Source organism: Rana temporaria, chromosome 6, assembly GCF_905171775.1.
Source record: "Rana temporaria chromosome 6, aRanTem1.1, whole genome shotgun sequence".
Lineage (NCBI taxonomy): Eukaryota > Metazoa > Chordata > Amphibia > Anura > Ranidae > Rana > Rana temporaria.
In genome coordinates, this window is record NC_053494.1 from 29,336,638 (window position 1) to 29,480,816 (window position 144,179).

At 45.5% G+C, this 144,179-nt stretch overlaps 1 protein-coding gene across 1 annotated transcript; it reads right to left on the reverse strand.

Moving 5' to 3' along the window:
- Positions 1-945: 945 nt before the first annotated feature.
- Positions 946-68,599, reverse strand: XPO6 (exportin 6). The gene is made up of 24 exons (XM_040356555.1): positions 67,559-68,599; positions 57,174-57,264; positions 55,317-55,429; positions 47,690-47,887; positions 47,385-47,544; positions 46,224-46,301; positions 38,624-39,122; positions 33,278-33,404; positions 31,840-31,949; positions 30,662-30,770; positions 29,415-29,507; positions 27,457-27,526; positions 26,077-26,236; positions 25,878-25,970; positions 22,921-23,065; positions 21,128-21,274; positions 18,463-18,649; positions 16,291-16,446; positions 14,166-14,280; positions 13,051-13,222; positions 9,886-10,047; positions 7,846-7,944; positions 6,076-6,306; positions 946-1,551 (listed from the first exon to the last, which is right to left on the reverse strand). The coding sequence occupies exons 1-24, from the start codon at positions 67,559-67,561 to the stop codon at positions 1,450-1,452; spliced, it is 3,420 nt and encodes a 1,139-aa protein (XP_040212489.1). The 5' UTR covers positions 67,562-68,599; the 3' UTR covers positions 946-1,449.
- Positions 68,600-144,179: the final 75,580 nt, after the last annotated feature.

The window sequence follows — 144,179 nt, forward strand, 5'->3', positions numbered from 1 at the left end:
GGATTTATCTGCTGGAAACGGTCCGGCGGACCGTTTCCAGCGGAAATCCTCTCGTGTGTACAAGGCCTTAGACATGGTGACTAAAAGATTCAAAGACTGCTCAAAACAGGGAACCAAAAACGACAGATTACATAAATCCTAAAACAGCACAAGAAAGCAAATAAATCCCATTTTAAGTCAGGCTTAACAATTTTTTAAAAAATTTATTGAGTAGGTTTTATGGCAGAAAGTAAAAAAAATGAATTTTTCTCAAAATTGTCGCTCTTTATTTATTAGCGTAAAAAATAAAAACCAGGAGGCGATGAAATTTGGTATGAGCATCTCATCTAAGCTTAGTTACCTTGACAATAACTATGACCTATTAGTTTGACATTGGGCTTAAAGCGGATCTCCACTCTAAAGTGAAGTCGCGCTGATCGTCACCCTCCGGTGTCACATTTGACACCTTTCAGGGGGGAGGGGGGTGCAGATACCTGTCTACAGACAGGTATCTGCACCCACTTCCGGCCCTACGATGCGGGCAAAAGACGGGTTTTTTCCTTGTTTCCCGTCCGTCCCCCGTTGTATGCTGGGAACACTCGGCTCCCAGCACACAGCGGGAGCCAATCGGCGGGCGCAGCGCGACTCGCGCATGCGCCGTAGGGAACCGGGCAGTGAAGCCGGAGCGCTTCACTTCCTGGTTCCCTCACCGTGGATGGAGGGGGGAGCAGCAGGGTGACGAGCGATCGGCTCGTCATCTGCTGCGATCGGCGCTGGACTCCAGGACAGGTAAGTGTCCTTATATTAAAAGTCAGCAGCTGCAGTATTTGTAGCTGCTGGCTTTTAATATATTTTTTTAGTGGCACATCCGCTTTAAGAACTAGGAACACTCACAGTTGCACATTCCTCGTTCCATAGTTTACACAGCAATGAACATCAGTATTCCATAAATGAAGACACTAAAGATCTAAACAAGGCATTCTTTTTATTTGCCAGAAGCAATGTTTCAATTTCACAATGGAATGATAACAAAAAGACGCAAAAAATATATAAAAACAATACATAATAAAGTGTGTGTACTTCAACTGACTTGTGCAGATAAGTGGCCTAAAATGTTTTTTTTTTCTTAAATCCAGAATTCAGTCTGTCGAGGCCGACTGGCCCAAACGCATTCTCTGTAGCAGGGAATGATATTGAAGGTTTGCGAAATTGAACATTAGAACAGTTAAAATACCGGGACTTTCCCCGGACCCCCTGAACACAGGGATCGATAACACCCCTTTACACAAAGGGATTAATTGGAGTCAACAGGGGGGAGGAGGCACTGAAATCTCTTGGAGAGAAAAGTGCTAAAAACCATTTCGAAGGTTTAAAAACATAACGAGAGGATGAGTGGAGTAGCGGGTTCACATCTGTAGCGGTTAAGACCATCATTGCAGACAGGTGCGGGAAGGGGGGGGCTCTTGTCTGTCACAGCTTCACAGTTCCCGGGGGCAGGCTGTCGTTGCACAGTCTGTAATATCGCAAGTCATTGACCAAGCGATGGACGCTCTGAGTAAACGATGGCAGGTCCTGTGTGGGAAGATAAAATATATATAAAAATTAATTGGAGGGGGGACAGGTACCCATTATTTTTTTAAAATCAATAACGTTTTTATTGGAAAAAAAAAAAAAAAAAAACAGAAGAAGATGGCGTCATGTATATGTAATTTTAACAATTCAGAGGTTCCAACAGAGATCCACTCCATTTTTCTTTTGGGTAATTCAACAGTGTCATATCACTATGTAAATAAGCAATATGTTTCTATCCCTAGTGGTAAGTGATGAGCAGGTCCTACTCCACATAAACTCATTCTTTTATCTATACAATAGCCTGTCCAAGATTCAAGTCAGGTCGGGGGAAAGGCCCGGAGTATCCAGTCATGGTGACCATAACGTTTGAAATTTATGCACCCTGCCCCTGTGCTGATATATGTATTTTTCTCAAATGAATCGTATCTCCCATTGTTGAATTAAATATATTTAATTGGATTGTGAAAAGCTGAATACACAACATATAAAATCAGTGAAATGGCAATAAAATGAGGAATGCACGAGAGCTTTTCTGCAGTGTAAGGCCCCGTACAGACGACCGGATCGATCCGCTGAAAACGGTCCGCCGGACCGTTTTCAGCGGATAGATCCGCTGCGACCGCTGCCGGATTTCTGTCTGATGGTTGTACACACCATCAGACAGAAGTCCGCGCGTAAACAATACGCGGGGCGTGGCCGCGCCATCGCCGCAACGATGACGTGGGCGGCCCTGGAAGTTCAAAGCTTCCACGCATGCGTCGAATCAGTACGACACATGCGAGGGATGGGGGTCGGTCGGACGTGTCCGGCGAGTCTGTACAGACGACCGAATACGTCCGACGGACAGATTTCTTAGCATGCTAAGAAATTTTTAATCCGCTGGAAACTGTCCGATCCGCGGGACAATTGTCCGGTCGGGCCTACACACGACCGGATCTGTCCGCTGGAACTGGTCCGGCGGACCAGTTTCAGCGGATCGATCCGGTCGTGTGTACGGGGCCTAAGAGTTTATTCCTGTATTTGTGGGATGACCCTGATGGCAACAGTCAGTCAATGAGGTTTGTATTGATGGTTCAGACCACAGTCCTGCATTGCTTAAAAAAATAAAAAAATAAATAAAAAAAAAGGAAGAAGAAAAAAATCCTGGCACAATTTCTTTAGCAATACACGCGTCTTAGAGGAACTTCCATTAAATTGTGAAGAGGAAGGATTGATCCTTCCTCCCTTACTGAGTGGTCATAGAAGCTGGAGAATATCAGTAATCTAAAACGTATGACGAGGATAAAATGGAGGCATATGGGATCATGTGGTAATTTTTCGACATTTCGTCATGTTACAACCAAAAACATAAAATGTATTTTATTGGGAATTTATGTGATGGTGGAAAGAAAATTAATAGTTTTCACATTTTTTTTGCAAAGAAGTATCTGAAAAGTGTGGTGTTTACATTGTAATTGTACAGAAAAGAAGAAAAAAAAAAAAAAAAAAAGGCACAACTAAAAATGTTCTAAAATTCCAATGTAAAAATTGATATTTACTGTTAAAATGCAGGCTATATTTTTATAGAGATTTCATATTCCCTGGTCATATCCTGGAAGCCATATGCAGCAAGGACCAAGATTCCAAAAGGGCGGACATTTGTTGCAGGAATGGTAGAGAGCTCCAGAGTATTGACAAAAACAAGCTCCACCAAAGTAAAGGCACCTTAATGGTGCTTTCACACCTAAGCGTCGGCGGCAAAGCGCCGCTATCTTTAGCAGCGCTTTACCGTAGTTTTTGCAGAGGTTTTTGGCCGATAGAGGGGGTTAAAAGCACCCCGCTAACAGCCGAAAAAATGTTTAAAGAAAAAAATCACCTGAAAAGCGCCGTAGGAGCAGTGTATACACCGCTCCAAAGATGCTGCTTGCAGGAGTTTTTTTTTTACATCCTGCCAGCGCATCGCCTCAGTGTGAAAGCACTCAGCGTTTCACACTGAGACTGCAGGGGAGCCATTTTTTCCAGACGCTTCACATGCGCGATTTTCAGCACAAAAGCACCTGAAAAACACCCCAGTGTGAAAGGCCTCTTTCACAGTGGGCGGATCAGTAATGATCAGTAATGATCCGCCCCGTGCACCTCCGCTTGCTCAGCGGGGATCGCTCCGTTGATCCCCGATGAGCCGGCGGATGACAGGGCGGTCCCGGCAAACCGTATGTCCATGTTCACCCGATCCGATAGACGGAAGGAAAAGTAGGTTTTTCCTCCGTCACACTTTGGCGGATCGGATGTCAGCTGGCATGTCACCGCTGACATCCACGGCTCCATAGAGGAGCACGGAGCGCCCGTACAGGTCCGCAAAAAATAAAATAAAAAAAATGACAGACGGACCTGTACGCTCAGTGTGAAAGAGCCCCAAGACTCTCTCCATACCTTACCAAATACTGGTTAGGGGGGGGGGGGGGGGCACTCATGAAGATGTCGTCCCCCCCCCTAGTCGATAGGATAGCATTATTTTTGGTCACTCGATCAGTTATAACCACCAAGATATTACCTGTAAGCTCATATCACATTGGTACAGGACTCCGGTCACCCTTGTTAAACTATTCTTAAGACAAAGCGACCTTTGCTGGTGCTGCATGCCACATAGGGGGGCACCATTACATGCGTTTTGGGACTGTCCTTTCCTCCGACTGTTCTGGCAACAGGTTCTACATAGAATACAACTTACAAACATTACCCTCCTTTGATGACCCCCCCCCCCAACGGTTAAACCAAACACCCTTCTCGAAAGCATCATCTCGAGTCTTTACTCATCCACCTATTAAACGCCATGAGGGCTTGCATACCAAGCCTGTGGAAACAGCAAACCTCTCCTACAGTTCCACAGGGTGAGCGATATACAAACGCTGGAACAATCAACTTCCACCCTGAAAGACCAAACGAAAGCCAATATGGCAAGATAGTCGGAACGGTTCCCAGTAGAGCTACTGCAGCGATTGCAAACCTTCGCACCCCAGATGTTTTGGAACTACATTTCCCACAATGCTCATCTACACTACAGAGTGCATGAGCATCATGGGAAATGTAGTGCCAAAACATCTGGGGTGCCAGGGTTCATCATCACTGATCTACTGAATACTTCTTGGAAAAAAAAAACCTGTGGACATCTCCCCCCTACCTCTTACCATAGAGACTTCCTTCTCCTTACTTTTACCCTTAACCCATTTATAAAAACAAAGTATGGCTCTCATCGGATGTCTTTGCCCTTGCAGTTCTATTGCTTTATAGCAATTCAACTATGGCACTTGCTATTTAATAACATTTTCTATACCAAGTGATATTTGTCTATTGTTGTTACTATTACCTTAGACCCCTTTCACACTGAAGAGTTTTTACAGCGTTTTAGCGTTAAAAATAGCGCTATTAAAATGCTCATAAAACGCTCTCCATGCATCTCAATGGACCCTTTCACACCAAGTCCTGCAAGCAGCATCTTTGGAGCAGCTTTTGGGCGCTGAAAAAAAAAAACGCTCCAAAAACCCCTCTTCTCTACTGAAATTAATTGAAAGCGCTGTAAAAACGCCTTACCCTTTCACATTGAGGCACTGCAAAAACGCCCTAAAACGTTAGGGTCTTAGCGGTGCTTTACCAGCACATTGTGATTGCAGATGAGGCTTCGCTCAAATAACGCCCCAGTTTGAAAGGGGCCTTATATACCCTGCCTGCTTACATTTGAATGCAACATATTTCTATGTAGAATTCTGACATGAACCTCTAAATAGAGATTTGAAAAAACGATTTTTTTTATGTAAAAACAGTAGCCTGCATTCAACAATAAATACAGATTTCTACATTAGCATTTTACAACAATTTTAGCGCATTTACCAGGAAGTAAACAGGACAGATAATCATCTTTGCCTGAACATCCTGGTATTCTTTGCTCCCCCTCCACGATGACATTTGCACTCAACACTCTAGTCAAGGGATTTAGATCGTTTACATGTTGTCATAGCCTGCAAGCCCAGAGCTTTTGGAATTGCCTGAAATCTTGTATATACAATTGAGAATCTGCAGGCAGTAATATAAATATATATATATATATGATTTAATTATGTTTGAGGGGGCAATAAGTAGGATTACAGAGGGTAAAAAAAATGAGGATGAAGGTTTGCATTGTAGTACATGATAGAAAGGGTATGTGTGACCAAAAATTTTTTTTTTCCCTTCCTAGGACTTTATGGCCATTACCCATCAAGCATGTTCTAACCCAGTGGTCATCAACCCTGTCCTGCAGGGCCCACCAACAGGCCAGGTTTTATGTATTACCTTGGGGAGATGCAGTCTAGAATACTGCAATCACTGAGGAGCAAATGATATCACCTGTGATGTATTTCAGTTATCTTGCAAACCTGGCCTGTTGGTGGGCCTTGCAGGACAAGGTTGATGACCACTGTTCTAACCTGACAACCTATTACAGTGTGCATGATGGGTGCGGAACCATCCACCTAGGTGCCAAGTGAAGGAAGTGCTGTGTGGGGATCTTACCCGTTCCATCTTGAAGTTTCGGCCTAGGACATTCTTCTGGTTGGTGTCCAGGCCCTGGCAGCCAGTTAAAAACTCTGGTAAGAAGGCAGAGAAGAAGGTGCTGAAGTCCACGGATGCCATGTTATAGACCGCTATGCCAATCTCCTCCTGCAGGAGGTCATGGGACTTGTGAATGAGAACCTGGAGCAGAACGCTGACAAACTGTGGCAGCATCATGGCCCGGAAGAGCTTCTACAAAAGAGAAAAAAAAAGTGTTAGATGACAAAGGGCTACAGCTGCTCTAACACGAGGTGCTGTATGGAGTCTGACAGTGTGGCTGGGTAGAGCTCAAGAAGCATGGATACCAGAAAATATGCAAAAGCCAAAATGATCCAGCATCCAAAATAACCTAGCACAGCAACCTGGAACTCTACCACAATGCTATGGACCACACCAATCTGCAGACATTGATTAGTGATTACTTTGTGAGGGAAGTATTAAGTACCTTTTTAAAGTTGAACTATGTCCTCCCATTACAAAAAGTAGTTCTCTAGTTTCCTATGCAAGTCCCATATATAATCTACTGATCCTGCCTGTCAAACCTTGTGTAGCTTGCTGTTATGGTACGCAAACAATGCCGTCTTGCTCCTGAATTCCCCCCTCAATCCAGGAGGATTGGATGAGAGGGCAGTTGGGTGTAAAACAGACAGCAGAGTCTGTTTACACTTGCTGGTCCATAGAGCAGAATGGGCTTGGTCCGTGTCTACTCTGCAGAAACTGAGCAGACACGGACCTGTCATCTGCCCGCTCTGCTCAGCAGGGGATCAGCAGACAGATCCCATACTCATCTCATTGGAGTCTTCCTAGTCTTAAAGGGTCCTAAAATGAGTGCGTGTTTTTTTTTCTTTTTTTACAATCTTTATTTTGGACACATCGAATATAACAGTCAACAATGCCTCAACAATGAGGGTTTGCAAGATAGCAGATTTAACCAGAGAGGTAAATGCATCAACATGTCCGAGTATGGAAACAGGGGAGACATAGGGAAAAATCGGTAGAGGGTTAGGGGAGGGGGCAAAAAATAAATAAAAAAAAAGGTTACAGTTTCAGGGGGAGCTCCCCCCTGCTAACCTGAGAGCGAACATGACCCAAGCTGCAGGTCAACATCATATACTCCAGGGCGTTCCCCCGGCTGGGAAGGGGGCAACAAAGCCTCCATCATACCTCCATCTAGGGGTAAAGATGCCCACAAGAGAGTGCTTTAAAATGTCTCTAAAGCGAGATCGTAAACCAAGGCCGGCCATATGCCAAGCAAACTTCTTTTCTGCAAAAGCAGGAAAGAAATTTGCTAGATTTCCCCCCCCCCCCCATCACAGTGTTGTGGGGATCCCTCCTGCCAGGCCATGGTCTTCTCCCAGTGGGACAGTTTAACCCCCCCCCCCCCCCAGGAGAAGACTGTTATAACTGCTAGCGGCTATAGCAGCCGTTAGCAATAGTCACAGGTAAAACCTGGCACGCTGGTTGTACCCAAGTTGACGGTTCAAATCCCGGCTGGTTCCTGCTGAACGGCCGGGATTCGAAACGTGTATGGCCTGCCTAAGGGAAGAGAAAGCTAGAAATGGATAGAAATGAGAACTGACCACAGACAGTGAGGTTGTTTCATGAAAACTGGGGAACAGAAAAATTACCAAAATAGAGTGGTCATCGGCAAACATATGTAAAATAACAGAGAAAAAAAAAATATGATATTAGTGCCAATCACATCATGAAAATTACTACACCACATCTCACCTTGTGGTACAGTTTGTGTTTGCTGTTTAGGGTCTCCAGATAGCTGAGATTTTGTTTGAATAAATGTATGTCAGGCTGCAGGAAAGACTGTCCAAATGCCTAAAGAAAACATAAATAATTGATGCTTCATTGCATTTCACATTGTAGATCTGCAGCCTTCTATAACCTAGAAGCACAACTGACAGCAGGCCGGGTTTATTCAAATAGAAGGAAGACAAGCCTGGGGTGGCCACAGCTACTGATTTCACAGTGTAAGCTCAGAGATTCAATTCTCTTCCTCTAAAGCTCTGTGCAGTGCTCGGAGACAAAAGAAAAGTACTTTCCAAGCATGTGAGGGCACTGGGCCAAACAGTTACGACTCTAGTGATGTGTAGCTTAGGGCTGGTTCACACTGCGGATATGCAGGAACCCTGCGAATCCACTGTGGATTCCTACAACGCATGCTTCCTGGCAGCAGTTCACACTGCCCTACGTGAACTGCTGGGAGTGTCATTTAAAAGTTAAAGCGGAGTTCCACCTAAAAATTGAACTTCCGCTTAACCCACTCCTCGCCCCCCTTACATGCCACATTTGGCATGTAATTTTTTTTTGGGGGGGGGGGGGGGGGGGGGGGAGTGGGGGCTTCAGGAGAAGGGGACTTCCTATCCCACTTCCTCCTTCCGCCGAGGGGCTGGAAAGGCGATTAGCTTAATCGCCTTTTCACAGCCCCTCCCTGTAGGCGAGCGCCTGTCCAATCGGACGGCGCAGCGCGCGCATGTGCAGTGCCGCTCGCGCATGCACAGTGGGTGCCCGGCCGTGAAGCCGAAAGCTGTCACTGCCGGGTGCCCACACTGAGAATGAAGACGCCGGCCGGCGAGGAGCGGAGCCCCGGCCGGCGCGTCACTGGAGCCGTGGAGCAGGTAAGTGTCTGTTTATTAAAAGCCAGCAGCTACACTTTTTGTAGCTGCTGACTTTTAATAAACTTAAAAAATGGGTGGAAAACCTCTTTAATGACACCCTCAAATCGGTTTGCATATCACAGTGCGATCTGCAAACTCAGACAAAAATCGGATGGCATTCTGCTGCGGACAAAAAAAAAAAAAAGAAAAAAAAAAAAAGAAGAAAAGAAAAGGGGGTCCTGTGGGAGTTTGATGCCAATTCTGCCATACGATCTTTATGGCTGAAATCGCATCGCACTGAGATCATTTGTGATTTTCACTGCGGTGTTAATCACATCGGATCTCTGATATTGCACCAGTGTGAACCGGCCCTTACAGTTACTTTGCTCCAAGTGGATGAATGGAGCGTTGGGGGATAAGCAAGCTAGCTAAAGTGAACATGTGTTCAAGAGCAGGTCCCTTTAAGAACTGCCCACAAGAAATGGCAAGGTTTTGATCCAAATTGATAGGGGAACAAAAATCTAAGGTAGACAACGGGGCTTCAAGTGTCTGATCTCACAGAACGAAGATCAGCAGCCTAGCTCTAAAAGGGAGGGGGGCAGGCATTAAACCTCCAAGGTCTGCTCTGTGCCCCCCAGTGAATAATAAAAATTATTAACTCTGTGCTCAGTGACTGGGCAGAAAAACGCACAAATCTGGAAAGGCTAACCAACCAATTACCATGCCGCTTGCCCTGAACACAGGATTCATCATTTTATTCGGGTTAGACAATAATACACCACCATTTTCTGCTTTACTTGGAACATATTAGTTCTTGTCTAAAGTAGCTCACTGTCTAATGCAGGGGTCTCCAAACTTTTTCAAACAAAGGGCCAGTTTATTCTCCTTCAGACTTTAGGGGGGCCGGATTGAGGGGATCAGGTTTGGTGGTCAATAGGAGGAGTGGTGCCCCTATTAGTAGGAGGAATAGTATACCATCATTGGTATCCATAGAATAAATAATGCCCCATTGTTGGTGTCAGTGGGAGCAATAGTTCCTTATATCAGTGGAAGGAATAGTGCCCCAAGGGCCGGATAAAGACTACCAAAGGGCCACAACTGGCCCTCGGGCCGCAGTTTGGAGACCCCTGGTCTAATGTAATCATTCCAGCTTTGTTCTCACCTGCATCACTGCAATAAACTGAGCCTGATTCTCCATTGGCTCATCGGCGCCATCACGATGCACGCTGGCCAGGACAGAAGAGCGATAGAAATACCTCCAGTTGTGATGTAAAAGCTGGAATAATAGTTCAAACAGTTCGGCCTTCACATCTGGGGAGGGGCGCTGAAGTAAGAACCAGGAAATTAGCACCAGATATGAGACAGGAATACATTAGCAATTCAACGTGACTTCACAGTGTTGCATTTTAAGAGGCGACAAACAGATATTTCCATGTGATGTACCAGATATGCTCACCTGTTTTAGGTTCATTCATACCACTGCAAACTAAAGACTTCAGTGTGGCCTGGCTAAAATCCAGATTCCCTTCTCTTTATAATTATTAAAAAAAATTCTGATGTAGATCTATATAGTGTTATATCCCCCCCCCCCCCCCCCTCCCCTCTGAAAAAACTGCTGCTAATGTGTGCTGTGTTGGTCATATGACCAAATGCAGACACATTAGTCAGGTGGGTCTACATTGAAAGAAAGGATCAATGTCTGAGTCAATTGTCTGGCTGTAGTCGGAATTCTACACTGGAAGGATGCTAGGATTCAATTACAGGCCCATAGGCGTGGGCACACCCTAATCCCCCACCCTGTGCAGTGCTGGTTCCCACCCCCCCCCCCGCTTCCTAGTGCACCCCATTCCCCCCGCAATGCTGCCAGCTTCCCTCCTTTCCTCTCCCACTGCTGCGGGGGGATGTTTCAGGATGGATGAATGAAAACAGTGAATGATCCATACTGATCATTCTTAACTGATGCATAGAAAACTAGGTTTACCATCTTCAGTTTGTGAATGAACAGAAAGTCGCTCAGCACAGAGCGCTTCCCATTCATTCACTGTCCAGTGCAGTTGGTGCTGGATAAAAGGAACTGCAGTCCCCTTTTCTCCGTTTAGACCCTTCATATTTTACCAAAGGCTTCTAAAAACAAACAAAAAATGCAAAATAGTTAGAATATATATATATATATATATATATATATATATATATATATATATATATATATATATATATATATATATATATATATATATATATAGATAGATAGAGATAGATGACGCCATTCACTGCGCTGCTGATATACACGCATGTGCGTTTGCGCTCCAAAGTGCACACTAATGCAGTAGGCTGCGCACACCAATGTACAGGCCCATTTTAAAGGTGGGCCCACTAAATCTTCACACTCTGGGAGGATGGTTGGTTTGAAAACTTTGAAAAGCCAACCCTACAGGGGGAGATTTACTAAAACTGGTGCACAAAGAATCTGGTGCAGATTTGCATAGCAACCAATCAGCTTCTAAGTTTTAGCCCACATTCACAATGAGGGTGGGTTTGAAATCGTGCGAGTTCAGCCGAATTCACGCGTTTTGAAACCGGCATTTCAGTCCGACTTTGGGGGCGATTTGACAGACATCTGTGCAGGTTGATGCACAGATGTCTATTGAAAAAAATAAAATAAATAAATCGCCAAAAAGTAGTGCAGAAACTACGTTTGGGAATCGCTGCGGCACCACAAAGTCGGTGTCGGACAGTGCCATTGCTGGAAATGAGCCGATTTGACATGTCAGATCGGAGCCCAATGTGAACGTAGGCTTATTGTCGAAGCTTAATTGAACAAACTGCAGTTAGAAGCAGATTGGTTACTATGCACAGCTGCACCAGACTGTGTGCACCAGGTTTAGTAAATCAATCCTATAGTGTATTATCCTCCAACTCTGATCCTCCTGCCACAGTAATTCAATGCTCCACATGACCAGTTTGAAAGGCATTGGCCATGAGACCAAAATAAATGAGGGTTAAAGCTCCATGAATACTAGGACTTTAAATAGACAAACTATTTCCTTTATCAATTGACGCAGGGGCTGTTAGCGCTATAATAACAGTATCACTGTGACCCATAATAAATCCTTAAGGGTCCCCACTCAGCCCACCAAAATCTGAGGAGTTAGACGCCGCTGACTAGTGAGGATGCAGGATGAGGAGAGCGATTTCCAGACACAAAACACGCTGCAGAAATAGGAAGGAGATAGACTGGGTGAGGTGTGCGGTGGCCAGCCTGAGTGAATAGCAGGTAAAAGCAGCCTCAGTTTAATAGATCCAGGCCACATCCCCAAAAAAATTCGCCCCGGGTGAGGTGTGCAGCGGCTGGCAATCTCTTCCTATTTCTGTATACAGCATCAGCTACCTACAGTATACAGCACTGTGTTCCGGTAGCGGTACAGGGTCCTATTCCCGGAACAAAATCAAGTTGAGCCGATTGCTGCTCAGCCATCCATAGGAAGCCTTGTATTTTTATGAAGAGGTGGCGAGGCATGTGGATTACTTCACTGCATGGATTAGTAAGAGAAATCGTTCACTTGGGTCAGCTTGGTCCAAAGGAACTATTTGAAGTCATAGTATTCCTGGAGTTAAGCTTAAAAGGGACCGATTGTCCAAGAGCCAGCCAATTGGCTTAACCACTTAATTCCTGGCATATAGTCAAATGACGTCCGCAGATGAGATCTCCCATCCTGGGTGGGCGTCATAAGAGGTCCTCCACTTTCCACCATTATAGAGAGCGCGGGTGCGCCTGCCGCATCACTGAGAAGCCGATGCGTGCGCCTGTGATATTCGCCGGGCACCCGCGATCGTTCCCGACAAAGCAGTAATGTTGATCTGTGTGTGTAAACACACAAATCCACGTTCTGTCAGGGGAGAGGAGACAGGTCGTGTTTCCCATCCCTCCCCCCACAGTTAGAACACACAGTGAGGGAACACATTTAACCCCTTTATTGCCCCCTAGCGTTAACCCCTTTCCTGTCAGTGACATTTATACAGTAATCGGTGGCTTTTTATAGCACTGATTGCTGTATAAATGTCAATGTATAAATGTCAATGCAAAAAAAAAAAAAAAAAAAAAAAAAAAAAAAAAAAGGGTCCTCCCCCTTGATTGAGATCACATGACCAATGCCTTGTTTTGAGCATCATTAGTCTGTAAACTTTTGTGAGCTGGAAGGTAAACTACATAAAAGGCTTATGTCAAAGTATGCTCAACAGAACCCAGACGACTATATAAACTGAGCAAGGGAGACACATTCTGCCAAATGAAAGACAAGTGAGAAGCTACACATGAACACACACATACCTCAGCGATAATGGGGTAAAGCTGCTCCATGCACAGCGACAGTATACTTGGCAGGAACGGCTTAAAGGCCTGGCCGGGTTCCTGCACTACAACTTGCAGGATCTTAAGAAACTTCTCCACCACGTGGCACCCTGCGCTGCCCTCCTGCAGGATACTTTCTGCCAGCTGTTGCCTGCCAGGAGGAGAGATAATGTGTGGTTCGGTCAGTAATGTTTTTCAGCTGCTTTTCACAGGGGTAAAAGGTTTTAGAAGAAGAGGAAAGAAGGAACACACCCTGCAAAATGTATGGAAATAACCTCTCCACCCACAAATTACTTTAGTCCCTAACCCTAATAAAAGTGATAAAAGGGGGGGGGACAGTGCAAAAACGAATAATAAAACATACATACGCAAGTTGCGCACACATATGTACATGGTGTTTGCACCCCAGGTGAGGCATCGCTGCGAATGTCAGAGGGAGAGCAATAATTTCTATCACTAGTACTCCTCTAACTCTTAACAGGTAAACAAACTGCAAAAAAAATAAATAAAAAATTTAAAGCGTGGTCTATGGAGATTTTTAAGTATCTTAGTTTGTCACCATTCCACGAGCGTGTGCAATTTGGATTATATTTTTTTGGATTTAAAAATGTTATTTTTTCAAAATTATGTTTGAAAAACCACTGCGCAAATACCACGTGACATAAAAATTGCAACAATCGTAATTTTATTCTCCAGGGTCTCTGCTTAACGATATAGAAAGTTTGGGGGTTCCAAGTAATTTTCTAATAATAATAAAAAAAATAAAAATAATACGGATTTAAACTTGTAAACAAAAAAAAGTGTCAGGAAAGGCCTGGAGCTGAAGTGGTTACATTGTCCTCCCTACACATTGGCAGTGAAAACTGCATCAAACATTCCCATGTAAAATAAAAACAGGGTATCCGATGGGGTTTCTGAGTCACAAGGGCTTTACTGACCCTGGATCCATAGACCCGAATAGGTCCTCTGGACCAGATCAGCAGTGGGCTTGTAATTTGGCATTACATGTGACATGAAGTGACTTCACTAAAGCTTGTGGGTAAGCGCCATTTTTGCTTAGAATTGTGCGGGATAGACAGACCCGATGCGATTACCTGGTGAACATGTTGAGGAAGGTTTGTATAATTTGCTCAGTGAATGGAACTCCCATTTGTACCCGAAGTCCTTGAATCAAAGCCAAGAAGAAGCTCAGCATTTCCTCGGTCACATCTATAAAGAGGGAGACAGTGGCGTGTTATCTGTGAATTTACACCGAATTCTATAATACTACATAGAGACTTTATATGGGACGACAATGAGTACTGCACCGCAACAACCAATCATTCTTTAATGCGGTTAGGTGTTTTACAGTGAAGAAACACTTAAGTGATGGTTGTGGGTTAACTGTACATCACTATATAACTGACGTGAATATGGCCTGGCTTAAATAGCCTATAAATATTAAAATAACTGTTGGCTTAATGTCAACCCCATCTAGCGCTAAATCTTATTAAAAAGGAACCCGTCACAAGATATCAGAGTGGCCACAGCCAGCTTGTTTTTAGTAGGTGCCTTATTGGATGCTCAGTATCATTGGAAAGTTTTCATAAAGTCCCTGTGTTCAGGGCCATGCCAAAGCTGGTTATAATACAGAATACAGCAGTGTGGGAGCCTCTTCCACTCACTGCAAGACTGGGCTTTAACCACTTCAATACCAGGCACTTAACCCCCTTCCTGCTAATGCCAATTTTCAGCGCTGTTTAAATGACAATTGCACAGTCATGCAACACTGTACCCAAACAAAAATGTTATAATTTTGTTCCCACAAATAGAGCTTTATTTTGGTGGTATTTGATCACCTCTGCGATTTTAATTTTTTGCTAAACAAAACGTTTGTTTCTGTTATAAAATTTTGTAAATAAGCAAGTTTTATCCTTAACCGATGGGCACTGATAAGGCGGTACTGATACACTGATGAGGTGGCACCGACGTGCATTGATAGGTCTCACTGATGGGCACTGATAGGCATCCCTGTTGGTACTGGCAGTGGTAGGCATTGTAAGTGGGCACTGATTGGCAGCTGCCTGGGAACAGATTGGCATTCCCTGGTGGTCTGGGGGGGGGCATACCTGGTGGTCCAGTGTGGTGGCCATCCCTGGTGGTCCTGGGCAGGCATCCGAGGGGGGACTGCGCTGATAAACTATCAGCACAGACCCCCCCCCCCCCCTGCAAGAAGAGCGATTGGCTCTCCTATACTCGCGTCTGTCAGACGCACGTGAGAAAAGGCCGATCAAGGGCACTTCCTGGTTACAATGTGATCAGCCGTGATTGGACACGCCTGGTCATGTGGTAAGGAGTTTTCGGAGTTGCGGCGAGTCAGACTGACACACCGCACCACTGATCGCCGCGATGCGTGCTATATGGCTGCCGACAAGTGGTTAAAATTGAGAGGGCAACCTTGCCGATTACCCTGGGATAGCGGTGGTACACTTCAGCATCTATACCTTGGGTGCCAGAGGATGACATGACTGACCCAGAACAAGCATGTAGTGAGGAATAAGGACAATTCAGGAGCATGCCTGGAAAAACAAAGTCTGCACATGCTAGTCTCCCATTTCTACCTCCATATATTAATTTTAAAAATAAACTTATTTGAAAACAGGACTTCCAGTTTTACAGTAACCATTATTTCGGGAGACCTTAGCCAGTTCAATAAACCGTCTGGCATTCAGCCTATGTGTACGTCAGCCGGTCCAACAGACGCCAGCCATTCGGCTGGGGTTCTGTCAGCATGCTGGAAAACCGGTAGCCAACTGACTCCTAGTTAAGTTAGCACTCTCCGCCATTAGCTAAGAGCACCGATTGGAGGTGTTCTGGAGGGGGGGGGGGGCGGCCCCTGTCAGAACACAAGAGCTTAGCAGGGAAAAAAATACAAATAAAATCGCTGTACTAAAGTCTCATTTGGGCGGGGGGAAAAAAATAACGTTTAGTGTGTACCAGGCTTAAGTCTGCATTTGACCTCTTCCCCCAGTACAGATAAAGCAAGAACCTCATTTAGCTGCTCAGAAGGCTGCAGTCTGTTCCTGTCTGACAACGCACTCGCTGTATGCAACAGGGTGCAGGTTCTGCACCATCAGATTCCACCAGCAGACATTACAAGCTGTGGTTCCAAAATTCAGCGACACCTGGGTAGAACAAGAAGTGGACATTTGGTATATGAAAGTAGAGATTGCTACATACCAGACTGGTGGATGTACACTGGGAAGAGGGTGAGTGAAAGCTGGGCTGCCTCCTGCATGGACTGGTAACAGATCTGCCGGGACTTGGTGCCCTCACTGGAGATATTCTCCACGATATCCCTCAGCACACCCAATGTCTGACAGATGACACGCTTAGCTAGGAGAAGAACAAGACATACATGTGTAAGATCAGGACACAAAACACTTGTAGGAACATAGTTTTTGATTAGTCCAAGCACTTATAGAATTACCCATTAGTTAAAGCACCTAATCCCAGACAAAATATATTGAAATTGTGGAGGAAGAGCAAGAAGGGATAAATTACAGTGCTAATTAGTGATGCAGTAATGATGAGAAAAGTGTATCTTTTTTAAGATACTGTTCTTGTAGGAACAGTCTAGGCAGAGTTTTTATTGCTGCCTGATGCCCACTGAGAGAGATTTTCTCAACTTCCTGTCCCTGTGACACCAGGACAAGGAACAAGTATAACAGTTATTACTGGGCCAGGAAAACACAGACAGAAATAATGACCCGAGAAAGGTGCCAACTCTTCCACATTTGATTTAAAAAGGAAAAAATTTAGCCAATGGGAAGGCCGCAAACATTCACAACTCAAAAAAAATAAATAAAAAAAAGAAGTCTGGGTTTAAACCAAATCTTTCCTGGAAAATGTATACAGATTATAAAGTGAAATAATAAACTGAGTATAAGGGATTAGAAAGCCATATGGCTGTTAAATGCCAATGTGAAGTAGACATTAGGGATGATTCACTAAAGGCAAACAGATGATGCACTTTGCAAGTGCAGTTGCTCCAGAGATTAGTAAATGAGGTAAAGCTCAACTCTACAAAAAATACCCAATCACATGCAAAAAAAATAATAACAAATAAATAAAACGCATTTTGGCTTGCACATGATTGGACGATGGAAGTCAGCAGAGCTCCCCCTCATTTACTAAGCTCTGGAGCAACTGCACGCGGAGTGCACAGTCTGTTTGCCTTTAGTAAATCAACTTCATTGTCGCCAATGGAACAAAATTATATTTTCGTGTTGTCGCAAAAGAATTACAGACACATATGGCCTCATTCACATAGTCATAAAACAGCTGTAAACATGTTAGGTACCAACAATTTCTGTGTAAATGATCAGTAAATAGATTACATTTTTTTTTAATGTGTGAAAATTGCCGTTTTTGATTTCAATATACATGTGTACACATGTCCTCAGACGCAGATTTTTGGGTTACGGATCTGAATGCATTACATGTTTACGCAGATGTGTGAATGTTTCCTTTGACAACCATGCTGCTGCATTCAAATCTGTAAATAGAAAACGTTTATTTCTGCTTTCTTTTTACGGCCGTGTGAACAAAGCTTATGATGTTGTGTCCTTGCAAAGACTAAATGTTGCTGTAAATGCATTCATAGACAGACTACATACCAATAAGGAAATGCAATACTGTTCATCTGAGCAAACCGATTCTTTATAGCCCACATACAGGCGCAAGAAAGCAAAACCGGAATCAATGCCATTTATAAATATTACAATTTTACAGTTCTTCCTTCAAAATATAAAAGAGGGGCATTCGCTTTAAAAGTGGATGTAAACTCTCTCCTATACCCAAGTGAAGCGAATTGCTTCAGATGATATAAAGAGATAAAATCTTCCTATATAGATTTTACTCGTTTATCTGCTGTCTTTGCCTTTCTATATTCTTAAAAAAAAGTGGATCCAAGCTTTGCTTCGGTACAGCGTCGCATGACCGCACAATTGTCAGTTAAAGCGAGGCAGTGCCGAATCGCAAAAAAATGCCTGAACATTGAGCAGCCAATTCTGCCGGGGGTCAAGTGGTTAAAAACGGCAAGATGTTTTAACAGAACATATAGTTCTATGATGAGGATAATCATAGGAATGTACACAGCGGTTTCCCTTTGACTGTTTTTTACCCCATTCTCCCCCCCCACGTCTCCCCTGCTACCATTTTTACATTAAATTTGTTTGTACTTGAATTGGTCTTGCTGTATATGCCAAGCGATCATACTTATTCTCCTATACTTTACTGGAAGACTATGCTTAGAGCAACAAAGACAGCTCAATATGTGGATAAATGAGGCCCAAGGTACTCTAGTCCAGAGTAAAAAGCACATTCTGTGGTATGAATTGTGCTACTCACTGGCTTCCAGCTGGCCCTTCCTCTGAGAAGGTGTGGAACCCTTCAGCTCACGGTAGTCTTTGGTCAGAGAGCTCAGTAGGGTGGTGTGGTGATTCGATCGCTCTCCCCACTGCTGTTCAGGCTCGCTGACGTTTGGCCACGGGAGGAGGAGGACATTAGACAGAGCACGACAGAGCAGCACCTGGGCCTGTGCATGGGACAGAGGTAAAAGAAGAAGAGTAATTATTCACCATGGGTCACTTACATCCAATGTGATCAAAAAAAATAAAAAAAATATTATACACACATTTCAGTAATTTAATTCAAAAAGTCAAACTCATTATAACGATTCATTACACACAAAGTGATATATTTAAAGCATTTTTTTTTTTTAATTTTGAGGATTATGGATTACACAGCCAGTGAAGACTCAGAATTCAGTATCTCAGAAAACTTGAATATTAGAGAAGACCAATAAAAATGTTATTATTGCATCAATGCTGCCTGGCATGGAGGTGAGCCGCCTGAGGCGTTACGGAAGCCCAGGTAGCTATAGGAGCGGCCTTCAGTTAGTCTCCATGTTTGGTCTGGTGTCTCATCTTCCTCTTAAAAATACCCCACAGATTCTCTATGGGGTTTAGGTCAGGCGAGTTTCCTGGGCAATAGAACATGGCGATACCATGATCATTAAACCAGGTATTGGTAATTTTGGCAGTGTGGACAGGTGCCAAGTCCTGCTAGAAAATGAAATCAGCATCTCCATAAAGCTGGTCAGCAGAGGGAAGCATGAAGTGAATTTCCTGGTAGACGGCTGCACAGATTTTGGACTTGATAAAACACAGCGGACCGACACCAGCACATGACATGGCTCCCCAAATCATCACCGACTGTGGACAACTTCATACTGGACCGCATGCAACTTGTATTCTGTGCTTCTCCACTCTTCCTCCAGACTCTGGGACCTTGATTTCCAAATGAAATGCTCAGTGGTTTACAGTCCTCTTTTCGGATGAAAGTAAATTTTGCAACAGTCCAGTCCTTTTTCTCCTTATGCCTAGTACACACGAGAGGATTTATCCGCGAAAACGGTCCGGAGGACCGTTTCCGCGGATAAATCCTCTGGCGGATTTTGATCTCATGGTTGTACTAACCATGAGATCAAAATCCCAGCGGAATTCCGTCCGCGGTGACGTGTCGCGCCGTCGCCGCGGCGACGCTGTCATAAGGAATTCCACGCATGCGTCGAATCATTACGACGCATGCGGGGGATGGATTCGGACGGATTGATCCGGTGAGTCTGTACAGACCAGCGGATCAATCCGTTGGAATGGATTCCAGCGGATAGATTTCTTAGCATGTCAAGAAATTTTTATCCGCTGGAAATCCATCCCCGGGGACAAAAATCCGCGGAAACAGATCCGCTGGATCGTACACACCAGGGGATCTATCCGCTGGAGCCGGTCCGCGGATCAATTCCAGCGGATCGATCCTCTCGTGTGTATGGGGCCTAAGCCTATGTGTACGATCCAGTAAACCCGCATCAAAATATATTTTTTTTCTCCTGCAAGGAAAAAGTCATAATGAGCTAATATGCACCGCATATTAGCTCATTATGAAATACTTACCTCGGAACGAGGTGTGTAAAACTTCAGCGGCGCATTGCGAGGGAAATATCTCCTAAACCGTGCAGGTTTAGGAGATATTCTTTATACCTACAGGTAAGCCTTATTATAGGCTTACCTGTAGGTAAAAGTCATAAAGTGGGGTTTACAACCACTTTAAGACCCTTCCCACGTTGTCTTTGATTCAGGAGTTGCTTGACACAGGGAATTGCAACAGTTGTAGCCCATGCCCTGGATACAGTACATCTGTGTGTGGTGACCGTAGTCCACTGCTTGTGAATCCCCCCCGCCCCCAAATTTTGGAATGACCTTTTCTTCACAATCCTCTGAAGGTCGTTATCTCTGTTGCTTGCGCACCTTTTTCTTCAAAACATGATTAATATGCTTGGATACAGCACTCCGAACAGCCAGCTTCTTTAGCAATGACCTTTTGAGATTTACCCTTCTTATGGAGGGTGTCAATGACCGTCTTCTGGACAACTGATTGTGTAACCTACTGAACCAAACTGAGAGACCATTTGAAAGGCTCAGGAAACCTTCACAGGTGTTTTGAGTTAATTAGCCAATTAGAGTGTGACACCATAAGTCTACAATTTTTAACTTTCACAATATTCTAATTTTCTGAGATGCTGAATTTGGGGTTTTTACCAGCTGCAAGCCATAATTATCAAAAGTAAAAAGAAAAATGCTTGAAATATATCATTGTGTAAGTGTAATGAATTTATATAATACAGGAGTTTCACTTTTTGAATTGGATTACTGAAATAAACTTTTTGATATAAAATGTTTGAGATGCATGCATAATTTTTTTTTTCTTTTTTTTAATTCCAAGTTTTAAACAAAAAGTGGGACATTTTGGTAGGTTGTTATTGCTGCCAATTTATATGGATCAATGATCAATAAGTGGAGCTAGAAGACCAATTTGCACAGGGGGTCCTAAATTAAAAGCCCACAAGGTCCACCCCGTTGATAAATGTGTACACAGATGTCCCCAGAGAAGGAAAATAAATGGTCACAATACCAGTGCTGCAACACTAGGATTCTACATAAAGAGGACAGCGCACCTCCTCCGGCAGTCTCTGGGCGGCGGTGTCTGTCACACGGCTGAACACTTTCTGGACGGCGGGAATGTTGAGGAGGAACACAGGCCGCACGGTGGTGGCCACGGAGACCAGAAGATGACACGCGGACAGCAGCAACTTCTCTTGTACCTGAGAAAAAGGACATGTTAGTCAAGAACAAAAAATTTGGGAGGGCGCATCCACGGCTGTCAAATTAGCCATTAACCCCCCCCCCCCCCAGGTTCCTTGTATTTGGAAGTAAGCAACACTATCAATACGGATGTTCTGTGCTCCTGAATGACAGCTGTGCCTGTAGCCATGTGCTCATCCATTCCCTAACCTGCTAGCTCTGGTATGCCAACAGCATAAAGTCGCTTCAAGCTAGAGTACACCATAAGGGCTCTTTCACATGGGCGGCTCCGTGCTCCTCTATCCGATCCGCCAAAGTGTGACGGAGGAAAAACCTACTTTTCCATCCGTCTGGCGGATCGGATCGGGTGAACACGGACACACGGTCCGTGTTCATCCGATCCCCCCATAGGGGGGAGCGGAGAAAAGACAGGACGGTCCCTGCACAGTGTGCGGGGACCGCCCTGCCATCCGCCGGCTCATCGGGGATCAACGGAGCGATCCCCGCTGAGCAAGCGGAGGTTCACAGGGCGGATCATTACTGAACCGCCCCGTGTGAAAGGGGCCTTACAATGTCACTTCTATAACAAATCTATTATTGAAAACGCATGTACACACAGCTGCCCTTTCACCCTATTGTCACAGTGCTGAAACCTGTACTGAAAGACTGCCTTTGCTGACCTCTACTAAAAATGCCAACTGCCTGGCTGTCAGGCTGATTCTTGGACTTAATGGAGTCACTGATCATAAACAGTTTTCATATCAGGTGTTCTTACTTCATTTGCTGCATATTTTTCCAAACCAGTGACTTAAAGTGGTTGTATACTCTTACATAGATCCAGTGAAGTGACTGCCCTCAGTCGATACACCGCGATAAAAACAAATCCTCCTACATAAGTTGCACCTGTCTATCTGCAGTCTGCTCTACATCCAAAGTGCTGAATTTATAAGCTTGTCTAAAAAGTGTTCAGAAAAAAAGAGCGTAATGTTCAGGGGTGTGTGTGTGTGTGTCGTGGCTGTTATAGGTTTACAGGTGTGGATTTTTATTTTTTTTTATAGAATTTAATTGTAATTTGCACTGCGACGACACAGTATTTATCTTTTTTTAGAGCTGAAGAGCTCAGTGAGGAGAGCTCTTAATGCTGATAGGCGGGACACCCCTCTTCCCACAGCACACAAAACAGAGCCGAGGCTGTCAAAACAGATGGAGATGCCTACCCTGCCACCATTTTTCTTTTGGTGTCAGGAAAAAACTTGTCAGAAACGATGCATGCTGATAAAGGAACAAAGCAGCGGACAGAAATTACACTTAGTGCTCTGGATTGAGACAAGACTAGTACACGCTACAGAGGGTTTATATTGGAGGTTTACAACACTTTGAAGTATTAAAATCCAGAGAAAACCAGGTAACTAGAATTTTCAGAAGTCAGCAATGGCAGCCTACAATTAAAATGCTCTTTTGACAAGAAGGTTGTGAACATTTCCTACATGCACCGCTTCCTTCCCGAGACTGCTGGAAGCTGCACTGTGCATGACCACCAGCTACAATCATGTTAGCGGTATGTCAGTGGCCATAAAGTAACACACACACACACACACACACACACACACATTGAAGAACCCCAACAATTTAAAAGGGTGCGACCCCAATGTGCACAGCCATTCACCTTTGAGCTGATTAGAGGGGGCAGGGCTTCCATTGCTGTGGAGATAATGGAGATGAATTGTTCCGGGTTTTGACGCTGGACCTCACCGTAGAAACGAGCAAGCCAGTGCGAATAAGCTTGCAACGCAGCCAACGATTGGGCATGTCTGCAGAAAAAGAAAAAAATATTTTTTTACCACAAGAAATGATGAGTGGATGGATTGGAGATTACATAATCCACAGACTTCAAACTTCACTGTAAACACAGAGGAGTACATTACAAGAACAAATGGTTAAAAGAGTAACTCCATTTTCGTGGGGGGGGGGGGGAGGGCAAATAAAGAAAAAAAAAAAACAGCGCATACGATTGCGACACTAATCATTTTGTAATTCAATCTTATTAAAAAATTACCTTTCCCTTTCAATCTGCAGAGTGTGTACTGACCACTCCCCAGAAACATAACTTCCTGCTTGTGTGATTGGCTCACGAATTTTCCCAGAAGTCTGCCCAAGATACATGTCAGATTTCAGGCATCCACTGCAACAAAAATTTCATTTTTTGAAAGATACTTTCAATAGGAACACATCTAAAGGGATGCAGGCCCAGCAGATTTCTTCATTAGTGCTCTGTAGATCCACACCTGACAGTTAATTATGAAACCACTCCCATTAGACACACTTTACGCAGAGGCACAGACAAACACATGGATTTCTTCAGAACAAAAGTTGGGAATCTGCAACAAAGTTTGTTATAATCCTTGCAATGTACAGAGATCATCCAGAGGGGAAGGTTTCCACACCCCTCCCAACAAAAGTGGAGCTGCGCTTTAAAAGAAAAAAATAAATAAAAAAAAAACATTTCCCTCTGGGTGATCTCTGTACATTGATTGCAAGTATAACAACACTTTGTTGCAGATTCCCAACTTTTGTTATTCTGAATAAAGAACGGTGTTTCTCTGTGCTAAATGAATCTAATAAGTGGTTTTATAATTCTCATTTAGCTGCTGCAGCTGCAGGGCTCCAATGAGGAAAGCTTCTTCCTAGATGTGTTCCTATTGGGAGCATCTGACCAAAAATGAAATTTTTGTTGCAGGAGATGCCTGAATTCTGACTTGTATCTCAGTGCAGAGTTCTGGGAAAATCAGTGAGCCAATAACACAAGCAGGAAATTAGGTTTCTGGGGGGTGTTCCGTATACATTCTGTGTACAGAACACCTTCGGGCAGCCATATTGCAGTTTCAGAAAATTTCAGCGGCTGCAGATTGGAAAGGAAAGTTAATTTTTAGTGACATTCAATTACAATATGATTTGTATCGCAATTGTACACGCTATATTTTTTCTTTACCCACAAAAGTGGAGTTACTCTTACAGAACCCTGTAATAGACAGAAAAAAGGATTCTGCCATTGCCAATTCATTTTTAGATCCAGGACTGGGCAGATCATCCTTGCATCAGTTCTTTTAGAGCAGGGGTGTCGAGCTCAATTTCGTCACTGCCGCATCAGCATTATAGTTGCCCTCAAAGGGCCAGTTGAATCTGTAAAAACTGAGTGTCCAGAGCCCCACTACCATCAGAAGTCAACAGTCCCCCACCCCCCCTTACATTACAGTGCACCCCCTCATCTTGTACTGCTGGGAACAGAGCTGGGAAGCAGAAAGTGGAGGGTCTGGAGGCCCAGAGGCAGGCTGGAATCAGCTGCCTGAGTCTGCTGAATGCTGAGACCAGGGGAGGTGGAGACAAAGGGGTGCTGTGGCTGCACAGAGAGGTTCTATACTCCTCTCTGCTGCCCTCTCTTCAGATGGGGTGAGAGGGGACGAAGGGAGTGCTACTGCTGGAGCCACATGACATGGCCTGCTGTATGACACACGTTTTAGAGTCACCAATCATTTCTTATCCTTTTGACCAGACAAAAGTGAGGGCTATCCGCTACATGTGTGCGCAAACGTATTAGACGTTTTAATCCTTGCCCTTGGATTATTTATTGCTGTCTAATGGAGAGGTTCTGCATATATACTGTAAGTGGGGCAAGATCTCCAAAATAGGAGACACAGGCAGAAATAAAAACTTAACAGGTTTTCTATCTCTTCCATAGCTTAAAGCATATCTAAACCCAAGAACAAAAATAAATGCTTACCAGTCCTTAGATGTACTGTAGGGGCTGCATTAGTACAGAAAAAAAATACCTGCTGATCCCGAGAGAAATCATTTAGCCTTGTAACTTCTGTGTTTTGTAGTGCAAAGGAGGCGAGCTGCCCAGGGTGACAACTCTGCTACTGCATATGTACTGTACTGTACAGTACAGTGAGAGAAAATGGTCACCATAGGGTAGAAGGGTGTTATTTGCAGGATCAAAACCTGAAAGAAAGGATTTGGGGCCCACTTCTCTACGACAAGTGGCCACCATTGCTACATCTCAATTTTTTTTTTTGTATCCCTCTGCCAAAACTTTGACCCCGTTGGCGTGTAGCGGGGGTATCCATTGGACCAGAACACGCATTACCCTCCACTGTAATCCAGTGCATCTGCATCTTGGGCCCTAGTTAGTCGGCCCTTATGCTCTGGTGATTTATAGGGACCTATGGGTTATCCCATAAGGTCTCCCAGTAGACAGGCAATGCCTATAAAAGTTATTTGATGGTTATGCTCACCGAACTGTACCCCATCGCGGTATGCACGTTTGTCAAGATGTTCTACTTATTTTAATAAAAAAATGATTGTACCCGAAAAAATAAAACACACACACCTAATGCAGCCACTATGTCTAAGCACTGGTAAGCTGCAATATATGACATTTTGTTTTTGAGTTTAGATACATTTTCAAAAAGTTTGGACTGGATTGGGCTTCAAGTCACCTGTGCATGCTACGGAATCAAAATTGGCTCTTTTAGACATCATCCATCACAGAAAGCCTTTGGACAGAAAGGCCCCCCAACAGAACCATACAAGAAAACAGTGACATAAGAGTGGAGAGGTACATACACATCTACAAGGTCTGGCTTTAGCACGGATGGCACTGCAGTCTCCATGTTGTATAGTTTAATCTGGGAACCATATAAAGTAACCTTGACCAACCTATAAGAAAGCATTAGAACGTTAAATGTCAGCGTTGACTTTGATTGGCAAAAAAAAAAAAAAAAAAGTTACAGATCATACAGGAGCCAAGAAGACTGCACATTACCGTTCCACTACAGTGAGAGCATCATTGAAGCGTGCCTCAAACACATCCCCGATAAAATACTCTGCAAGTCTCCCCACCGCCTGCAGGAGCGAGCTGAGGTCCCGCAACGAGCAGTGTAACCTCCGGCAGTCGTTCTCTGCAGTCACATTAAGACGCTGTCCTGTGGGGAGAAAGACAGACAAGTGTTTGATCACCCTAAAAAGCAAGTTTCTTAAAACAAAGTCAGAGCATAGATTTGTGAAAACCTTCAAAATTGTGTACAATACATGAAGAAAACACCGAAATAAAAAAATACCTAAAAAGAAAAGCCAGAGCCAGCTGCGCCCATCCCCTCTCCTGCCCAGTGCTTCAGTCACCGCTCTAAGCTGACCGAAAATAGATCAGCAGTTACGTGATCACTCAGGACTTGGTCCTGAGTAGACATGGTGGAGTGTATGGATAGGGGAGTTATTATCTATAGGCAAATCCAGCGTGCACTTGGAAGTGCAGTCACTGTAGATCTGAGGGGGACATGCAAGGAAAATAAAAACAAGCATTTTTGCTTGCACGATTGGATGATAGAAATCAGCAGAGCTTCCCCTCAGACCTACAGCAACTGCACAGTGGATTTGCCTTTAGACAGCATGTTAGATTTTAACATGCGATTATGGTCTATGGCTATAGCCATTGCAATAACCACTGTTCTAGCAGTGGTTATTGTACGAGATCACAATGGCTTCGTGAGAGGGGTTCCCCATCAACACTGACCGCTTGTTTACATCCAACTGTCATCCGATCCACCAGATGGATGGGGAACAGACCCCGCCCCCTTCCATCTGTTAGTGAATATGATTGGACGTCAGCGGGTGTAAATGGACACATGCCCGTTTAAGCCTGCCGCGCCATAGAGCAATGCATGGCCCGATTAAGTTTGCCTAAAAACAACCGACAGGTGGACCCGATTGGTCTGCCCATGTGAAAGGGGCCTTATGGTTTACACAACTCAGCAACACTCCATAGTAGATTTAATAAATACAGCCTGGTCTCCTCCTTGTTTCAGCTGGCTGACTGGACAACGAAGGGGCAGCAACACACTGAAATTTTATCTCCAAATTTTTTCCTTTTCCAATATTCTGGCAGCACTGTGAGATCCATAAACTGTCTGGTTTGCAGGTTATCCCTGTCTTAATGGTGCTGTGCTTGGGATTACAGGATACCAATGGTGACAAAATCTTGGTCCTTATGCCGGCTTTACTTAAAAACAAGTCGGTTTTTTAAAGACATATCTGCAATAATGATTTTGTCATAAAGTTTTTTTATTGGGTGCAATATTGTTTTTTTCTTCAAACCAGCAGCTGAGTTTATTTTAAATATAATGAATTATGTGTCATTAGCACTTACCTGGTCCAGTGTTCACTATACATTGCTGAAGACCAAGATAAACATTGAGGTTCTCCTGCAGAGCAGAAAACTAAGGAAAAAAAACAAAAACAAACACAATAATTTATTGAAATGCTTTCCTGATGGAACACTGAATACATACCATTTAGCAAGCAAGCGCCCTTTCACACTGAGACGCGTCGGCGGTAAAACACTGCCATTTTTACCACCGACAATAAGGGCGGATTTGCGGTGCATTTCGGCCACTAGCGGGGTGCTTTTAAACTCCGCTAGAGGCCGAGAAAGGGTTAAAACTGCCCGCAATGCGCTGCTGAAGCAGCGTATTGCGGGCGGTATAGCCGCGCTGTCCCATTGATTTCAATGGGCAGCAGCGGTGGAGGAGCGGTAAACACACCACTCCAAAGATGCGGCTAGCAGGATTTTTTACCATCCTGCTAGCGCACCGCTCCAGTGTGAAAGCCCTCGGGCTTTTCACAATGGAGCAGCTGTTTGAGGGCAGATTGCAGGCGCTATTTTTAAACGCTATAGCACCTGCAATATGCCCTCAGCGTGAAAGAGGTCTTAGAGAGCAGATGTAAAACGGTCAGAATCATGCAACAAAGGACATGAATCCTAAGTGATGTGTAACACTTCCAGGTATTTATTAACCCTCACAGAGATATCAGTACTCCCCCTGACAACGCCATCATCTGCTTTTCTCTCTAGAAGGATGGAGCCATAGTTGTTCAGGCATTTTAGGTGTGTTGCCACTGAACTGCACATCACTTGTTTTGATTAAAGGACATTTATGCCAGTCACAGACAGTTCAAATCTTGATTGATTTAGCAGGAACTGGCCGTGATTAGAACCACGTATAAGCAGGCTGAATATGTCCAAGTTGATTGATCGTTTAACTTGGGTACAACCGGCCTGTGGGATTTTACATGCAACCATTATCGCCGCTAGCAATAATCACCCGTGTTCGGCTGGCAGGGAACCCCCCCCCCCATGGAGAACACAAATGGCTTCGCAAGAGCCAACCTATGGTGGCAGGAAGGAAAAAAAAACACTCCGCTGCCGAGTTCTGACAGGGGGATGCAGCCCCTCACCCCAAAATACTCCAGCAGCCGACAAGCGCTCTGTTTTCCAGCATGCTCATGCGACAGAACGACGAACACGAGCTGAATGTCAGCGTTTTTTTGTTTTTAGTGGAAAATGTCTCCCAACACTCAGCCTGTGTGTACACGGCTTAAAGATGCAGCAAGCAGGATTTATTTTTATTTTTTTTAACACACATGGATACTAATGCTGTATATAAAGCCCCATCAGAAGTCTCTAGATAAGGGAGACCCAGACAAGATCATATTACAACCATAGACAGGTAACAAAGCTGTGTGGCCTTAGTGTTTAAATGGAAATCAAAGTGCTAAGCAGAGAGGCTGGGTGCCCTACAGTCATGTTCATCCAATGGGTACCTTAAACAAAAACACAAATATGTAGTGTGCAGATCACTGTAAAAAATGTATAGAAAAAATGGTTGTAAACCCCTACATCTACCCAGTGAAGGAACTATCCTCACATAATACACAGATGAAACAAATCCTCCTACATAAGTTGTATCCACCATTCAAAGTGCTGAATTTTTTAAGCTAGTCAGACTTCTGAAAGCAGGGGGCGTGGAGCTGAAATTACACTTTGCAGAGCTCAGTGAGAGCCAATTGGAAAAAAGAGTCACCCCCCCCCCCTCTTCACACAGAACACAAGAACAGAGCTAAGGCAAAAATTGTCAGAAGTGATGCATGCCGATAGCAGAGGAACAGAGCAGCAGACAGAAACAACACTTAGTGCTTTAAATTGAGACAAGTACACACTATAGAAGGAAGGATATGCTTTGTTCACATTTCATGTTTGAGGTTTACAATCACCAAGTCACATTAAAAGGAACACAGCACACCAATTTCACCATGGATTTCCCTTACCAGTGTGGAGAAGGCATGTGTAGGGAGCAGCTCCATGATTTTGGCTACAACTTCCAGGCTGTGTCGCAGATACCTTTGCCACTCTGTCTGCTGCTGTAAAAAGAAAAAGGGAGTGTCAGTATAAGGAGCTCTCATACAGATCAGTTTCCTACTAATCACTTAAAAGTCATCCACCGGGGGTCAAAGCACAGGCTGCAAGGGATGTCCTATTAAATAGGTTTCAATCTCCTTTCCATCTACCAGCAACTATGTAGTGCAAGGGTCTGCCCGATAGCTACATACACTATACAATCAGTTTGTATCCTATGGTAAATCTAACTCCCAACACACACACACACACACACACACTTTACCACCTGACTGTGCAGTCCCTTTTAGCTTTATCAAGACAATGGGGTTATTTACAAAAGGCAAATCCACTTTGCACTACAAGTGCAAAGTGCGGCGTGCAGTCGCTGTAAGGCTGCATTCACATCCAATCGCGGCATTTTGTACCGCGATTTGCGGCGACAAAACGCCGCGATTGTGAATGCAGCCTTACCCCCAGGTCCACATCTCCTATGCCGAACGCCGAAGCCGCCTGAAAAAAAGGGTCCGGGACTTGTTTTGAGCTTCAGGCGTACGGTGTTTCGGCGTGGAGATGTGAACCATCTCCATAGAGGGCAATGTAAAATCACCCCTCCAGCGTATTAGGGGCTGCTGCGGCGTCGCGCTTCAGGCGTATATACGCCTAGGTGTGAATGGAGCCTAAATCGGAGGGGTAGATCTGAAATGAGGGGAAGCTCTGCCGATTTTATTATCCAATCATGTGCAAGCTAAAATGCTGTTTTTTATTTTCCTTGCATGCCCCCCTCAGATCTACAGCGACTGCACTTCCAAGTACACTTTGCAATTGTAGCGCAAAGTGGATTTGCCTTTCGTAAATAATCCCCAATTACATAGACCCATCAAAACACATTCAACCAGGCAGGTCTTGGCACTACATAGTCCTCAGTAGATCTTTAGGCATACAGTAGAGATTGTAATGCCTGTGCCTACATATCTTAGACATATTGTACATTTTTATCTCCTTTAGTTCCAACACCACCTATATAGTGTGAGGGACTCACTAAACAATTCTTTCAATTTATATGCAAATCCGGTAGTCTTCATACTACACATAGTGGTTGGTAAACCTGAAGGAGATTGTAAATTAAATGGCCAGCCTGACTCTTTACTATCTGTCCAATCCCAGAGCACGCTCTTACATCATCATCCAGGGTCTCGTCATCAAGCTCCTCCAGCTGTGTCTGGTTGTAGCGGAATTGGATTCGGTTCAGGACCTCCGTCAGTAGCAGCACCAGAGCGTCTTCGTACCTGAAATTGTAGGCACAAAGAGCTTAGGATTCAAACACCAACTCAAGGGAACAAATAAAACCAGCCAATCAAAACACTGAACATAGGATTATTCAATTAGGAGGCGAGTCGGTATAGGGCAGGGCAACAAGCAAAAAGAATAAATTCACGGTGTCTGAAAACCTGCACTTTTTTTTTTTAGGTATATTTAAAGTGGATGTAAACCCAAAATCTTTTTGATGTCACAATGTAGAGCAGGGATATGCAATTAGCGGACCTCCAGCTGTTGCAGAACTACAAGTCCCATGAGGCATAGCAAGACTCTGGCAGCCACAAGCCTGACACCCAGTGATGGAGCATGATGGAGGTCCGCTAATTGCATATCCCTGATGTAGAGTATAAGATTTCCTATCATCTGTGCCCAGTCTTGCCACACAGAGTTAATCCAGCTCTGAGCAATCCTCTTTGCAAGTTCGTTTTATTTCACTGAACAATAAGAAAAAAAACCTTAGTCCGTTCCACCCCCTTGCTGTGAGTGACAGGTAATTTACATATCTCATGCACTAGCCTGGAGACGGGCATTATTTTTTAATTCCCACCCCCACTCCTTTTCTGAAGTCATGTGGTTACTTTTCTGGATTTTGACTGGATGTTAGTGATCATAGCAGAATTTAGTGTAAGGAATTACACAGGAAAAAATGCAAGGGGAGTGTAGAGGAGGGCGGGGAGTCTACCGACATCACGACTCCACCCACAGAATCTGCAGTTTTTCAGTTCTTATAACAGACAGAGGGGAGACATTTGAAAGGTAAGGATACATGCAGGAGGCGTCTATATCCTTATAGATCAGCACTATGGCAGTAGTTTAGAAAGGATGAGAGTGGCTTTACATCCACTTTAAACTCAACAAAAAAATATATATATATATACTGCACTATACCAGCCATTACATACGCCTGCATTAGTATGCTTGGAACATTTTCTGCAAGTACGCACAAATGCCCGTTTATCCGGTAAATCAAAAAATCAGATGTGGTTTGGTTTGGCTAAGCACTAATATACATTAGGACAGAACACATTACACACTCACCTGTTTATCATGGTCTCTCTGTCTTCTAACCGGTTTCGTATTTTGTTGGTCAGATAATCCAGAAAGAGAGCCCAGATATCGAGACATGAGAGATAACCTTCATGGGTGGGCTGTAGAGAAAAAGCAGAACCGATGAGTCAATCCAAAGACCGCAGCTTAAAGTGATACTAAAAGGTTCAGTTTCCTTTAAAATAACAAACATGTCATAGTTAGCTCCACAGTGCAGTTTGTTTTGCACAGAGTGGCCCCGAACGCCATTTTCTGGGGTCCCTCCCCGTATCAGATAACTCACCTAGGAGAAGCGCTCTCCGGGGTGGGGTACCATGCGGGCACGCGCCTGTGTTTAGCATTTGGAGTCCATAGCCACCGAATACAGGACTCGGCCCCGCCCCCGGTTATCGGATTTGATTGACAGCAGCGGGAGCCAATGGCTGTGCTGCTATCAAGCTATTCAATCAAGAGTCGAGAACCCCCGGGCAGAGAGACTGTGCATCCTCGCCGTGGGACATTCCAGGGCTTAGGTAAGTAAAAAGGGGGGGCTTGGGGGTCCAGTGACAAAGGATGCATTAAGGTTAAAAAACAGGAGGGTTTACAACCCCTTTAGGCTTCTTGAGGTGGACTCAGTCACTACGGAGTCCGCCAGCTCAGCAGGAGATCTCTTCACTGAGCCGGCGGAGGACAAGTCCCTCTCTGCTCACTGAGGGGGAGGGAGGGGCTTGTTCAGCGTTGCTGTCTCCTATGGAGAGATCTGATAAAAAATGGACAGCATCGCCGTTTTCATCAGATATCACATGATCCGCCATGGACGGATGGGGACGTATCGCCATACATCTGATTTTGGCGGATTGGATCAGGTTGGATGTCAGTGGACATGTCTTCGCTGACATCCGACGCTCTATAGGATTGCATGGATCGGCCATTCAGGCCAGCCGACAAAACTGACAGGCGGACCTGAACGGCCCGACCGTGTGAAAGGGGCCTATGTCCCAATCATCTTTGGCTAAAAAAGAGGGCCAACTATTGAAAAGGAAAAAAAATAAAAACCCTTTGTGCACTGGTCCAAATGATTTGCAGGTTTTCCTTTGACATCTCTGAACATTTATGTGCTATGAGGAAAGGAATTTGTTTAAGCTGCTATTCTGTATGCCTTTTCTAATTGTCTATTTCTATACTCGATAAACCAAATATGTGATTTAAAAATAAAAAATAATAATAATAAAAAAAAAAAAAAAAAAACACGCCTGCTTAAGTTATTGAGCTCTGTAAAAAGGAATTAAGGGAAGCCTGGAAAAGTGTAAAAACAGTGCTGTACAATAAAATACAAAATATTTATAAACATATTTCTGACTACAATACAGAAAACACACAACACACAAAAATAAAGTAAACATTTTTGTTTTGACAATGATGAAGACTGAAGAAAGTATGATGGGAATACCTGGTGAAAGGTGTATTTGAACAGTAGTGACAGGAACTCCACAACTGGAAACTGAGCATTAGATTCTATCCTTCGCAGGTGGACACTGACAAAAAGCCGTAGGAAGTCTGTAAACTTTTCAACGTAACTGTAAATCAGATAGAGGCGACAAAGTTCACTTACTATAGCATAGAGCTCCACCTGCTGTTTGCAAATGGAAATTATATACAATATTTTATATCTTCATGATTAAAGACATTAAAGAATGCAAGTGCAGAATTACAGGAGAGTCGGGATACTTTCTACATTGCAGATAGAGAAAGGAGCTGTGTGTTAGTGGGCGTCCTGACTCTCCTGTAGTCCAAGGGAGGGGGCGAGCAGGACACCCCACACCAGGGAGAAAGCCTTGCATTACTGTGTGGAGTTACAGACAGAAGAACAGGAAGTGAGGATTTCTCAGAAGAAAAAGGATATTTAAAATCAAAATGGAAGGATGAGGTAAGTGAAGGAGGACGGCACTAAGGTAAAGGAAGATATTTAGGGAAGAAAAAAAAAATAAAAAAAAATGGTACCTTTACAACCCTTTTAAGGCCTCTTTCACATGGGACGGATCCGTGATGATCAGCCCCGTGAACTTACGCTTGCTCAGCGGGGATTGCTCCGCTGATCCCCGCTGAGCCGCCGAATGTGGGGTTAAGTCCAATGGGATGCATGCAACCTCATGGGACTTGGCCCTTTCATTTACAAATTGTATTTTTATTGAGCACAGCTATAGCTTTTTTTTTTTTTTTTTTTTAAATACATTTTTATTTTTCGCTCCCTTTCATAGCATTTACAAAGTTCGGTTATATCACATTTCTTCATTTTTCTTTTCTTATATCATAAATGCATTTTCATAATCCAAAGTAAGAAATACTCATTATATTTCACCTTGGAACAAAAAAGGGAAACGCAAAGATCAGAAAACCTTCAAAAGAAAATACGTGCAATTTTGGTGGGGGAATGAAGAGCTGCAGGGCTCACTCCCCTCCTGCTATAGCTTTATTCTTTATTTCTGGCTCTCCAATGCTGGACCTTCTGATCCCAGCTACTATAGCTGTATGCAGACGCTGTGTTCGCCCCTCCCCTCCTCCTGCCCAATTACACAGCGCTTTGCATTTTGTGAACTCAATGACAATTCTGCTGTATGAGAGCAGCGCCTCTCCTGTCAGAGCTTTGAGTGCAACAATGGTTGTTCTCCTCCCTGCAAACTGATACATATAGAAGAGTGTTTGTTCTTTTGAAAAAAAGGACAGATTTACTGACTGGATAACGAGATTAAAAAATGAAGAAAAGCAAAAAAGTAAACCAAGGCAGCCATCACATCTAAGGATTGCCAAGCTACAATAAAAAGGTTTGGTTTTGGGGTTTAATACTGCTTTAAGGAAAGAGTCATCTAGTTGGCCATGTATTTTGAGATAAATCCGATTGTCACTCTGTCAATGGGAAAGACCAACCACCAAATACTTTGATGTGAAAAGTGTCAAAAGAGAATGTCCCAAAGGAGGCAATTACTCCAGGTCTGGGGGCTAGAGGAAAAAAAAAAAAAAAAAAAGACAACTCCAATATGAGGCTGTCAGATCCCCGGTGTCCAACAGATCTATAAGGCCTGAAATGTAACCTTAAACACGCACAGGCTCGTTTAATGAAAATCACTGGTCTCAAAAACGCTTTCTATAGTTTGATAAAAGGGTTGTTTGGATTCCCAAATAGGACCCATTAACCCTTGTTCCCCCTTGTTCTGTAGCTGGGGGCACTGCTGGTATGCAGGTTAGTTGATCCAAAATCAGAGAGCCAAAATATGTGTCTGCACCAGGCCAGCATTCCAGAGAGCCTGTACTCTGTCCATTCAGGGAGAAGAGTCTGCAGATACAGAAAATTGTACTTTTCCATGGCTATTTCAGAAATATAAGGCTCAGCAGGAGGGGGGGTCGAATAACAAGCCCTGAATCAACGCAAGGCTTGACTTACTGGTTCCCTACTGTGCATGCACGAGTCACGCAGCGCGATCTGAATGGTCTTTGCCGTCTTCTGGGACCTGTGTCTCCTAGAAGACAGCACGGGGGCCGGATATGGCATAGATATCTGCGGATACTGCTGCCACTTAGGCCCTGAAGTGGGAGCAAATACCTGCATTATAAAGGCATCTGCTCCCACCTGAAAAAGGTGCCAAATGTGACAACGGAGGAGTGGGGGAGGGTAATTACAAAAAGAGGAAGTTCCGCTTTAGGGTGGAACTCAGCTTTAACTGCTCTTTTTTGTCTAGGGCAGTGGTCTCCCAACTGTGGCCCTTTGGGCACTTTTTTTATCCACCGATACCAACAATGGGGCACAATTTCCATCTCACTGACTCCAATGAAGGAGCACAATTGCCACCCCACCCCCGAAGACAGAGGCACAATTATCCCCCACAACCCCATCTTGGGGGGGGGTTGTGCCCCCATCGTTAGGGGCACAATTGCCCCCCACGACCCCATCGAGCACAATCGCCCACCCCCCCCCCCACAGACCCCAACAATAGGGGCACAATATCCTCCAAGGACACCAACAATAGGGGCATAATTCAGCAAGGACAGCACAGCAAAGATGTCCCACCCATATTCTGAGTGAACGCCATGAAGGTAAAAAAACCTTAAGCCTTTAGAACCAGTTTAACTGGTCACCACTGGGATGGAAAAAAACAAATACTTCAGGGTATAGCGGATCTCGTGTCAGGGAAAAGATCATGGCATCTCTTTTTGCACCAAAAGTTGCTCAAAAACAACCACCCATCTCCAGAGCTGAAAGCTTAACCACCTCAATACCGCGCCTATTCTGGCACTTCTCTCCTTCATGTAAAAAAAAAAAAAAAAATAATTATATATATATATATATATATATATATATATATATATATATATATATATATATATATATATATATATATATATATATATATATATATATATATATATATATATATATATATATATATATATATATATATATATATATATATATATGATATTTTTTGCTAGAAAATTACTCAGAACCCCCAAACACACACACACATATTATATAAATAATCAGACACCCTAGGAAATAAAGTGGCGGTCATTGCAACGTTTTATCTTGCACTGTATTTGCGCAGTAATTTTTCAAACACCTTTTTTTAGGGGAAAAAATAAAAAATAAACTTTCATTAAATATAAAAAAAAAATAAAAAAAAAAACAGTAAAGTTAGCCCAATTTTTTTGTAGAATATGACAGATTAATGTTACGCCGAGTAAATAGATACCCAACTTGTCACGCTTTAACATTGCACACACTCATGGCGCCAAATGGTACTTAAAAATCTTCATAGGCGACAATTTCATATTTTTTTACAGGTTACCAGTTTAGAGTTAGAGGAGGTCTACTGCTAGAATTGTCGCACACGCTCTAACGCACGCGCCGATACCTTCTCCAGGTCTGGGTTTGAACGGCGTTTACATATGTGGGCGGGACTTACGTGTGCCTTTGCTTCTGAGCACAAGCTACCGGGGACAGGGGCTTTTTAAAATCTATTTTTTTTATTTTACACATTTTTTTTTTTTTTGATCATTTTTATTCCTATTACAAGGAATGTAAACATCCCTTGTAATAGGAATTAATTGTGACAGGTCCTCTTTATGGAGATCAAGACCCCCCATCTCTCTTCCAGGCTTGAAAGCATGGGATCGGGGAAAAAAATAAATAAAATGTCATCGATCTCATGCAGACAGCCGCGATTGCGGCTTTGTTTACTTCCAGGTACCCGGGCATGACGTCATAACGTTGCAGCCAGGCCTCCAACGGTCATAGAGATGACCGGTGACCATATGGTCACCGGAAATATCTATCATCATCCGGCGCCGGCCGATTCGTTCTCCGGGCCCCCGATGGCACGGGAGAGCCCGGAAAAGCACCGGATGGTGGCGGGAGACACATCGCCTATAAGAACGATCAAGCAGCGGAACTGCCGCTATGATCGTTCTTGTGGTGCGCGGAATCGCCAGCTGAATGATGCCTGTAGCTGCAGGCATTATTCAGACATCCCCCCCTAAAGTCCAGGTCGTCATATGACGGCGTGCGGTATTGAGGTGGTGTGACACTAAACTCATTCAAGTATATATTCTTAAAGTGTTACTAAACCCATGACCCTGTATTCAACATATCTGGTCTACCACAGTACACAGAACATAGAAATTTAATTTTTAGCAAATATAAACTGCTAAATACCTTTTCTTATCAGCAGTATATAGCAGTCTTGTGACTTCTACAAGTGCTCAGCTAGCCCCGATAGGAGTTTGCATTCTCCTCTGACTATCTATGAGGCTGCAGGATCCCTGACCCTTTGTCTGGACAATGCCGATTACATGCACTCTCCCAAGAAAAAAAAAACTCTAGCAATACACACCAAACTGAGCATGTGCAGAATGCCCCCAAGGTGCTGTGCTATCAGGAGATGGATTGGGGACAGTGGAAGATCAGAGAAAACAGGATCAAACAGTCTTTTTACAGAATGCAGGGGATTGACCCCTTAGGTTCCATAGCGAGTATAACAAGCATGCTTTACTGCATATACACACCGATTTTACTGTTGTGGATTTAGTAACAAACTCAAAAAAGTACACACATTCTATTGCTCCCAGCCTCCTCCAAGCACCCTATTAGACCAGTGGTCATCAACCCTGTCCTCAGGGCCCACTAACAGGCCAGGTTTACCAGTGATCATCAACCCTGTCCTCAGGGCCCACTAACAGGCCAGGTTTGCAAGATAACTGAAATGCATAACAGGTGATATCATTTGCTGCTCAGTGATTTCAGTATTCTAGTCCCCCGAGGCAATACACAGAACCCACCAACAGGCCAGGTTCTGAGGACAGGGTTGATGGCCACTGTGTTAGTGGGCAAGTACATTCATTCTCCATGGTCCCACTGCATGTATGAACATAGCCATCTTCTCTTGCCATCTCCGCAGATGGACTATGGGATAGGTAGTGTAAGATGCGTTGTTGGTTTCAAAAAAACAGAAGCGAGAGGAAAAATTAGAGGTTCGGAAGCTCATGGAAGATGTTACAAGGCGGCAGAAAAACAATTTGTATAGGTTACAGGGCCTCCGAGTAATGGATGTGTATGAATTTATATCTGGAGACTAGAGAGATTGTTTATCACCAATTAGAAGCCTTGTACATACAGCATAGTTCGTCCCGTTCCCCCCAATACTTTTCCTCCCAATACATAAGGTGCCCCAGTTAACGCGATTAGTGAATTTTGTACTGTGCCTGGGAGTCCTCTCAAGTGCACATCTGTAAACCCGCCGCCTACCTCTCATCCAGCTCCTCCAGGCGGTTGCGCACACTGTGAGCGTTCGTCTCCCGTGTAATCCTCTGCAGGAGATAGAAGGTCTGCTGGCACACTCGTAACAGGTATTCCTGGAACTCCAGGGGAACACAGTTCTTGCACATGAGTTCATTAATACAAGACATCGCCAACACCCCCAGCCGGTCACGGTCAGTCTGTGAGCTGGGCAGTGTAAAGGGAAGAGGAGGGCTGCTGCTCCCGCCATTTAGAGTGGCAGAAGAGGTGGTAGTAACAGCAGGAGTCCTTCGCGAGCGGGCATCACAACCCAGGCGAGCAAAGTGAAAGATGGTGGTGAGGAGTGAAGGGGTGATGCTGGCGGAAAGAGGGATCCAGCTGAAGAGGTGAGAGAGGCACTCCAGGGCAAGGGCACAGATACGCTCGCTCTCTGCCTCCAGGCTCGGTGGGGGTTGGCTCAATGACTTCGCCAAGGAAGGGGTGTGCACGAGGTTACTGAGGAGGTCATCTGCAAGAAAAGAAATATACATATAAAAATTTAAAAGAAGGAAATTGATGCAAAAAGGAGGAATATGAGAATCACAGCATAACATTAACAGTGAAACACAATGAACCTTTGAAATCCACCCTGCCCACAAATCCCCTCTTTTGGTACTCCGTACTTTCCAAAAAGGAGACCCCCCCCCCCCCCCTTCAAGAAATTGGATATCCTTCCATATCCATATTGCGATAAATTGTGAAAAGACATGGACCCAGCAGCACCTCCACAAATGCCTCCTCAGAGTGCTTTCACACTGAAATGGGCCTGGGCTTGGCGGTAAAACTACGCCATTTTCAGCTGCGCTTTACCGCTGTTTTTGTTGTGCTTTTTGGCCGCTAGCGTCGCACTTTTAACCCCTGCCAGTGGCCGAAAAGGTTTAAAAGCTTTGCCGGCGGTTCGGCAGCGTTGCCTATCGATTTCAATGGGCAGGGGGCGCTTTAGGAGCATTCACCGCTCCTAAAGCGCTGAAAAGAAGCTGCTGGCAGAACTTTTTTGGATGCCCTGCCAGCGCAGTGCCTCAGGGTGAAAGCACTCGGGCTTTCACACTGGCATTGCAGCTGAGGCTTTTTTCAGGCGCAATTTTTAGCGCTAAAGCGTCTGAAAAACGCCACCAGTGTGAAAGGGGTCTTAGGGGCTGGCTTATAAGATCATTCAGAATTCACGACAGGTGCCATCTGACCTGCAGTAGACCTTCTGCCTCTCGCAAGCATGTTTTTCATTCCCATACACTTGTGGGAATTCAAAACCCCGCCTGACACAAACAAAAGCCAATCGTCATAGACCCCCATCGCATGCAGGGGAAATACACAAGCCAGAATCACCTACCTGACTTCTGGTGTTTAGGCCCCTGCAATTACCGAACTGACTTGACACCTTCTGGTGTTGCAGGGTAGGATAAAAATGTCGGGGGCCGTGCAAGCATCTCTACTTGCAGGAGCAGCACTGAAGTGCCTCCCGCTACTGCTGACATGCAACAGAGGGGAGAAATGCAACACTTTAGCTGCGCCACAGAATGTGAACTTTGCAGAGGTGACAGAGCGCCAATGCACTTTGGAACCACTCCTCTGGAATTTGCTTGTTCTAAAGGAAAATCTGGCATTAGATATGAGGAAGCTGATAATGTCACATTAACATGATAGCTAGGGGCAAAATTTAGGTTGGTAGGGGGCCAAGAATCTGATGCCCCTGATGTATGAAGCTCCAACTCCCAGAGGGATCAGGGAGTTGGCAAAGACTGTGCAAGAAGGGAGATGCACCCTGGGGGCACAAACTGCAGAGAAACAAGAATTCAACCCTCTCTCATTACTCGCAAAAAGGGTTTCTGCGGCTCTCACTTTAAAATGTAAAACTGCCGTTCCAAAAATGTGCGCCCTCCAACCTCCTTCATTAGCACGATGAGGATTATGTGGCTCTAAGCATTTTGAGGCTCGTCACCGACTATCCTTCACGCCAGTCCTTTAAAGCTGCATGGAGCCCCTGTGCAGTTCATTATCTCGCGCCATCCCAAGGACGCTTCCAGCAAGGAACGAGTCATTAGCGCACAGCGAACATCGCCCCACAGCCGCCGCTGACCCAGCTAACCCAGACAGAGCTTTCCCAGGATTTCACACGCAGAACGACTAAGACTTTGTATGTTTAAGTGAAGTTTTTGAACATGGACTTGGTGCAGCTTCAAAAGATGGGCACCAAGGACTGATTTAAAGTGTCACTAAACCCACATGTATGAACAGCATTTAATACACCCTCAGAGTCGGTTTACACCGGGGCGGCACGACTTTGGGGGCGACTCGGCAAGGCATCCTGAAGACGACTTCAGAGGCGACTTGCAAAATGACTTCTGTTTAGAAGTCAATGCAAGTCGCCCCCAAAGTCGTACAAGAACCTTTTTCTAAGTCGGAGTGGCTTGCGTCGCTCCTATTAGAATGGTTCCATTGAATAGAACGGGACGCGACTTGTCAGGCAGCCGAGTCGCCCCAGTGTGAAAAGGCTCTTAGTCACTATGCTTGTGTTCTGAAAAAAAAAAAAAAAAAAAAAAAAAAAAACACCTGGTTGATCCTGGTGCTTTCCATCTCCACCTTCATGTGCTCAATTCAGCTAGGGATTTTGCAGCTCTGGTGGCAACTCTGCACATGCTCAATTTACAGCGAGTTGCTATGCAGCCCATGTGACTATAGTTACCCACGTGGAGTATATACAGTGGTAAATGACAGCCCACTCCCTCCTCCGCCCTACCCACTAACCAACTAAACACAATGGGGGGGGAACACACCACACACAAAATATTTAAAAGAAAATTTAGACCACCTTTCAAAAATGTGGGCGGAACTCCGCTTTAAAATGCATTTCAGCGTCTTTTAATGCACTTTTTCTGTAGGTGTGTGCAGTACCTAGTGCACATTTATGCATTTGGATAGTAGCTAAGAATCTATATCTGTATAGTGCTTTCTTTGCACTCAAAAGGGCAGCAGCCTTGATCTATTAAAAAGGGGTTGTAAACCCTCATGTTTTTTCACCTTAATGCATTCTATGCATTAAGGTGAAAGAACCTCCTGCAGTCAAAGCCCGTCCCCCCCCCAGTTTTACTTGCCTGAGCCCGGTTTTCTTCTCCTCTGCAATGAGCTATGGCTGGTGTCTCGTGTCCCGATTGGATAGATTGATAGCGGCGCAGCCATTGGCTCCCGCTGTTATCAATTTTAATGACGCGGCTATGAACGCCCAATGAATGACTCGGGAGTGCGCACACAAGGTAACCCCCCCTCGGGAGAGCACTTCACCCAGGGGGGTTATCAAATGCGGGGAGGAGCCGCCGGGGGACCCCAGAACAGGAGGATCGGGCCACTCTGTGCAAAACGAAGTGCATAGTGGAAGTACAACACTTTTTTTTTTTTACAATCACTTTAAGGCTGCATTCACACCTCCGCGACAAGATACGCCGCGTACGCGGCGTATTTTGCCGCGAGTGTGTAACTTTTTTTTTTTTTCACAAAGCCTTCCCATTGCTTTGTATGGCCGAACGCCAATGCCGCCTGAAAAAAAGGGACCGGGACTTTTTTTCAGGCGACAGGCGTACGGCGTCTATGAGATGTGAACCATCTCCATAGACAGCAATGGGAATTCTCCCCTCTAGCGGCACAAGCGTCCGGCGTCGGGCGTTTTGTTGCCTAGATGTGAATGGGCTCTAGCGGCGGCGTTTTGTACCGCGACAAAACGCTGGTATTGTCCGCCTAGATGTGCCCCAGATTGACCCCCTCTATGGAGATGGTTCCCATCTCCTAGCCGAACGCCGAAAGCCGCCTGAAAAAAAGGTCCGGGACCTTTTTTCAGGCGGCAGGCGTCCGGCGTTCAGCGTGGAGATGTGAACCATCTCCATAGAGGACATGTGTTTTCATCCCTCTGGCGGCAGCGGCGTAGCACTACAGGCGTTAAAACGCCTAGATGTGAATGGGGGCTAAAGGGTCACTAAAGGAAAACATTTTTTTTGCTGAAATGACTGTTTACAGGGTATAGAGACATAATAGTTAACCGATTCCTTTTAAAAATGATTAAAAATAAATAAAACCCAATCATATAATGTGCCTGCAGTTTAGTTTCGTTTTTGCTGTTGTTTCCTGGTTCTCTGATGTACAGAGCCAGAGAGCCAATAGAGGGCAGTGATGCTTTGTAAAACTAAACTGGATTGGTGCCGACACACAGAAATCACACCTCCTTGATTAGTCACCACAGTGAGAAATCTCAAAGTACTGTGGTGATCAGGAATCAGAGAACCAGGAAGTGTCCAGAACAGAGGAATTACAGCAACATCAGAGCAAAAACGAACAATGAGGACATGAAACCAGGACTGCAGTAAGGTAAAGGAAGCTATTTAGCTAAAAAAAAAAAAAAAAAAAAAAAATCCTTTAGTGACCCTTTAAGTATGGTATATTGGATTTTTTTGTGCCCTTCATATATGGGTAGTCGGAGGCAAACAGACCACCTGTCCTGTTACACCCGACTGCCATCCAATTGACAAAACAGATACAGAAAGGATCCCCATTCATCTGTTATTAGCAAATAGGATCTGATTGGATGTTGGCAGATGTGACCGGACACATGCCCGTTGAAACCTACTGCTTCATAGAAAAGACCGACAGGTGGACCCAATCAGTCCGCTAGTGTGAAAGGGGCCTTACATACACACCCGTGTAGGCAGTTTGTTTGAATCAACAGGTAACCTCCACAGACATCCCAGTGTGTGCATCCGTGTAGGATCCAATGCATGGAACGGAATCGGTCCTTAATGCGCATCTGGCCGCCTATCAATCATTTGATCAGGCTGCCTACTTGGGTCTCCATGGAATGCCTGTGCATCCTGCATGGGTGAAGTCGGCCCTTTCACATGGTTGTTTGCATTAGTACACACACGTAATTGAGGTCTTACAGTCTAATCTGCTGTACTACTTTTAAAACTAGGTATCCCTTCTTATAATGAGCCTCTAACAAAATCCACTAGTGGGGGGTGGCAATGTACACCGCTTTCCCTTCAATCTCATTAAGCAGCTTGTTTCAGTTTTCTTCCAAATCCACCAAGCCCTGGCATCAAATAAAACCTAGAAAATGGCCATGCCAAGTCTGAATGACCCAAGTTTTTCTGAGCTGTACTCTGATGTAAAGATCAGGCCTACATTACACAAGGAACCACAGACACTTGTATACAGGAAGGAAATAAGCAACACACAGACATTAATGATCTCAAGGGGAAATGTCACACGCCGGAAGAGACCATGGGAGGAAAGAAAAAAAAAAAAAAACGCAAAACCAATCTAAAGCAGCGTGAGAAATTAATGACATATCACACAAGCAAACAAGACAACTTATATGTAAATGTCACCCAACTGCTAAATGCACAGCTGAAAGATCTATACACCATTTGTTTTACCTCTTAAAAAATTTGTAAGGCAAGACACTAAAGCTGGCCCATACATTATACTATTTTCTTATTCATTTTCCCCTAGATCTACCTTCAACTGTGTAGTGCAAAGGGCCTGCCTGATTGCATACACTTTGAAAGTGTTTAGATTTGACCTTGTAGAATAGGATTTTGGTAAATATAAAAGGAAAATTGTACAAGAAGATTGTATAATAGATGACCAGCTTTACTCCTGCTGTGCTGTATAGCGAGACGGGGACAATTATTTTTACACTGTATTGCTCCAGGTTCTGAGTCACTGCTCCACCTCCCACGTTTTCGAAAAAGCAGTGAATACTGCGACACTGTTGACACCTACCCTGAACTTACCTTTCTTGCTTTATACACACTAAAAGTGTATAAACAGACCAAACCTTTTTTGTAGTTTAGGATAGAGTAGGAAAGGGTTAAAACCCTGCCAGCTTATCTTTTGCCGTCTAACAGTGATGGTGAACCTTGGCACCCCAGATGTTTAGGAACTACATTTCCCATGATGCCCCACTACACTGCAGAGTGCATGAGCATCATGGGAAATGTAGTTTGAAAACATCTGGGGTGCCAAGGTTCACCATCACTGGTCTATACTCTGAGAGATTTTCCCTAATTCCCTATCCTGGGGATGCAATAGTCAGTGACAGGAAGTTACAAACAAGTGAGGTGACACCGCTTAACAGAACAGATTACCTCTTGTTCTGGTGACAACTGAAACTTTTTGCATTTCCCAGCCCGACTGCCTGTCCCAGCAACAGTGGTCACCAGCACAATTAGAGGGCGAATCTGCCAAGAAGAGGTGTGCGCACACACACACACACAGCAATAACAATCTGACAGGGGCGCCAAATACTTCACCTTCAAAATCTGGGGGGGGGGGGGTGGGGGCTGGGGAAGGGTAGGATCCGCATATATCAAGTGGGAGGTATAATTGGGCTTCAAGTTAAGAAAGGTGGTCCACCCAAAAGTGGAAGCTCCACTTGTCTGCCTCCTCCGCTGCCACATTTAGCACCTTTTGGGGGAGGTACATTGTTTTGGCAGGTACCCGCCATCACTTCCAGCTTAGCTTGCCATGGCGAACTGAGCCAGAAGTCTTTGACACTTCACAGGTCCCAGAAGACTGTGGCCCATTCACAAAGCACAGTTGCAGCTCAGGTTGCTGAGCAGCAAGTGGGAGCAGGCGCCTGGGAAAGCCAGGTACCCACTCCATCCGCCCCCCAAAAAGTGCCAAATGTGGCAGTGGAGGGGAGGAGTGGGGAGAGGGTGCAAACAGCAGCTTCCCCTTTTAGGGGGGGGGGGTGCTCCGCTTTAAGGCAATACCCATCTTTTGGAAGTTGGCATCAATGTAACTAGAGCCATACTAGTTCTGTAGCTCAACCAGGACACTACCTGCATGTTCTTCCTGTTTCTCTGCCAGCATGGGTTTCCCCTGGGTATTCCAGTTTCCTCCCACAATCCAAAGACCTGAGATTACTTGCTCCGGTCTAAAACTGAACCCAGTATTTGTGTGCATATATGGTATAAATCCCAGGTAGGGAACTGATGTTAATGCAACATGTAAAGCACTGCGTAAATTTGCGTTATATAAATAGCCATCGCGCTACCCTGGAATATGCATAAAGACTGTGAAGCCAATCTGTTACAAATGAAATGCTGGTCCTTGCATGGAGAAACAAACTAAAAAGTAGGACTGTGGAGTGGAAGATGGAGGTCAATAATAATTTACCGTATAAAAAGGTTATATACATTAACAGGGAATGCCCAACCAAATATGACAAAATATGGAATCGTTGGCTACAAGACTCCGATTCTTGCATGTAGGGCACTGTGGGTCTGTATTGCCCGAGGAGTGGCCTGTCCCTGGCTGGGTATACTGTTACGGCTCAGGGACAGCTACGCGGTTGGCTCCAGATACTGCTCTTTCCTCCTCTGTTATTTTTTTTTTACTCTTGTTTTCATAGGTTTCTTATTCAGGACGTCAGCCTTGAACTGTATCTATTCTGATTGTTGCACACCCTCATGTTATCGGTTATACTGTGGTTGTATGTAATGACATGTATGCACCTTTTGTTATAACAAAGTAGTTAAAAAAAGAAAAGAAGTAGGACTGAAAAATTGGTAACCATATTTACCGGCGTCTGAAGCGGTGGGCGAAGGTGGAGGCGTGGCGGTGGTAACACTGTTCTTATCCCAGATACTCTCCAGCACACCTTGGAGGGGAAACCAAGCAAGAATACAATTATTTTCAATATCTACAACTACAGAACTAAATCAGTCATTACAAAAAATAAAAAGTAGACAGTCCTACAAAGTCTACCTTAACAGGGAGCCGCCTTGATAGAGGAAAGATCATGAGACTCACAGCATAAGCGCAGGATTCCTAATATAAACCGGTCGCCTCTTTAAAATTGGATCAACTGATTTAAACATAAGAATCTGCAGACACCTCTAGGCTCCAGCTTTTATCTTTAAGGGGCAGTTCACACCATAGAAACGCACTCTTTCCCCAGGTATATCTCAATACCATCTGTGAGACCTCTTTGCCCTATACATAGGACTGTGCAATGCAGAGAGACATTGTATTGCCTTCTTTTCATGCTTCCCTTGATGCAGTGTGCTAGGTCTTACGTATACAGAGGAGCCTGATTAGGAATACCTCAATGCCATGTCCAATAACTCTATGTTGTGTTTTAAGTAAGCACTACAGATTGGCATACCATTTAATACTCCATGCATCCATCAATGCTATGTGTTATGACAAGCATATACCACAGATGAATATGCCAACACTCCATTCCTAAGTGGTTAGCTCAACCACTCTCTGTTCTATGCAGATGCAAAGGGACATGCCAGAGCGCTAATCTGCAGAGCTGGAAGTCAAATTTGCATACAGATCACCCTATGGCCAGAGGCTCCCAGAAATGCACACCAAGCATGTTCAATCAGAAGCCTTAAAGTGCTACTAAGCCCAGGACCCTTCAAAGTATGAAGTGTTACGTAATCCACAAATATAAAAAAAAAAAAAAAAAAAAAGCCCCAAACCAGGTAAAGCCATAAGGTGTGCGTACTTTAAATTGGTCATTGCTTTTCTAGTGACCATTTAAAATAGAGGGACACAAATAAAAACCTGACAGGTGTGCCAACACCCGTGTGTGTGTATGCATGTATGTGTATAAGAAAAGGACCTCAGAAGCATAAAGCTCCTTGAGAGACTGAAGTGAATGACCAGTATTGTAAAGCCATGAACGTCATCATCACCATCAGCAATCTGAGCAAATTTCAATAAGACTTACCCGTTAGCAGCCCCAGCACTGTTGGCACTTGTTCCAGCAGCAGTTTGCGAAGTTCTTCTTTCCTGGCCACACTAAGGTCCTCCCGAGGACACGCCAACTCCTCAGACGCAGTCTTTAACATTATGAGCCCCAGAGGTGTGGTGCTAGGGCTCTGGATTAGCTAGGTTAGGGGAGAGGGAAATGTCATTACATGAAGAGCACTAAAACCAGGCATCTAACATTTTCAGGAGATGGTTTCCTCAGAGGGTTTGCTTTATCTATCTAGGCGTCTTATTAAGGACCTAGTGTAGTGTTTTTCTTCTTACCTGTAAGATGTTAGTAAAAAAGTCATGGTAGAACATTGGCCAGTCCTGTCTACCCATATCCACGATGACCTTGCACAGCTTGTTGCAGATGAATCCTGGGAGGTTCTTGTGTTGGGATAGTAGAAGTTTGGGCAAGGAGCTACGGATCTCCATCTTCTCCTGTGAAGGGACACCCAGCCACATCTTGTTGATCAAGTTCTATAGGACCAAAATAAATAAATAAAAAATTTAAAGCAAATGGTTCCATTCACCAACTACATTACGTTATCGTCATAAATCTTCAGTCAGTCATTTAAAAATTTCCAAAACAAAACTTTTACGGCTATGAAAATGCATGCTTTTTGTCTAAAGTCAACAAACAAATCCCTCATTATGCAGATAGAGATGACACATGACAGTCATTACAAGGTATGGGGTGAGTTTTGACATCCTTACTTTACTATCTCCATGCTGTAGGAAAGGCAATACGGTAACACTCAATGGGGGTAACAACTGGGTCTCTGAGTGTGGGTACAGATTTGGGAGAGTATCTGTTCACCACTTAAGTAGTTTGTGGAATATAAACTTATATTTGGCAGCAGTTTCTGTAACCATCACCAAATGAAGCTGCTGCTTTAATTGGGTTAGGAAATGTGCAACAGGTTTTGGGCTTTCTTGATGGCACGAATTTGACCTCCATTTTCAGACTCTTCAGAGATCATTAGCAATGTAAAAAGTTGCAATTGTATACAGTGCTATAGACCTATAGGTTAAACAGCAGCAAAACACCACAATGTCACAAACATTGTGCACGATTACAGAAAGAAAAAATAGTGCTGCAGATCAGACATTGATAGTATTCATATCGGTCTAATACATTTATAGCCCTGAAGTTCCACCCAAAAATAGAACTTTCACTTTTTGGAATCCTCCCCCCCTTCGGTGTCACATTTAATACAGGTATTTGCTCCCACTTCCTGGCATAGATCACCGCAGTGACCTACGCCACTTCCCGCGCCTACACCGTCTTCCCCTGCCGTCTTCTGGGAAACACACAGGTCACCGAAGACAGCAGGGACGACGAGCAGCGCGACTCGCGCATGCACAGTAGGGAACCAGGAAGTGAATCCACAAGGCTTCACTTCCTGATTTCCTGAGGATGGCGGCGGGGGCAGCATGATCGGGAGAGACTGATCGGCTGCCGACATCACAGGCTCCCTGGACAGGTAAGTGTCCAAATATTAAAAAAGTCAGCAACTGCAGTATTTGTAGCTGTTGGCTTTTTTTTTTTGGCGGACCTCCGCTTTAAAGAATAATAAAAAAAAAAATATATCATCATTCTGGACTTTGAAACTTTTTTTTATCCTCCTATATGAATGTTTTCCTAGGGCCCCTTTCATACAGGGTGGACTCTAAAGTGCATCCACCTACTCAGTGGGGGGGGGGGGTTGATTTCCACTCTGGTCCCCGCTAAACAGGTGGATGACAGGTTTGTGTCCGCACTGCGTAGCCCCATTGTTCTCAAGGGGGCATTCAGATGAAAAGGAACCGGTTGTCCCTTTCTGACTAGAAAATCGGAAGACAGATGGATGGGGGAATAGATCCCTCATACGTCTGTTTTTAGTGGACAGGTTTAGATGCCAGCGGGTTTTTTACTGACACGTCCGCTGACATCCGCCATCCATAGAGAAAAATGGATGGACCGATCAGGTCTGCCTTAAAAACGTAAACAGGCAGACCTGATCGGATTGGATCACCCACATGAAGCCAGACTAAAAAGACCATCTACGAATGTCCTCCTAGGACAAAGAGAAGCAGGCTGATTCCACTACAAAAACTTGCAATCCAAAAAAAAAAAAAAAAAAAACAACCACCCACACCCACACACACACACTCCCCCACATCGAATAATCCAGCGTTTTAGAGGTTACAAGACGGTCAAAATGTAGAAGAAAGATTCAACTACACTCAGAGGTCTACTCCCACATTGACAAGTCTCAGAGGACAGCGTCTGCTGGAGCCCCACAAATAATACATATTTTGGCAGTTTGGCTAAAAATGGCCGGATGGAAGACGTAATCCTACAAGTCATCTTTGTCCTTAAAAAAACAGAAACCAATAATCTCGAAGGAAGATTTTCCTGCACTATTAAGGTCTGGGTCATGCAGTTCTTGTGTTCTGAATTTTTTCCCTTCCACATTGGATTAGTTTATGCCAGCGCTGGGACGGGGAGCCAAGCACCTCTCACTTCTGCACAGGACCGATAACAGATGTCCATGCCGGTCAAGTTACACACTTCACCTGACATGAACCTTTGGTAGAAGGCCTGGGAGTGGAGCGTGTTGTCCAATTAAGCTGCTGGCTCAAAGTTATAGAAAAAAAAAGCATATGACATGATCCAGGTACTGGGAAGTCAAGTCCTGCTAAAGCATGATACGATACATTTTCCATATAACAAGTCATAAAATAAAACTATACACATGTAGAAGAATGATTTAGAATATAATACATAGACTAGGTATTGGTGGGGATATTTAATTGCTGGATTTGCAGAGAGATGCTGCAAGCTAGTATGCAATCTAGGACAGCAAGTGTACAAAATTAACCCGATTTGGCAAATATTGTGTTTAATGTAAACCAAAGGATTTCTAGCTTAAAAAACTAATTGGGGTAGGAATACTTTCTGTGATACATTTGCCTATATGTCTCAGTATACTGCTCCCTGCTAGCCATGGGTAGAGGTAGAAAGGAATTTCATGTGTGATTCATTCCTCTGACCGGTTATTGACGTGCTAATGTCCCCTCACTATTCTAAAGGTTAATTGATCTATTGTGTTGTGTAAAGAAGATCTGTGTTTACCCTTAAAAGATGTGTATTGTATCATCAGGCTAAATGATTAGAGAAGTAGTATGTTAATTATTCTGATTGCTTCAGTGTATTAATTAACTCCCCTGATGTCTTTATCTAAAGAAACGTGTCTGCATGGTCGGCTCCGACTTGTCTCCTATAACCTGTATGGGAAACCCCACTGTGTGAGGGGGGGCGTTCCTAACAGGCTGTAACCACATATAAGCTGAGTTTTTGTGTCAATAAAGTGTCTTGGTTCCAGCAGTAAGCTTGGCATGTGTGGCTTTCTGGGCGATTCCAGGGATATCCCTCCTCGTGGACTATTGGGGTGATTTTCGTTATGGGAAGAAGGGAACGTTGACGGGGATATCATACCGATACCGTCACAAATTGGTTGGCAGCAGCGGGATTTTCCCTTCTACTCTCCTTTACACCCGGATTCCAAGCAGACACTGGAAGAACTACTGGAAGTTCGTGGAAGGATTGCTAGCAACAAAACCAAGCGGGTCATCATAGCAGAATCAATGGAGCTAGACCAGGAGGACGGGATTGCAGCAACGCCAGCAGTACAAGAGATGGAGACACCAGTGATTCAGGAGGAGGAATCGCCAGCCAACAAGCTAATGAGAGAGAAGCTAGCGTGGTTCGGCCCGAACCCAACGCCGGATGTGGTACTGAAAGTGATGGACCTGTTAGTAAACACAGAACTACAGTTAAAACTGGCAGCAGTCCAACAAGCAGCCGCACCTTCTCCAAACAGTGAGTACAGCACAGCAGACGCAAGGAAGATTCCGTTTAGCGCTTTTAAAGCTTTTGATGAAAAGGACTGTGAGATTGATAACTTCCTGGCGGATTTTGAGCGACAATGTAACCTGCACCGAATAGCTAGAGGAGAGTGGGTCGCAATATTGTCAGGCAAACTGTCAGGCAAAGCTTCTGATGCTTTCCGGACCGTGCCAGATCAGGATATCCATAGCTACGCCCGGGTTAAAGAAGTGCTCCTGGCTCGTTATGCAGTAACCCCAGAGTCCCACCGACAGAAGTTCAGGGACTCACGCAAAACCACGAAAGACTCTTATGCGGAATGGGCATGCCAGTTGTCCCGGTCGGCCTCTAACTGGGCTAACAGCAGCCAGGCCACCACCGCAGAGGACATTTTGCAACTAATGCTCCTGGAGCAATTTTACAATCACATCCAGACGGATGTCAAAGATTGGGTGAGAGATCGCAGGCCCATGACTCTACCAGAGGCCGCTAAGTTGGCGGATGAATATGCGGATACTCGCAAGACGAACCAGATCACACCACAGGAACAACCTCCACCACAAACGGTGCCCTCACACCCACCAGCCGCTAGATACCAACCTCCTAACAGACCGGTGACATCTAGCCCTCGCTATCCACGCCAGGAGGGCAACGAACAACGCTGCTTCCGGTGCAAACAGCTGGGTCACTTCAAGCAGAATTGCCCCATGAATGACAACACCAGGTCAAATTGGTCTCAACCTGGGTACCGCCCACCAGCAGCAGCCCATTGTGTAGACTCGGCTTGGGATCCCCAGGAGCGGGGTCGGGAAGAACCATTGGGCACCCCTTACGAAGCCCTCATGGTACAATCTGCTATTACGGACAACAGGGAACACCATTGTCAGCTGGTCATGGGCTCCAGCCCTGAGCCGGAGGGGCCCTGGAGGGAGCTGGGCAGAAAGAGGCACCGCCGGCCACCCTTCAAGAAGAAGAGGTCCTGGAAGCCGTATAACAAGCTGACCTGGGAGGAGAAGAAGCGACTGGAGGAGAGGGAGTCGCAGCGGGCGTCCCAGATGCGGGCCGAGATGTTCGCCAAGGGCCCACCGGTGGCCCCTTACACCACCATCCAGTTCCTGATGATGAAGGACCACGTGGAGAGCCTAAAGGACATGAGCAAGCAGGATCTGATCCGTGAGTACATAGAGCTGGAGGAGTGCATAAGCCACATGGAGGAGGAGAACAACCACCTGAGGTCACAGCAGGCTGACCCCCCCAGGCTCCATGAACTGGAGATGGAGCTGGAGAAGCTCCAAGAGGAGAACCGGCGGCTGCGGAGGGAGCAGGGGGTGGCTGACCTTATGGGGCTCTGAGTCCCCTCCCCCCCCCCGGACTCTGAGCACCAGTGCTACAGCATTTCAACAAATATAACTTTTTCTTTTTATGAATCTCCTGTGATTGTCACTTCAGAGCCATAACCTGCCCCCTCCCATAGCGGGACACCTAGACGGCGGCGCACAGACCCATTCGCTGTCTTCACACTGACTTCTGGTGACTTTGCAGATCGCACAAAGACTTGGGGACGGCGTGTGATCTGACGACCCGGTGACATACCTGAGTCTGAAGCAGTTGCCAAGGGAGGTCAGTCATGCCAAACGGAGTTAACCTCGGACTAAAAGCTCTGAACCCGTCAACCCTACTGGACCAGGGAAGGTCCAACCGGATTTGCCGGAGCAGGGAGCAAAAGGGGGGCCATTGTGATACATTTGCCTATATGTCTCAGTATACTGCTCCCTGCTAGCCATGGGTAGAGGTAGAAAGGAATTTCATGTGTGATTCATTCCTCTGACCGGTTATTGACGTGCTAATGTCCCCTCACTATTCTAAAGGTTAATTGATCTATTGTGTTGTGTAAAGAAGATCTGTGTTTACCCTTAAAAGATGTGTATTGTATCATCAGGCTAAATGATTAGAGAAGTAGTATGTTAATTATTCTGATTGCTTCAGTGTATTAATTAACTCCCCTGATGTCTTTATCTAAAGAAACGTGTCTGCATGGTCGGCTCCGACTTGTCTCCTATAACCTGTATGGGAAACCCCACTGTGTGAGGGGGGGCGTTCCTAACAGGCTGTAACCACATATAAGCTGAGTTTTTGTGTCAATAAAGTGTCTTGGTTCCAGCAGTAAGCTTGGCATGTGTGGCTTTCTGGGCGATTCCAGGGATATCCCTCCTCGTGGACTATTGGGGTGATTTTCGTTATGGGAAGAAGGGAACGTTGACGGGGATATCATACCGATACCGTCACACTTTCGAATAAAAAAAAAAAAAAAAAAAAAAAGGGGAGAAGACATTAATGAGGTCCTTCACCCTCCCTACACACTTTTTATCTTTCCAAGCATTGCCCCCCATCTTCTAACACATTAGGACCTTTTCTTTTAAACCATTTTGGGGAACCCCCCTGTACTTCCTAGATTCTTGCCTAGGGCAGAATGACATATTGGTTGCCCACATCCCAGAAGGCCTCAGGGTACGGTTTTGCATTTTTACACTTATTTTTAACAGTAAAGTGAGTTTATATAGTGAAATACAGTACTTAGAACTCTGTATGAATGTTTAGATGTTGAATTATTAAAGCAGCGTACTTCTGTTAGATTAGCAAACCTAGGAGATGACCAGGCTTGCCACGGCTTTTAAAAATTCAACATCTAACGAGTCAGACGGAGTTCCAAGTACTGTATTTCACTATATAAACTCACTTTACTGTTAAAAATACATGTAAAATGCAAAACTCGATGTCCACTTTCCCCCTTCTCAGAGTATTCTTACTGTGGAGGAGCGTGGGGTGTAGCAAGATGGCGGCGATGAAACATCACTTCCATTACACATTCTGACGAGACACCAGCACTACAGTGTGTCATCAGGGAGCTGGTTGACTCTTTCTGGTTCTTGCAGCCTGCTCTCTGGTGACGCACTGTGGTCCATATGAATCATCGGTGGGCCAGCAAGAACCTGGAAGATACAACTAGCTCTCAGGTATGCCAGATACCTACAGATAACCACAATCACTTGGCACGCAAGTACGTTTTTAAAAATAACCCAGTGAAAATGTTAAAAGGGGTAGTAAAACCCCCCCCCCCTTTTTTTTTAATAACAAAGTCATACTTACCTCCACTGTGCAGGTCGTTTTGCACAGAGTGTCCCCGATCCTCGACTTCTGGGGTCCCCCAGCGGCACCGGTAGCTCCTCCCTGCATCGAGTGCCCACGTTGCAGAAGGCTCTCTTAAGGTGGACACCCATGCGGGCACAATCTCGAGTCCTGCTTCTGTGTACATTCACATAGAATACAGGACTCGGCCCCTCCCCCCACGTCATTGATTCGATTGACAGCAGTGGGAGGCAATGGCTGAGCTGCTATCAATCTATCCAATCAAGAGCCAAGACAATCGGCAGAGGGGTAGAGTACCATGTGGAAACAGGCTCAGGTGGGTTAAACGGGGGGGGGGGCGCGCTCAGCGTCAGAAGTTTTAGAATGCATTAAGGTGAAAAAAAAAAAAAAAAAAAATCACCGTTTTAAAAAGGCGAGGTTGTTGGTAAAAGGGTGGGAGGCGAGTGCTCTCAATTAACCTATAATTAATATTTCCAATTGGCCTTGTCATTTGACCAGAGTTCTGTAGGAGAAGGACACACCAGCTAGAGGAGTAGTTAATGGGCGCCTCTGTGTCCATTTCCCTGTGACACCCAAGAACAGCTACCACTGCCAAAGATCGCAGCTGAGCCTAGGTGTGGTCAACTGCCTATTGACCCACCAAGTGATTGGTAATAGGAGAGTGGCTTTGCTAATAGCCATGACACCCATTACATCACCGTTTCCTGCTGTGGTCCAAATGCAAACACCAAGCCAAACCAAAGGCAAAGGTTAACAATTTGGCTGAATTTACAGGTACTTTTTGCATGCTGATAAACTAAAAAACCAACAATTTTAACATTCTTGTGCAACTTCTAAGACTGTTACAACTGTAACAATGTAACATACTTTATTATCCTATGGTCTTACCTCAAAGACGCTGAGGCTGTACATCAACACATAATCATTGTGTGAGCTGGACAGGAAGTAGAAGCAGAACCTCCAGGCTCCAAGCTGCTGAGCAAAATTATTCAGTAAAGCCTCTGTAAAAAAAAAAAAGAGAATTTGAAACGTCAACAAGACAACTTTACTGCATTCTTAAAAAAAAAAAAAACAACACTATTTATGTGGATCTACTGTGCCCCTATTGGAGCCTTCACAAAAAGTCAAAGGGCTCCTTACCGCAGAGTCCTTTAGTTTCTGAACACACCATGGGCCTCAAAGCGGGGGTTCACCCTAAAAAAAATGTTTTTTTCTAGCATGCCATCAAGCATACTAGCGCGATCTACAGTACGCCTTCATTATATTTTTGGGCGCCGTACTCACAGTTTACTGCCGTAGTGAAGTTTCAGACTCCCCGCGGGGAATGGGCGTTCCTATGCAGAGAAGATGATTGACGGCCGGCTATGGCGCGTCACGCTTCCCGAAGATAGCGGAAATGGGACTTGCCTCTTCACGGCGCCTGCGCAGTCAGCTCCGATGTCTGTGCGCAGGCGCCGTATAGCACCGTGAAGAGGCAAGTCCTATTTCGGCTATCTTCGGGGAGCGTGACGCGCCATAGCCGGCCGTCAATCATCTTCCCTCTGCATAGGAACGCCCATTCCCTGCAGGGAGTCTGAAACTTCACTACAGGATTAAACTGAGTACGGTGCAAAAAAAAAAAAAAAAAAGGCATACTGTAGCTCGCGCTAGTATGCTTGATGGAATGCTAGAAAACTTGTTTTTTAGGGTGAAACACCGCTTTAAAATAGTGTATAAATACACAAAAAAAGGGTTTAGGCCGATTCTTATTAAAAGTTGTAACAAAGAATGTAATCAACCGATTAGAATGAATGCAGACACTCCCATTCGTGACTTAGGCCCCTTTCACACTGGGGCGGGGTTGGCGGTAAAGCTTCGCTGTTTTTAGCAGCGCTTTACCATACATTTTTCTGCGCTATTCGGACGCTAGCCAGGTGCTTTTATCCCCCCCACTAGCAGTTGAGAAAGGGTTAAAGGGCAGGAGCAGTATACACACACCGCTCCAAAGATGCTGCTAGAAGGACCTTTTAGTACCGTCCTCTGGGCTTTCACACTGGAGACAGCAGCGGCTCTTTCAGGTCGCTTTGCAGGCGCTATTTTTAGGGAAAATGGCTAATCAGGCCCAATTTGGACATTTTCACTTAGGGGTGTACTCACTTTTGTTGCCAGCGGTCTAGATATTAATGGCTGTGTGTTGAGTTATTTTGAAGGGACAGCAAATGTGCTCTGTTATACAAGCTGCACACTCACTACTTTACATTGTAGCAAAGTGTCACAGAGACATTTTGCCTTCCATTGCCATCTTAAACCGAAAGGGTTGTTTTACTGGGCGAGGGTTAGCAATCACTTTACGATGCCCCCTTATAACTGGGCACATTTTTGGGGTCTGTAATGTAGGACCTCCTTTAGGTAATATGCATACAAATAGAACCCCATTTAAAAACAGATTAATATGCACTTTTAGCACAAAATGAGTACCCGATATCTATAGAATAGGACAGCTAGACATTTCCAATTATCAGGTCAGAGAGATAAATGGCAAGCTAAAACTTACACCCTGCCCTTTGGGCAATAACCACATTACAAAAAGACTAAGGGTTTTTGAGGCACATCGGCAGCCCTCCATCACCTAGTACACCGTACCATGTGCAAATACACCCAAATCCTAACACATGGCCGCAACTTGACAATTAAATTTACACTGCAAATACATCTGAATCGTATAACATGGCCGATGCTCACATGCCTTCCAACTGATTCTCTTACCAATTTCTCTTTTCCGTTCATTGGAAGTGCTTGTGTGAAAGAATTCTGTCATAAGACTCTCCAGGGCTCTCAGCGAGGCCTCTTCGGACGCCTGCACACAGAAAAACAATGGGCAAATTTGAACATGAATCGTCTTATGAAAAGAATGCATAAAAAAATATATATATATATATATATACATAAATTTATTTATTTATATTACACACAATAAAGAAGTAGCAGGATGTTGCTTTAATCAGACCTGGTGGGGGTTATTTACCAAAACTGAAGAGTGAAAAATCTGGTGCAGCTCTACATAGAAACCAATCACGCTTCCAGGTTTTATTGCCAATGCCTACTAAAAAATAAGCTAAAGTTATGCCCGGTACACACGATCCGATTATCGGACAAATGATCGTCTTTTTTTTTTGTAGGCTAATCTCTGATGAGTTTACTAAAGTCACCAAAATTCTCGTACGGCAGAATAAAAAAAATCGGAAGTGATGTCCTGTGTTGTAATGCATTTTCGAACGCAGCTGTACTAATTAAACGAAAATCGTACGATCTGGCTTTGTACGAAAAAAAAATCTGTGCACGTCCGATAGAATAAAAATCGGATGAACTGTCCTGATCGGCTCTCGGAAGCTCTGTATCCGATTATCGTACGATCGTCTCGAAAGCGAAATTTTTCGTACGATTTTTGGATGGTGTGTACAGGGTATTAGAAGACAATTGGATAAATAGGCTGCTAGCTTTTTTTGTTTAATATAATATTGGGAATGGCAACCCATGTATTTCTATCGGAGTAGGATTCTATCAATAATGAATTCTTCACTAAGCAAAACATAGAGGGCCAGATCCACATAGAAATGGATCGGCGCAGCGTATCAGAGTTGATTTAAGGATTAAAGAACGTTTACATAAATGTGACTATTCAATTTTTCCAATCATGTGCAGATGAAACAAGTACATTTTCATTTCACATGATTAGAGAACTGAAGTGAAACTTCACACCATTTATTCTGCAAACATTCTCAAGTCCTTTAGTAAATCAGCCCCGTTATTTATTTCTAAGTAGTAGGCAGCTACATCCTCCTAAAATGTTCCTCCAATGGTCTATGTAGACATCAGTCGTGCTTACAACAAGGTGTAGTATTTACTCATTTCCTGCATGAATCATCCATGCTGAAGGTTGTAACAACGCTTTCAACCATTCAGATAGCAAATATAAAAGAGAACCTGCCCCTCCCAGACCTAGAACAGCACCACGGTGGATAGGTTTAAAATAAAAATAAAAAATAAAGTTTACTTTTCGGCCATTTCCCCTTTTTGTTCTTTTGTAATATCGGTGGCCTGAACCCTTGCCCTTATATTACTTTATTTGTTATACTATGCTAAAGAATAAATAAATGGTAAAATCACCTGACCATTAAAGTGGCTGTAAAGGTTCGTTTTTTATTTTCTAAACAGGTTCCTTTAAAGGGGTTTTCCACCCATTTTTAAGTTTATTAAAAGTCAGCAGCTACAAAAAGTGTAGCTGCTGGCTTTTAATAAACAGACACTTACCTGCTCCACGGCTCCAGCGACACGCCGGCCGGGGGTTCCGCTCCTCGCCAGCGTCTTCATTCTCAGTGTGGGCACCCGGCAGTGACAGCTTTCGGCTTCACGTCGGGCACCCACTGCGCATGCGCGAGCGGGGCCGTCCGATTGGACAGGCGCTCGCCTACAGGGAGGGGCTGCAAAAAGGCGATTAAGCTAATCGCCTTTCCAGCCCCTCGGCGGAAGGAGGAAGTGGGACAGGAAGTCCCCTTCTCCTGAAGCCCCCACTCCCCCCAAAAAAATGACATGCCAAATGTGGCATGTAAGGGGGCGAGGAGTGGGTTAAGCGGAAGTTCCATTTTTAGGTGGAACTCTGCTTTAAGCCAGTGCATTGTTGGTTCACTTACCTTTTCCTTCAATTTCCCTTCTAAATGTTTTTTTTCTTTGTCTGAATTTCTCACTTCCTGTTCCTCCTCAGTAAGCTGTTCTGGCTGACTAACCTCCAACCAGAATGGCTCAGGTGATGGGGGCAAGCTTACTGAGGAACAGTAAGTAGGAAATTCTGACAAAGAAAAACAAAAACATTTAGAAGGGAAATGGAAGGAAAAGGTAAGTGAACCCACAATGCACTAGCTTGAAGGAACCGATTTAGAAAATAAAAAAACTAACCTTTACAACCCCTTTAACCCCTGAAAATGTTTTCATCCCCGGTTGTCCAGTTATACCTGATAACATGCTGGAGCAATTGTTTTTGCCTTTATTGCGCATCTAGGCTCCATGCACACCGAAGCTGATAAAAAGCTATAAAAAAATGCCAGTAGCTTTGCAGGGAGCCTTTCAACGTTTAGCGTTTTTGCAATAGCTTTAATCAGCGTAGCTTTTTTTTTTTTTTCCCAATTGGTTAAAAAACGCTAACGCTGGCACCGGCGTTTAAGCATTTTTCAGCATTTTTTCCAGCCAAAAACTGCACTTTGAACGCAAATTTCGGGCGTTCAGAAAAAAGCCAATAAACTCCAAAGCTCATTAACACTAAAAAACGCCCAGGTGTGCATGGGCACATAGGCTAACATAGAGTTCAGTTTATGGGCTTTAAAAAAAAAAAAGCCAAAACGCCAATAAACTGCAGTTTATCAGCTTCAGTGTGCATGGAGCCTTAATGTTTGGAATACCTTTTTATAAGACTTCTCTGAAATCAATAACCTATTGACCGGAAAAAAAATAATTAAATAAAAATATGTCACTGTAAAAATAGGAGCAGATGGTTTCTGGAATTCTGAATCAATGACTTGCTGTAAGTCTTGTCCATCCCAACAACTTTGGATCCCTTTGTCTACAGCACGTTATAAAATAAAACATCCAATTGGGTGATCACCCATGTTCTGAGATTATCCATAAAAAAAAAAAAAAAAAAAAAAAAAAAAAGTACAACACATTACCCAGAAAGGCATTACAAATACTGTCAAAATGGTATACCCAAAAGGGGTACAATAAAAGTTATTGATCATAAATGGCATTAAAGAGGGTTTACACATAGTAGTCCCTCCAAATAATGTGTACCAGGCAGTATGAGGAATGCAGCAAGGCTCCACTAGTAACTGAAAAGGCACAAGGTCCAAATTAATAAAAAACAGTTCCAATGGAGGTGCAACTTTCTCAAAGGGGGTCTTCACCTGGTTCAACATCTTAAAACTACTGAATACTGCTTGCCCTTAGACTTTAGATGGGGTCAAGGCCTACCAAAGTATACTAATTACAGGTGGAGCCTTATTGGATCCTTCTGAAGGCTTGACAACAGGGCCTAGCATCCTTAACCACTTGCCTACTGGGTACTTTCACCCCCTTCCTGCCCAGGCCAAATTTTCAGCGTGGTCAAACTTTAAATGACAATTGTGCTGTCAAACAATGCTGTACCCAAATAATATTTTTTTTTTTACAAATAGAGCTTTCTTTTGGTGGTAATTATTCACTGCTGGGTTTCTTTTTTTTTTTTTGCAAAAAATAAATCAGAATTTTTTTTTGTCAGAAACTGTTGTAAATAAGTACTGTATTTATTGGCGTATAACACACTTTTTTACCCTGAAAATAGAGGGTAAACTGTGCCTGCGTGTTATACGCAGGGGGCTGTGGAATGATTTTTCTGAAAAACTTTTCCTGAAACTTCCCTCTAAGGCCTTGTACACACGAGGGGATCTGTCCGATGAAAACGGTCCACGGACCGGTTTCATCGGACATGTCCGCTCAGAGATTTTGGTCTGATGGTTGTACACACCATCAAACCAAAATCTGCGGTGACGTGACGATGACGCGGCGACGTGCGCGAACCCGGAAGTTAAATGCTTCCGCGCATGCGTCAAATCACTTCGACGCATGCGAGGGCTTTCGGCCAAGCGGACATGTCAGGTGAGTCATACAGACGACCGAACATGTCCGATGGACAGGCTTCCAGCGGACATGTTTCTTAGCATGCTAAGAAATTTTTGTCTGCTGGAAACCTGTCTGATCCGCCAGAAAATTGTCCGGTCAGCCGTACAGACGACCGAACATGTCCGCGGAAACTGGTCCGCGGACCAGTTTCAGCAAACATGTTCGGTCGTGTGTACGAGGCCTTAAAGTTAGGGTGCGTGTTATACGCAGGGGGCTGTGGAATGTTTTTTCCCTGAAACTTCCCTCTTAAAGTTAGGGTGCGTGTTATACGCCGATAAATATGGGTAATTATTTTCCCTCACTGATGAGAAGGCACCAACTTGCACCACTGATGGGCACAAATTAGCATCACTCATGGGGCTGCACGGATAATTAGTGCCCCCGATGATCAGTACAGGTCTACCCCTGTGAGAAAATGCCACTGATCAGCTCTCCTCACACTCGGTCAGTCAGTGTGAGGAGAGGAGAACCGCTTAACGACGCTTGCGTGTTTACATGTAATCGGCTGCGATTAGACACAGCTGATCACATGGGTAAAGAGCCATGTCATCGGCTCTTTACCGAGATCGGGGCAGCGCGAAAGTGGGCGACATCATACAACGTTGTCCCAGAACGAGAGGGGTTCCCATCCGCTGTCATTTGTCTATATGGGGGGGGCTGATTGGGTCCAACTGTCTATTTTTCAGCCAAACCCAATCAGACCCTCCATAATCCTCTATAGAGTACCATGTGTAAACGGACTCAGGGCTGTGGAGTCGGAGTCGAGGAAATTTTGGGTACCTGGAGTCGGCAAACAATGCACCGACTCCGACTCCTACTAAATTTAGATTGGAATAAAAAAAAAAAAGCAAGTTTAAATGTCCCAATTCACAAAAAGTTATAATTAATGACTTCTCTACTGTAAGAATAAAGACCAATGCATGCAGTGCCTCACGTAACCGCAAAATGAATACGTTAAGTGACCGTGAAGAAGCATGCTTTTCATGTGCTTCACTATATGGCACGCAACGCACAATTAGGAGCGGCAATACTTATACTTTCCATAGTGTTGTGTTCTGCTTTTACAGGGAACGCAGCGTCCATGTGTAACCTAGCCTCTCACTGATAAGGGATTAAATAAATATGTTTTTTGCAGGACTAGAGAGTGAGACACTTGTATAAGTGAAGGGAATGGAGGGCCAATAATTCAAGACTGAAGCTGTAAACCATTGGAAAAACTGCTGTCATTTAGCTAAGGCTATAAAAACTTGTAAACTCCGATTGTTAGCTTAAACTTTAAACATGACTATGGGATTCTCCTAGGAAAATCATGTTTTATAATAAATGCCCCTTCCTGGATCCTCCCACTGCCCTATCTTCAGCAGCAGATAAGCACACAAAGGAGAAAGCAGCAGCCCAACTACCTCTCTAAGATTATTTTCAGCCCTAATAATAATAAAGTCTGACTTAAGAGCCTCTATGAAAGAGGATCTGGCAGAGGCAATTCTCTTCCTTAGAACTCTACATTGAATTGATTTTCATTTGCTAAGCCTAGAACTACATTTCAAGATTAATATAAACCATTTCTAGGTTTTACAGATTTTGTTTTTGGTTCATTATAGATAAGCTTTGTTTTTGTTCTAAAACAACCAAATAATGTGGTTTGTATTTTTGAACTGGTAAAGATCCTGTTCCTGATGTTTATGCCTGCTGCTACTATCCAGCCACTTTTTTGATTAATACATTTTTTTTTTATAAAACTTTGTTTTCATTGTGTTTGTCTTTTGCTTAAACTGTGCAATACAGTAGACTGTTGGCTTCCCAGCCAGTAGTCCTGTGGTAGGTTGCGTTTCTTTCCCTCAAGGAATGTATAAAATACATTTGCATATTAATACAGAGGAGTCGGGGAGTCTGAGTCGGAAGTACATAAAACTGAGGAGTCGGAACATTTATCTACCGACTCCACAGCCCTGAATGGACTTGTGTCCTTTTACATCCAGCTTCCTCCGGGTTCAATCCGCCAAAAACAAAAACGGAAGGGGATCCGTTCCCCTCTGGCTGGCTCGAAGGGCAGTCGGGTGTAAATGGACACAAGTTTGTTTACATCTGGCTGCCCAGCTCAGCAGGGAAAAACCCGATACAGCCCATGTGAAAGGGGCCTTAAAGGGGTTGTAAAGGTTCGTTTTTTTTTTTATTTTCTAAATAGGTTCCTTTAAGCTAGTGCATTGTTGGTTCACTTACCTTTTCCTTCCATTTCCCTTCTAAAATGTCCCCCCCCCCCCCTCTGAATTCCTCACTTCCTGTTTCTCCTCAGTAAGCTTTCCCCCAACATCCGAGCCATTCTGGCTGGGGGTTAATCAGCCAGAACAGCTTACTGGGGTGAAACAGGAAGTGAGAAATTCAGACAAAGAAAAAAAAAAAGAAAAAAAAAACACAAACATTTAGAAGGGAAATGGAAGGAAAAGGTAAGTGAACCAACAATGCACTAGCTTACAGGAACCCATTTAGAAAATAAAAACAAACCTAGTAATGCATTTTACACAAGTTGTTTAAAACACCTGTAAAAGCCCCCCTGGTGTAGTTATCAAAGAACCTTAAAGGATCACTAAATGAATTTTTTTTTTTTTTTAGCTAAATAGCTTCCTTTACCTTACTGCAGTACTGGTTTCATGTCCTTATTGTTAGTTTTTGCTTTGAAGTTGCTGTAATTCTGCTCTGATCTCCACACTTCCTGCTTGTCTGGCTCCTTATAACCATCGTACTGGGAGCTTTTCGCGTGGTCTAAGCTGTCATTACTGTGTGTCTAAAACTTAAAGGGGAGTTCCAGCCATTTGTATGTTTATTAAAAGTCAGCAGCAACAAAAAGTGTAGCTGCTGGCTTTTAATAAACAGGCACTTACCTGCTCCAGCGCTCCGCCGGCCGGGGCTCCGCTCCTCTCCCCCCCTCCCCGGCCGGCGTCTTCATCTTCAGTGTGGGCACCCGGCCGTGACAGCTTTCGGCTTCACGGCCGGGCACCCACTGCGCATGCGCGAGCGGCACTGCGCATGCGCGAGCGGCGCGGCCCCGCGCCGTGTAATTGGCCAGGAGATCGCCTAGGACCTGTGACGTGTCCTAGGCGATCGCCTACAGCAGCCACTTCCTGAAGGCGATTAAGCTTAGTCGCCTACAGGAAGGAGGAAGTGGGACAGGAAGTCCCACTCGTGCTGAAGCCCCCACTCCCCCCCAAAAAAAATTACATGCCAAATGTGGCATGTAAGGGGGAGAGGAGTGGGATAAGAGGAAGTTCCAAATTTGGGTGGAACTCCTCTTTAACAGAACCAATCAGATTCATTTTAAAAACAAAACACTGTCCTGGATAGGTTTGTTTTTGTTCTGTGTGTCTCTCTAGTTCACAGGAACATGAAACCAGTTTCAAAGTGAAACTAACCTGCAGGCACATTATAGGATTGATTTTTATCTATTTGTAATCATTTTTAAAAGGAATCAGTTAACTATTATGTCTCTATACCCTGTAAACAGTCATTTCAGCAAAAAAATGTTTTTCCTTTAGTGACCCTTTAAGACTTGTCCTGGGCTCTGCCATCTTGAATGCGACATCAGCAGCCCCAGCAGACTCACAGCACACTCTGGTCAGCCACTTACATGGTGTAGGGGGCCACAAATGTGGTCCCTAACAGCTCCAAAGGGCAGCATGTAATATTCTGTATACGACAGAAAACTGTCCAAGACTTCAGACATACTAGAAGAGATGACTGGAGCCTACAGACCTGCAACATGGGAGTAAAAAACGGGAAAAATTGTACCAAATACTTCCTGTAATTTTCCTTTCCTGGTGCCAATCCATGGCAGCACACTACCACATCTGCTACCATGTTGGCATCAGGAAAAACACTGCAGGAGACAGAGATTGTATGACCAGCTTTATATAGCATGTCCCCAATGTTCGATTTCTTTTTTTCCCCATTCAGCCTGCAGATTCCTCCATCTGCACTATACAGCAGTGATGGATGAATCTCCCACTGGTGATATGGTAATTCTGAAATCTTACCCCCATCAGCAGCAGCTACATCTGATTGGATGGATAGGCCGATATTGTTCTGGCCAGAACCTTTGATTTTTTTTCCCAATAGAAGGATGTTGGGTAGTAGGGACCTGACCGGGCCACCCAGGAAGCAAGTTTCAGTCAGCTCATCAGTGTAGGCCAGCTTAAAGTGTTGGTTCACCATTTCTGTAATAGCAATAGTAACTACTACCACTAATAATAAATAAAAAAAACACACACACCACAACAACTTTCAGTCCCCCTGCAAAGTAATGTCATAATGTGCTAGTATGCATTGCATACTAGCACATTAAGACAGACCTACCTGTAAAACTAAGCCCTACAATGCTGACAGGGCTTCCATCTTCACCCGGTCTTCCTGCCAGGTTCATGGGCTCCATTCGTTTGAATGGCCAAGCTGTGAGGACGCAAAGCCTGCGTGTGGGAGTCACGGCTACGACACAGCTTTCTCAATGGACAGCATGCCATCCATTAAGAGCGCCAGTGACATCCCCCGCTATTAGTCATTGTAATATCTCCTACAATGGTGGAGGTTTAGGAGATATTCATTTTACCTACAGGTAAGCCTTATTATAAGCTTACCTAAAGGTAAAGGTAGCAAAACAGACTTTACTACCACTTTAACCCTCCTAGCGGTATTCCCGAGTCTGACTCAGGGTGAGATTTTCATACCAAAAGCGGTAACCCCGAGTCAGACTCGGGCTCGCCTCGCTGCAGCAGCAGACAAAGTTACTCACCTTGTCCCTGGATCCAGCGATGCCACCGCGCTGTGTGAGCGAGCGGGACCTCGCTCAATTTACACAGTGTCCTCCTGTGCCGCCGATCTCCGTTCCCTGCGACGTTACGACGCACGGGGGCGGAGAACGGAGCCAAATTCAAAAACGTAAACAAACACATTACATACAGTATACTGTAATCTTATAGATTCCAGTACTGTATGTAAAAAATACACACCCCCCTTGTCCCTAGTGGTCTGCAGTGTGCCCTACATCTTCTTTTATATAATAAAAACTGTTCTTTCTGCCTGCAAACTGTAGATTGTCCATAGCAACCAAAGGTGTCCCTTTATGTCAAAAATGGTTTTAGAGCAGCTAGAAAACAGCGATAATAAATTATAATCACTTGCAGAATTGTGCGATAGCGATTTGTGGGGAAATTCGTCATAAAAAAATAAAAGTAATGACAGCGACAATTCTGCAACTGAGCAAATTTCAGTGATTTTGAGTTGATTACATTATTGAATCATTTTTATTATAATTATATTATTTGTTATAATAATTTATTATATTATAATTTTGTTTTTAAAAAAAATGTTATACCCGGGATGCCTACTAGTCTCTTGTTTGGTCAGATTTAAGTGAGTTATTCCTAAAAATTACAGGCCTACAGTATAAAACGCCAAATTTCCTTGCAAATAATGGTACCGCTTTCAGCACCTTTTTTCTGAAATAATCATAAAGCCAGGGAGGTTAAGGTGAACCAACGCCGTACACCCTCCGAATCCCCCCGGTACCAGGGATTTGAAATCCCAGCTCTTCTATATGCAGCACATTCAGGATGGACCAAAGCAATTCACTGTGTAGGCGCTGACCAATCAGAATTGCTCTGGTCCATCCCAAGGGCACTGTATAGAGAAAAAAAAAAAAAAAGCGGGGATTTCAAAATCCCAAACCTCTGGGTGGGCACTGACAGCTCAGCATAGCCAGAGGGGGGATTTGGTGTACAGTGTCAGCTCAACTTTACGCTTTTTTTTTTTGTAAAAGGTGAACTAATCCTTTAGCCCAGGTTCACACTGAGCTGCGGGAATGAAGTGGTGCGAGTTCAGCTGAACGCTCCGATTTCACTCCTGCATTACAGTCCCGATTTCACAGATATTTTTGCGCGTTTCTGCACACACGTCAATGGAAAAGATGAAATTGCAAAAAGTAGTACAGAAATGTTTGAAATCGGTGCGGGGGGGGGGGGGGGTGGGCACCGATTAGGACGGTGCAATTGCTGCACGTCAAATCGCTCCAGTGTGAACCCATGCTTGAAGAGACCAACTACAGTTAACACTGTACACCCTCCCCCACCTTCTATCCCCCTTGTACTTACCTCCAGGGATACCAAGCTGTCAGCACCCCTGCAGCTGGTCCAGTTCTTCTGGAATGGACCAGGATGTTTCTGATTGGTCAGCACTATCAGTGATGGTGCTGACCAATCAGAATTGATACGGTTTGTCCCGGAAGCACGAACGGAAAAGAGCAGGGATTTTAAATCCCCCAACAGCTGCACCAGCGGATAGCTTGGCAAGCCTGGAGGCAAGTACAGCAGCTTCTACAATTCTGATCCAGGTTGCCCCCCCATCCAATCACACACCCCCCCCCCCCTTTAAAACACATCATCATTAAACCAACTTACCATGGTTTTGCTTCTCGTCTCCTCTCGGGTCACTTGATGCCACCGTCACTTCCACTGTTCATGTCAGATCACCTGCCAGCTGTGACCTCCCCCCCCAACCCCTTTTTCTGGACCAGCAATGGATAAAAATGGCACAAATCGCACTGACAGTGGCGGATGGTAGTCTGGTGACTTATCCCATCTGAATCAAAGACTAAATCTGATAAAATGTTGGCATGAACACCACCCCCTTCCCAGGGGGGGTCACCCGGTGTCAGCCCAGGCAGGGCATGGGGAGCTATGGAGGGGTGCAGGAGCCTGGCATTGAGAATCGATTACTGTCTGATCTATTGAGGGGTACGGTGTGCTGGAGGGGAGATTGGCATGCAAGATTGATTATTAATGCCTGATCTGTAAATACAATGTATCAATATATAAAATACAATTTGTGGGGGGGGGTAAAGATGAGGCAGGGCGATGGGGTTAAGATTAAAATGCGAACGGGGGCCGATGTGCACAAAGAGCAGATTATTGGCCTCCCCCAAGTCTCAGGGGCCCCGTGTTACCCCCAATGGGGTGTTGATGTGAGGAAGGAGGGGGGGGGGGTCAGATCTATAGATAATAGTGAATGGGGGGTCACATCCACAGAGGAGGGGTAGAATTCAGAATAAAGCCATATACATGGAGGATATGGTCACTATAGAGCACAGCAGTGAATGGGCAGAGCTTGTATGGAGGGGACGAATCAGAATGGGGCTCAGTGGGAGGCCACAGGCAGATAATTGGCACATGTACCCCTTGGGGCCCCTGTCAGCCTCAAGAAGGTGGGGGCCACACCCTTGCTGGAGATGGAGGTCAGAGGTCAGCCTTCACCACTCCTCCCGGGGGGGGGGCTCTTTTCATCCGGTTCCGGTCCCGTGTGTGAAGGTAAAACAGGGGAGGTGGGGGGAGGAGTGCTCGTTTCCTCCAGTCGCCTCTTCCTCGTTAAATGACAGCGCCGTACTCCACAACTCCACCGGAAGTCATCCTGGCCGGCCTGGGCACGGAGCCAATCAGATAACGGCGAAGGGTCCGACCCTCCAATCGGCGAAGAGGAAGAGAACCGCCGCCATGCTGGTTGGGGAAAAGTCGAGTCCGGGGAGCCAATGGGCGAGGGGGATAGCGGTCGTGGCCGACGTATCACGTGACCGCCGGCGGGTCTCTGTCGCCGCCATGTTGGTAGAGGAATCTCCTGACTGGAACAGCTGACTGCGTTCAGTCACTGAGTGCTGCTGCTGGAATGATTATCATTCCTGGAAGTAGAATCAGCACACAACATGTGTGAGGGGTGTAAATCTTATTCCTGGCGTGTGCCTCGTTCATATTTATTATATAGTAGTAATAAAATGATCTAAAACAGCCCTACCAGAGTGATAAATAAATAAAGCCAAGTGCTTCGTCACATATAAATACAATCACATTTAGCTACCCGCTGGAGTGCGCATGCGCGACGCCGCCGTGTGCGTTCCAACACTTTTACAAATGTGATGGGTAGCCAAATGTGACGAAAAATATAGCTAGAGAATTTAGCTGAAAGGAATTTGTGAACGTTTTAGTAATTACTTTTCGATGAGAATTTAGCATTTGTAAAAGTGTTGGAACGCATATGGCGGCAGCGGGTAGCCAAATGTGACGGAAAAAAACAAGTTCCCTGCAAAATTAGAGCTGGTACTTCCTACTTCCAGTACTGCAGCTTCCACCAGAGGGGCCAGCATTCAACACTTCTGGGAGTGTCCAATATACATGCTGTGGTTCTGTCCTCTGTCCCCTACATCTAGGGTTATCACCTGTCCAGTCCGGGTTTTCAGTCATGTGTGCGGTTCTCTGAAACCTGGACACATTATTCAGGCAGGGCTGTGGCTCGCCAAGTAACTAGGGTTGCCACCCCATCCTTTTAAAACCAAACACATATTAATTACACAGGTTCTGTGGCTGATTAAGGTGATAAGTAAATTTACTTGGTGCCTTATCCGCATTAAATTAGCTCCAGAACCTGTGTAATAAATATGTAATCGGGTTTAACCACTTGCCGACTGCTGCACACCGATATACATTGGCAGAATGGCAGCAGTGGGGACATATATTTTCTTTACTAGTAATGGCAACAATCAGCGACTCTCTGCCCGTTGACGCCCACCTCACAGTCTGTCAAGTCTTACTCTTCGGGCCCCGGCTACTACTGGATGGGGAGCGGAGGAAGATCACTCCGCCAGGGAAGGCAAGGAGATAGGCAGGTGGCTGGCCAGGATTTGAGCCAAGGCAGAAGAACATGCGAGTGAAACTGAATGGGCATGTGCCCGGAACAGAAGAAATATTCCCTCCGCTCCGACCAGCACATGATCATCAGAAAGGGGTACAGATAATGGGAAAAATACAACCCCCCTATGCTAGTAGGCACGGCGGAGCGGAGGGGGTGTAATTCAATTTTTTTAATTATAATTCTGCACTGATTGTCTTTGAAATTGCCCCTGCCCCCTATTAAATTCAATCTGGGGACAGAACCAGGGACAGACTTGGTCCGGGGACAGTGTCCTCAATCAGGGGACTGTCCCCTGAAACTGGGGATGTCTGGTCACCCTATTTTAAATGTCCTTATTTCTTCTGAGAAATCCTCACTTCCTGTTCTTCTGTCTGTAACTCCACACAGTAATGCAAGGCTTTCTCCCTGGTGTGGAGTGTCGTGCTCGCCCCCTCCCTTGGGCTACAGGAGAGTCAGGACGCTCTCTACGTTGCAGATAGAGAAAGGAGCTGTGTGTTAGTGGGCGTCCTGACTCTCTAGTTGTCCAAGGGAGGGGGCGAGCATGACACTCCACACCAGGGAGAAAGCCTCGCATTACTGTGTGGAGTTACAGACAGAAGAACAGGAAGTGAGGATTTCTCAGAAGAAATAAGGACATTTAAAAGCAAAATGGAAGGAAGAGGTAAGTGAAGGAGGACTGCACTAAGGTAAAGGAAGCTATTTAGGAAAAAAAATTACATTTACAACCCCTTTAAAGGGGAGGTCCACACAAAAATGGAACCTCCGCTGTCGTGATCCCCCTCCCCCCCTTCCGGTGCCACCTTTCAGGGGGAGGGGGGAGCAGATACCTGTCCTTGTTTTAAATGTCAGCAGCTGCAGTATTTGTAGCTGCTGACTTTTAAAAAGAAAAAAACGTCGGACCTCCGCTTTAAGGCTGGAATTTTCCACAGGCCAAGATTCGGTCGTTTTTTGTGATGACAAAAAAATGACATTTTTAAAAACGTCATTTAAAATGACCATGTGGGGAAAACTTTGAGCATGCTTCAATTTTATATGTCGTTTTTCAAAACGTTGTTTTTTGTGTCACAAAAAATGATGGTGTGTGGGTAAAACTACGTTTTTATACAAAAAAGTGTAGCGCTAAATACATGTGTGATAGGAATGCTAAATGCAAACCCAATATAAGGTACCGAAGGTACTAATAAATTATAAATTCGTGAGTCCACAAACGAAATAAGAAAAAGTTTGTAGGTGAGGTTTCATATGCAATAGTCAAAACACTCCCCACACTTAGTGAAACAATCTGCAGTGAAGTGACTTGTCTTCATAGGCATGGAGTGACAATCAAAAGTGTATCCACCACCGAAAGTAATTGGAGGCTTACCGGATTCAGTGGACCCAAAATAGGCTTATACCTAATGGGTCATAAAGGTTTATAATTGATGGTATCCCACTTCTGGAGGTGTCCTAGATGGCAGGCAGGAGGGAGAGGTCCGATGCAATTCAGTAAACGTACCAGGAAGAGGATAATCCCAATAATAGCCTTAGATGTTAAATGATTTGGACCCACGTAAGTGGTTCAAAATCGCAGCTCATAGAGAAGGAATGTAAGAGAAAGCAAAGATGCATATAGTGTAATTCTGTATGTAAAGGTTTACTTGCAGTAAAAACAAAAGAAATTACACTCACATTTCAGCAAATAAAATCAGGCATAAAAACTGTCAGCAGTAGGGTCAGCGGGTTCCCGATGCGTTTCGATCTAATACGTTTTTAAACCCGCGCATGCTCAGAAGCAAGTTATGACGGGAGCTTGAATGGAACAGAGTGCCGTCGTACGTGCTGAACGTAACCGCGCTTTGCTAGAGCATTTTGAAAAAACGATGGTGTGTGGGCAACGTCGTTTTTTCAAAATGAAGTTTGAAAAACGTTGTTTTGTTTCATGATAAAAAACGTTGTTTTATTTCATCACAAAAAACGACCATGTACGCGGCATTAATGGGTCAACTTGGGTTCAACCAATCTGCCGGATTCTCTTGGGATGATCGCTAGTGGCTGCCACAGGGCTGCACACAGTCTGCACCATGATGATTTGCTTCCTGGCCGCTGTATTTTTAACTTGGACCGCAGAGTTTGACAGGTAGCACTGCCTGTCAAACTCGACCATTGATATCAATGGGACCAGACTGCGCCTCCTGAACACCGGCCAGCTGCTCCTCTACTGCCTTCCAAAAAGCAATCCAGAGCATGATAAGCACTGCTGCCTTTTTTAAAAAGACCTTAGTGAAAGTTCCCGCATTTTATTACATCCTGGCAGCTGGACGGAGTTGCAGAGAAACAAAGGGGTTGTAAAGGTTCGTCTTTTATTTTCTAAATTGGTTCCTTTAACCACTTAAGGACCGGACCAATATGCTGCTAAATGACCCAAGGGGTTTTTACAATTCGGCACTGCGTCGCTTTAACAGACAATTGCGCGGTCGTGCGACGTGGCTCCCAAACAAAATTGGCGTCCTTTTTTCCCCACAAATAGAGCTTTCTTTTGGTGGTATTTGATCACCTCTGCGGTTTTTATTTTTTGCACTATAAACAAGATTAGAGCGACAATTTTGAAAAAAATGCAATATTTTTTACTTTTTGCTATAATAAATATCCCCCAAAATCATATATAAAAATGTTTTTTTTCCTCAGTTTAGGCCGATACGTATTCTTCTACATATTTCTGGTAAAAAAAATCGAAATAAGCGTTTATCGATTGGTTTGCGCAAAATTTATAGCGTTTACAAAATAGTGCATAGTTTTATTATTACTTTTTTTTTTACTTCTAATGGCGGCGATCATCAATTTTTTTCGTGACTGCGACATTATGGCGGACACTTCGGACAATTTTGACACATTTTTGGGACCATTGTCATTTTCACAGCAAAAAATGCATTTAAATTGCATTGTTTATTGTGAAAATGACAGTTGCAGTTTGGGAGTTAACCACAGGGGGCGCTGTAGGAGTTAGGGTTCACCTAGTGTGTGTTTACAACTGTAGGGGGGTGTGGCTGTAGGTCTGACGTCATCGATCGAGTCTCCCTATAAAAGGGATCACTCGATCAATGCAGCCGCCACAGTGAAGCACGGGAAGCCGTGTTTACATACGGCTCTCCCCGTTCTTCAGCTCTGGGGAGCGATCGCGAGGGGGCGGCTAGAAACGAATAGCCGCGCCCTCATCCCGGATCGTTCCCCGCGGGTATCCGACCGCCGCATGTAGCGGGGGGTCCCGACCAGACCCCCGAACCGTGGAAAGGCGGGGACGTACATGTACGCCCATATGCCTGTACGTGCCATTCTGTGGACGTACATATACATGCGACGGTCGGCAAGTGGTTAAGCTAGTGCATTGTTGGTTCACCTACCTTTTCCCTTCTAATGGCCAGATTCATGTAGGGCGCCGCATCTTTAAGGCGGCATAGCGTAACATATTTACTCTACGCTGCCTTAAGTCAGAGAGGCAAGTACTGTATTCACAAAGTACTTGCCTCCTAACTTACAGCGGCGTAGCGTAAATGTGGCCGACGTAAGCGCGCCAAATTCAAATGAGGATGGGGGGCGTGTTTTATGTAAATTACTTGTGACCCGACGTGATTGACGTTTTTTACGAACAGCGCATGCGCCGTCCGTGTACATATCCCAGTGTGCATTGCTCCAAAGTACGCCGCAAGGACGTATTGGTTTTGACGTGAACGTAAATTACGTCCAGCCCTATTCACGGACGACTTACGCAAACGACGTAAAATTTTCAAATTTCGACACGGGAATACTTAACATTGACTAGGCCAGCTATTTAATGGAATAACTTTACGCCGGAAAACGCCTTACGTAAACGGCCTATCTTTACTGCGACGGGCGCACGTACGTTTGTGAATCGGCGTATCTAGGCATCTAAGCGCCACCTAAGCGTATCCATCTAAGCGCCACCTAGCGGCCAGCCTAAATATTGCACCCTAAGATACGACGGCACAGTCTGTCGTATCTTAGCTAGGTTTAAGTGTATCTCAGTTTGAGAATACACTTAAACTTACGACGGCGCAGATTCAGAATTACGTCAGCGTATCTACTGATACGCCGGCGTAAATCTTTCTGAATCCAGCTATAAATGTTTTCTTTGTTTGAATTTCTCACTTACTTTTTCTCCTCAGTAAGCTTTCCACCATCATCCGAGCGGTGGAAAGTCATTTAGAACACCTTACTGAACACCTTACTGAGGAGGAACAGGAAGTGAGAAATTCAGACAAAGAAAACAAAGAAAAAAAACATTTAGAAGGGAAATGGAAGGAAAAGGTAAGTGAACCAACAATGCACTAGCTTAAAGTAACCTATATAGAAAATAAAAAACAAACTTTTACAACCTCTTTAAGCTGGTAGAATTTTGTTTCACACACAATCGTACACACGATTGGAGTTTCCGACGAGAATTGTGTGATGACAGGCTGTTGTCGGAAAATCTGATCATTTGTACGCTCCATCGGACAATTGTCGGATTTTCCGCCAACAAATGTGGGATAGCATGCCTTAAAAAAAATTCCGACAACAAACGTGTGTTGTCGGATTATCCGATCGCGTGTACACAAGTACTTCGGACAAAACTCCAAAGTACAAATACGCATGCTCGGAAGCAATGCTCGCCATAACACAACATTAGCAGAAGTTGCCCAAAGGGTGGCGCTAAAGAGTTGAAAAAACACGTAGTTTCGTGTTTATTGGCCGACAATTCTTTGCCGTTTGTATGTAAGACAAGCTCATGGCCAATGCCCTTCGGACAAAAGTCCTACGCTTAGTTTGTGGAAAATCTGATTGTGTGTACCAGGCTTAATAGTGAATACAGATTTTGTTGGGTAATATCCATGTATTCAAAAATCGAATGTGAAAAGCAAACAACATTTTAAAGTACTTTTGAATGACATTCGTCCTGACATCAAAATTACTGAGCGGCGCGCTGTATGTGTGTTTGTCAGAAAATACACGGCTAGCTTTAGAATGTGCTGCTGTAGAGGGGCTCATTAAAATGATGTGTTGCTTTGCCTTGCATGAACTAAGCCAAGGTTTACTGTAAGCCATAGAGGTAGAGAAATGTGAGAAAGTAATAAAAAAAAGCAGAAGAAAGAAAACAGCAGAAAACAAAAATAGAAGTGTGAGAGAGGAGGAGATTTAGCAGAAGCATAAGACAGGCAGTGACAGAACAAAATACTTGTAGAAACAAGCTATGAAAATAGTGGGCCAGATTCATAAAGAATCGCGGCGGCGTAACGTATCGTCTTTATGTTACACCGCCGCAAGTTTTCAGGGCAAGTGCCTGATTCACCAAGCACTTGCGTGTAAACTTACAGCGGTGTAACGTAAAGCCGTCCGGCGCAAGCCCGCCTAATTCAAATGGGGCGTGTACCATTTAAATTAGGCGCGCTCCCGCGCCGAACGTTCTGCGCATGCTCCGTTAGTAAATTTCCCGACGTGCTTTGCGCGAAATTACGGCGCCCCGACGTATTGTTTGAACGGGCAACGTGCGTAACGTATTCCCGGACGTCATAGGAAAAAAAAAAATTTGAAATTCGACGCGGGAACGACGGCCATACTTTAACATGGCTGGTCTTAAGTTAAGCCATGAAAAAGCAGGCTTAACTTTGCGACCGGAAAAAACGACTTGCGACGACGTAAAGCACGCGAGTACCTTCGTGGATCGCCGTAAAAGCTAATTTGCATACCCGACGCTGGAAAACGACGCAAACTCCACCCAGCGGCGGCCGAAGTATTGCAGCCTAAGATCCGAAGGCGTACGAAGCCGTAAGCTTGTCGGATCTTAGCCAAATGCCGTCATATCTTGTTTGTAAATCACAAATTAAGATACGATGCAGCAAATTTGAAAATACGCCGGAGTATCAGTAGATACTCCGGCGTATTTCTTCTGTGAATCTGGCCCAGTACTTTTTGGGGTTTGATTTACTAAATGCAAATAGACTGTGCACTCTGTGTGGGTGTCGGGGAGTCATAGGCACCACGTATAATCAAAATATTGACTAGGAAAAAATGGTGAGATTTTTAAGGTGCCACACAGAGAATACATTTTATTCTGCCGTACGAGAATTTTCGTGGCTTTAGTAAACTCATCAGATTCAACGTGAGATTAGCATACAAAAAAAAAAACGGACGATAATCGTATCGTGTGTACCAGGCATTACTCTTCGGGCCCCGGCTACTACTGGATGGGGAGCGGAGGAAGATCACTCCACCAGGGAAGGCAAGGAGACAGGCAGGTGGCTGGCCAGGATTTGAGCCAAGGCAGTAGAACATGTGAGAAAAGCTGAATGGGCATGCGCCCAGGCCCGGATTTCCCACAAGGCCACTGAGGCCAGGCCTTGGGACTGCATGGCGCCAAGGAGTCCCCCGACGCCTGGAACATACAGTTAAGGGCGGTAAGTTATGGGGGAATCCAAGGACTCCTGTTTTGGAGGTGACAGGGTCAATAAAGAGAACATGTCACCTCCAATTGCTATCACACAGGGAATTGTTTTCTCCTGTGTGATAGCAAAAAAAGTTAAGTGAAAAAAAAATGATAAAAAAAAAATAATAAGAAATAATAATTAAATGAATAAAATAAAAATGTAAAGAATAAGAAAAATAATAAGAAAATTATACAAAAATTTAAAAACGTAAGCGACAAGCTACAAAAAAAAATGTGATAAAAAAGTAAAAAAAAAAAATTTTTTCACTAACCGCGCCGCCAATTCTCCGTTGAATTGGGGAGGGGGGGTTCGGTTGGCGGGGAGGGGGTGCATTGCGGAACCTGGCCTTGGGGCGGCAGGGCCCTGCATGCGCCCGAAACTGAAGAAATATTCCCTCCACTCCGACCAGCACATGATCATCAGAAAGGGGCACAGATAATGGGAAAAATACAACCCCCCTAAGCTAGTAGGCACGGCAGAGCGGGGGGGTGTAATTCTAATTTTTTTATTTTAATTCTACACTGACTATGTTTGAAATTGCCCCTGCCCCTTATTAAATCCAATCTGGGGACAAAACCAGGGACAGACTTGGTCCGGGGACAGTGTCCTCAATCAGGGGCAGGGGTGGACTGACAACTCATGGGGCCCCCGGGCAATAGAAGATTATGGGGCCCTCGCGAGCCAGTGCAGAGGCAGGGCAGCTAAAATCTCAGGCATTTCACATCAAAAGCATGTCGGTTTCGGACATATCAGGGACAGATGTAAAAAAAACACTGATTTTTACATACTGTCCCTGGTTTTATTGAGCCTGGCAACCCTGATGGGGCCCCCTAGTGGCATGGGGCCCTCGGGCTGTGCCCGAGAGTCCCAATGGTCAGTCCGCCCTTGATCAGGGGACTGTCCCCTGAAACTGGGCATGTCTGGTTACTTTATATTAGGATGAGTAGTATGTACTGGGGTCTGTGTCTTCGGATGAGCAGTATGTACTGATATCTGTGTATTAGGATGAGTAGTATGTACTGATATCTGTGTATTAGGATGAGTAGTATGTACTGGGGTCTGTGTATTAGGATGAGTAGTATGTACTGTGATCTGTGTATTCGGATGAGCAGTATGTACTGATATCTGTGTATTAGTAGGGGTCGGGTGCCAGTGAGTGTTGGTTGGGAGGTGGGCCGAGTGAGAATGGTGCAGCTGTGCTCTGTTCCTTCAGATATGTGACATTCTTGTGCTGTCCTGGGGGTGCTGTCATGTTACATCTTGCTCTTGCATTGCTCTCACTCTGCATTCAAAAATCACACAGCTGCCTTCAGCAAGTAGATAACAAACATTATTGTGTGCATTGTTGTTTGTATTAAATGTGTTTATCAATGTGCTGATATCTTTGTCTTGTTGGTGCTTGGGACCCCCAGTACATTACATATCAATACATCTAATAGTATGTTATTTAGGATTTTACTTAGGACTGTATTGTGTGCATTCCTAACATTCCTTCCATTCACAAGAGACCAATGACAGAGAATTCCACCTATACTATCAGTAGAGAACAGCGATGTTATTGGAAATGTAGCCCTATCCTAGTAATAGTGACACGTTACATCTCTGTGAATGCAATGCATCTTTTCACAAAAAACCACTAACATCACTAATGCCACGTACACACGATCATTTTTCGGTTTGTAAAAAACTAAGTTTTTCAGCCTCTAGAAAAAACAACGTTTTTTCCAACTTCATCATAAAAACAACGTTGCCCACACACGATCGTTAAAGAAAATGCTCTAGCAAAGAGCGGTGACATACAACACATACGGAAAACTGCCATGAGAGCTTTTGGCCGGGAAAATCGGTCGTGTGTATGCTCCATCACAGTTTTCCCGAGGAGAACACTGGCTGGATAAAAAAGAGAACCAGCTTTCTTTTTTCCCGTCGGGATTCCCGGTGGACTTTTTCCCATCGGGAAAACCGGTTGTGTGTATACTTTTCAGAGGGGAAAAAAAATGTGCATGCTCAGAATCAAGTATGAGATGGGAGCGCTCGTTCTGGTAAAAATAGCGTTCGTAATAGAGATAGCACATTCGTCACGCTGTAACGGACTGAAAAGCACAAGGCTGAAAAGCGTCTCTCACCAAACTTTTACTAACACGAGGATCAGCAAAAGCAGCCCAAAGGGTGGCGCCTTTGAATGGAACTTCTCCTTTATAGTTCCGTCGTACGTGGTGTACGTCACTGCGCTTTGGACGGGTGGTATTTGGCCTGAACGTGTATATGCAAGGCAGGTTTGAGAGGAATCCCATTGGGAAAAACTTTTATTTTTTTCCTGAAGAGAAAACTGGTTGTGTGTACGAGGCAACAGAGTATAAAACAGAAGAGAGGTTCCTCTAAGTGTAGCAATATGGTTACTGTCACATACCTGGCAGGAGTCTGATATGATGAGGTCGGCCTCCCTTGTATCTCCTACCCAAGCCCCACTGAAGGTGGAACAGATGGTGGCTAGGGTCAGGAGGAAGACGAGTGCCCGGGAATGTTGCTTGTAGAACCTGCGGTGGAAGTAGTAGGCTTGATGGTACTAGCAAGATATCACATGAAGAGCTGGGGTGGAACTCAGAAGATCATCGGGTGTTAAAAAGGAACTCCAACCAACTTACAGATTCAGGCTTGGTGGTTTGTCAGTACTTCCTATGGTCAGGAGACAGGAGAGCACTGGACACAGTAGAGCTGGAGATAGTCGGGTTCGGTAACAGGTGGGGTGCAGAGTACAAGGCATAAGCAGGAGGAAGGTCAGGTGCAGGTACCAGTAATTAAGTAAATCAGAGTCCAGAAGCAGAGTCAGAGGAAGCCGGGATCAGTAACAGGTATCAAGCAGGTAATAAACAGGGTTCAAAGGATCAGGACACAGCTGAAGACCAGTCAGCACTTGTAGAGAGTCAGAGCACCCTTTAAATAGGCCGTCTGGCACCAACTGGCGTTAGGGACGCGCATGCGCATTGGCGTTCTGGAAGTCTGTTGTTGTCCGGGAATGCACGCATGCGCACGCTTATGCATCAGACGTGAATCAGCAGTTCTCCTATAGTTACATTTAATGAAGGTACAACATTTAGCAACTCACATTGTTGATGATTAAAACAGGCACATCCAAGTAAAGCTTGGCTTGAAGCGCTCGCGGAGCGCAGTGTGGAAGGGGTGACGTAGATGGCGATGCAGAGGATTGACAGCTTTACCCCAGATGCTTGCCTATTTAGATGTACCTGTTTTAAACCTCAACCATGTGAGTTGCTAAATGTTGTACCTTCATTAAATGTAACCATATGGCTACACTTAGAGGCGACTTTCTTATGTTTTATACAAAGTTGTGACATGACACTACTTGTATATCAAGACATCGCTTGTATATCAAGTCAACATTTATTAAAAAATGTTGCTTGTCTTTCAAACCAAGTTACTCTCTAACCAAGGTTTTACTGTAGTTGTGTTCTGCGGGCAGAGCTGTGTGTAGCCTTCCACCAGTAGGGAAAGGTGATCACTTTCCTCTAGGGAAGGACATGCTTTCAGAAGTCTGGACGGAGAAGAGCCATGATCAGCCCTGGCCTTGTCGTGTAATGTCTCTGGTACTAGGAGGCTGCAGCTTTACTTGCAGACAGTATTGATTAGCTTGTGACTTCTCAGTCCTTCAGGTCCTATATATAGCTGTATGCATCTTTGTACATGGAAATAGGTGGAGGGGGGAGGCTGACCTCTAATTCTCCCATCATCCTCCCCCTGGCTTCCTGCTAATGGATTGAATTGCACATTATTACATTAATGGGAACCACATACACAAAACCTTGAGGACCAGTAAACTATCCATTTTATCTGTATCCTGATTGCTGTGCCCAAAACTCAGCGTTTTCTATGATCTCATAATCATCGGCATCAGATATTGTAATACAGTTAGTGTACACTTACGGAAGAACTCCAGTCTAACTGTAAACCAAGAGCTGGAAAAACCTCTAAATACAACCAATTAAATCAAAACTGCCGACAGTAAAAAATGTTATATTTACACAAAACCAATTTGTGCTGTGAATTTAACATTGAACTTCTGCATTTGCAACAACTTTTAAAGTGTTAGTTCATTACAGAAAATCTGTAAAGGTGACCTAACAACGGACCCCCTCCACCCCCCACACCCCCGGTGCCCGCTGTACTTACCTCCCGTGATCCTGAGCTGTCAGAGCTCCCACAAGCCCCCCCACCGGGCCAGGGATTTGAAATCCCAGCTGCTTTCTCTCCTCTCTGGCAAATCCTGTAAGGACAGACCAGACGGCTTTTGATTGGTCAGCGCCATTCAGAGTTCTTGGGAAAATGCTGCTGCAGACTCCTCCTTTCATTGCTGGCCACTCTGCAGAAGGTGTACCCCTCTGTACTTATGTAGCTACTCCTGTGTACAGTAGGTACATTTAGTAGGGCTCCTGTTGCAGCCAGAAGAGCCAGGATTGTTTTGTTTAGACTTACAGTAGTTTGGCAGAACTCCAAAGGTTGAGTCTCTGTTGCCTCCCTCTGACTTCTAGAAGCTCCTGGAGAGTTCTAGAACTTAGAGGGCAGAAGGGCAGAGATGAGGCCTGAATATTTATGAAGTCTCCTGCAATCCCTGGGTGCGGATGGCCCAGAAGGCGGAGAGATAGCCCATAAGTATTCTGAAGCCTGGTCATGTGGAGTCAAGGGTCCAGTGGCCTGGAGGGGACCCCTGTGCTCGGGAGAGAGAGAGAGCAGCAAAGTAAACCTCACACCCTTTCAGTCTCTGCTAGGCTTAGCTAAGCCACCTTGGGAGCCATTGGAACCTGTCCTGTAGGAGGCCTGTTCTGCAGTCACAAGTGCTTCAGGATTCACCAAAAGGACTGAGTAGTTTCAACCACTACACCCCAGAGCCTGTTATGCCCCGTACACACAATCTGAATTTCCGATGGAAAAAGTCAGACAGACTTTTTCCATTGGAAATTCCGACCGTGTGTATGCCCAATCTGAGTTTTTCCATTGGATATTCCGAGGGATTCCATTAGAGTTTAGATAGAGAACATGTTCTCTTTTACTCTGATGGAATTCCGTCGGAATTCCGATGTGAGTTTGGCCGGGCAAAAGCCAGATCGTGTGTATGGGTCATAAGAGGAGAAGCAGCCAAGTGCAATATCCAGCTAGCTTTCTACCAAGGGACAGCTTAGATCCGATCAATGGTAGTACCAGGGGCGGACTGACCATTGGGATTCTCGGGCACTGCCCGAGGGCCCTATGCCACTAGGGGGCCCCATCAGGGTTGCCAGGCTCAATAAAACCAAGGACAGTATGTAAAAATCTGTGTTTTCTTTACATCTGTCCTTGATATGTCCGAAACCGGTATGCTTTTGATGTGAAAATCTTGAGATTTTAGCTGCCCTGCCTATGCACTGCCTCCTGGCGTGGTGGCCATCTGTAAGTCCAGGGGCCCCATAATCTTCTATTGCCCGGGGGCACCATGAGTTGTCAGTCCGCCCCTGGGTAGTACAGCTACCCTACACCTCTTGCTTGCGGAATCTAAGGATCAGCCACGTGCCTTGGCATTTTCTATGGAAATAGAGAACCTGCATTCAGTGATTGGAAACCTTTCTTTACCAGTTGAGCTGATATGTTTTTCCTACGGGAGGACAGCCTTGTGATTTTTGGTGGCTAGAGACAAGTTTCACATCCTCAAGTTGCATTCAAGTTACAGTTCTGGGCATCAAATACCTCCCCATCCCTATCCAAGTTCATCCCGTAATAGACCGAAACTTTGGACTACCATGACCACCAAATGAATGCCAGAAAAACTCCTGTTGCCTGGCTGTGCATGTGAGGGGGACCCAAAAATACAGGGGTAGCAGCATAGGTGTGCGCAGCCTATTGCATTAGGGTGTGCACCCCAAAGCAATAGGGCAATGAATAGTGTCGGTAGAGCAGTGGAAGATGTCAAAAGGACAGAGACTGGTGTCAGTTTATTTTTTATATTTTTTTATTATTACTTTTACCATTTTTTTCTTATTTTCTTTTTACTTATTTTTTTTTTACAATGTTATTTTATTTTATTTTATTATTACATTTTTTTCTTAGGAGCCCCATGGTGAAATATCTGTTTAGACTCCTTATGACCCCTTTTGAGACAGAGAAAGGGACTGAGGACAGAGATTACCCAGTCCCTTTCTCTGCAGCCAAGTAGCAAGTGGAATCTGCCCAGCACATGGTCATTAGGGTGTGCCCAGGCACACCTGGCACACCCTGTGCGCACGCCTATGGGTAGCAGTAGCACTACACTTGAACATATGCTTTCCTGAAGAGGGGATCAGAGTTCAGATTGACTAATCCAATTTGAAAAATATAAGAGTTATATAAGAACTACAGGAAGATATAACAGGCCCACAGTGACACTGCCCCATGGTTCCTCTGCACTTGATGTCACATGAGAAAATGCTAGAATCACCACTGTCCTGCCCATGCAGCTTCTGTGCAATAAGGATCCAAAACCTCAATTGGCATGCTGTGCATTAGTGTAGGTACAGAGTGGGGCAATAAAAGGTAAACTATGGTGTAGAAACTAGGGCGGGACCCTCTAAGCAGGGGTTTGCTCATCTGTAAATGCAGAGTGGGGCAATAAAAGGGCAACTCTGGTGTAGAAACTAGGGCGGGACCCTCTAAGCAGGGGTTTGCTCATCTGTAAATGCAGAGTGGGGCAATAAAAGGGCAACTCTGGTGTAGAAACTAGGACGGGACCCTCTAAGCAGGGGTTTGCTCATCTGTAAATGCTGTGCTTACAGTAAAGGCCCTCCCTCTTTCAGTCCTACTTTGCAGAGAATAATAAGAGGTTAGTAAAAAGATGGACTGGGTGCAATTCCAAATTGAATTACATTTTTTTTTTTTTAATATATGAAACCCAATTAAATGGGATTCCTTTGCATCTGTATGGAGTTCTGCTTTAATTTGCAGACATCTAGATGTAATGCATCAAGTTGCAGACGAGTGCTCCAGGTCCCAAGCACTTAACTGGTTAGCCGGGCAATGTCTCCATGGAAAATGTAAATTATTCATTATTTTTTAATGCCATTTTTCATTTCCAACAGGGAAAAATCAATTGGTGTTTATTTACTATTTAATCCTTTGGTATGGCCTGCTTGACCTCTTTGCCGCTCACAATTGTACGACTCGACTGTTTTACTGTACTTAGTATTACTCATCATTACTTTGATGGTGTATAAAACTTTTTATTGTATGAGCTGGTGTGTTATAATAGTTTCCAGCAGCTGAGTATAACATCTAAAGGTGTGCTCATACACAGTGACCTAGTTTCCTAATCTTTAAATTATACTGTAATGGACATATTTAATGAGCAATATGCTAATTACAGTAATCCATAAAAACTAATCAACAGTATTCTTGTTCAAGCCTTTAAAAATTACAGCCGAATTGGTTGGTTACATTCAACTCATATGTCTTAGGCCGCGTACAGACGAGCATACATGTACGATGAAACCGGTCCGTCGGACCGTTTTCACCGTACATGTATGCCCGGGGATTTCTGTATGGTGGCTGTACTCACCATCATACAGAAATCCGCGTGTAAACAATACGCGGGGCGTGTCTGCGCCGTTGCCGCGACGATGACGCGGCGACGTGGGCGGCCCTGCCAGTTCTATGCTTCCACGCATGCGTCGAAGTCATTCGACGCATGCGAGGGATGGCGGGCGCTCGGACATGTACGGTAGGTCTGTACAGACGACCGAACATGTCCGAGGGGACAGGATTCCAGCGGGCTGTTTTAAAACAAGTCCGGAAATATTTGCCCGCTGGAAAAAGGCCCGGCGGGCAAATGTATGCTGGAATCCTGTCCGCTCGGGCCTACACACGACCGAACATGTCTGTTGAAACTGGTCCGCGGACCAGTTTCAGCAGACATGTTCGGTCGTGTGTACGGGGCCTTAAAGGATACTTTTATAGGGTACATCTTTTACACATACATTGAAACATCATTTCAATGTACTGTCGCCAGCCAGTGGTCCGTGGACCATCAGTGGTAAATGTTGGTGGTCCCCAGGGCTTCTGCCGCAAATCAACATTGTGGCGAATATATATATATATATATATATATATATATATATATATATGTTTCCAATGTTGTTCTCAATACGTGTTGACATTCAATACTGTCATGCACTGTACACACGTGCGGGTGTAAACCCGAGGGGAAAAACGAGAAAACGAGAATCGGCTCGGCAGCTTTTTCCCCCTACACACAGCCGGTTTTCCTGACAGGAAAACTGCCATGAGAGATTTGGCTGGGAAACCCGGCCGTGTGTATGCTCCACTGAAGTGTTTCCCATAGGAAAACTGCCGGGAAAAAGACCGCCGGGAATCGCGGCAGGAAAAAAGAGAACATTTTCCCCGCCGGGATTCCCGACGGTTTTCCTGTTGAGAAAACTGCCATGGAGCATACACACAGCCAGTTTTCCCGCCCAAAAGCTGTCGTGGTAGTTTTCCCGTCGGGAAAACTGGTCGTGTGTACGTGGCATCAGTGCGCATTGATACCCGATGTCTCCTCTGTAGTTTTGACTACTGTGAAGTCAGAGGGAGGCGCTGGGAGTAGTGCAGAGAGTGGGAGGTGAAGAAGGAGAAGATTTCAAATGACAGCACTGATCACCGACCATGGGAGGGAGCATAGAGCACGAGGACATAGCTTTTTTTTACATCGTACCCCTACCCATTCACCAAAAAAGTGTCAAAGTAAGAAAAACAGAAAACAGTTTTTGACTGTCCTTTATTCAAGTCCTTCTGGGAGGCTACCCGCCATATGCCTTCTCTTCATTTTGACAGCTTTTATATAGACAAGGGGCGGGGCCACCTGGCTATGTCACCTGTTGGCACCACCCCCTTCTGGCATCATGTGTCGTCATGTGATGCCAGAAGGGGCAGCGCCACGGGATAACGTAGCCAGTGTCAAAGCGATTTTTCGGGTCTGTCAGGCGTGGTGATTGACGGTGGATTTACATCGAGGGACGCTATCTTTTATTTTTTAATAAAGGACCTTTCAAAAAACTGTTTCCCGTTTTTCTAACTTTTTGACACTTTTTTGATGAATGGGTAGGGGTACGATGCATTCACATAGGGTGGGCTCAGGTCACAGAGCATTGAGCTCCAAGACCACCCTGTTGTGTGACAATAGCGAATAATAGGAGGTAGGGAGATATATCCAATGCATCAGTAGCTGCTGAGTGATAGTAAAACTCCTCTGGAAAAATATCAAATTATCCTCCAAGTGCTCACCTCTGGCCTTATCCATCTAATTAAAACCGCAGTGAATTGGGCTAGGTTTAGACGTGCAGCTAAATTGTCGCGTTCGGATTGTTTTTCAAAGGTGTTTGACAGGGAGTGATGAGCTGATATGATGCCTGCTCACCGCCTGTGTTAACTCTATAAATGCAGCAGCCGTATGCATTGCACATAGTTGTGGGCTGTCTGCCTGTTCTCTTTAATGGGTCACGTTCGGTGGTGGTACTGCCCACCAAACATGACAAGGTGAGGCATATGAATACCCCCCGTCTTCTTCCTTTCCAGGTTAAGGGGATGGTAAAAACACAGCTCAACCTTGTGATTTTTACCTCCCTTAAACCATCAGTCTAAAGGAGCCCTAAGGTAGTTATGTAAGTCCCTTGTGCAGGATATCTGGATAACAGGTGAGTACCATAAAAAATGTATTATATGCAGTATTAGGGGCCCTTTCACATTGATGCGTGTCCATTGACTTGCAAAGGAAGATGCCCTTTTGGTTTGTTTTTGAAAAACTGCACCAAAAAGGCACCTTCCATTGTAAGTCCTTGGAACATGCAGGACTTTTCAAAGCGCAGCATTCCTACAGTGTGAACAGTTACATAGGATTTAACCACTTCCCATCCGTGCTATAGCTGAATGAAGGCTCCAGTGCAGACCTACATTGCTGGGAGGCCATCAATAGACGTCCTCCCCTTTGCACGCTCCCTCGGCTGATCACAGATCAGAGTAAGTGTGAGTAAGTATTAGTGCCCTTCAGTTCCATCGATCAATGACCTTCAGTGCCACCTCTCAGTGCCCCCTCTCAGTGCCCACCAGTGCCACCTCTCAGTGCCCACCGATGCCACCTTACAGTGCCCACCGAAGACACCTCATCAGTGCCGTCTATCAGTGCCCCTCAGTGCCTCTTTATCAGTGCCCATCAAGCAGCCTCATCAGCGTACATCAATGAAGGAAAAAAAATACCTGTTTGCTAAATTTTATAACAAAATATAAAACTGTGTTGTATTTTTTTTAACAAAAAATACCACCAAAAGAAAGCTCTATTTGTGGGGAAAAAAATGATAAAAATCCCTCCTTTGCACTTCAAAGTATTCAGATCGCCGAAAACGGCGATTCTGAATACTCTGTATTTTTTTAAAAACCGGCACCATTGGCAGCCGGGTAACCTGGAAGTGACATCATGACGTTGCTTCCATGTTTACACTGAAGAGACTGGATCGAAGCCTTTCGCGGCTTCATTTCAGTCTCTCGCTGAGCACTGGAGGCGGCAGATCGGAGGGGGGGATGTCCCCTCCCGCTCCTCCAGGATAACAACCGAGCGGCTTTTAGCCGCATCGGTTGTTATCCCTGGAAAGCCAATCGCCGGCTCTAAAAAATGATACCGGAATGATGCCTGCAGCTGCGGGCATCATCCCATTATAACCCCCAAAAGCCGAGGCCGCATATGTGCGTACGCTTGGTGGCAAAGGGATTTTATTATTATTATTTTTTTTTTTGGTTGAACTGCATGGACTTGTGTCTTTTTCAACCTGACTAATTATGAAAGCAGCCTTATAGGGGGTCAGAACAGTAGGGGTTCATTTACATCTGTAGTTTGGGGGTGGTAAAACAAGATGTATTTTTACCACCCCTGCCCGAATCGCACTTCCAAAGAAGAAGTGCGGTCACATGACCATGGATAGAAAATAAGATATACAAGCATATACATTACCGCTTTAGAATAGGGTGACCAGACATCCCCGGTTTCCAGGGACAGTCCCTGGATTGAGGACACTGTCCCCGGACGAAGTCTGTCCCCGGATTGGATTTGAACAAGGGCTGGGGCAATTTCAAAGACAGTCAGTGCAGAATTAAAAATAAAAATTCTGAATTACACCCCCGCTCCGCAGCTCCTACTAGCTTAGGGGTGTGTATTTTTTTCCATTATCTGTGCCCCTTTCTTATGATCATGTGCTGGGCGGAACAGAGGAAAGATTTCTTCAGTTTCGGGTGCATGCCCATTCATCTCCGCTCGCATGTTCTTCTGCCTTGGCTCAAATCCCGGCCAACCGCCTGCTTGCTTATCTCCTTGGCTTTCCTTTGTTATCTTCCTCCGCTCCCCACCCAGTAGTAGCCGGGGAAAGAGCGTAAGACTTGACAGGCTGTGAGGCGGGCGGCGGCGGGGAGAGAGTCGCCGATTGCCGACATTACTATTAAAAAAAAAAATATGTCCCCGGATTTCATTTTAAACATCTGGGGCCAGATTCTTAAAAGGCTTACGACAGCGCAACGCCATTTGCACCGTCGTAAGTCCCAATCTGGCCCGGGGTATCTATGCGACTGATTCTTAGAATCAGTTACGCATAGATATCCATTAGATCTGACAGGCCTAAGGCTCTTAAGCTGTCAGATCTTAAATGCAATTTTTTTTCCCGCTGCTAGGTGTCGCCTCGTCGTTTTCACCGTCGTCTATGCAAATTAGCTATTTACGTGAGATTCCCGAACGCACGCGCGGTCGACGCAGAGAATTTACGATGTTTCCGTAGCCTTTGCGACGCGTAACGTTGCCCCTGCTATATGAGGGGCAACCAATGTTAAGTATGGCCGTCGTTCCCGCGTCGAAATTTAAAAAAGTACGTCGTTTGCGTAAGTCGTCCGTGAATGGCGCTGGACGCCATTTACGTTAACGTTGAAACCAATGACGTCCATGCGACGTCATTTAGCGCAATGCACGTCGGGAAATTTTAGGGACGGCGCATGCGCAGTACGATCGGCACGGGAACACGCCTAATTTAAATGATCCACGCCCCCTACCTGGATCATTTGAAGTAGGCAGGCTTGCGCCGGAGAATTTACGCTACGCCGCCGCAACTTTACAGGCAAGTGCTTTGTGAATCAAGCACTTGCCCGTAAAACTTGCGGCCACGTAACGTAAACGAGATACGTTACGGCCGCATAGTTTTACGCCGATCTACGAGAATCTGGCCCCTGGTCACCTTACTTTAGAAAGTGATTTTGAATAGTATACCATCATATGCTTTCACAAATAATTTTAATGCGGAGAATGTAAAATCACTTAACACACCTAATTAACACTTTTATCTGCTTCCCTTGCAGTTAATTCACAGCACAGTACGTGACACTTATGAACATGTTCAGTCGGCGTCCAAACCTCCACCTCATCATCATGACTGACAGTGTAACTTACACATAGCAATGCATTAAAGGAAACCAGCCATAAGAGTAATATGGAGACTGCCATGGCTAACATGTCCTTCTGTAAATGCTAGTTACCAGGTTGCCATGGTGATCCACTGTATTCAAGTGTAAAAACAGCTAGTAATAGAGGGCCAGATTCTCAAAAGAGTTACGTATCTCTGTTTTTGACCCGGGTATCTATGCGAGTGATTTCTAGAATCATTTTCGCATAGATACGGCCAAGATCCGACAGGTGTAAGTCACTTACACCGTCGGATCTTAGATGTAATGCAACGCCGGCCGCTAGGTGGCGTTTACGTTCAGTTCTCATTTGACTATGCAAATGAGCCTGATACGCCGATTCCCGAACGAATTTGCGCCGCGTAGTCGTCGTTTACGTAGTTTCCGTAAGCGTAAGGTTACCCCTGCTATATGAGGGGTAACCTTACGCCAGTCCGCCGCATGCCATGTTAAGTATGGCGTCGGGTCAGCGTCGTCTTTTTCCGTCGGTTACGTTGTTTTACTAAGTCGTCTGCGAATACGACTTTACGTCAATGACGCTCACGTCGGCATCATTGACGTTTTCCGACGTGAGCTGGAGCATGCGCACTGGGCTCTTTTTCCGCCCGGCGCATTCGCAGTTCGATCGGCGCGGGGGCGCGCTTAATTTGAATACAAGCCGCCCCCTTTGAATTATGCGGCCATACGTCGGGCCATTTACACTACGCCGCCACAAATTACGGAGCAAGTGCTTGGGGAATACGGCACTTGCTCCAGTAAGTTGCGGTGGCGTGGTGTAAATGGCTTACACTACGCCAACGCCGATTCTTTGAGAATCTGGCCCAGAAAAAATAGCACAGCATAGGTAAAAAAACAACAACAATGCTTTTGTTACAATACTTCCCTTCAAACCGGCGCTGTCCCCTGTAGAAGATCCACTCTGCTACTAGATTTCCTGTGTTAAAGTGGTATTATACACACACACACACACACACACACTGAAATGGCTATCTACAGGTGCTACACAGAGATGAAACAAATCCTGCTACATAAGTTGTACCTGTTTATCTGAGGTCCTCTCTCCTCTATATCCATTGGGCCAGATTCAAGAAGCACTTGCGCCCGCGCAACCATAGGTTGCGCGGCGCAAGGGCTTACTTGCTCCGGTGTAACGAGTGCTCCTGATTCAGGAACCTCGTTACACCGACTGCAGCCTAGGATGTGACAGACATAAGCCTCCTTATGCCTTCACATCCCAGGCTGCATTCTTGCGTTGGCCGCTAGGGGGCGCGGCCATTGTGATCGGCGTATAGTATGCAAATTGCATACTACCACCGATTCACAAAAGTTGCGCGGGCCCTGCGCACGCAAGGTACGGAGTTTCCGTACGGCGACTTTAGCATAAGGCTGCTCCTGCTAATAGCAGGCGCAACCAATGCTAAAGTATAGCTGCGCTTCCCGCTCGCGACGTTCAAATTTTACGTCGTTTACGTAAGTGAACCGAGAATGGCGCTGGACGCCATTCACGTTCACTTAGAAGCAAATGACGTCCTTGCGACGTCATTTGCCGCAATGCACGTCGGGAAAGTTTCCCGACGGAGCATGCGCTGTTCGCTCGGCGCGGGATCGCGCCTAATTTAAATGATTCCCGCCCCCGGCGGGATCATTTACATTAGGCAGCCTTACGCCCGGCTGTTTAGCATATCGCCCGCGCAATTTACGGAGCAACTGCTCCGTGAATCGCGGGCAAATCGCAATATTTGCGTGGGCGCAGAGAAAAATTTTTGCTCTTTGCCCACGCAAATATTGTGCGAATCTACCTGAATCTGGGCCATTATCAGATGACTCCCTCCGTGGTTTAAATCTGACCATCAGGCAGCTTTTTTTGTGATGCATCTCTAAATAACCCACGGTGCTCTGGAATCCTTTGTCTTGTATTTAATATTTGCAGTAATTAAAATAATGAGTAATAATAAAAAAAAAAGTTAAATAACTTTGACAAAAAATTGCTATAGTTTTCAAAACACTTGCAATGCATAATGGGTTTAAAATGAATGATTTACCTTACCGCAGCACACATTAACGCACGTGCGGTATCGCATCAGAATACTGCAAAACTGTCTGAATGGGCCCTTTAACATCACCACAAATTTCCCGACAGAAGTATTGGAAGACCATAAAAAGTCAATTTCATATACAACAGTGTTTCCTGTCAGAAAGATTTTATTGTCTTTTCTAGTGAAAACAGTAAAAAAAAAAAAAAAATGACCAGTCTAGTAATTAGAGAAGGGATAATGTAACAGTATACTTAACCACTTCAGCTCTCATACATGTATACCCCTTATGGACCAAAGCATGTAATACATACAGTGGGGTGGATTCAGGTAGGGGCGCGCAAAACTGCGGTGGCGTACCGTATGACATTTACGTTATGCCTCCGCAAGTTTTACGGGCAAGTGCTTGATTCACAAAGCACTTTGCGCGTAGCGTAAAAGGGGCCGGCGTAAGCGCGCGTAATTCAAATGATCCCGTAGGGGGCGTGGATCATTTAAATTAGGTGCGTTCCCGCGCTGAACGCACTGCGCATGCGCCGTCCCTAAGATTTCCCGACGTGCATTGCGGTAAATGACGTCGCAAGGACGTCATTGGTTTCGACGTGAACGTAAATGGCGTCCAGCGCCATTCACGGACGACTTCCGCAAACGACGTAAAATTTTCAAATCGCGACGCGGGAACGACGTCCATACTTAACATTGGCTGCCCCTCCTAATAGCAGAAGCAGCCTTACGCAGAAAACGACGTACGCAAACAACGTAAAAAACTACCGCCGGGCGCGTGTACGTTTGTGAATCGGCGTAAGTATGTAATTTGCATACTGTACGCTGACCACTACGGAAGGGCCACCTAGCGGCCAGCGGCAGAATGCACCCTAATGCCCCGTACACACCATCACTTTATGTGATGAAAAAAAACGTCATTTTCTGTGAAGTAAAAAATGACGTTTTTGAAACTTCAATTTTCAAAGACGAAGTTGCCTACACACCATCGTTTTTCTCACAATGTTCTAGCAAAGCGAGGTTACGTTCTCACCACTTTTTCCATTGAAGCTCGCTTCATAAGTAGCTTCTGGGCATGCGTGGATGAAAAAACGTCTTTTTAAACGACGTTTTTTGCTACACACGGTCAATTTCTGTGAAGTAAAAAACGACGTTTTGAAAAACGACACATAAAATTGAAGCATGCTTCAATTTTTTTTGGTCGTTTTTTACAAGACATAAAACGACGTTTTCCCCCACACACGGTCAATTAAAGTGACGTTTTTAAAAACGTCGTTTTTTTTCATCACATAAAGTGATGGTGTGTACGGGGCATAAGATACGACGGCGTAAGAGACTTATGCCAGTCGTATCTTAGGCTAAAGTCGGCGTATCTAGCTTTCTGAATACAGAAAGTAGATACGCCGGCGCTACTAAGCAATTACGCGGCGTATCTATGGATACTCCAGCGTAATTGCTCTCTGAATCTACCCCATTGTTTTTTTGGGGGGTGGAGGAGGGGGACATTATTTTTTAACAGTTTTCTTTGGCCTCTATAGACAAAAAGATGTAAAAATATAAAATAAATTCCAGTTTTGACCTGCGTTGGTTTAAAAAAAGTAGGTCTCTTGTAAATTAAAATGACATTAAGAAAATTTTAAAAGCATGTCAAAGTTATTTGCAAATGAAAACATTACATTTTCGGTTATATGGCACCACAATGAGTAACAAAACAAATGGAAACAAAAAAATATTATTTGGTAAAAGAAATAAAAGTTTGAAAATCTGTAGAAAAATATTAGCTAAGAGGAGAAGCGGAGAAAGGTGTTACGGTTTTGGTTAAATAGAAATACGATTTATAAAAAGAAACAAATAATAAGTGACACGTAAGGTTTTTCTTTAGCTGATATGCAGATTAACCACTTCATTACTGGGCACTTAAACCCCCTTCGTGCCCAGACCAATTTTCAGCTTTCAGCGCTGACGCATTTTGAATGACAATTGCGCGGCCATACAACACTGTACCCAAATTATATTTTTATCATTTTTTTCCCACAAATAGAGCTTTCTTTTGGTGGTATTTGATCATCTCTGCGATTTTTATTTTTTGCGCTATAAACAAAAAAAGACAACAAATAAAAAAAAAAAAAACACAATATTTTTTACTTTTTGTTATAATAATATCCCATTTTTTTTAAAAAAAATAAAAATTTCCTTCGGTTTAGGCCGATACGTATTCTTCTACATATTTTTGTTAAAAAAAATCGCAATAAGCGTATATTGATTGGTTTGCGCAAAAGTTATAGCGCCTACAAAATAGGGGATAGACTTATGATTTTTATTTATTTTTTATTTTTTACTAGTAATGACGGCGATCTGCGATTTTTTTGGTCAGGCCTGCGATATTGCGGCGGACGTATCGGACACTTTTGACACAATTTTGGGACCATTTACATTTATACAGTGATCAGTGCTATAAAAATGCACTAATTACTGTATAAATGTGACTGGCAGGGAAGGGGTTAACACTAGGGGGTGAGGAAGGGGTTAAATGTATTCCCTGGGTGTGTTCTAACTGTAGGGGGAGGGGACTGACTGGGGGAGGTGACCGATGCTGTGTCTCTATGTACAAGGGACACAGATCGGTCTCCTCTCCCTGACAGGACGTGGAGCTCTGTGTTTACACACAGAGCTCCAAGTCCCTGCTGTCACCGCCGATGGCGGGTACCTTACGGACATCACAGCCGCCAGGCACGCGCATCGGCTCCCCAGCGTTACGCCGGGCACAGTGTTTCCCCGCTGCGCGCCCCCAGCGGCGCGCACAGGGAATGTAAACAACAGGACATCCACCCGGCAGTTGAGAGGCACGCTGTGGACGTCTTTCGTCTATAGTGCGAATTTCAAGTGGTTAAAAGGTGAAACCTGTGATCTACATATGAATAAAAAAGTAAACACATTGAAAAAAAAATCAATTGATTTATGCATTTTCTCAATGATACTTGCATACTATTTGCAAACAAATTTGTATATAAGATCTGCAGTATTTGCTGTGTACTACAATCAGGGTCGGGACAAGGGGTGGGCAGAAGGGGCAGCTGGGGCCTGGGCACTGTGTGGTGGGAGGGAGGCGGCATAAAGAGATTGGAGGGGAGGGTGTTTGTGTTGGGAGGGGGAATTTAAGAGGGGGGGGGGGGGTTGGGCAAGGGGTATTGTTCTAGGAGAGAAATTTGGGGGCATAGGTGTGCGCACACCCTAATCACCCCATGTGCATTAGCTTTATCCAGGAGTGGCACCAGTGGTCAGTGTAAATGCTCCCATTATATTGAAGGATAGGTTCAACTAGAGGACTTGATGCACGTGGCCAGCGGCCGTCATATAGGCCGACCACACGAGATCGCGGGCACGAGAGCCAGAACGTGTGTGTAAACAAACAAATCCCCATTCTGTCAGGAGAAGAGAGACAGATCATGTGTTCTTACTAAATAGGAACAGCGATCTGGCTCCTCCTCTAGTAAGTCACATCCCCTCACAGTTAGAAACACCTAGCAGGAAACACAGTTAATGCCTTGATCACCCCTAGTGTTAACCCCTTCCCTACCAGTGATGACACTTTTACAGTAAACAGTGCATTTTTATAGCTCTGATCGCTGTATAAATGTCAATTGTCCCAAAAATGTGTCAACGGTACACCCCTCCCAACAACGATTGACACCCTGCAAGACCCACTCCCAGCAACAATAGATCCACGCTGAGCAACAGAAGAACAGAAGACATCCTCAGAAACAATAGACCCCCCCCTACAAAAATAGATCCTCTTTAGCAACAATAGATTCCCCAGCAGCCAGTATCAATAGACCTTCCAGCAGCCAGCAACAAAAAACCCTCCCTCCACAGTAGATCCTTCCCAGCAACGATTAGCCCCCCCCCCCAGCAATATAAGACCCACCCCAGCAACAATAGACCCCCCACAAGCAACAGAAGACTCCCACAGCAACACTAGATCCCCTTCCTCTGCAAAAATAGATTCCTTACAGCAAAAATAGATCTACCAGCAGCCAGCATCAATAGACCCTATAGCACACCCCAGCACCCCTTCCCGTTACATACATTCAGTTCTGGAGGTGCCGGAACTGCGTTCCCCCGCGTTCCAGCTGAATCCCAGATGGATCCCAAAAGGGTGACCAGGCTCCTTGTTCCACCATCACTAGGTGCCTTAAGCAGACTATCATCCAAGTCTATGGTTTTAAGATTACAACCTTCCCCTCCACTAGATCTGTAAGGCTCCATTCACACCTAGGCGTTTTAACGCCTGAAGCCCGACGCTATTGCAGCCTAAAATACGCTGGAGGGGTGACTTACCATTGTTCTCTATGGAGATGGTTCACATCTCCACGCTGAACGCCGAAACGCTGTACGCCTGAAGCTCAAAACAAGTCCCTGACCATTTTTTTCAGGCGGCTTCGGCGTTCGGCATAGCCGACAATGTGTAAATCACCCCTCCAGCGAAAACCGCTGTAAAAAACGCTGCGTTTTGTCGCGGCAAATCGCGGTACAAAACGCCGCGCTAAGGTGTGAATGCAGCCTAAGTGCTTCATGGGTTTTTCTGCATCAAGCAAATGTTTCCCAGATTTGCAAGCCAGCCATTCTTCTGTTCGCATGCTCCAAAGTTCTACTTAGTGGCTGTTTCAGCCTCATATGAGGTCCTTCAGGTGGCTCCTGGGCTGACCTACAGTTTTTTCATTTGCCAGTGTCCAGTGCTCCTGTAGACCGCAGTAGAATCTGAAGGTTTATAGCTGGGAATACTGTAGATGGATTAAAATGTCACTGTTTTAACAGGGACCGAACATCTGTGTGTGTCCCTCCCTCTATAACCGAATTTGATTGTTAGATTGAATACACTGTAAAACCTTTGTCGAACAGCAGCTGTTTGTAGGCAGGTTCAGTCTATTTTCTCTACTGTAGGTGGCGCATGACTGCAGCGGCATTGCATTTGGAGGGGAAGTCAAGAAGAACTTGGTTCCTCTATGATTTCCAAGGTCACTTGGGGAAGCTATCTGATTGGATGTTGCTGCCTGCCCTTTTGGGTCAGGCAGAGCCTATTTAAGCTCCTCGCTCCCAGGCTTGGTGTGCATTCTGTGTGTGGGTAGTGAAGGGACAGTGATTAGCGCCAGGCAGAGTTTCCAGACGAGTAGGGAAAGGATAGGGGCATGCCATCCTTCCTGGAAACCTCTCCCATTTTGTCATGGAGAAGCCAGGCCGCTTTTGGCATACCTGAGGCCTGCATTGCTACACATCGCTGTGCATTTTGTGAGTGTTCTCAGTTCGGTGCCATCCCGCCAAGATTTTTGTGAATTACTGAACTTTAACTTGAATACAAATTTAATTATTTGGCTTCAAAACCAAACAGTGGGGCAGATCCACAAAGAAATTACGCCGGCGTATCTATTGATACGCCGCGTAATTTCAAAGTTCCCGCTTCGTATCTTTGTTTTGTATCCACAAAACAAGATACGACGGAATGAGGGATCGATCCGACAGGCGTACGTCTTAGTACGCCGTTGGATCCTAGGTGTATATTTACGCTGGCCGCTAGGTGGCGTTTCCGTCGAATTCCGCGTTGAGTATGCAAATTAGCTAGATACGGCGACCCACGAACGTACGTTCAGGCGGCGCATTTTTTTACGTCGTTTGCGTTCGGCTTTTTCCGGTGTATAGTTAAAGCTGCTATATGGTGGCGTACTCAATGTTAAGTATGGCCGTCGTTCCCTGCGTCGAAATTTGAATTTTTTACGTTGTTTGCGTAAGTCGTTCGCGAATAGGGATTTGCGTAGAATGACGTCACCGTCGTAAGCATTGGCTTGTTCCGGTTTAATTTCGAGCATGCGCACTGGGATACCCCAACAGACGGCGCATGCGCCGTTAAAAAAAAACGTTGTTTACGTCGGGTCACAAAGTATTTACATAAAACACGCCCCCATCACACCGTTTTGAAATGCGCGCCCTTACGCCGCCAAAGATACACTACGCCGCCGTAACTTACGGCGCGCATTCTTTGAGGATTCGAAAAAAAAAAATATGTTACGGCGGCGTAGTGTATCTTAGATACGCTACACTCGGCGGAAATATGCGCGTGGGAAAATATTGCAAAGTCTAGTAGACACAAATCCCAACAGACTAAAGGCTGTCATTAAAGCAAAAGGTGGTCCAAAAAAATACTGACACAGGGGGGGGTGATCCTTTTTACAACTCAGTTGTACAGTTAACTTCAATTGTTATTGAATTTTTATTTATTTTTTTCTGACATGTTGGTGTTATATCTTTGGAGCAGCTTTTGGGCGCTGAAAAAAATGCTCCAAAAACGCCCCTCTCCATTGAAATGAATTGAAAGCGCTGTAAAAAACGCCTTGCCCTTTCACACTGAAGCACTCCAAAAACGCTCTAAAACTTTAGGGTCTTAGACCCCTTTCACACTGAGGAGTTTTTCAGGCGGTACAGCGCTTTAAATAGCGCTGCTATACTGCCTGAAAAACTCCTGCAGTGCATACTCACTGTGAAAGCTTTCACACTGGGGCGATGCGCTGGCGGGAGAGAAAAAAATCTCCTGCCAGCAGCATCTTTGGAGCGGTGAGGGGAGCGGCGTGTATACCGCTCCTTCCCCGCTCCTTCCCATTGAAAACAATGGGAAACCGCGGCAATGCGCCTCTGCAGAGGCGCATTGCGGGCGGTATTAACCTTTTATCGGCCGCTAGCGGAGGTTAATACCACACCGCTAGCGGCCGAATCCCGCGGCAAATCCGACCGTATAGCGCCGCTATTTTTAGCGTTGTGCGGGCGTAGCGTATCTTATTTACGCTACGCCGCCGCTACTTAGAGAGGCAAGTGCTGTATTCACAAAGCACTTGCGTTCTAAGTTACGGCGGCGTAGCGTAAATCGGCCGGCGTAAGCACGCGTAATTCAAATGTGGAAGAGGTGGGCGTGTTTTATGTAAATTAAGCATGACCCCACGTAAATGACGCTTCGAACGAACGGCGCATGCGCCGTCCGTGGACGTATCCCAGTGCGCATGCGTCGGATACAAAGCCTAAGATACGTCGAACACTGCCTACGACGTGAACGTAACTTACGCACAGCCCTATTCGCGTACGACTTACGTAAACAGCGTAAAAAGATACGCCTGTTCCGACGTCCATACCTTGCATGGGCTGCGCCACCTAGAGACCTGCTTTATCTTTACGCCGGCGTGTGTCTTACGTAAAAGGCGTAACTAATTGCGACGGGCGTACGTACGTTCGTGAATCGGCGTATCTTGCTCATTTACATATTCAAAGCGGAAATCAACGGAAGCGCCACCTAGCGGCCAGCGTAAATATGCACCCCAAGATACGACGGCGTAGGAGACTTACGCCGCTCGTATCTTGGCCAAATCTATGCGTAACTGATTCTATGAATCAGGCGCATAGATACGACGGCGGCCATTCGGAGATATGGAGATACGCCGGTGTAAGTCTTTGAGAATCTGGCCCTACGCCTTTTTCTACTATACTATTGTACATGTTCTGTTAATGGAATATCTTTTTTTATTACATTATTGTACATGCTCTGTTAATGGAATTTTGTTGATAATTATAAAATTCAATAAAATATTTGAAACAGGGATACTGTATGTGTATATGTGTATATGTGTGTATGCGAACCTAGGCATGCTTTGTTCCTGCTGTGTGTAACTGTATAGATCTTGCGCTGGGTGATGGCTCATGAAGGGTTACCCCGGTAGAATGGGTAGCAGGAGCTATTTATACCAGGCTGTGTCTGTTACAGCCGGCAGGCTCCTCGCACACCCCTCTGTGTGTACACAAGTGTGTGCGAACGCAGCTCTGTTCGGCAGCCAGGGTCACAGCCGCCACATGCAGCCCGTCCTGCGTGAGGAATCCACAAGGTGCTGGATGAAGGACCCTCAAGGTTCCTCCGGAGGGATGCTTCACACACAGGCAACCTGAAGAATCCTCAGCTCTTGTCAAAAAAGCTGCAGAGCATCACTCCAATTCTAGAGATCGCTGCCCCGACCACGTCAACCTTCCTCCGTAACCTTGCTCCGCAAACATTGTTTCCCTGTCATCCCGATGGTCAAATTTCAGAAAACAGCCGCACCGCTCCTTTAAAATCTGCAGAGCATTGTTTCTTCGACCCCCTACAGAGCGTTGCACTTTCTCCGGCACAGCTCTCGTTCCATCGGTCAGACTCTTTAAGAAACCCAATGACAGCTGGCTGGCTTCTTTAACACTGGCAGAGCATTGCTCCCCAAGGTGCAGAGCATCGTTTCGCAAAGTCCTTTTTAACCGGTCTACAGAGCATTGCACTCTCCGATCCCGCAGAGTATTGCTCCATTGTAGAGATCGCTGCTCATTAAGAAGACATTTACGGCTGCTCTGCTTCTTTCCCACAAACTCCCCTTTGCCCACCCTGTACTGTGGTCACATCTTATCACTATTAAAGTCTATGAAGAAGATTTTCCCCTCTATCTCTCCAACAATGTTACACTGAGAACTGGACTTTGCATGGAAAGAGATTCGCTTTTCGGCTCGAAATTTCCTCTTATTGGACACCGAAAAAAAAAGGAGCATCTTCATGAAACGTACCCATCGGGCTCATGGAGTCGTTCTGTTTCATCTGCTTCCACCGCAAAGCTTTACAGCAGCTTCCAAGCACAAGGTGAGAAAAAGGTCCTTCAGGCATTGTGTTGGCGTTGTTATATCTGTTATAGTTAAGGAATTGCGAAAAAATTGCATGCGGTTAATTAATGCAAAAATAGCATAAAGCGTAAAAGTGTATCTAAACGCAAGAACAAAAATTGATAGTATTGCCGCTTATTTTATTGTCGTATATACTCGAGTATTAGCCGAGTTTTTCAGCACATTTTTTTGTCCCCCTCGGCTTATACTCGAGTCACCTTTTTGCGCCTGATCTCCTAGACTTTGGGGACCTGGTACCGGCCCACATTCTTCCTCTACAAGTGTGCAAAGTTTGTTGTCTGGGGGACCTACGGCTGGGGAGCACCGATTTTTCAAAGCCGGCACCCCTTCCATAGACTCCCATGTTAAATGGTAATTTCTCTGGTGAATTTAGTGACCCGGTACTGTCCGGTCATAGGTCCCATGGACCTGGAACTTAGCACACATGTAGCCCCATTTCTCCTCTACAAGTGTGCAAAGTTTGTTGTCTGGGGGACCTACGGCTGGGGAGCACCGATTTTTCAAAGCTGGGCACCCCTTCCAAAGACTCCCATGTTAAACGTCAGTCTAGTCATGGGCACAGTGAGGCATGGGCACAGTGAGGCATGGACACAGTGAGGCATGGGCACAGTGAGGCTTGGACACAGCGAGGCACGGGCACAGTGAGGCATGGACACAGCGAGGCATGGGCACAGTGAGGCATGGGCACAGTGAGGCGAAGTTTGTTGTCTGGGGGACCTACGGCTGGGGAGCACCGATTTTTCAAAGCTGGGCACCCCTTCCAAAGACTCCCATGTTAAACGTCAGTCTAGTCATGGGCACAGTGAGGCATGGGCACAGTGAGGCATGGGCACAGTGAGGCATGGACACAGTGAGGCATGGGCACAGTGATGCATGGGCACAGTGAGGCATGCAGATGGACACCCTAGGCTTATACTCGAGTCAATACGTTTTTTTGGTGGTAAAATTAGGTGCCTCTGCTTATATTCGGGTCGGCTTATACTCGAGTATATACGGTAAATCATAGCTGGTCATTAGATGTGATCGCCGCATTGGTTTTCTTTTTTCACACGGTTTTTCCATTACGAAAAAAAGGTCCTACTAGCCGCATCTTTGGAGCCGTGTGTATACCGCTCCTCCACCGTTGCTGCCTATTGTTATCAATGGGACAGCGCAGCTATACCGCAGCGCATTGCGTGTAGTTTTAACCCTTTCTCGTTCGCTAGCGGGGGTTAAATGCGCCCATATCGTCTGCGATAAAAATAGCGGCGTTTTACCGCTGACGCTATCGGCGGCTCAGTGTGAAAGGGGTCTAAGGGCCAGTTTACACCAGACACAGTTCCACTTGTTTTCCCACACAAAATGCATGTGACCAGTGTGTGTAGAAAATCATTTGTTTTAATGGGAGAAATAGTGCCCCATTGAGGGTGTCACTAGGGGGGAATGGTGCCTCATCATTGGTGTCAATTAGTGGAATAGTGCACCAAGGGCCAGATAGAGGCAAGCAAAGGGCCATACCTGGCCCCTGGGCCTTAGTTTGTAGACCACTGCCCTAGACTGACAATGCTGCTGTCCAAAGGTGCCCCCTGTGCCCCTTCATGCAGAGTAGGACCAATCTAATACAGGAGGTGTGTTACTGGCCAGATTGCCAGGTGAAAACAAAGGGAATTTTTTTTTAAAGAAAACAAATGCAGCTGCTATTGGATTGGTAATCTGCAATATATCAAACATTTTGGTTTTGGGTTTAATACTGCTTTCACTTACTTCCTGTTGTAGAGTGACAACCATACTGAGCAACGTTGTCACCCTAGGACAGGGAGTGTATTAGAACTACATAATACTGTGTTAGGGCTACATAACACCTCCTTCTATTCTCTCTAACAGGGGGAGGGGTTTTGTAGTCCGCAGAGAAAGCAAAGAAACCATGCTATCTGATAACATTCCAGAGGCAGAGTGTATGGGGGGAATTTTTCAGCTCACATGATTTCTGGCTGGATTAACAACTTTGGTTCAGATTCAGGTACCTGCGCGCCTAGTAACGGCGGCGCAGCATATTGTATTTACGCTACGCCGACGCAACTTACAGGAGCAAGTGCAGTATTCACAAAGCACTTGCTCCGTAAGTTGCGGCGGCGTAGAGTAAATGGGGCCGGCGTAAGCCCGCGTAATTCAAATGTGGAAGGGGGGGCATGTTTTATGCTAATGTGTTATGACCTGACGTGATTGACGTGTTTTACGAACGCCGCATGCGCCGTCCGTGTACATATCCCAGTGTGCATTGCTCTCAAGTACGCCGCAACAACGTATTGGTTTCGACGTGAACGTAAATTACGTCCAGCCCTATTCGCGAACGACTTACGCAAACGACGTAAAAAATTCAAATTTCGAAGCGGGAACGACGTCCATACTTAACATTGGCTGCGCCTCCTAATAGCAGGAGCAACGTTACGCCGAAAAAGCCTTACGCAAACGACGTAAAAAACTACCGCCGGGCGCACGTACGTTCGTGAATCGACGTAACTAGGTAATTTGCATATTCTACGCCGAAAACAACGGAAGCGCCCCTAGCGGTCAACGTAATATTGCACACAATTATACGCCGCCGCATTCAAGTTACGTCGGCGGAGGAAGCCTATTTTTGTAGCGTATCTGCCTTTGAGAATCAGCGTAACGATACGCCGGCGCAGATTTCAAATTACGGCGGCGTATCTGGAGATACGCCGCCGTAAAAGCTACCTGAATCTGCCCCAGTATTTTTTATTTTTGCACAAACAAATATAATACAACACTTTCAATAGTATTTTAAAAAGGGAAGCAAACAAGAGAAATTAACCACTTCCATACCAGGCACGTATACACCTTCCCGCCCAAGCCAGTTTTCAGCTTTCAGCACTGTCGCACTTTGAATGGCAATTGCGCGGTCATGCTACACTGTACCCAAACAAAATTGTCGTCCTTTTTTCCCCACAAATAGAGCTTTCTTTTGGTGGTATTTGATCACCTCTGCGATTTTTTTTTTGTGCGCAACAACTAAAAAAAGACTGAAAATTTAGAAAAAAAATATGTTTTTATTTTTTTCTGTTAATTTTTTTATAAATAAGGACGTTTTCTTTCAATTACGGGCACTGATATGGCGGCACTGATGGGCACCGATGAGATGGCACTGATGGGCATCGATGAGGTAGTACTGACGGGCACAGAAGAGGTGGCACTGATTGGCGGCGCTTGTATGCGGCACTGATGGGCACACATAGGCGGCACTGATTTGCACACATTGGCGGCACTGATGGGCACACATAGGCGGCACTGATGGGCACACATAGGCGGCACTGATGGGCACTCATGGGCGGCACTGATGGGCACTGATGGGCGGCACTGGGCACTCATAGGCGGCACAGATGGGCACTCATGGGCGGCACTTATGGGTGGCACTGATGGCTACTTATGGGTGGCACAGATGGGCACTGATAGGTGGGCACTGGGCATGGATGGGCACTGTGGGGTGGCACTGATGGACACTGTAGGGTGGCACTGATGGACACTGGGGTGGCACTGATTTAGCTATGTTGCCAGTCAGTGCCCATTTGTGGGCACTGATTGGCATCTTTTTTTTTTTTAATGCTTTTTTTTTTTTTTTTTTTACAGACTTTTTTTTTTTTTTTTTTACAGACTTTTTTTTTATTTTTTGCCCACCCTGGTGGTCCAGGGTGGGCTTCCCTGGTGGTCCATGTGGCGATCCGAGGGGGGGCTGCGCTGATAAACAATCAGCGCGAGCCCCCCCCTGTCAGGAGAGCTGCAGATCGGCTCTCCTCTACTCGCGTCTGTCAGACGCGAGTGAGGAAGAGCCGACAACGGCTTTTCCTGTTTACATCGTGAACAGCCGTGATTCGACACGGCTGATCACGTGGTAAAGAGTCTCCGTGAGAGACTCTTTACCGAGATCGGTGTTGCGTGGTGTCAGACTGACACCCCGCAACAACGATCGCCGCGATGCGCGCCCCCGGGGGCGCGCAGCGGCTCAGAATCCTGAGGACGTCATATGACGTCCGGTCAGGATCAGACAACCACTTTGCCGCCGTCAATATGTCATTGGCGGGCGGCAAGTGGTTAAATATTAGAAATATCATACACTTGAAATCTGTGGATTCCTTTTTTTTTATCTTTTTTTTTTATCACTTATGACTTTGATTTTTTAGTACATGTATATGCAGACCAAGCTGTCCAGTAAAAGTGACAGCGGTAGGATTTGGGATGAACGATAACACCGCCAGGGGCGCTGAAACCAGTCACCTTTCATTCACATGATTTAAATGGTCTTGGCAGCTGCTCAAGGACCCCTGGCATTCTTAAAGTTTTCCTCAACCTCTTCCTGCTGTCACTTTTTCTGGACCTGTATGTAAATGTCGATTTTTTTTTTTAAATGTACATAAAAAAATGCAATTGATATGCTGGATGCTTACACTATACTGTATGTATCAACCACAATATATATTTTTTGCAATGATGTTCTTTGAAAGTAGATGTAAACACTCAATAAATGATATTTAGTTTGCTAAAGCACCATGGGCTCAATTCATAAAGTTTACACAAGGATATGGATCTTTATTGTATCTGCTGTAGGCTTGAAAATAACTGCCCCTTTGTGAAAAGCTTTCTGCTTTTTGTAAACTGAACCTTAAAGGAGTTGTAAAGGAAACATTTTTTTTGACTAAAATTAATGTCTGCAAGGTAGACAGACAGAATAGTGTAATGATTCTGTTAAAAAACGAGTAAACACCTATTAAATTCCTTCATCTATATCACCTCCGGCGTTCTAGTTTCTGTTCTCTCATTCACTTCCTGGTTTGCGGCGCTCGTTCATGTACACTTCACTACATTTCCCAGTATGCATTGCGGCACGCCCAGTAATTCACACCTCTCCTTGAAGTCTCTAACACGTAGAGAGCGTCCTGCCACACAGATGTAGTTCCCAGGAGGGGGCGAGCACGTTACTGACCACCGCAAGTAAAGCCTCCCTTCACGGTGGTCAGTAACAATCAGACAAGCAGGAAGTGAACAGAACAGAGAAGAAATAGAGCAACTTCTGAGCAAAAACGAACAATGAGGAAGTGAAAAGAGGAATGTCTGCAGGTAAAGGATACTTATTATTAGGGTTGTCCCGATACTACTTTTTTAGGACCGAGTACAAGTACCGATACTTTTTTTCATGTAGTCGCCGATACCGAATACCGATACTTTTTTTAAATGTCATGTGACAGTTTTCAAACCACAATACAGACTAAGGATATTTTCTTTAGAATTATGAAGAACTCTAACTCAAGACATTATAAAAGAATAAAAATGAGTAAAAATGAATAAAAATGTTTTATTTGCTTGTCACGCAGTAGTAAAAAACTCAAAGAATTTTCATAGAACATGTTGATAAATACAAAAAAAGTATTCTATTTAGGTATCGGGAGCATTTGCGCGAGTACGAGTACTCCCGCAAATACTCGGTATCGGTCCCGATACCGATACTAGTATCGGTATCTGGACAACCCTACTTATTATGAAAAAAAAAAAATTCCGATCAGTGGGTACCGGCCAATGGATGTCCACCGGCACCCACTGATCGGTGAGGAGAAACACCGAACAGAGCACTGCTTTGTTTACAGGGAAAGAAAATCCATCACATCCCTTAGTAAAAACAGCACACATAGTACACAAAAACACTGGTTAGGCACACATTTAACCCTTTGATCGCCCTAGATGTTTAAAGGGGTTGTAAAGGTACATGTTTTTTCACCTTAATGCATTCTATGCATTATGGCGAAAAAACATCTGAGAATTAGCGCCCCCCCCCCCAGCCCCCCCATTTACTTACCTTACCCCTGGAAAGTCCTGCATCGCGAATGCGCTCGATTATTGCCCGGGCTCCTCGGCTCTTCATTGAATAGATTGATAGCAGTGCAGCCATTGGCTCGCGCTGCTGTCAATCAAATCCAATGACGCGGCGCGTCGGGGGCGCTCCCGTGTGATACACTCGTGGCTATGGCCACCAACTCTATCACACAAGAGCGCGCCCGCAAGGTAACCCCCTCGGGAGAGAGCTTTCCAGAGGGGGTTATCTATTGTGGGGAGGAGCCGTCGAGAGACCCCAGAAGAGTAGGGGCGGGGACGAGTGATACAGTCAGCGGATTTAGCCGCCGGCTGTATCATATTTTTTTAAAACCACAAAGCTTTAGGCTGCTTTCACATTGCAGCGTGGAGCCGCGGTGACGGTATAGCCGCGCTATTTGTAGCGCGGCTATACCGTCGTATTTACCGCGATATTCGGGCGCTAGTGGTGAGGTTTTAACCCCCGCTAGCGGCCGAAAAAGGGTTAATACCGCCCGCGTTGCGGGCGGTATTACAGCGCTTTCCCATTGATTTCAATGGGAAGTCGCGGTATAGGAGCGGTGAACACACCGCTCCTATACCGCGGTAAAGATGCGGCTAGCAGGACTTTTGGTGCGCTCCTGCTAGCGCACCGCTTCAATGTGAAAGCCTTCGGGCTTTCACATTGAACACTGCAGGGCATGATTTTTCATGCGGTATAGCAGCGCTATTTTTAGCGCTGTACCGCATGAAAAACGCCCCAATGTGCAAGGGGCCTTAGTACCTCCCAACCAGTGTCATTAGTTCAGTGACAGTGATTTTTTTTTAGCACAGACCACTGTATTAGTGGAAAGAAATGTAGCTGCGCTGTGATAAATATTTAAATGTGAAAAAATACTACTGTAGTTAGTATTGGCATATATATATAGATGAACAAACAATAAAGAAATAAATGACAAAAACTCCACAACAAAGCAATATGGAGTCTTCTTATGGAATTCAAATAAGGATCCACCACCAAAAGTGAAAACACCATAAGGGATGCGCGCCTACAGATGGCAAGCAAGGATAGCTTGCGGCTGAAAACCCCAGCCCGGGCCTTTAAATCGTGGATAACAGCAACCGCCAGTGGTAATCAATAAAACCTCAGATAATGATGTCACCCAAACAGATGAGGTACCGGAAAAAATAAAGGACTCACCATAGTGAAGTTCCGTATGATAAATATAAAATGTAATAAAGATAAAACACTTACAAACACCGACGTTGTATGCAGCATATAAAAGCTTAGCCGGCCGGATAAGCGAACGCCCGTCCGCTCGGACTGTCACACGATGACGTCAGCACGTCTCCTCCTCCACTGTATTAGTGTCACTGGTTCCCACAAAGTGTCAGTTAGTGTCAGACTGTTCGCCGCAATATCGCAGACCCATTCTAAGTTGCTGATCGCCGCCATTACTAGTATACATTTTTTCTTTTATTGCATAGTTAGTAGACGCTATGGGCCAGATTCTCGTAGGTGCGCGCATCTTTGTGCGGGCGTAACGTAACCTATTTACCTTACGCCTCCGCAACTTAGAAGGGCAAGTGCTGTATTCTCAAAGCACTTGCTCCGTAAGTTGCGGCGGCGTAGCGTAAATCGGCCGGCGTAAGCCCGCCTAATTCATATGTGGGACAGGGGGGCGTGTTTTATGTTATTCTTCTGTGACCCGACGTGATTGACGTTTTTCACGAACGGCACATGCGCCGTCTGTGGAAATCTCCCAGTGTGCATTGCTCCTAATACGCCGCAAGAACGTATTGGTTTTGATGTAGACGTAAATTACGAGTTATGCAAACGACATTGGTACGCCTCACTTACGCCACCATATAGCAGGGGTAACTATACGCCGGGAAAAGCCTAACGTAAACGGCGTAAATGTACTGCGTCGGCCGGGCGTACGTTCGTGAATTCGCGTATCTTGCTGATTTACATATTTTGACGCGTAAATCAGCGTACACGCCCCTAGCGGTCAGCGTAAAAATGCAGTTACGATCCGACGGCGTAAGAGACTTACGCCTGTCGGATCTAAGAGAAATCTATGCGTAACTGATTCTAAGAATCAGGCGCATAGATACGACGGCGCGACTCAGAGATACGACGGCGTATCTGGATATACGCCGTCGTATCTCTTTTTAGAATCTGGCCCACTAACTTTTGCACAAAAATCAATCAACGCAAAAGGGGATTTTTTACCGAAAATATGTAGCAGCATACATATTCTGAAGTTTAATTTTTAAATGTTTTTTATTTTTATTTGATGTGCCTTAAGCAGAAATGCTCGGAAAGCTCTATTTGAGGTATAAAAGGGACATCAATTTCATTTGGGTATTTCAATGGCCTGGTCATGAAGGGGGGTAAATCCTCCGGAGGTCAAGTGGTTAACTAATGAGAACATTCTAAATTACTTTCAAAGTTTCATTAAACATTTTAAAGCTTATATGAGATTTTAGTGATTAACGTCTAACTCTCAGAGAGGTATGGAGGTAGCCATAGGAAGGTCTTTGGCAATCAGTTCTCCAGCTATTAAAGTATTTATGGATCCTTAACAGCTGGAGGGGCACAGGTCACCCAAGATGAGACAAAAGCATGGCGCTCTCAGGACAAAATGCTTAGTGTAAAGGCACTTGTATATCAACCTGCCAAATCTTTGCACTGGGAAGACAGATGGAATGGCCACAAGAATCTTTGCTCCCCACCTTCCCCTTCTGGTAACAAATTTCCTGCATGGTCAATGAGAACATATCTTCTGCAAGGTCATGTTTTACAACCCCTTTAAGGTTTCTTGGCTGTCTCTTGGCACATCAAAGTTTCAGCTCCCTCCATAAATTTTCTATAGGATTAAAGTTTGGAGACTGGCTAGGCCACTCCATGACCTAAATGTGCTTCTTCTTGAGCCACTCCTTTATTATCTTGGTGGTTTGTTTTGGGTTAATGTCATAGAAGTCCCATCCGTGATCCATGTTCAGTGTTCTGGTTGAGGGAAGAAGGTTCTCATCTAAGATTTTACAATACGTGGCCCCATCCATGGACCCTCAATGCAGCAAAGTCAGCCTGTACCTTTAGCAGAGAAACGGCCCCTAAGTATAATGTTTCCACCTCCGTGCTTGATTATAGGGATGGTGGGCCAGATTCACGTAGAATCGTGGCGGCGTAACGTATCCTAGATACGTATCCTAGATACGTTACACCGCCGCAATTTTTCATCGCAAGTGCCTGATTCACCAAGCACTTGCGATGAAAACCTACGCCGGCGGCCTCCGGCGCAAGGCGGGCCAATTCAAATGGAAGTGTGCCATTTAAATTAGGCACGCTCCCGCGCCGGACCTACCGCGCATGCTCCGTTTCCTAACTCCCGCTGTGCTTTGCGCGCCGTGACGTCATTTTTTCGAACGGCGACGCGCGTAGCGTAGTTCCGTATTCCCGGACGGCTTACGCAAACAACGTTCATTTTTAAATTTCGACGCGGGAACGACGGCCATACTTTAGACAGCAATACGTTTGCTGACTAAAGTTAGGGCACCAAAAAAAACGATTATCTTTGAGACGGGAAACTAGACTAGCGGCGACGTAGCGAACGCGAAAATCCGTCGGGGATCGCCGTAACTCCTAATTTGCATACCCGACGCTGGTTTACGACGCGAACTCCCCCCAGCGGCGGCCGCGGTATTGCATCTTAAGATCCGACAGTGTAAAATAATTACACCTGTCGGGTCTTATGGCTATCTATGCGTAACTGGTTCTATGAATCAGTCGCATAGATAGAACAACAGATACGACGGCGTATCAGGAGATACGCCGTCGTATCTGCTCTGTGAATCTGGCCCATAGTCAGCATTTTTCTTCCTCCAAACACGGCGAGTCAAGTTTATGCCAAAGAACTCAATATTGGTTTCATCTGACCACAGCACTTGGCCCTTGTCCCCATCAACATGGGGATAAGGTGCTTGCCCCAAAGCACCTACCCCTCCATGTTGATGGCCTGCGGCCTGGTACGGTTCAGAAGGGGGGGTGCTTGCTCGTCCTCACCCCTTTTCCTGACCGGCCAGGCTACGTGGTCGGAAAAGGGTCTGGTATGGATTTTGGGGGGATCCCCAGGCCCGTTTTTTGCGGCATAGGGGGTTCCCCTTGAAATCCATACCAGACCTAAGGGCTTGGTATGCTCTTGGAGGGGGAACCCATGCCGGTTTTTTATTTAAAATTTGGCGTGGAGTTCCCCCTCATGATTCATACCAAATACCAGCTCTGTGGGAGGGAAGGGTTTGCCTTAGAGTCGGTTCACACAGGGGCAACTTCCTGTAAAGAACAGGGATCCGACTTGGAGGCGACTTCCATTGAAATCAATGGGTACAAGTCGCCTAGAAGTCGGATTGAAGTCGTACAGGAACCTTTTTTGAAGTCGGAGCGACTGCAGTAGTGTACATTAAGACGGCTCCATTCATTTACATTGATTTCTTCATGCAGTGCGACTTGAGGCGACTAGGGGCGACTTGGGGCGGCTTGAAGTCAGATCCAAAGTCGGACCTGTGTGAATGGGCTCTAATTGTGTTCTCCTGGTAGGTGGGTTTGGGGGACTGTCTAGGCTGGAAGAAAACAGTTGTTATTGCAAGCAGCTATAGAAACTGGCAATAATCGCAAGCCGAAAATCCGACATGCTGGTTGTACCTAAGTTCAGCCTGCCCATAGATGGTTTGAATCTTGGCCAGTCCCTGTTGAACAAAAAGAAAAACCCACCCCGACACTGTAATTCAGGTGCCCGGCGAGGAGCTGGCCGCCTGAATAGGGGGTGGCTACAGCGGCCATAGATAGATTCATGCTATGCATGAATTTACCCATTTTCAATAGAGGGGGGTGGCGTGGCAAAGGGGGTGGTGCCCATGCTCCCTTAATGGATGCACTGCCACTGGACCGGCTTTAAAGTGCCTGTAAACCTCAGACATGAAATATGAAACAAAGCATATCACTCTAGTCTAGTGTGTACTTGTCTCAACTTAGATCACTAAGTGCCATTTCTCTCTACTGCTTTGTTCCTCTGCTAGCTGCATTACTCACGTCTGATACATTTTCCTGACACCAAGAGCTAAAAAGGCTCCAGCATACAGCCTGTGATTGACAACCTCAGCTCGATTCTTATGTGTTGTTTGAAAGGGGTATGTCCCTTCCCTCCAATCAGCTCTTACTGAGCTCTGTAGATCGTAACTTCCGCTCCCTGCCCCCTGCTATCTGAAAGCTCTGACACGCTCTATAAATTCTGCACTTTGAATGAAATTACTGTAGACAAGAGAAGACTGCAGATAAATAGGTAAAATTTATGTAGGAGGTTTTGTTTAATCTCTGTGCATCACCTGTGCCTAGTCACTTCTCTGAGTATATGTAAGGGTATGCAACCACTTTAATGTACACAGTCACTTCTGAGAGCAACATCCTATATTTACCAAGGTGCTCTATGATAGATCTAAATCCAGGGACACTTTAGGCATAAACGTTTGCATTGGTCAAATATCTGATCCCCCCACTGCACATATTGTTTTTTCCTGTGGACTCACGTGTCATGCATTGACATCAGAGTGCGAGGATCCAAAATAAGCATCAGGGGAGGAGATATTTGACCCATCCAATGGGTGATTACTGGTTGTGGTTGACCATTCGTTGAAATGTCACCACTCTGATTCTCCCCTGGCCACAGTAGGTAAATAAGTGATTGGATGGGTCATATATCCGTTACCCCTGCTGTACATTTTGGTAGTTCCCATGTGCTCATAGGTCCTGTAGTGACGCAGGAGCCGGTGGATTTAACCACAGTGTGTGGCAGGGGAGCGGGTATTTTTAGACACCTGGAAGTGTGGAATACCTGCTGCGGCCGGGGATATCGTGAAGTGCAGAGGTGGCTCTTTAATTAGGCAAATTAGGCGGTCGCCTAAGGCATCACACCCACAGGGGCCTCGCGGCCGACTACCTTACCCAATGTATTACCCCAGTTTTGAGGGACAGGGGCCCTTAATGCTGCTGTGCTCAGGCAGCGTTAAGAGCCCTGACTCAGGAGCGGGGGCCCCCAGCATCCCTAACAACCAGTGAATATCGGTGACACCACCCCTTGTGGCGTCAATGACCCAGCATGACCTCAGTCAATGATGTCACAAAGGGGCGGCTCACCGGGTGACATCACCGGGTGACCCCCGCCCCTTAGTTATTAAAGAGTAGGATCTGGAGGCCGCCTTGTTAAAGGGGGCTTCCAGATTCCGATAAGCCCCTTACCGGCAGACCCCCACAATCACCGGCCAGGGTTGTGGGGAAGAGGCTCTTGTCCTTGAATTATTTTTCACATCATGGGTGTGAGTGGGGCCCCATGTTAAGTTTTGCCTAAGGCCTCACAAAGCCCAGAGCCGCCTCTGGTGAAGTGTAATGGCCAAGTTTCAACAATCGAGCCACTGGAAAGGCTAATAAAGAGCCTCATTTACAGGGTGTACTTTGTGTAAGATTTAAACCTAAAAACCTCTTCCAAATTTAGTCTCTCTCCTTGAATGTCAGCGCAACCCGTGTTTCCTTACTCCGTCTTTGTCTTTTTTTTAGACTCCTAGCTTCCGACTCATCATAGCCTCCTAAAAATATCTTCTGCAATCACAGACTCTCTCCCGATCTCTCACATCAAACATTAAACTCATCTTCACATGCTCTTGGCTCCACAGACCCTATACATACAGACATAGGCTTGGGATCTATTACCAGTGAATTAAGCCCTGTACACACGATCGGATATCTGATGGAATCTAATCCGATGGATTTTTTCGTCGGATATCCGATGAAGCTGACTTTCATCAGTCTTGCCTACACACTATCAGTCAAAAATCCGACCGCGTCCAAACGCGGTGACGTAAAACACTACGACGTGCTGAGAAAAATGAAGTTCAATGCTTCCGAGCATGCGTTGACTTGTTTCTGAGCATGCGTGGATTTTTGACCAATGGACTTCCACACAGACGATCGTTTTTTTCGATCGTTTTTTTATCCATAGGAAAAATTTAAAACATGTTCTATTTTTTTTCACCGATGGAAAACAAACCAATGGGGCCCACACACGATCGGTTTGTCCGATGAAAACGGTCCATCGGTCTGTTTATTCCGGACAAACCGATCGTGTGTACAGGGCTTTACTCATTATCCAGAAAGTTTGGACATACGATATGCAAGAGAACAGGAAAATAAATGTGCTGCTTTTCTTCAAAATGCATTATGCCGACTGCTCTCCCATATATCAACACACATTAGTGTCAGTTCACCAAAGGATACCGGATGCAGTATAATCCCTGTGAATTATTTTGTAATGTTAACAAAACTTTTTTTTATAATGACTAAAGTTTTATTGCTTGGGTCAGCTGAATGTTCTGTACTCATGTTATATTATTGATCTTTTTTTGTTTTTGCAGTATTTTGAATGTAAAAATCAGTTCACAAGGTTTTTGCTTCTAAAAATACCACTAGCTTCTGGTTGGTGACAGCAGTAAGGTTGTTTGAGGTTCCTAAGGAGGAGAACAGGACATGGAGAACCAGGGCCGGACTTTGGGGTGTGCGAGCTGTGCGGCCGCACAGGGCGCCGTGCGGCCATCAGAGCTCACAGAATGTGAGTCGCAGTCAGTTACTCACATGATCATCACAGGAGTCTGACTCCTACGAGTCACAGCAGTAGGCGCTGCCCTGGGACTCGGTGAAGAGCAACGCATCGGCTGCGGCACCTGAAAAAAAAATGGCTGCTGCCTGCCCCGACAGGCACACTGCGCATGCACCGCCGCTGCTCGCGAAAGCCAAAAAATGCTCGGCTATTCTCGGGCAGACGGCGCATGCGCAGTGGCGTCTAAGTTTCGGGCGGCGCCATTTTTAAATGCAAAGCCGCACCGTCCACCAAAAGGTAAGTCACACTGAGCCCCTGGCCCTGCATGCATCTACTTTATCAGATAAAAATAAAAAATAAAAAGAATTTACTTTTTATAGCCAGCCTACACACAGAAGGGGAGGACGATAATTGTTTGTACATGCACTTAAATTAACTGTTATTAAAAAAAAATTATTACAAATATCGTTTTCCTCTTTGTGTATGTTTAGGTGTCCTGGGGGCAAGGGATGAAGATGGGGGGGGGGGGGGGTGGGCGCCACAGGATTAGCTTGCACAGAGCACCTGAACACCTAAGGCCGGCCCTGCAGAGAACATCCAAGTCTAACCCCAAGCGGGATTCATTTTTCTCGGCTGGTCGTACTGCGTTCTTGACGTACACAATTTTCGACAAAATTTGTGTGACCGTGTGTATGCAAGACAAGTATGAGCCAACATCCGTCGGAAAAAAATCCACGGTTTTGTTGTCGGAATGTTCGATCGTCTGTACGCGCCATTACTGTGGATGTGAGGTTGCCAATATGGCCAGTGTGACCTGCATAGTTGTCAAGTGTCACGGTTCCCATTGGACAGTCCCAGAATTCTGAACACTGTCCCACTGTGTGCACATCCCACAGTATGTCCTACAGGATCCAGGATCCTCTGCTGCAAGCCTTTAGAAAATACTTCCTCTGTTGGGGAATTCATGACCAGTCTTACACACAGAGCTCAATTATGCAGTATTTGGAAGAACAAATAAAGCTACAGTGGAACCTTGGTTTAAGAGTAACTTGGTTTGAGAGCATTTTAATTTTTTTTTTTATTCTGACTTGGTTTGCGAGTGTTGACTCGCAAGACTAGCAGAATTCAAGCTAAATAGGCCTGCAATACCTCATTTGGCCTGAGGTACGTGGGTGCAGAAGCCGAGCAGAGCCGAAAATAGTCCTGCAGTACCTCATTTGGCCTAAGGTACGGGGGCGCAGGAGCAGAGAAAAGACAAACATTGGCCTGCAGTACCTCATTTGACCTGAGGTACGGGGTTCAGGAAATGAGCCGAAGTGTCCTCTGGCCTTTTCGGATGTTTTCGGTGCTCTCTGCGCCCCCCCTCCCACCTCTGGCCGCATTCGGTATTGCATCCCATTGAAGTCAATGCGGAACTAATTATTTTTCGTTTCCATTGACTTCAATGGGAAAACTCGCTTTGATATGCAAGTACTTTGGATTACAAGCATACTCCTGGAACGGATTATGCTTGTAATCCGAGGTTCAACTGTATTTGGTCACATGGACAATATAGTACATATACTTAGATACTCTTTTCATCAGGACAAACTATTACATATAACTTATGATACCCAAGGCTAGACTTATGGTCAACACAATCACACTTACTGAAAATAAATTGTAAACCCTTTACAACCACTTTTACCTACAGGTAAGCCTAGATTAAGGCTTACCTGTAGGTGCTTGAAATATCGAAACCTCCACAATTTAGGAGATATTTACAAAAGAGACGGGTGCCCCGCATGTGCCGTAGGCAACGGCGCAGGCGAACTTTAGAAACCTTTAGAAACGGCGATCGCCCCGTTTCTAAAGGAGATCGTGCCGTGACTGGCGGCTCTCGTGACGTCATCGCGGCTCCAGCCAATCACAGCGCCAGAGCCGTGATACCTGGAAAGGAAGAGGATGAAAGATGGACGCTTCGTGGAACAGGGGACAGTGGTGACATTGCAGGCTTCGGTTTCAGGTAAGTGACACACAATGGGCTACTATGCGATGCATAGTAGCCCATGGTGTTTTTTCACCTTAATACATAGGATGCATTAAGGTGAAAAAACATTTACCTTTACAACCCCTTTAAAGGAGCCTGAATGAATGTTTATCTATCTTGTGATAGCCTGTTATTGTGGCAGGAAGAGAGGATAAATCTCCCCAATGGGGACACAGAAAACCCAGACGAAAAGTTCAACACTTCCCCACTCTATTAACAACTAGCGGTTTTGGCCAAGGTTGGTCTTCATTGTAAATATTCATTCCTCTAGGTCAGGAGTCTCCAAACTTTCTGCGCAAAGTGCCAGTTTATTGTCATTCAGACTTTAGGGGGGCCGCACTGTGGTCAGCGAGAATATCTTTTTTTTTGCGGCATCAGTGAGAGTAAACCGTGCCCCCGTCTTTGGTATTAGGGGGAGGAATAGTGCCCCATTGTTGGTGTAAGTGGCAGGAATTATGCTTTATTGTTGGTGTCAGTGGGCAGAATAGTCTCATATCAGTGGGATGACTAGTGCCCCAAGGGCCGGATAAAGACAAGCACTGGGGCGCATGTGGCCCTTGGGCCGCAGTTTGGAGACCCCTGCTGTAGGTGATGTTTACAAGGAGCTTCTCATAGCTGAAATATAATGTTTGGTGGACTTCAGAAGGTTTGAGTGACCTTCACTTTGATAAATATCTCCTCCCCAGGGATTCCCCAATGAAATCTCATATTCACCCTTCGTACAATGTTCCAATTTATAATGAAAGCCTCAACTCCCAATAAATACAATCTGTACCTGCATATGCAAACGTTCCTTCCTTTTTACGTAAATGTGTTTTCTTCTTGTCATTTCAAATCACAGTGGGCTGTCTCGAAACCATATTTACAGGCTGCGCTGTGCTAGGTCAACATAGATAAATGTATCTGCCATTAGTAATTAAGCATGCTGCATGCTCATTGGTCTAACCCTTCTCGTGTCCCTCTCATTTCTTATACCTCATAGCCAGCATCTTTTATTAGAACAGCGTGTCTTCTGACTCCTCTTGGTATTTATAGCTGATGAGCAACTACAACTCCCAGCATGTCCCGTTGCCTACTTTTATATAAAATGTAAAGCTGGCCATAGAGGGGCAGATCCACAAAGAGAGTACGCCGGCGTATCTAGTGATACGCCGGCGTACTTTCAAATTTCCCGCGTCGTATCTTTGTTTTGAATCCTCAAAACAAGATACGACGGCATCTGGGTTAGATCCGACAGGCGTACGTCTTCGTACGCCTTCGGATCTTAGATGCAATACTTTGGCGTCCGCTGGGTGGCGTTCCCGTCGTTTTCTGCGTCGAATTTAGCTATTAGCTATTTCCGACGATCCACGAAGGTACGAGCGTCCGTCGCATTTTTTTACGTCGTCTCTAGTCGGCTTTTTTCGGCGTATAGTTAAAGCTGCTATTTGGTGGCGTACTCAATGTTAAGTATGGCCGTCGTTCCCGCGTATAATTTAAAAAAAAATTTTTCGTTTGCGTAAGTCGTCCGTAAATCGGGATGGACGTAATTTACGTCCACGTCAAAAAAAATTACGTCCTTGCGACGTCATTTAGCGCAATGCACGGCGGGAAATTTAGGGACGGCCCATGCGCAGTTCGTTCGGCGCGGGGACGCGCTTCATTTAAATGAAACACGTCCCCTACTCGCCGATTTGAATTACACGTCGTTACGCCCCGAGAGATTGACTACGCTGCCGTAAATTACGGTGCAAATTCTTTCAGGATTCGAACCAAATAGAAGTATGTTACGGCGGCGTAGCGTATCTCAGATCTTTGTGAATCTGCCCCAGACTGTTTTCTTTGGGGTAGATTCAGTAACATTTGCGCTTTTTTTACGTAGGCGCAGGGCACCGTTTTTGCCCTGTACCCCCGCAAATTTTCAGCGCTACCCTCGATTCACGGAGCAGTAGCTCCGTAAATTGCGTGGGCGCTCCGGCAAAATGCCCGGCGTAAGCGCGCGCAATTTAAATTATCCCGTAGGGGGCGGGAATCATTTAAATTAGGCGCGTTCCCGCGCCGAGCGTAGTGCGCATGCTCCGTCGGGAAACTTTCCCGACGTGCATTGCGGTAAATGACGTCGCAAGGATGTCATTTGCTTCAAAGTGAACGTGAATGGCGTCCAGCGCCATTCACGATTCACTTACGCAAATGACGTAAATTTCAAATTTCGTGACGCGGGAACGACGGGTATACTTTAGCATTGGCTGCCCCTGCTATAAAAGGGGCAGCCTTACGCAAAAAACCGACGTACGCAAACGCGTACGCAGGGCTCGCGTAGGGTAGTGAATCGGCGTTAGTATGCAATTTGCATACTATACGCTGATCACTACCGGAACGCCACCTAGCGGCCTGCGTAAGAATGCAGCCTAAGATATGAGGGCATAAGAGCCTTATGCCACGCATATCTTAGGCTGCAGTCGGCGTAACGAGCTCTCTGAATCAGGAGAAGTCGTTACGCCTGCGCAAGTAAGCAATTGCGCTGCGTAACTATGGTTACGCAGACGCAATTGCTACCTGAATCTACCCCTTTTTTTTTTTTATTCAGATTCCTCCATCCACACAAATGATGTGAATGGAGGAATCCCCCCCCCCCCCACGGAAACATATCCTGACACCGACCCCCGTAGCTGTCAGAATGCACTGATCAGCAGCTGCAGCAGCTGATTGAGAAAAATTTGCCAGCATGTCCCTTCAGCAGAAACTATGCAAACAATCGACTTCTGTTGAGTGGGGATGGGTACACACCATGCTATGTGAATTATCTGCCCTTCCTCAAGGTGACCAGAAGAGCTAGAAGATGTTTTCAAAGCAATTTCCTAGCAATATAAAGCATGGATGGATGGGTGAGTTTGCTTTGAATAATAAAAATGAATTTAACCGGTTAAGACCCGGACCAATATGCAGGTTAAGGACCTGATCCCTTTTTGCGTTTCAAACTGACAATTGCGCGGTCGTGCGACGTGGCTCCCAAACAAAATTGGCGTTCTTTTTTTCCCACAAATAGAGCTTTCTTTTAGTGGTATTTGATCACCTCTGCGGTTTTTATTTTTTTGCGCTATAAACAAAAATAGAGCGTCAATTTTTAAAAAAATGCAATATGTTTTACTTTTTCCTATAATAAATATCCCCAAAAAAGATATAAAAAAACATATTTTTTCCTCAGTTTAGGCCAATATGTAATCTTCTATATATTTTTGGTAAAAAAATAATTGCAATAAGCGTTTATTGATTGGTTTGCGCAAAATTTATAGCGTTTACAAAATAGGGGATAGTTTTATGGCATTTTTATAACTTTTTTTTTTTTTACTAGTAATGGCAGCGATTAGCGATTGTTTTCGTGACTGCGACATTATGGCGGACACATCAGACACTTTTGACAAATTTTTGGGACAATTGTCATTTTCACAGCGAAAAGTGCTATAAAAATGCACTGATTTGTGGAAAAGTCTAGCGCTAACAGTGAGTATATCGTAATGAAACAACTTAAAATTAAATATACAACACCACAAGTGAACTAATGGTATTAAATAATATTAATTAGAGTCCATAAATCCTTGACTGGATAAATTATTTAGGATCGGACCGATGTCATAAATAAAGTGCAGGAAAAATGTTCAATGACTGAATAAGTGAACAGAGTCCAACGGTGAGAAGTAAAATATCCACCACCACTTATGACAAGGGGCTTACCGGATGGATTGGACCCAGACGGGCATATACCCACTAGGCCAATCAAGCTTTGTTATAGATGATACACTGGAAAGGGTACACCATAGATGTCTCACGATCTGGTATTATTGAAAAAGACCTCTGGCAGACAACTCAGGAGTGGTTCACATCAAGCAGTGGTATACAGCAAATCCCAAAGGAGGGCATATCAAATATCCAAACGATGAGTATGAAAAAGAAGAAATTGGAGCGCATATAGCATAATTCCGGATATAAAAATAAGATTTATTTTAAAAGAGAGTAACTCACATTTTGCAGTGATAAAAACGAGCTCATGAAATTAGGGTAGCAGGAACAACAGCAGTCCACCCCGACATGTTTCGTTACAAAAAGAACTTCATCTTCATCTTCAATGCACTGATTACTGTGAAAATGACAATGGCAGTGAAGGGGTTAACCACTAGGGGGCGCTAAAGGGTTAAGTGTGTACTAATGTTTTTTTTCTAACTGTAGGGGTGGCGTGCCTGGACATGTGACGTCACTGATCGTCATAGGATGCATTAAGGTGAAAAAACATGAACCTTTACAACCCCTTTAAGGCTCAAAGGTTTCAGAATATCCTACCCATATGCAGTATATAAGCTGTTTTATGTGCAGAGGCCCTTAAGGGTCATATTACCCCTCAACAAAAGTTAGGCCATCCATACAGGGCTCATATCAGCTGTCCCATCCACCCATAAATGCAACCCCAGTTTTGAGCGGACTGATCCTGTAACATCCCTTGAACCCTGTTTGGCTCAGCTGTCTGCGTTCTGCTTGCCTCTTCTATGCTGTGTCTCTCCCTTACAGTAATTACACTTCTGAGAAAGTCTGTGGCTGCGAATCTTACTTAACTGATGGATTTGTGTGGTTTGAGAAAAGTCAGGCCGGGCCTGCCAAGAGATCCACCAATGCTAAACACAGCCCTCGGTATCACTTCTTCTGTATCTGTTCCAATTAACCTTCTCAGCAATATCCGGCAACCTGTAGCTGTGCAACTGCTGTGGAACTAAAGGTACCAGCATTACCACAATAGCCACAGTCATCCACGTACCTCTGCGCATTTTTACGTCCAGCGTAGCGTATCTCAGATACACTACGCCGCCGTAACTTACAGCGTATTTGCCGTATCCACAAAGAATTTGCGCCGTAAGTTACGGCGGCGTAGTGTAAATGTGTCGGCGTAAGGGTGCGCAATTCAAATGACTAAGCTGTGGGCGTGTTTTATGTTAATAGGTCTTGACCCCACGTAAATGACGTCTTTTTTTAACGGCGCATGCGCCGTCCGTGGGGGTATCCCAGTGCGCAAGCTCCAAATTAACCCGCAACAAGGCAATGCTTTCGACGTGAACGTAATTCTACGCTAAAGCCCTATTCGCAAATGTTTTACGCAAACAACGGAAAATCTGACGCTGGCCTGACGTCCATACTTAACATTGCGTACGCCTCATAGACCCAGGGGTAACGTTACGCCGAAAAAAGCCTTACGGAAACTACGTAAAAAAATGTGCCGGCCGGACGTACGTTTGTGGATTGCGTATCTAGCTCATTTGCATACTCGACGCGGAAATCAACGGAAGCGCCACCTAGCGGCCAGCGTAAATATGCACCTTAGATCCAACGGCGTACTAAGACGTACGTCAGTCGGATCTAGCCCAGCTTCAGGCGTATCTTGTTTTGTGGATACAAAACAAAGATACGCCGGAGCATCTTAGAAGTTACGCAGCGTATCAATAGATCCGGCCCAATATTTTTTACTTTTTGCTATAATAAATATCCCCCAAAAATATATTAAAAAAAAAATGTTTTCCTCAGTTTAGGCAGATACGTATTCTTCTACCTATTTTTGGTAAAAAAAAATTGCAATAAGCGTATATCGATTGGTTTACAAAATAGGGGATAGTTTTATTGCATTTTTTATTAACTTTTTTTTTTTTACTACTAATGGCGATCAGCGATTTTTTTCGTGACTGCGACATAATGGCGGACACTTCGGACAATTTTGACACATTTTTGGGACCATTGTCATTTTCACAGCAAAAAATGCATTAAAAATGCATTGTTTACTGTGAAAATTACAATTGCAGTTTGGGAGTTAACCACAAGGGGGCGCTGAAGGGGTTATGTGTGACCTCATTTGTGTTTCTAACTGTAGTGGGGTGTGGCTGTAGGTGTGATGTCATTGATTGTGTTTCCCTATAAAAGGGATCACACGATCAATGACGGCACCACAGTGAAGAACAGGGAAGCTGTGTTTACACACGGCTCTCCCCGTTCTTCAGCTCCGGGGACCGATCGCGGGACTCCAGCGGCGATCGGGTCCGCTGGTCCCGCGGTCACGGTCACGGAGCTTCGGGCACTTAAAGAGGATGTACCTGTACGTGCTTGTGCCCAGCCGTGCCATTCTGCCAACGTATATTTGCAAGAGGCGGACCTTAAGTGGTTAATCTACAAATTTTTATTTTTTTTGCTTCCGTGGTCTGACTTCCTGCCACGCGTTCCTGCTACGTTCATCATCCCACATAGCAAGCAATTGTGCTGCAAGTTTGAAAATGATTTGTTAAACTATTTCTAGACTTGCCAGGCGTCACAATTGTAGCAAGTCTGCATTGCATGACTTCAGATCAACTTTCTTTGCAAATATTCTGAAAAGGCCTGCTGCAAGTTCAGGTTCAGTTATGTTGTGCAATATTCATCCCACCACAGTGGGTCACTGTGGCTGAATTTTCATGCTGTGTATACTGACCACTGCTACTTTTGCTCTTGCTAAAGTTTTGCCATGCAAATTTGCTACAAATTGTAAAAGTGTCAACAAGAACTTGTGCTTCAAGTACTCTGCAAGTATACAACTTGCCAGTGAAAATGTGCAGCAAGTTATTAGACTTACAATTCAACACTGCCACAAATCTGTGGCAAGCTATGCTTTTTGGTTTAGATGGTGTGAAGCGTGTGTGGTGGCAACCAGGTGAGGAGCACAAAGACAAGTGTGTCTTACCTACAGTCAAGTATGGTCTGGGGCTGCATGTGTGTTGCTGGCACTGGGGAGCTACAGTTCATTGAGGGAACCATGAATATCAACATGTACTGTGACATACTGAAGCAGAGCATGATCCCCTCCCTTCGGAGACTGGGCCGCAGGGCAGTATTCCAACATGATAAAGACCCCAAACACTCCTCCAAGACGACCACTGCCTTGCTAAAGAAGCTGAGGGTAAAGGTGATGGACCGGCCAAGCATGTCTCCAGACCTAAACCCTATTGAGCATCTGTGGGGCATTCTCAAACGGAAGGTGGAGGAGCGCAAGGTCTCTAACATCCACCAGCTCTGTGATATCATCATGGAGGAGGGGAAGAGGACTCCAGTGCCAACCTGTGAAGCTCCGGTGAACTCCATGCCCAAGAGGGTTAAGGCAGTGCTGGAAATTAATGGCGACCACACAAAATATTAACACTTTGGGCCCAATTTGGACATGTTCACTTAGGGGGTGTACTCACTTTTGTTGCCAGCCATGTGTGCCAGTGCAAATTTACACTGTTATACAAGCTGTACACTCACTACTTTACAAGTGTCATTTCTTCAGTGTTGTCACATGAAAAGATATAATAAAATATTTACAAAAATGTGAGGGGTGTACTCACTTTTGTGAGATACTGTATATGTAGCACCCTCCCATGTAGAGTATTGTTTTTGGTCTTTCTGCAGTTTACCTGCAGTCCTGATAAAAATCGCAGATCGCCGCCATTACTAGTAAAAAAATAAAAATAATAAACATGTCATAAATTAATAATCTATATTATAGGCGCTACAACTTTTGCGCAAACCAATCAATATATGCATTTTGCAATTTTTTTTACCAAAAATATGTAGAGGATTACATATAAGCCTAAACTGAGGAAAAAATTATAAAAAAAAAAAAAAAATGGGGATATTTATTATATCAAAAAGTTAAAAATATTGGGCCAGATTCACGTAGGACTTACGCCGATGTATCTCGAGATACGCCGGGTAAGTCTAAATGTGCGCCGTCGTATCTGTGCGCCGTACCCACAGAACTAGATACACCTGAAAATAGGCTTCTTCCGACCAACGTAACTTTTCTACGTCGGCGTATCGTGGGGGCATATTTACGCTGAACGCATCTGGCACACCCATTGATTTCCTATTCAAATATGCAAATGACCTAGATACGCCAATTCATGAACGTACTTGTGCCCGTCGGATTTAGCTACGCCGTTTACGTAAGGCTTACGTCCGGCGTAAAGTTACCCCTGCTATATGAGGCGCAGGTAATGCAAAATATGGACGTCGGAACAAGCGTATGTTTTTACGTCATTTACGTAAGTCGTACGTGAATGGGGCTGGGCGTAGGTTACGTTCACATCGTTGCCATTGAGCCGTCGTATCTTAGGGCGTAAATTCGACGTGATTCTGAACATGCGCGCGCATGCGCCGTTCGTACGGCGCTTCATTTACATGGGGTCACGATTCATTATAATACAACACGCCCACTACCAACCTACTTTGAATTACACGGGCATACGCCGGCCCATTTACTTTACGCCGCCGTAACTTAGGGAGCAAGTGCTTTGTGAATACTGTACTTGCTTCTCTAGGTTACGTCGGCGTAGCGCATGTGAGATGCGATACGCCCGCACAGAGATACGCCGATCTCTCTGAATCTGGCCCATTGTGTTTTTTTTCTAAATTGTTGCCCGTTATTTTGTTTATAGCACAAAAAATAAAAAAACGCAGAGGTGATCAAATACCACCAAAAGAAAGCTCTATTTGTGGGAACAAAAAGGACGCCAATTTTGTTTGGGAGCCACGTCGCACGACCGCGCAATTGTCAGTTAAAGCGATGCAGTGCTGAAACACAAAAAGGGGCCAGGTCCTTAACCTGTATATTGGTCCGGGTCTTAACCGGTTAAATTCCTTTTTATTATTCAAAGCAAACTCACCCATCCATCCACGCTTTATATTGCTAGGACATTCCTTTGAAAACATCTTCTAGCTCTTCTGGTCACCTTGAGGAAGGGCAGATAATTCACATAGCATGGTGTGTACCCATCCCCGCTCAACAGAAGTCGAATGTTTGCATAGTTTCTGCTGAAGGGACATGCTGGCAAATTTTTCTCAATCAGCTGCTGCAGCTGCTGATCAGTGCATTCTGACAGCTACGGGGGTCGGTGTCAGGATATGTTTCCGGTGGGGGGGGGGGGGATTCCTCCATTCACATCATTTGTGTGGATGGAGAAATCTGAATAAAAAAAAAGAAAACAGTCTATGGCCAGCTTTACATTTTATATAAAAGTAGGCAACAGGACATGCTGGGAGTTGTAGTTGCTCATCAGCTATAAATACCAAGAGGAGTCAGAAGGAGTCAATTTTGTTTGGGTACAACGTTGTACAACTGCACAATTGTCAGTTAAAGCGACGCAGTGCCGAATCGCAAAAAATGGCTCAGTCAGGAAGGGTATAAATTCTTCCTTGGCTGAAGTGGTTATTCATCAACCATGTGAGTTGGTAAATGTTGTACCTTCATTAAATGTAACCATATTGCTACACTTAGAGGCGCCTCTCTTCTCTTTTATATTCTGTAGCTCCTGATGGATTTTGTTTCTAATCCCCTTGTGGAGGCTTCCATTTGTGGATGGACATTATATGGCTATCACATTGCTAGAATATTTTTATATGGACTATAAACTTAAGGACTTATGAATGAATGGTTCTGGAACGAATCATCTGAGTCTCCATTATTTATTATGGGGGCATTCGCTTTGATATACAAGTGCTTTGGATTGCAAACATATTTCCGGAACGAAGTATGCTCGCAATCCAAGGTTTTACTGTACAGATTTGTAGATTAACCACTAGGGGGCGAAGACGCTCAGTTTGCGATTACATGTCCTCCCTCTTTAGCAACTATTGATATAAGGTACCAGCTACATAGGGAGTGCATTGTTTGTAATGAGTCGGCTGACTCATAGATTTGAATTGTGAGAAGGAATAAAGCCGAACTGTTCAGTAGCACTAAAAGGCAGGAAGCGAAGCCTGTCTATGTAATGAGCCTGCCTGGCTGCAACCATGTACATACTGTATATAATTATACACTAAGCCTACTGTACAAACAAGGCTTTAAAAAAAGAATGAATTCATATTGATGATATTGCTTACATTGGGCCAATTTATTTTCCCCGTAGATCTAAAAAAAAAATCATTACAGAGACAATATATGGTCTCTTCAATACAGTACAGTACACCTGTAAGGGGCCCGGAGGTCCCCAGGGGCCTGGATGGCAACCCCCTTTTTTTTGTAAGGGGTCCGGAGGTCCCCAGGGGCCCAGAGGTCCCTAGGGCCCCGGGTGGCAACCCCCCTTTTTATATATATATATATATATATATATATATATATATATATATATATATATCTTCTATTATTGAAAGGACCAGAGGTCCCCAGGGGGACGTCATTCTACGCAAATCCCTATTCGCGAACGACTTGCGCAAACGACATAAAAAATTCAAATTTAGACGCGGGAACGACGGCCATACTTAAAGGGGAGTTCCAGCCATTTGTATGTTTATTAAAAGTCAGCAGCAACAAAAAGTGTAGCTGCTGGCTTTTAATAAACAGGCACTTACCTGCTCCAGCGCTCCAGCGACGCGCCGGCCGGGGCTCCGCTCCTCTCCCCCCCTCTCCGGCCGGCGTCTTCATTTTCAGTGTGGGCACCCGGCCGTGACAGCTTTCGGCTTCACGGCCGGGCACCCACTGCGCATGCGCGAGCGCGAGCGGCGCGGCACTGCGCATGCGTTAGCGGCGCGGCCCGGCGCCGCGCCGTGTAATTGGCCAGGAGATTGCCTAGGACCTGTGACGTGTCCTAGGCGATCGCCTACAGCAGCCACTTCCTGAAGGCGATTAAGCTTAGTCGCCTACAGGAAGGAGGAAGTGGGACAGGAAGTCCCACTCGTGCTGAAGCCCCCACTCCCCCCCCAAAAAAATTACATGCCAAATGTGGCATGTAAGGGGGAGAGGAGTGGGTTAAGAGGAAGTTCCAAATTTGGGTGGAACTCCTCTTTAACAGTGAGTACGCCACCATATAGCAGCTATAACTATACGCCGGAAAAAGCCGAACGCAAACGACGTAAAAAAATGCGCCGGCCGGACGTACGTTCGTGGATCGCCGTATCTAGCTAATTTGCATACTCGACGCGGAATTCCACGGAAACGCCACCTAGCGGCCAGCGTAAATATACACCTACGATCCGACGGCGTACTAAGACGTACGCCTGTCGGATCGATCCCTCATTCCGTCATATCTTGTTTTGTGGGTACAAAACAAAGATACGACGCAGGAACTTTGAAATTACGCGGCGTATCAATAGATACGCCGGTGTAATTTCTTTGTGGATCTGCCCCTTAGTATGCAAAAATTAAGGAGCATGCATCATGAATTACAGTGATGTAGTGGTTAGCACTTTCACCTACTGTAGCAGCAGCAAAAGGGTCGCTGGTTCAAATCTCGACCACGACACTACCTGCCTGGAGTTTGCATGTTCTACCTGTGCCTGCGTGGATTTCCTCCGGGTACTTCGGTTTCCTCCCACACTCCAAAGACATGCTGAATTGGATCCTGTCTAATTTGGCCCGTGTATGTATGAATGTCAATTAGGGTCTTTAGATTTTAAGCTCCTTGAGGGTAGGGACTGATGAAAATGTACAATATATATGTAAATTGACGGCGCTGTACCTGAAATAAATAAATAAATGAATCGGAGAGTAAGCAGTTTCTCGAGTAAGATGAATGTTGTACTGACTGTTTGTGACCAGCAGATGGTGCTGTGGTATTGGTGTCTGTGCCCATTATAAGATGACCTTCATAGCTCTCCAGGATGATATTACTGACATTGGCTTGTGAGGAATCTGTAGAAATCATTGTATAATGTTAAAAGAAAAAAACTCAGACTTACCATAACAAGCACTCATGAGGTGCAAACCATCAGCTCAGTTTTCTATAATAGATATCAGATAACTAGAAGGGCCTGTCTCACAAATGACCTCCGCACTTTAGAGGTACCTACCCGGCATAGGTCACGTAATGCAAACGGCTGTTCATTTGGTAAAGAGTCCCTGTATAAATATAACCAATCAATACAATTGACTCTACCCCACTGACTGACCTGGCTGTTAATTGTGGGCTATTTGTAGAACACCATCAAGCTATCATGGCTGCAGTATTGAATATGTCTGAAGACGGGAAGAAAGGCGATCCCTATATGTGATCACCCATTCCTGTGTTGAGAGGAAACGATAGTATTTTACCATTTTTAAAGTTTATATGTGTGAATGATCACATAATTTATCATGGCATTATTTAAAAAAATAAAATAAAAAATTCCCCTTACATTTTCATCGGTTATGCAGAAAAAACATACTGACCTATCAATCCAGCTGTGTTCTGTAGGATTCCGCTGCTGCACACCCAGCCCTGAGCTGCCATTTTCTTCTATGACATCATTAGAGGGCTTGCTAAAGTGTTGAAAAGATGAGAGCAGGGCCGCCATCAGGAATTATGGGGTCCCTTACACAGCTTCAGCCATGGGCCCCCTGGAGCAGAGAACCGGAGGAGTGCTGCCGCTTCAAGTTGAGAAGCGGGGGGGGGGGGGGCGTGGGGACCCCTGGGTCCCTTACAAAAAAAAGTTATACAAAAAAGGGGGGGGGGCAGTAGCCATCCGGGGGCCTGGGAACCTCTGGGCCTTTTAATAATAATAAAAATATATATATATATATATATATATATATATATATATATATATATATATATATATAAAAAAATGTATAAAAAAAAGGGGGGTTGCTACCTGGGGACCTCGGGGCCCTTTAACCACTTAGGGACCGCCGCACGACGATATACGTCGGCAGAATGGCATGGCTTGCCCTTTAAGACCCGTCCGAAGCTCTATGACCGCGCCCGCAGGACCCAATCGCCGCCCGTGTCCCGCGATCGGTCACAGGAGCTGAAGAACGGGGAGAGGTGTGTGTAAACACACCTTCCCCGTTCTTCACTGTGGCAGTGTCAGTGATCGTCTGTTCCCTGATATAGGGAACGACGATCACTGATGTCACACGTCCAGCCCCACCCCCCTACAGTTAGAAACACACATGAGGTCACACTCAACCCCTACAGCGCCCCCTAGTGGTTAACTCCTTCACTGCATTGTCATTTTCACAGTAATCAGTGCATTTTTATAGCACTTTTCGCTGTGAAAATGCCATAAAAATATCCCCTATTTTGTAAACGCTATACATTTTGCGCAAACAAATCGATAAACGCTTATTGCGATTTTTTTTACCAAAAAAATAGATAAAAGAATACATATCGGCCTAAACTGAGAAAAAATAATGTTTTTTTATATCTTTTTGGGGGATATGTATTATAGCAAAAAGTAAAAAATATAGCATTTTTTTCAAAATTTTCGCTCTATTTTTGTATAGCGCAAAAAATAAAAACGGCAGAGGTGATCAAATACCACCAAAATAAAGCTCTATTTGTGGGAAAAAAAGGATGCCAATTTTGTTTGGGAGTGACGTCGCACGACCGCGCAATTGTCAGTTAAATTGACGCAGTGCCGAATCGCAAAAAGGGGCAAGGTCCTTAACCTCCAAAAATAAAAAAAATAAAAATATATATATAAAAAAAATTAACATTTTTTTTTATAAAAAAAAGGGGGGATTTACATCCGTGGTCCTGGGGACCTCTTGGCCCTTTAATAATAATAATAATAATAATAAAATATATATATATATATATATATATATATATATATATATAAAAGGGGAGTTGCCATCCGGGGCCCTGGGGACCTCCGGGCCCCTTACAAAAAAAAATTATAAAAAAAATAAATAAAGAAAACAAAAGGGGGTTGTCATCCGGGCCCCTGGGGCCCCTTACAGGTGTACTGCCTGTACCCCCCTGATGGCGGCCCTGGATGAGAGTGCCACACTAGTTTGTACAGTTTACAATATTTTATTTTACAACAGCCAACACATTTCAGAGGCTTAACTCTTTTTTTCATCAGGGCCAAAATAGTTGTGTTACCCAGCCCTCTCGGAGATGGTTATGCTCATTGTATAGTGAACATAAGGGGGCTGTCTCTCTTCTGGGGGGCCAGCTGAAAGAATCTGGAAGAGACTCTAATTATGCAGCACATGTGCCGTTGAATACCCAAGTCTGGAAGAGACAGCTTGCCCTCAGATGGCACAGCACATGCATGGTAGAGTATGAAGTCAAAGATATATAACCGGCAACTCGTCATCCAGAAATCAAATTAATCTATTGATGCAGGTGTAGTACAGATATAAAGCAGCTTACGCGTTTCAGCTACAAAGTCTTATGCCTTGTTCACACGATCGGAATTTCCGATGGAAAAAGTCAGACAAATTATTTCATCGAAAATTCTGACGGACTTAGAAAGAGAATATGTTCTCTTTTTTTCCGATGAAAAAAAAAGGAAATTCCATTCGTCTGTATGGAACTCCGACAGAGAAAAAAACATGCATGCTCAGAATCAAGTCGACACATGCTCGGAAGCATTAAACTTCATTTTTCTTGGCTCGTTTTAGTGTTGTACGTCACAGCGTTTTGGACAGTCGGAATTTGGTGTGACAGTGTGTATGCAAGACAGCTTGAACGGAATTCCGTCAGAAAAATCCGTCGGAGTTTATCCCGACGGAAATTCCGATTGTGTGTATGGGGCATTAGACATTCATGGTAGAGTACCCAAGACTAGAAGAGAGAGCTGGCCCCCTGATGACGCAGCACATGTACCATAGAATACCTAAGACTGGAAGAGACAGCTGGCCTCCTGATGAGGCAACATATGTGCAGTAGAGTACCCAAGACTGGAAGAGACCGCTGACCCTCTGATGATGCAGCACATGTACCGTAGCATATCCAAGACTGGAAGATATGGCTGGACCCCCTGATGACGCGCTGGTCCTCTGATGGCCCAGAACATGCATGGTGGATTACCCAAGACTGGAAGAGACAGCTGGCCCTCTGATGATGCAGCACATGCACGGTGGAGTACCCAAGATTGGAAGAGACAGCTGGCCCTCTGATGACACGGCACATGCACGGTGGAGTACCCAAAATTGGAAGAGACAGCTGCCCTCTGATGGCACAGAACATGCATGGTGGAGTACCCAAGATTGGAAGAGACAGCTGCCCTCTGATGGCACAGAACATGCATGGTGGAGTACCCAAGATTGGAAGAGACAGCTAGACCTCTGATGACACGGCACGTGCACATTAAGTCCCCAGCTTGCAGGCATTAAATACATCATTCTTGCATAGGCAGAAATCCAGGCAGTGCGAAGATTCACCTTTTTATTGGTCCTGATTACAGTAAAAGGAGAGACAATCCCAGATTTTGGGGTGTCACCAAAACAGGAATTCACTACAATACTAATGTTTGCAAATTGACGACTCTGGAAGACTTGAACATGTTATACTTGACATCTTACTTTTGTAACTTTTATCTTTGCTTTGTACATACTACATTTCTTTCAGATTAAAAAAAACAGGAATTGAGGGGAAACCTTTTAATGGGGACTCCAGTTTTGGTGACAGCCAGGTATTGCATCACTATGGAGGTATTTCCTCTCACTTCCTATGTTGGCTATGGGACAGGAAGTGAGTGGAAATCTCCCCAATGGGGATTATAACCATGGATTATAATTTTGGATTTACCGAGGAAATTAGGTCTCATTTACATGCACCACCTCCCCATAATGTAGAAATTTTAAAGGGAAAGGTGGACATTATGGGCCAGATCCACATACAATTGCACTTGTGCCGCGTATCAGAGATACGCTATGCCGCCGTACCTTACCTGGCGTACTTTCAAATCCTCAAAGATTTTGCGCCGTAAGTTACGGCAGCGTAGTGTATTTTCTGGCGGCGGAATTCAAATCGGCGGGTAGGGGGCGTGATTCATTAAAATGAAGCACGTCCCCGCGCCGATTGAACTGCGCGTGCTCCGTTTCGAAACTTCCTGCCGTGCTTTGCGCGAAATGACGTCGCAACGACGTCATTTTTTTAACTTAGACGTGACTTACGTCCATCCCTATTCACGGACGACTTACGCAAAAAAAAAAATTTGACGCGAGAACGACGGCCATACTTAACATGGGAAGTCTATCTATACGCCAGATAATACCAGCTTTAACTACACGCCGGAAAAAGCCGACTAGCGACGAGGTAAGAGAATGCGACGGCCGCGCGTACCTTCGTGGATCGACGGAAAAAGCTAATTAGCATACCTGACGCGGAAACCGACGCGAACTCCACCCAGCGGGATTGCACCTACGATCCGAAGGCGTACAAAGCCGTACGCCTGTCGGATCGAACCCAGATGCCGTTGTATCTTGGTTTGAGGATTCAAACTAAAGATACGACGCAGGTAATTTGAAAGTAAGCCGGCGTATCAGTAGATACGCCGGCGTACTAGCTATGTGGATCTGGCCCTGGGAGTTTAAAAGTGAATATTAGTTAATTAGGAACCAAAAATTAAATTTATACATTTTATTTAATAAACATCATTAAAATCATTAAATCATTTAATCAACATCATTAAAATTGTAAATGTTAAAACCAGCATGAATAATTAATACATTTATAGTACAAAAGTTTTTCGACTTTTCTTGTTTACTATTTACTATTACTATTGTTTACTTGTTTACTACTATTTTTTCTACTTACCTATAGTGATATTGTACATAAAGTCTTGTGGAAACTCCTGAGGAAGCCATACATATTGGCGAAACATGTAGAGTCGAAAAACATTTGTACTATGACCATATGAATTATTCATGTTGGTTTCAACATTAACATATTAAATACAATTTATAAATTAGATTTTTTTTTGTTTCAAATTGACTAATATGCACCGTTAAACTCCAAATTTCTACTTTTCCCTTTCAAATTTAATGGATTATAGTCTTCTATCAACCAAAACGAAGAAATAAAGTTTTGCCTTTAGTTTTACTTAAAAATATGTAAAATATGTAGCTACTAAAAATAGACTAGTCTCCCACGGATTTGTCCTTTCTGTTGGTTTTAATAGTCTAATGCACTTAATTTGGCTCCCCAGCTGCTGTAGGGACTACTAGTTTTAGCATGCTGGTAGGACCTGCTGGGATCTGGTAGATTCGCTGCAGTTGGAGACCCATAGACTGCATGATACCTCATTACCATCCATTAGAGGAGCTGTCCACAGTGCTGAACTGCATGTCCTCCAACCGCATCTTTGCACTGCCGTCTCTGTGCTAAAACATCAACACATGCACTTACTCTTCCTCCCTGACAGCTTGCCTACATTAAATCTGCCCAGGGTTCACAATGAGTTTAATTATCCTAACACTCAAATCCTCTTGTCTGACCTTTACCTCTGACCTTTGACTGGTTAATCAATTTTCTCAAAGATTTTACTACTTTGATAAATATCATGTTTTGTTCACTATACTCATATCTTTTTTTATTTCAGAAATGACATTATTTTGTATACAATCATATACAGTACATGGATCTCTGTCCAGCAGAATCATATGCTTAGGATTAATGCGGATCTAGGATGTATTAACCTTCCCTCTACCCTAACCCACCTGCCATACTATATACATAGATCAGTGGTTCTCAACCGTGCTAGTGCCGTGACCCCTTGAAACATTTTCCAAAGTTGTGGGGACCCCTTACAGCAAAATTATTTTCATAGCATGGGTTGTCAGCACGGTTCTCTCCTTTCCATGTATTCTCTATTTGTATTCCTTCTCTTACTCCCTGGTGGAGGGAATGAGATGAGCGGCAGGGCTGGTGCGGGGTGCAATCAGTGGCAGTGCTGGTGGGGGGTAGGATCAGTGGCAGTGCTGGTGAGGGGTGGGATCAGTGGCAGTGCTGGTGGGGGGTGGGATCAGTGGCAGTGCTGGTGGGGGGTGGGATCAGTGGCAGTGCTGGTGGGAGGTGGGATCAGTGGCAGTGCTGGTGGTGGGTGGGATCAGTGGCAGTGCTGGTGGTGGGTGGGATCAGTGGCAGTGCTGGTGCGGGGTGCAATCAGTGGCAGTGCTGGTGGGGGGTAGGATCAGTGGCAGTGCTGGTGAGGGGTGGGATCAGTGGCAGTGCTGGTGGGGGGTGGGATCAGTGGCAGTGCTGGTGGGGGGTGGGATCAGTGGCAGTGCTGGTGAGGGGTGGGATCAGTGGCAGTGCTGGTGAGGGATGGGATCAGTGGCAGTGCTAGTGGGGGGTGGGATCAGTGGCAGTGCTGGTGAGGGGTGGGATCAGTGGCAGTGCTGGTGAGGGGTGGGATCAGTGGCAGTGCTAGTGGGGGGTGGGATCAGTGGCAGTGATGGTGAGGGGTGGGATCAGTGGCAGTGCTGGTGAGGGGTGGGATCAGTGGCAGTGCTGGTGAGGGGTGGGATCAGTGGCAGTGCTGGTGAGGGGTGGGATCAGTGGCAGTGCTGGTGCGGGGTGCAATCAGTGGCAGTGCTGGTGGGGGGTAGGATCAGTGGCAGTGCTGGTGAGGGGTGGGATCAGTGGCAGTGCTGGTGAGGGGTGGGATCAGTGGCAGTGCTGGTGGGAGGTGGGATCAGTGGCAGTGCTGGTGGGGGGTGGGATCAGTGGCAGTGCTGGTGGGGGGTGGGATCAGTGGCAGTGATGGTGAGGAGTTGGGATCAGTGGCAGTGCTGGTGAGGGGTGGGATCAGTGGCAGTGCTGGTGAGGGGTGGGATCAGTGGCAGTGCTGGTGCGGGGTGCAATCAGTGGCAGTGCTGGTGGGGGGTAGGATCAGTGGCAGTGCTGGTGAGGGGTGGGATCAGTGGCAGTGCTGGTGGGAGGTGGGATCAGTGGCAGTGCTGGTGGGGGGTGGGATCAGTGGCAGTGCTGGTGGGGGGTGGGATCAGTGGCAGTGATGGTGAGGAGTTGGGATCAGTGGCAGTGCTGGTGAGGGGTGGGATCAGTGGCAGTGCTGGTGAGGGGTAGGATCAGTGGCAGTGCTGGTGCGGGGTGCAATCAGTGGCAGTGCTGGTGGGGGGTAGGATCAGTGGCAGTGCTGGTGAGGGGTGGGATCAGTGGCAGTGCTGGTGGGGGGTGGGATCAGTGGCAGTGCTGGTGGGGGGTGGGATCAGTGGCAGTGCTGGTGGGAGGTGGGATCAGTGGCAGTGCTGGTGGTGGGTGGGATCAGTGGCAGTGCTGGTGGTGGGTGGGATCAGTGGCCGTGCTGGTGCGGGGTGCAATCAGTGGCAGTGCTGGTGGGGGGTAGGATCAGTGGCAGTGCTGGTGAGGGGTGGGATCAGTGGCAGTGCTGGTGGGGGGTGGGATCAGTGGCAGTGCTGGTGGGGGGTGGGATCAGTGGCAGTGCTGGTGGGGGGTGGGATCAGTGGCAGTGCTGGTGAGGGATGGGATCAGTGGCAGTGCTGGTGAGGGGTGGGATCAGTGGCAGTGCTGGTGAGGGGTGGGATCAGTGGCAGTGCTAGTGGGGGGTGGGATCAGTGGCAGTGATGGTGAGGGGTGGGATCAGTGGCAGTGCTGGTGAGGGGTGGGATCAGTGGCAGTGCTGGTGAGGGGTGGGATCAGTGGCAGTGCTGGTGAGGGGTGGGATCAGTGGCAGTGCTGGTGCGGGGTGCAATCAGTGGCAGTGCTGGTGGGGGGTAGGATCAGTGGCAGTGCTGGTGAGGGGTGGGATCAGTGGCAGTGCTGGTGAGGGGTGGGATCAGTGGCAGTGCTGGTGGGAGGTGGGATCAGTGGCAGTGCTGGTGGGGGGTGGGATCAGTGGCAGTGCTGGTGGGGGGTGGGATCAGTGGCAGTGATGGTGAGGAGTTGGGATCAGTGGCAGTGCTGGTGAGGGGTGGGATCAGTGGCAGTGCTGGTGAGGGGTGGGATCAGTGGCAGTGCTGGTGCGGGGTGCAATCAGTGGCAGTGCTGGTGGGGGGTAGGATCAGTGGCAGTGCTGGTGAGGGGTGGGATCAGTGGCAGTGCTGGTGGGAGGTGGGATCAGTGGCAGTGCTGGTGGGGGGTGGGATCAGTGGCAGTGCTGGTGAGGGGTGGGATCAGTGGCAGTGCTGGTGGGAGGTGGGATCAGTGGCAGTGCTGGTGAGGGGTGGGATCAGTGGCAGTGCTGGTGAGGGGTAGGATCAGTGGCAGTGCTGGTGCGGGGTGCAATCAGTGGCAGTGCTGGTGGGGGGTAGGATCAGTGGCAGTGCTGGTGAGGGGTGGGATCAGTGGCAGTGCTGGTGAGGGGTGGGATCAGTGGCAGTGCTGGTGGGAGGTGGGATCAGTGGCAGTGCTGGTGGGGGGTGGGATCAGTGGCAGTGCTGGTGGGGGGTGGGATCAGTGGCAGTGCTGGTGAGGGGTGGGATCAGGGGCAGTGCTGGTGAGGGGTGGGATCAGTGGCAGTGCTAGTGGGGGGTGGGATCAGTGGCAGTGATGGTGAGGGGTGGGATCAGTGGCAGTGCTGGTGAGGGGTGGGATCAGTGGCAGTGCTGGTGAGGGGTGGGATCAGTGGCAGTGCTGGTGAGGGGTGGGATCAGTGGCAGTGCTGGTGCGGGGTGCAATCAGTGGCAGTGCTGGTGGGGGGTAGGATCAGTGGCAGTGCTGGTGAGGGGTGGGATCAGTGGCAGTGCTGGTGAGGGGTGGGATCAGTGGCAGTGCTGGTGCGGGGTGGGATCAGTGGCAGTGCTAGTGGGGGGTGGGATCAGTGGCAGTGCTGGTGAGGGGTGGGATCAGTGGCAGTGCTGGTGGGGGGTGGGATCTGTGGCAGTGCTGGTGGGGGGTGGGATCAATGGCAGTGCTGGTGAGGGATGGGATCAGTGGCAGTGATGGTGAGGGAGTTGGGATCAGTGGCAGTGCTGGTGGGGAGTTCTGATCAGCCAACTTGGGTGCTCTTGATGAAGGTCATCTGCTGATCTGAGAACTGTAGTGGGGACTTTTAATGGCAACTATAATCACAGGTAGTGTTACTCACTGTGTTTCTGGCTCAGTCGCAAAAAGACTAGGAGAGTGGTGCAGGCTTCAGGAACAGCCCAGCATTCGGTGACCCCTGGCAAATCGTCATTCGACCCCGAGGGGGTCCCGACCCCCAGGTTGAGAACCACTGACATAGATGGTAAACAGGAACTGAAATTTCGATCCTGAAGAAGCCATAGGGCAGCAGAGTGGTTGGTACTTACAGTATGCCTTTAGGGTCCTTGGTTTGAACCCTAGCCAGGACACTCTCTGCATGTGGTTTGCATGTTCTCCTTGTGCTGCATAGGTTGGCTCCCACACCCCAAACACATGCTGGCAGGTTTTTAGTATGTGCTTATGGGTCACAACTGAAGTCGGCTATGGCAGACCCTGGACCCTGTTAATAATCTGTTGAGCAGCTCTGGTATACTGTAGGCATGTAGGGTTCCAAGGTTCTTCCAATGTTTGTGTGCGTTTCCTTCCACCCTCCAAAGACATGCTGGTAGGTTGAAAATAAAAGAAACTGCTGACAACAGTCCCTGCCCACTGACACCATCAACTGTTCTACTGACACTGTCCATTGCCCTACTGTCATGTATATATATATATATATATATATATATATATATATATATATATATATATATATATATATATGTGTGTGTGGCGCTACCCCCGAAGGAGCCGCTGATTAGATTTGGGATTGGCGTATTTAAGTTACCTCTGTGATGTGTCTAGGGATAATGATGGCAGTGAGAGCAGTGACGGAATGTCCAGACAGTTGACTGACGTTTTCAATGCTTTTATTATTCCTGGTCAACACGACCAACAGTCAACTTGAGGTAGACAGCATAGGTTGGTGAAAGAAGAACAATCTTCACAGATTCAGGCCTTGGATAAAGAAAGCAGTCCTGCCTTCAATAGTTATACAGATCCCCGATGGTTTGTTCCAGCCCTGTTGGATTGCCTGCCTCCGGGCTCACCTCAGATCAACTCCCCATCGAACAGCACAAGTCGCTTGGGATCTTCTCAATAGAGGTGGGGAACCCAGTAAGTCACTGGGGCCCCTTTGTAGCATCAGATGCTCCGGGCCATGAGAGCCCAGAGTCGGGAGTAGCACGTGCGCCCCGGCCTGGTAGGCCATATCGCCGGGGGGCCATTGATGTGCTCACACCGTAAAGGTGGGTGCTGCACCCGGAACCAGGAACCCGCGAAGAACCCCTAGCCAAGGCCTCCGCCACAGAAATACTCCTCCCCAGCATGCTCCGCGAGGGAAAACTCCTCTAATTGGCTGCTGGGAGGAAGCGGCTCCGCCCGAACCCCTCTGGCGCCATCTACCGTCCAGAGATGAGACAGCATCTCTGGAGAACAGAGTGACCAACAGGACAGTTCCGGGGCTGGCGACAGCCAAATTTAAATAAATCAAACACAGATGGGAGCAAGTAAGTCTCTCATCCCACTAGATTTAACATAGCACCTGTACTGATAAGTACACAGGCGCTACACATACACACACATGTGTGTTTGAGCTTTGGGGTACACACCCTAATGTAATAGGATGCGCACACCTACGGGAATGCCATGCAGCCATTGCTGAAGTGCATGTAGACAGGATGTGGTTGCAAAGAGAAGATGATCAGCACTGAGATGCAACTACTTTAAAAAAATGGTGATTGTTTATAAGACATTTGGGACTATTTACTAAAACTGGAGAGTGCAAAATCCAGTGCAGCTGTGCATGGTAGCCAATCAGCTTCTAACTTTAGCTTGTTCAATTAAAGTGGAGGTCTGCCTAAAAAAAAAAAAAAAATATTAAAAGCCAGCAGCTACAAATACTGCAGCTGCTGACTTTTAATAAATGGACTTACCTGTCCCAGGGTCCAGCTGAAGCGTATTAATCGCTTGGCTCTCAGTTGCCCCCGCCGCCATCCTCACTGAGGGAATCAGGAAATGAAGCGTTGCGGCTTCACTTCCCGGTTCCCTACTGCGCATGCTTGAGTCGCGCTGCGTGTCCTCACTGGTCCCTTCAGTCTTCTGGGACCTGTGTGTTTCACACAAGACAGCCGGGGGGGCAGGAAGTGGCGTAACCCCCACGGGGGTCTATGCCAGGAAGTGGGTGCAAATACCTGTATTATACAGGTATGTGCACACCCTCCCCCCTGAAAGGTGCCAAATGTGACACCGGATGGGCGACGGATCTGAAAAGTGGGGGTTCCATTTTTGTGTGGAGCTCCGCTTTAAGCTTTGACAAAAACCCTGGAAGCTGATTGGTTTCTGTGCAGAGTTGTACCAGATTTTGCACTCTCCGGTTTTAATAAATCAACCCCAGAGTGCTTTGTTAAGCGTTTTCCACCTAGTTAAATGGAAAGTGTACACAAATGAGCAAACACACACTCTAACTAGACGGATTACTGGCATAGTGTGTCAGGCTGAGAACAGCAATTATCGCTATCCCAAATAGGTTAGCCTCCCCCTCCTCCTCTCCGGAAAAGTCTGTTCCCGGATGCGTACTCATCATCTTATTGGGAGAAATCAATTCATTCCATTCCGAACCTTTTATCTCTTCCCATAATCAGTGGCCTCTCAGCATGGAAACTGCAGGGTTAATAGCTCCTCAGGGGGGACATCGTGTTCACTTTCCATCCTGGCCCAGACACAATGTCCTGGTCATCCATTATACTCTTCACGGCACATTGTCCCCTGGGAGCCTCATCCAGCCTGGTGATGGTAGTAGGAAAACCGGGGCCATAGAATGTTCTTACCCATCAGGGGGTGTCATCACACCAAGTAGGACTTCTGAGAAACTTTGTGTCTGAAAAAAATAAAGAGCAAGTACTTCAATTTCTGTAAATAAAGTTAGAACACATTAGAGACAAATTCAAGTTTGTAATGATTAGCGAACAAGGACAAGAGCTTTGATAGCTTTCAACTTTTCATTAGTCAAATAATTAAAGAATTATTAAAAATAATTTCTATACAATGGCTGATTCTGCACAAAATTTAAACTGTGTGCTTAGTTGGTCAGAATACCCCCATCAGACGTCCCAATGGTTGTGGCCATGACATATTTAAATGATGTCATCAATGTCCTAATTGGCAAATACAAAGGGCCAGATTCACGTAGACTAGCGGCGGCATAACGTATCGTAGATACATTACACCGCCACAAGTTTTCATCGCAAGTACCTGATTCACAAAGCACTTGCGATGAAAACTACGCCGGCGGCCTCCGGCGTAAGCCCGCGTAATTTAAATGGGCGTGTGCCATTTAAATTAGGCGCGCTCCCGTGCCGGACCTACTGCGCATGCTCCGTTTCGGAATTCCCGCCGTGCTTTACGCACAGTGACGTAATTTTTTCGAACGGCGACGCGCGTAGCGTAATTCCGTATTCCTGGACGGCTTACGCAAACAATGTTAATTTTTAAATTTCGACGCGGGAACGACGGCCATACTTTATACAGCAATACGATTGCTGTGTAAAGTTAAGGCACCAAAAACGATGACTAACTTTGCAACAGGAAACTAGACTAGCGGCGACGTAGCTAACGCGAAAATCCGTCGTGGATCGTTTTAACTCCTAATTTGCATACCCGACGCTGGTTTACGACGCAAACTCCCCCCAGCGGCAGCCGCGGTACTGCATCCTAAGATCCGACAGTGTAAAACAATTACACCTGTCGGATCTTAGGCCCCGTACACACCATAGAATCCATCCGCTGAAAAATCTCAGCGGATCGGTTTCAGCGGATAGATTCTATGGTGTGTACATTCCTGCGGATATTTATCCGCGGGAATTTCACGATTCCAGCAGATAAAAATTTGTAGACATGTCTACAAATCTATCCGCTTGAATCGATCCCAACGGATTGATTCGCTGGTCTGTACAGACTCACCGGATCAATCCGTCCAAAGGGATCCCCCGCATGCGTCGTAATGATTCGACGCATGCGTGGAATTCCTTTTATGACAGCGGCGCGACACGTCATCGCAAGGGGATTTCGGCGCGGATTTCGATGTATGCAAGGCAGGCTTGACAAGAATCACGTTGAGAAAAACTTAGTTTTTTCTAGGACATGAAAAACGGTCGTGTGTACGCGGCATTAAGCCGCGTACACACGACCATTTTTCATGTCATGGAAAAAAACGAAGTTTTTCTCGACGTGATTCCTCTCAAGCCTGCCTTGCATACACACGATCGTAATAAAAAATGTTCGAGCAAAGCGCGGCAACGTACAACACGTACGACGGCACTATAAAGGGGAAGTTCCAATCGAATGGTGACACCCTTTGGGCTGATTATGCAAATTTCCCTTCTCATAACTTCTGATCATGCGCGTTTTTTTCCCCCGTCGTTAAAGCGTACACGCGACCGGTTTTTGACGACAAGAAAAAAAACACAACGTGAAAAACGACAAGAAAAAATAGAGCAGGTTCCAAATTTTTAATGCCCATTTTCCTCGTCGAGAAAAATGCTCTGGAGCCCACACACGACCGGTTTTAATGACCAATTTTAAAAATTGCATTTTCTCGGCATTATGCCCCGTACACACAACCGGATTTCCCGTCGAAAAAAGTTGGATGGTTTTTCCGACGGAATTCCGCTCAAGCTTGTCTTAAATACACGGTCACACAAAAGTTCTCTGAGAACTTTTGAGCGTTAAGAACGCGGTGACGTACAACGCTACGACGAGGCGAGAAAAAGAAATTCAATGCGCTTCAAGAAACTCTCAAATACCTACCATCCAGAACACGCAGCTCCAGCCTTTCATGTCAGCAGGTCACATTACTAGATGCCTAGGGACTGACACTTGGCCTTTGCTGAAGTGGAGGATAAGAGGTCAGCTGTGATCTTGTGCCCAATGCCTAGGCATTTACTGTGAGTCTCTTAAACGCGGGTATTTCAAGGATTTTTACATTGAATATAAAAGATGCAGGGTATACAAATGGCAAGGGAAACATATATATCTATCTACACAGTATATGCAGTCTCTCACAAAAGTGAGTACACCCCTCACATTTTTGTAAATATTTTATTCTATCTTTTCATGTGACAACACTGAAGAAATATTTGCTACAATGTAAAGTAGTGAGTGTACAGCTTGTATAGCAGAGTAAATTTTCTGTCCCCTCAAAATAACTCAACACACAGCCATTAATGTCTAAACCGCTGGCAACAAAAGTGAGTACACCCCTAAGTGAAAATGTCCAAATTGGGCCAAAGTGTCAAAATTTTGTGTGGCCACCATTATTTTCCAGCACTGCCTTAACCCTCTTGGGCATGGAGGTCACCAGAGCTTCACAGGTTGGCACTGGAGTCCTCTTCCACTCCTCCATGATGACATCACAGAGCTGGTGGATGTTAGAGACCTTGCGCTCCCGCCACCTTCCGTTTTTAAGATGCCCCACAGATACTCAATTGGGTTTAGGTCTGGAGACATGCTTGGCCAGTCCATGTCCATCACCTTTACCCTCAGCTTCTTTAGCAAGGCAGTGGTCACCTTGGAGTTTTTTTGGGGTCGTTATCATGTTGGAATACTTCCCTGCGGCCCAGTCTCTGAAGGGAGGGGATCATGCTCAGCTTCAGTATGTCTCAGTACATGTTGGCATTCATGGTTCCCTCAATGAACTGTAGCTCCCCAGTGTCTGCAGCACTCATGCAGCCCCACACCATGACACTCCCACCACCATGCTTGACTGTAGGCAAGACACACTTGTCTTTGTATTCCTCACCTGGTTGCCACCACACACGGTTGACACCATCTGAACCAAAAAAGTTTATCTTGGTCTCATCAGATCACAGGACATGGTTCCAGTAATCCATGTCCTTAGTCTGCTTGTCTATAGCAAACTGTTTGCAGGCTTTCATCTTTAAAAGAGGCTTCCATCTGGGACAACAGCCATGCAGACCAATTTGATGCAGTGTGCTGTGTATGGTCTGAGCACTGACAGGCTGACCCCCCCCCCCCCACACCCCTTCAACCTCTGCAGCAATGCTGACAGCAATCATACGTCAATTTGCCAAAGACAACCTCTGCATATGACGCTGAGCACGTGCACTCATCTTCTTTGGTCGACCATGGCGAGGCCTGTTCTGAGTGGAACCTGTCCTGTTAAACCGCTGCATGGTCTTGGCCACTGTGATGTAGCTCAGTTTCAGGGTCTTGGCAATCTTCTTATAGCCTAGGCCAGTGATGGCAAACCTTGGCATCCCAGATGTTTTGGAACTACATTTCCCATGATGCTCAACTACACTGCAGAGTGCATGAGCATCATGGGAAATGTAGTTCCAAAACATCTTGGGTGCCAAGGTTCCCCATCACTGGCCTAGGCCATCTTCATGTAGAGCAGCAATTCTATTTTTCAGATTCTCAGAGAGTTCTTTGTCATGAGGTGCCATGTTGAACTTCCAATGAGCAGTAATAAGAGAGTGAGAGTGATAACACCAAATTTAACACACCTGAGACCTTGTAACACTAATTTGTTACATGAGACCGGGAAGGGAAAAATGGCTAATTGGGCCCAATTTGGACATTTTCACTTAGGGGTGTACTCACTTTTGTTGCCAGCAATTTAGACATTAATGGCTGTGTGTTGAGTTATTTTGAGGGGACAGCAAATTTACACTGTTATACCCCCACTACTTTACATTTTAGCAAAGTGTCATTTCTTCAGTGTTGTCACATGAAAAGATATAATAAAATATTTCCAAAAGTGTGAGGGGTGTACTCACTTTTGTGACATACTGTATATAATAAGAGCCCTTTTTCATAGCCCTTCTTTCCTAAAATAGACTTTGAAACCACTTACTAATTTTGGATATTGAAAGCTAAATATAGGAAATCAAATGAAATGGAGTAATGAAAGGCCCCCCAAAAAATCATTTTGAATTAATTTTTCTCCATATCCCCCTGAGCGTTTTTTCTGGAAGAACTTCCGCCAAATGCGTCATCCGAGAACCTAAAAGGAAAATTCCCCAAAGTCCAATGTGCTTTATTAGTCAATTCCCAGAAGACACAAAATACTGGAAAACACTTATGGATTACTACACTATTCCTGTCTACCACGGCTTTCCATGCCTTGGGCGAGAAAAGCGCGCTCAAGCTTGGTAAAGCAAATATTACACAATCAAGGTGTAATACTGCTGGGAGTTCCTCTCCAATATACAGTATATATAAGAAATTGACAAGAACAGAAAGTTCATCAATCGTTGTTAACGCACCTATCTTTTTTTATCATTGGGGGAGGGGCACAACCTTTTCCCCAAACAGACTGACATGCTGGGGCAGCCATTCTCAACCAGGGTTCTATGGAACCCTAAGGTTTTTCCAGTGGTTGCTAGGGGTTCCATGAACTGTGTCTGATTGGTCTTCTATTTGATAGTATGCCACTTGGCAGAGCCAGCGTCATGAAACCATAATCTTTTTTTGCTGCCTTTTTTTTTTTGATGTCACAATAATGTCACAATGTACAGTATAAGATTTCCTATCATCTGTGCCCAGTCTTGCCACACAGAGTTAATCCAGCTCTGAGCAATCCTCTTTTATTGTTCAATGAAATAAAACGGACTTACAGAGAAAAACCTTAGTCTGTTCCGCCCCCTTGCTGCGAGTGACAGGTTATTTACATATCTCATGCACTAGCCTGGAGAAAGGCATTATTTTCTAATTCCCACCCCCACTCCTTTTCTGAAGTCATGTGGTTACTTTTCTGTATTTTGACTGGATGTTAGTGATCATAGCAGAATTTAGTGTAAGGAATACACAGGAGAAAATGCATGTTGACAAGGGGAGTGTAGAGGAGGTAGGGTGACTACGTGTCCCGGATTGCCCGGGACAGTCCCGCATTTTGCAGGTCTGTCCCGGGCACATTCATTCCAGGACAATACAGTGTCCCGGAATGAAACTGACACAGCCACCCCCCGGGCCAATCTGATGCCCCCAAAAAAGGCCGCCACATCACCGCTTTACTCACTGAGGCCTTGTACACATGACTGAACATGTCCGCTGAAACTGGTCCGTCGGACCAGTTTCCGCGGACATGTTCGGTCGTGTGTAGGGCCGACCGTATATCGCGCACCCAGTTCTAGGAGGGAAATTTCCTGAGAAAAAAAAAATACTTACAGTTTAAATGTCCCTCTTCGGTGTCTTGCCCGGCGTCCATCGGCGGCCTTGTCTGGTCCGGTGTCCGTCTTCGGCCCTCGTGGTGTCCTCCCCGCTTCTCCCATGCTGTCTCCGAGCTGTCTCCGAGCGCCGCCGCTGACATATACCGAGCGTAGAACACTCGGGTACGCTCGGCCACGCTCGGCCATGCTCGGCTCCTCTCGCAGGGCATGACCGCGAGCGGAGCCAAGCGTGGCCGAGCATAGCCGAGTGTACTGCGCTCGG

Bases quoted from the DNA above. Each gene is read 5' to 3' on its own strand.
- XPO6 (XM_040356555.1), bottom strand. The intron at 46,302-47,384 runs GTAAGTCTTATT...TTCCCCTCCAAG, and splicing joins AGTGCTGGGGCTGCTAACGG to GTGTGCTGGAGAGTATCTGG. The intron at 39,123-46,223 runs GTAAATATGGTT...CTTTTCTTGCAG, and splicing joins GCCCACCGCTTCAGACGCCG to ATGACCTCCTCAGTAACCTC.